The sequence below is a fragment of the Sapajus apella genome, unplaced genomic scaffold (assembly GCF_009761245.1).
Source record: "Sapajus apella isolate SASKATOON/1434 unplaced genomic scaffold, GSC_monkey_1.0 scaffold51, whole genome shotgun sequence".
Taxonomy (NCBI): Eukaryota; Metazoa; Chordata; class Mammalia; order Primates; family Cebidae; genus Sapajus; species Sapajus apella.
This window is the reverse complement of record NW_022436991.1, coordinates 9,530,812-9,674,990: the sequence shown is the minus strand read 5'-3', so window position 1 is coordinate 9,674,990 and position 144,179 is coordinate 9,530,812. Positions and strand designations below refer to the sequence as shown.

Sequence of the window (144,179 nt, the reverse complement as noted above, 5' to 3'; positions counted from 1 at the left end):
TCACGGCTCACTGCAGCCTCAACTTCCTGTGGCTCCAAGGAGCCTCCCACCTCAGCCTCCTAAGTAGCTGGGACCACGGGTGCATGTCACCACACCCAGCTAATTTTTTTGAGGGGGTAGAGAAGGGGTTTCACCATGTTTCCAAGGCTAGTCTCGAACTCCTGAGTTCAAGGGATCCACCTGCCTCAGTCTCCTAAAGTGCTGGAATTACAAGTGTGGAATTAGGCTAGATTGGCTTTTTATAAAATCAAGTTAAATTGTATATACAGTGAAATGCACTATATATATTTTTTTTTGTTTTGAGACAAGGTCTTGCTCTGTCACCCAGGCTGGAATGCAGTGGTGTGATCATAGCTCACTGCAGCCTCCAACTCCTGGACTCAAGCAGTCCTCCTGCCTCAGATTCCCAAGTAGTAGCCAGTGGTTTGTGCCACCATGCCTGGCTAATTTTTTATTTTTGTGGAGACTGGGTTTCACTAGGTTGCCCAGGCTGGTCTTGAACTCCTGGCCTCAAGCAATCCACCTGCCTCGGCCTCTCAAAGTGTTGGGATTGCAGCATGAGCTACTGCGCCTGGCCCAAAATGTGCAAGTCAAGGAGTTTTGGTAAATGTGTACACTCCTAGGACAATCATCATCTGATTCTTCAGTACAGAGGGGTATTGCCTCTAAACCACTCTGTCATCATAAGACCATAGGCAATGTCCTCTCCCTCTTAAAGCATCAGTGTTCTGATTTATAAAATATACCCAGAATCTACTCACCACCTCTCGGGCCACCACCATGCTCCAATCGATCATCGTCTCTCACCCGAATCATTGCCATTGGATCCTCACTAGTCTTGCTGATTCTGCCATCCACAGCCTGTTGTGAATAAGCCAGCCAAAGATATTCTTACTGAATTAAGGTTAGATCATGTCATTTTTCTGTTTAAACCCTTTCAGTGGCTTCTTGCTTCATTTAGAATGAAAGCTGAAGTCCTTATGATCATCTACAAGGGTCCCTGCCATCTGACCCTGCTTTCCCTCTGCCCTCATCTCTTCCTACTCACACTCTGGATTACTCTGCTTCACCTTCACTGGCCTCCATGCCATCCTTGGATATGACTGTGACCAGACTCAGCCTTGGCAAAGTCATCTGGTTTCAGGCAACACAAACAGACTCAAATTAGCTTAAGTGGAATCAAGAAATTATTAAATGAATGCAGGCAGGGATCTTTTTACAGAATCCAAAAAAACACAAAGAGGGCCTCAGGAGAATGGGAGCCAGGAAAGGTCTAGGTCTCTCAGGAGGAGGATTTTGTGGTCTTTATTTTTATTTTTTACTTGAGACAGAGTCTGGCTCTGTCACCCAGGCTGGAGTGCAGCGGTATGATCTTGGCTCACTACAACCTCCGCCTCCCTGGCACAATTGACCCTCCCACCCTTAGCCTCTGGAGTAGCTGGGAACACAGGCATGCACCACCACACCCTGCTAAATTTTGTGGGTTTTGTAGAGATGGAGGCCTTTCTATGTTGCTCAGGCTGATCTTGAACTCCTGGGCTCAAGCAATCTGCCCACGTTAGCCTCCCAAAGTGCTGGGATTATGGGTATAAGTCACTGTGCCTAGTAGAGGATTTTGTGGGCTTTCTTGAGTTTTCAAAGTTGTCTTAGTCTCAGTGGGTCCCGAAGATGAATTTAATTGACCACTGGCCTGTCAATGAGCTAGCTTCTTTGGAGTGGGTATATTCATTTCTGGTCCAATCAGCTAACACCATGAGGGTAGGCACTGGTAAAACAACTATGACTGAAGAGGTTCACCACTACTGGTAAATGAGAAATTCTCAGATCATGTGGCTGTTAGTGAGGAAGAAACTTTAAAACAAGTGAACCAACATTTCCCTTTGTTTTCAGTAAAAACACTTCTGGTCCACTTAAGAAAAAGCAATATTAGATGAGACTTACATTGTCCCCTAAATACTAAGATTTTACGCTTGCTTGTCAAGAGCAATGATGTAGAAGCCATTTGCTTTTCTGCAAACATGGTTTTCCTTTGAAGAACCATTCAATACTACCCACACCCCCCAACCGCATTCATGTGGTTCAACTTACATTGACGCCCATCACTGGCTCTGGCAAATCAGCTTATTTTGTCACTCAGGTTACAGTCTTTTTTTTTTTGAGATGGAGTCTCACTCTCATCCAGGCTGGAATGCAGTGGTGCGATCTCGGCTCACTGAAACCTCTGCCTCCCAGGTTCAAGCGAGTCTTCTGCCTCAGCCTACCAAGTAGCTGGGGTTACATGTGCATACCACCACACCTGGCTAATTTTTTTTTTTCTTTAGTAGAAGCAAGGTTTCACCATGTTGGCCAGGCTGGTCTTGAACTCCTGACTTCAGGTGATCCGCCTACTTTGGCCTCCCAAAGTGCTGGGATTACAGGCATAAGCAACCATACCTTGCCTTCAGGTTACAGTCTTTTGCTCAGGAGAGGACACAGACCCCAATTCAATCTAGTGAGTGTCACACCCACCCAAGATTTTGTCTGAAAGATTGCAGGAAGGAGGATGTCTCTTTCTCTGGGACTTCTAGCAGAAAGGACTGTGTAATCCAAGGACTATGGAGGTATCACGTGGGGCATTAGAGTGAAATCAACACAAAGAAATGCAAAGCCCAGAGATGGAGGTGGCTCCAGTGCTGACAATAAATTGCAGGTCTCTGGACCCAATACTACCTAACGCAGGGTCTACCTCCTGGAATTCTTAGTCATATGAGCCAATAAACTTACTATTGTGTTTAGGACATTTTGAGTTCAGTTTATCTCGCTCAAAACCAGAAATGTCCCAACTAATATAGAGAATAAAAATCCTATCTTCCCACTTGGATATGGTGATGCCTTCTTCTGTTTCTTAAAGTGAGTGTATTTCATATCTAGTCCCAGATGATTTGTATTTACAAATCCGGGGAACATTTTTATATGCCAAGTGACAATAGGGAGGGCCCTAGCTACTTCAAGAGATAACGGGTTAATTAGAACTCTGAGAGGGAAAATCTCCGCTCATTCAACCTCTGCCTCCCGGGTTCAAGCAATTATCATGCCTCAGCCTCCCAAAGTGCTGGGATTACAGGTGTGAGTCACTGTGGCCCAGTCAGCTATCTCAATAAGACCCAAAGTTTACCAAACTATCTTCATAGGACCTAAGGCTAATATGAGTCAAGTGTGGGGTCAGTGGGACTCACATTTCCAGGCTCACATTTATATCATGTAGTAGGGTTGCAGGATTCCAAGAAGCAATCAGCAAGGAAAGTATTCCTTGCTGGGCCGATGAAGGGTGGTGGCATTCTAGAAGACAATTCTTGTTTGTTAATTGAACCCTAATTCAATGACCTGGATACTATTTCTGTGTATAGTCTTAGCTTAAGCCAATAACATCAATTGTTGAAATAGTAGAGAAATATAAACTTGGCTACATTCATTTTCTAGGACCTTTTTCCCCCAAAGGGTATACATATGTTTCTGGCAAAAGTTAGCACAATTTTTCTAGTGTAGGAAACATTTTTTTTTTGGAGACAAGGTTTCACTCCCACTACTCAGAAGCCTCCAGAGTAGCTGGATTAAAGGTGCAAGCCACTATGCCTGGTTGTTTCAACTTCTAGTTGAACACTGTGATTAGAAGAATGGGATGCATTGATTGGCTCAGGCTTGGATTATATGCTCCATCTCTGAGTAGATTCAGCTTCACCCAAAACACAAGGGCTGAGAATGGGTAAAAAGTGGTTCTTTCCAAGCAAAATCAGAATAAATTCTGGGTTGCAAAAACATCTCATATTGCATAATTTCTCTACTGTTGCCTTCTTTGGCACTTGCAACTGATAATTGTCTTAGTGAAACACTCTTCTCTTGGCTTCTCCACTGCATTACTTTCTCTGAAATTCTATTTATACTCCTTTGGAACGTTTTTGCAATACTTCTGTAGAGTTTCTGGTCCTTAGAGTATCAGTGCTGGGGTTCAGGGTCTCAGAAGGCTAGTCACAAGAGATAGCAGGAGATCTTAAATATTCTATAGAGTCAGAGGAGATATAAAGACATATAAAGCAGCTTAGAAAATTTGGTTAAGCTGCTACTAAGGCTTAGGCATATGTGGCACAGGATTGGCTAAGTGTGGGAACTCAGAGGAGATGAGTAATCTTGCTCCCAAGTTTGACTCTCTCCAGGATTCCTACAAATCTAGAATGATGTCCCTCAGTTCTTGTGGGTGTTATCTTGTCCCACCAAGATGGGATCAATGCTCTCTCTTCATGCATTCTTACTGACTTAGTCTTTTGGGGCAACCTACTGTCTTTGATCTTTGGGGAGTAGGAATCAGAATCCTCAGATTCATTTGTGTGGATTTCAGTGATTATTTTGATGCTGCTTCTCTTGAGAGAAGCTGGCTTTAGATATCAGCACTGTGGACAGCAGCCATGGTTTCTCCTTTTACGCAGGAGGTCTCTAAAGAAATGCTCATCTCTCTTAACATACCATTCGCAATTTTAGAATGAATGGATGGAGGAGTGAAAGGCATATTCTCCAGCCCCCCTATTCAGTCTGTACGGATGAGAGATATCATGGTCAGATTACCTTTAGAACTGGACATGTACAATCAACTCTTGCTATTTTGGGTAGCTATGTTCTATAAAGCTGTCACAAGCCCTGAATTAGTGAATGCTGAACCACTGCTTCTAGATAAAATGTAGAGTTCAGTTCCCAAGTGCCGGTGACAACATTTTCATCAACTGATCGATATGTAACGTTTTAAATTTTATGTGTGGTCGTGTTTAAAGTCACCTTATTTAATATATAGTTGATTCAATAACACTGAAATAATGGCCAACAGCACCGTAGAACTCATGCCTGAATAAAGCTTATTTAACACATGTATTTTTTTCAGTAAGGCACATACAACCTTCCTGTGCTTAGAAATATTCGATAGTACTTCAACACTACACTTGAGAGCAAACTCACCAACAAAACAAAAATGTGAAAATTGTGGCACTAAATAGACTGCAAAAAAGGACATGTGTTTACAGTATAAGAGCTGAAACAAGACAGTAGAGTGTTGCCATTTTTGACCTCAGCTGAGACAAGCACAGTGGGTGACTAAAATTTTCTGCTGCTTGGCACATGTCACTAAAGGCACTGCAAGTATTGATTTTAGGGTTACAAATAAATTCTAGTGAGTAGGCAAATTTGCAAATATAAAATTCATGAATAATGAGAACCAACCTATGGGTTGGTTCTTTGTAGCAGGGAGATCCCATAAGCACCGAGGCAGGAGCAAAAAGCCTCAGCCTATTTCCATATAAACAATGAAGAAGAAAGTAACTAGAAATATAACCATAATAGTTATTAATTCTTCATATGTGATCTTACTCATAGATGATTTTAATTCTTTGACTAATGCCTCTCAAGTTGGAAGTGTGAACCTGGGGTGACATTGTGAAATGAATGACACTAAGGCAAGATGCTGTAAGCCCTCTGTCACACCTGCATAAGGGCTGCTGGAGGGTGCCTTGGTTGTGCACCAGTGCCAGTGCTGGGAAAGTGCCCACTGTTTCGCCAGCTAGGGAAAGAGATATGCAAAATAGCTGAGATGTCTCCTTCCCCGGAGGAGTTACTAGAAAACTCTGCTTCTCCAAGCTCTTGTGGTAAGGCCTGATGGCTGTCAGGTAAGCCCACAGACATCCAGGGGCTTAAATTGTCTCTATGTGATAATGTGCTTCAGTGGTCAAGTTCCATGTCTACTCTTATGTTCTGCTTCTGCACCTGGTTCTTTTTGTCTTAGAAAAGATAATCAGTAATAGTAATATAAATCTTAATGTTTTAGTTCTTTCTTGATAAGTATGGAAAAAGTGTTGATGCATTATGCTCCTTACCTCACTTCGGGTGCCAGAAATTCCTGAGCCCCTACCTGAATGACACGCCATGTACTTGACCCTATCACTGCCATGCCCTATCTACCCTGCCCCCAGTCTCTGATGCCCAAGACCACGCCCTACGTATCCTGCTCCCAGATTTGCAACTCAATCAAAGTGAGAGGTCCCAGCGTTTGGGGCCACTGCTGGTCTCCGCAATTTGGGTAGCAGTGGATCCCTGGGCCCAAACTCCCTTTTCTTGGTCTCCATGTCTTACGCCTTTTATTTCTACAATTTCTCATCTCCACACCAGCTGGGAGGGGCTCACAGAACCCTGTAGGACTGGACCCTACAGTTATTCATCTTTTGGATGTTTCCAGAGGTTATGGGAGCTGAGGTCCTTACAATGGTCCATAAGGCCCCGCATGATTTCATTCATTCTCCCTTTTCTTGTGTCTGAGAGTGTAGAGTTAGGCTATTGATTTGAAACATTTTTTCTTTTTAATGTAGGTGTTCATAGCTGTAAATTTCCCCCTAATAACTGCTTAAGCTACATCCCATAATTTTTATATGTTGTATCCTTTTTACTCATCTCAAAGTATTTTTTAATTTCCCCGGTGTTTTTTTTTTTTTTTTTTTTTTTGGAGATGGAGTCTTGCATTGTCACCAGGGCTGAAGTGCAATGGTGTGATCTTGGGTCACTGCAACCTCTACGTCCTGATCTCAAATGATTCTCCTGCCTCAGCCTCCCGAGCAGCTGGGATTACGGTCTCCTGCCACCATGCCTGGCTAAGTTTTTGTATTTTTAGTAGAGACAGGGTTTCACAATGTTGGCCAGGCTCGTCTTGAACTCCTGACCTCATGATCCACCTGTCTCATCCTCCCAAAGTGCTGGGATTACAGGCGTGAGCCACCGTGCCTGGCCAGTGGTTTCTTTTTTGATCCAATATCTATTTGGGAGTGTCTTAATTGTCACATATTTGTGAATTTCCCAATTTTTTTCTGTCACTGCTTTACAATTCCACTCAACTGTGCTCAGAGTACAATGGCCCCCGAGTGTAGTGCAGAAGTGCGATCTAGTATTCCTAAGCACAGGAAGGCTGTATGTGCCTTACCGAGAAAATACATGTGTTAGATAAGGTTTATTCAGGCATGAGTTATAGTGCTGTTGGCCATTATTTCAATGTTATTGCATCAACAACATATTAAATAAGGTGACTTTAAATAGAAACACACATAAAGCAAAGTTACATTTTGATCAGTTGATGAAAATGTGACCAGAGGCTCTCGGGAATTGAACTTTAATTCATCTGGAAGCAATAGTTCACCTTCTCCCCATTTTAACCTGAGGGGCCTAACGCACAGCGGGGCGTGGTGGGGGCTGGTGGGAGCAGGGCTGAATCATGGATCTGGGGGAAGTTACAGATGCAGAAATGATGTCAGCTCTCTGTAGTGCAGTTCCCTTCCTGGTCCTTGCCACACAGCACCTTCTACAGAGACTAGCTCTGTGAATGGCGGGGTCCCCCACAGACCCTGCTGCCCGCCCCCCCGCCATGCTGCTTCTCTGTGCCTGCTTTTGGAGCCCTGACTGGGGAGGGGATGGCTGACCTGTGAGCTGGAGGAGGCTGGGGCGTCTGCCTGGGTCTTTGCAGAGAGCTGCTTATGGGTGTGGTCTGTCCCGACTTGTCGTTTCAAAGGGGGTGGGCATAAGCTAGCAGGCAAAGCATACTCACAGCTGATCAATAACTTTTCTTGTTTTCAAACCATCATGTCTTCATTTCACATTAGAATAAAGTGAGCTTTTGAAACCTGCAAAAAAAAAAAAAAGAAAAAAAAAGCATCAGCAATGGCTCAGTATTCACTAATTCAGTGTTTGTGGCAACTATATAGAACACAACTACTCATAACAGCAAGAATTGGCCAGGCGCGGTGGCTCACACCAGCACTTTGGGAGGCTGACACAGGCAGATCACCTGAGGTCAGGAGTTTGAGATCAGCCTAACCAACATGGTGAAACCCCGTCTCTACTAAAAATAAAAAAATTAACCTGGCTTGGTGGTGGGTGCCTGTAGTCCCAGTTACTTGGGAGGCTGAGGCAGGAGAATCACTTGAACCTGGGAGGTGGAGGTTGCTGTGAACTGAGATGGTGCCACTGCAATCCAGCCTGGGTGACAGAGCTAGACTCTATCTCAAAAAAAAAAAAAAAAAAAAAAAAAAAAAAAAAAAAGACTGTACATGTCCAGTTCTAAAGATAATCTGACTATGGTATCTCTCATCCATACAGACTGAATAGGCTGGCTGGAGAATGTCCCTTTCACTCCTTTATCCTTCTCACTATATGCATTCCAAAATTGTGAATGGCATTTCATGGGGGCTAAGCAACACATTGGAGACCTCTGGCATTGCATGATTTCAATCTTTTTTTTTTTTTTTTTGAGACAGAGTTTCTCTCTTGTTGCCCAGGCTGGAGTGCAATGGGGTGATCTCAGCTCATCACAACCTCCACCTCCCGGGTTCAAGCCAGGTTCAAGCAACTCTCCTGCCTCAGTCTCCCGAGTAGCTGGGATTACAGGCATGTGCCACTACACCTGGCTAATTTTGTATTTTCAGTAGAGACAGAGTTTCTCCATGTTGGTCAAGCTGGTCTCGAACTCCCAACCTCAGCCTCCCAAAGTGCTGGGATTACAGGCATGAGCCACCACACCCAGCAGTTTCAATCTTTTAAAAGTACTTGGTTGGGCTTGTTTTGTGGCCTGTCTTATGGTCTATCCTGGAGCCTTCCATGATTTAGTAATGTTGCCAGAGGACTCAGGAAGGTCTCCCGACGCCAGTGAGACCTCAGCCCCAGCCAGTGGTCAGATTCTTGGCACTGTCAGGAGAAAAAATTCAAGGATGAGTCAGAATGAAGCAAGAAGCTTTTATTACCAAGCAGAAACACACACTTAAGAGAGAAAGGTGGGCGTGCTTGGGAGAACGAGTCTCACACAACAGAGTTTGGGTTTCTAATTCTATAGGTGTCTCTTTAACGAGTGGGTGGAATAATCAGTAGGCATTCTGCAAAAGGAGGGAATTTCAGGGACGCCAATGACTGCCTCCTTTCTCCCTTATGCGTTTGCCTGGAAGAGTCATGGACACATCATCCTGACCGGGGTTTTGGCCATTTTCTCTCCCTTCTTTTGGGTTTTCGGTTATCCTGTGTTTTTTTCCCCTAGTTCTTGTTTGAGCTGTTGTTTGGGTTTTTTTCATCTTCCTGTGATCACTCAGTGCTGTTCCCGTCTCGGTATCACTAAATTCCTCACCAATCAAACCTCACATCCTACTATTCACCCCGTGTTTATTCCCCTCTAGCCACTCTGGCCTCCTTGCTGTTTCGCAAACTTATCCAGGCTTGTTGCTTTCTCAAAGCCTTTGGAGTTGGCTCCACTCTGCCTGGAATGCTCTCCCTCCTGATTTTTGCCTGGCTCCCTATTTCACCTCTTTCAGATCTTTACTCAAGAGTTACCCTCCCAGCAAGCCTTTCATGACCACTTTATTTAAAATTTCAATCCCCTATACATTTTAGTTTCCCTTTCCAGCTTTATTTTCTCCATAGCGCCAAATTCCTTTCTTTTTCAAAAGAAATTTTTGCTTTTAAATATATATATATATATAAAATTTACATTTATAGTATAGGCTTCTTTATTTTCTAACATTTCTTTTTTATTTAATTTTTAATTTTTGCTGGCACATAGTAGGTTCATATATTTATGGGGAACATGAGATGTTTTGATGCAGGCATGCAATGTGAAATAAGCACATCATGGAGAATGGAGTATCCATCCCTTCAAGCATTCATCCTTTGAGTTACAAACAATCCAATGACAATCTTTATTTTTAAATGCACGATGAAGTTATTATTGACTTTAGGCCAGGTGCAGTGGCTCATGCCTGTAATCCCAGCACTTTGGAAGGCTGAGGTGGGTAGATTGCTTGAGCTCAGGAGTACAAGACCAGCCTGGCAAAATGGCAAAACCCCATCCCTACTAAAAATACAATAATTAGCCAGGTGTGGTGGCCCACACCTGTCATCCCAGCTACTTAGGAGGCTGAGGCAGGAGGATCACTTGAGCCTGGGAGGCAGAGGTTGCAGTGAGCTGAGATTGTGCCACTGCACTCCTGCTTGGGCAAGAGGGAGACCCTGTCTCAAAAAAAAAAAAAAAAAAGAAGAAGAAGAGTTATTCTTGACTTTAGCCACCGTGTTGTGCTATCAAACAAGAGGTCTTATTCTTTCTAACTGTTTGTACCCATTAACCATCCCCTCCCCACCCGTAATCCCCTACTACCCTTCCCAGTCTCTGGCAACCATCCTTCTACTCTCTATGGCTATAGAGAGTAGAATTGTTCTAATTTTTAGATTCCACAAATAAGCCAGGACATGTGATGTTTGTCTTTCTGCATAGCATCAATTTCCATCTGGCACACTGTATCTATTACTTGTTTGTTGTCTGTCTTCTTGCATTAGAATGCAGTCTCCTCCAGAGCAGGCATTTCTGTCTTTTGTTCACTGCTCCATCCTCAATGTGAAGAACAGTGCCTGGCACACAATAGAGCTCAACATGTATCTTGTGAGTGAACAAGTGAGTGAAATAATAGAACTAGTTCTGATTTGGGTTACAGTTGTCTCCTCTGTCTCCAGAAGACTATGCTTGAGAAAGAGTTTGCTCAGACAACGGAAATGTAGGCTGGAGGGTTGAATGGGCCAGTCAGAGACAGTTATATTACAATTTGTATAATCTATGTGGGCTAGAACTTGGCTATGAATGATAGACACAGGACCAGCTTCATGGGTATGTGACTTGTGCAGTTGTCCAAGGCCCCATGCTTAGAAGGACCTTGGGCTTGGTTTGATGCTTTACTGTCTTGACATTTTTAGAAATTTTTGAACCAGGGGCTTTGCTCCTTCGTTTTACTTCATTTTTATTGGGTCCTGGATATGCAGATTCCTTGCATTTAGGAACACTGAGAGGCTGGGTGCTGTTGTCCTAGCTCTTTGGGAGGCTGAGAGGTGGAGATTGCAATGAGCTGTGATTGTGCCACTGCACTCCAGGCTGGGCAACAGAGTGCGACCCTATCTCAAAACAAAACAAAACGAAAAAACATTGATAAAGGTGATAATTGCTAGAGCAAACCTTAATAGAATCCAATTGGACTTGGAGCTTTTCAAGGAGGAAGAGAGCTAGCACTCAGTTTGAAAACATGGGCTAGGCAGTTTAGGTTCAGGAGGAAAAAAAAGTAAGCCATAAGCTAACATTCATTAAATTTAAGTTCTATGAGAGCAGAGATTTTGTCTGTACTGGGTAAAAAAAGAAGAAAGACTGTTCAACATATGGTTCTCAGCTTTGTTTTTTTTTCTGTTTTTGGAGACAGGGTCATGCTCTGTTACCCAGTCTGGAGTGCAGTGGCGTGATCACAGCTCACTGCAACCTCTGCCTCCCAGGGTCAAGTGATCCTCCAGCCTCAGCCTCGTGAGTTGCTGGGCCTACAGGCACATATCACCATGCTCAGCTAATTTTTGTATATTTTGTAGAGGCAAGTTTTCGCCATGTTGCCCAGACTGGTCTGGAACGCCTGGGCTCAAGTAGTCACCTGCCTCGGCCTCCCAAAGTGCTGGGATTACAGGCATGAGATAGCATACCCAACCAGCTTTTTCATATGTTAAAAAAATTCATAATAAAAAGTTTAGAAACTAAGAAGTAGCGTAACATATATAGTAATATGTGTAATATAAACATGTATAATATATAAAATATGCTATGCGGTAGTATCAATTACATAATATGTACATTTCTAGGTTTTTTATTCATTTACTGATGAAGATAATCTGTTGCTCCATGATTTGATCAGTAGCTTACCCAACGATCGATTGATCTTTTTACAGTGTTTTTAAGCATCTTTTGGTAAATAATTAATTTAAATTAGCAGGAGGGAGTTTTGCTATTTGAACAGATATTAACGGTTTAATGACACACTCTGTATCTCTCTCTTTTTTTTGAAATGGAGTTTCCTTCTTGTGGCTCAGGCTGGAGTGCAGTGGTGTGATCTTGGCTCACCACAAGGGTTCAAGTGATTCTCCTGCCTCAGCCTCCCCAGTAGCTGGGATTACAGGAATGCACCACCAGGCTCAGCTGATTTTTGTATTTTTTAATTTGTATTTTAGAGATGGGGTTTCTCCATGTTGGTTAGCCTGGTCTTGAACTCCCGACCTCAGGTGATCCGCTAGCCTCAGCCTCCCAAAGGGCTGGGATTACAGGCGTGAGCCACTGCACCTGGCAACTCTCTCTTTTTAAAAACTTTGAAATGTACTTAAATTTCGTTTAATAATATAGTAAGCAACATTTAAATATTAAAATTTTGCTCAATAATCACTCACCCCAGACACAAAAATCTCACCTCATTGTTAACAATTGTGTGTATTCTTTTAGACTTAAAAATTGCTATATAAATATAGAAAACTACACATATGACCTAAGTGGGCTTATATTTTTCTGTAATTTTTTTCACTTAACTATAAATTATGGTAATATTTTCCTGTAAATCCAGAAAGAGGTGTCTTGTTCTTTTTAATGGCCTCACAGTACTTCCAATACCTCTTGGTCTATAACTATTTTTCCTTATCCCATTTAGACAGCAAGCTTTCATGAAAATATGATATAATTATGCAAAAAATTGTTTAAAGTTTAAAGTGAAAAGAACATTTTTGAAGAGATTCCAGGTTTTCTGCAGGCCATGCTAATCGGGTTTCCCCCCCAACTAAATTCAAGACGTTTAATAGAAGCTTTCAAATTTTATTTTCTAAAACACTAGATCATGATGTAATTGGTGACCCTCTGGGGTTGCACAGGGTGCAATCAATTAAGATTACAGTCAGCTCTGAGTATTAGGCGCCCAGATTAATCGTGACTTAAACCATTAAGTCTGCTCAGGTGGAAATTTATAACTCGAATGCATATATTTTTATTTGTTGATTCATTTATTTTTGAAATAGAGTTTTGCTCTTGTTGCATCCCAGGCTGAAGTGCAAAGGGACAATCTTAGCTCATTGCAACCTCTGTCTCCCAGGTTCAAGCAATTCTCCTGCCTCAGCCTCCCAAGCTGCTGGGATTATAAACATGTGCCCCCATACCTGGCTAATTTTGTATTTTTAGTAGAGATGGGGTTTCGCCATGTGAGTTGGGCTGGTCTCAAACTCCTGACTTCCACCCACTTCGGCCTCCCAAAGTGCTAGGATTACAGTTGTGAGCCATCTCGCTCAGCCTTAATGCATATATTTTAAAAGAATATTTCCTGGGAAAGATGCAGGGAAACTACATCTCTTATCTATTGCTGGTGGAAATATCATATGGCACAGCCACTCTGGAAAATAGTTTGGAAGTTTCTTGCACAACTAAACACATACTATGATGTTTATTGTGGACTAGACAAAACAAAACAAAACAAAAAACTAAACATACACTTACTACGAAACCTAGTAATTGCATTCTTGGGCATTTTCTCTAGAAAAATAGAAACTTATATTCAGACAAATACGTGTCTACTTAACACGGACATAAATGAGTGCATGTTAAATACCTGTATATCTGTGTTCATAACAGCTTTATTTTAATAGACACAAACTGCAAATAAAAGGAATATCCTTCAGTGGGCGAATGATTAAACAAACTCTGGTGCAATCATACAATGGAATACTACTCAGCAATAAAAAAGGATGAAATATTGATACTTGCAATGGCTTGGATGAACCTCAAGCGCATCATGCTTAGTAAGAAAAAGTAGATTTTAAGAGGTTATGTACCATGTCTCCCTTTACATAACAGTCTCAAACTGACAAAACTATAGAGACGGAGAACAGATTGGTGGTTGCTAAGGAACAGAGATTGAGGTAAAAGCATATGGGTGGGAATATAGAGGGAGGGAGTTCCTTTATGATGATAGACCAATTCTGCATCTTGATTGTAGTACGGTTACATGAATCTATACTTGGGTTTGGATTGCACAGACACCTCTCCACACCCCACACATAAATGAATACATGTTAAAACTAGTGAAAACAAAATAAAATCTATAGTCTAGTCAACAATGGTGTACTAATGTCAGTTTTCTAGTTTTGACATTTTGCTTTAGTTATGTAAGATGTCACTATAAGTAGAAGCTGAGCGAAGGGCTCAAGAAACTCTGTGAGGGCCAGACACAGTGGCTCATACCTGTAATCCCAGCACTTTGGGAGGCCAAGGTGGGTGAATAGTTTGAGCTCCTAGGAGTTCAAGAACAGCCTGGGCAACATAGAGAGATCCACCTCTACAAAACAATACAAAAGCTAGCCAGGTGTGCACCTCTAGTTCCATCAACTCAGTTGTCTGGGGTGAGAGGATTGCTTGAGCTACAGAGGTTGAGGCTGCAGTGAGCCAAGATCAGGCCACTGCACTCCAGCCTGGGTGACAGAGTGAGACTCTGTCTCAAAAACAACAACAACAACAAAAAACAACTAACAACAAAAGAAACCCTATATACTAATTTTGTAACTTCTATGAGTATAATTATTTCAAAATAAAAAGGTAAATTAAAAAAAATTTGAAATCCAATGATCTAAGCTTTCATGTCAAGCTAGAACAAGTAATTTAAACCCAAATAAGTTAGAATGAAGAAAATAATAAAGAGTAGAGATGAAAAAAGTAATAAAGATAAGATTTGGATATAAAGTTTTGATCTCTGATAGTTTAAGTTCTCATTTTTCAAGATTATTTTGGCTATTCTAGGTCTCTTGCATGTCCTCATAAAGTTTAGAATTAGCTTGTCAAATTCCACACACAAAAAATGAGCTTGCTGATATTTTGATAATGTGCCAAATTTACAGATCAATTTTGTGAGAATTGATATCTCTACAATATTGAGTCATCTAATCATGAACATGGTATATCTTTACATTTATTTAGGGTTTCTTAATTTCTGTGAGCAATGTTTTATAGTTTTCAGTGCAGGGGTCTTACATGTTTCTTGTCAGATTTATTTCTAGGTATTTGATGAGTTTTGCTATTGTTGTAAATAATTCTGTTTTCAATTTCACTTTCTTTCCTTTTTATTTTTTTAGAGATGTGATCCTGCCCTGTCACTCACACTGGAGTGTGGTGGCACAATCATGGCTCATTGCAGCCTAGAATTCCTGGGCTCAGCTGATCCCATCTCAGCCTTTTTGTTTTTTTTAATTTTAGGTACATATTTTAATGATTTACATTCATTTCTTTTATTACTTAAATAGATTTAAAGCACTATTTCTTATCCCATCAGTTTTATTTATTTATTTATTTTTATTGTACTTTAGGTTCTGGGGTACATGTGCAGATCATGCAAGATTGTTGCACAGGTACATACATGGCAAGGTGGTTTGCTGCCTTCATCCCCTGTCACCTATATCTGGCATTTCTCCCCATGTTATCCCACTCAACCTCCCCATCCCCTGCTATCCCTCTCCTACCCCTTCCACAGACTCCAGTGTGTGAAGCTCCCCTCCCTGTGTCCATATGTTCTCACTGTTCAACACCCACCTATGAGCGAGAATATGTGGTGTTTGATTTTCTGTTCTTGGGTCAGTTTGCTGAGAATGATGGTTTCCAGATTCATCCATGTCCCTAAAAGGGACACAAACTCATCATTTTTTGTGGCTGCATAGTATTCCACAGTGTATATGTGCCACATTTTCCTTGTGCCTTTCAAGTAGCTGGGATTACAGGCACCAGCCACCATGCCTCATTAATTTTTCATTTTTTGTTGAGATAGAAGTCTCACTATGTTGTCCAGACTGGTCTCAAACTCCTGGCTTCAAGCAATCCTCCCTCTTTGGACTCCCAAATTATTAGAATTTCAGGTATGAGTTACCACACCCAGTCTTTAATTTTATTTTCTACTTGTGTGTTACTAGTACATTGAGTTAGTGTAGCTGCTCAAGGATGTCGTCAAGAATCAGCCTCCTGTTTTCTTTGGCTCTTCCATCCTTAGCATGTGGTTTTCATCATCAGGGTCACAAAATGGCTACTGCACCCCCATACCTGGAATACCTTTTCCCAAGAGGAAGAAGCAGCAAGTGATAAGATGGAAAGGATAGCACTGAGATCAAAAAAGAAAAATTTTCTCAGAAGTCACTACGGATTTCTGTTCTATTTCAGTCATTAGATGGCAAACCGGGATTTTTAAATTTTTAATTTAATTTAATGTAATTTAATTTTTAGACAAGGTCTTGCTCTGTCATTCAGGCTGGAGTGCAGTAGTGCAATCACAGGGTTTGAGTGATTGGCTCACTGCAGCCTCAGACTCCTGGGTTCAAGTGATCCTCTTGCCTCAGCCTCCTGAGTAGCCGGGACTACAGGCATGTGCCTTCACACCCAGCTATTTTTGTTTTCAAATAGAGACAGGGTCTCACTATGTTGCCCAGGCTGTTCTTGAATTCCTGACCTCCAGCCACCTTCCCACCTTGGCTACCCAGAGCACTGGGACTACAGGTGTAAGCCACAGTGCCTGGGTGAAAATGGGTTTTTAAAATTAGGTATATTGCTGCTCCAAACAAAATCAGCATTCTATTTGTAAATCAGAAGAGGAGAATAGATATTAGGTGGGAAACCAGCAATGTCAGCCACAGCGTAGAACAGGATTTGGTACTTTCATGACACCATGTACTCCTACCATTCTCTCAATATGGTTAAGGCACAGTTGTTATTTAATGTTCTATGTTATTATGACTAATGCAAATATTATTCCCTACTGATCTGTGTCAAGTACTAAAATTACATTTCCTCTTTTGGTCAATTTCTGTATTTTCCTTGGAATTATGGCTTCTTGTTTTGGTTTGCTCAGTTTTCTCTGTCACTGTCTCTAATTATTTCCAAGCTCTCCAACAGAATTGCAAAATTCTGCTAAAAATATTTTTTTCATGTAGTCAGGCACATCAAGTTTCCCTTTTTTTTCCCTCCCTGGACGTATCTCTCTTAGAGCCTCCTATAATCTTACTCAGTCTGAACTTGTTCTCTACGCATTCCGGAATTTCTTTGGCCTCTGTCTCTGTTATGTGTTATGTATCCTGGCTCTTCTGCCAGTCTCTACGGCTTAATCTCTCTTTTTGGTTGACCATATTTCCTAACAGTTTCCTAACAAAGAAGTCATAAGAAGTACATTTTTTGAGGCAATGCATGAAAATGCCTTTGTAGTTTGTCTGAGACTAGAATTCCAGATTGGAAATAATATTTTCTCCTTATTTTGAACACATTACTTCATTGTGTTTTGCTTCTTTGTTGCTTTTGAAAGTCCGAGGACATTCTGATTGTCCTTTTTTCTGATTGTCACATACTTTATTTATTTAGAGACAGTCTTATTCTGTTGCCCAGGTTAGAGTACAGTGGTGCCATCTTGGCTCACTGCAACCTCCATCTCCTGGGTTCAAGCAAATCTCATGCATCAGCTTCCTAAGTAGCTGGGACTACAAGCACATGCCACCATGCCTGGCTGAGGTTTTGTTTACTTTAGTAAAGACAGCGTTTCACCATGTTGGCCAGGCTGGCCTCAAACTCTGGGCCTCAAGTGATCTGCCCCCCTCAACCTCCCAATGTTACTTTTTAATGTAACTCTGTGGCCTCTGCTTTTCATTACACACATTTCAAAGATGTATCTGTTTTTGGTGTTCTAAAATTTCCTATTAGGTTGGTGAGAAAGGAATTGTGGTTTTGTCATTACTTTAGCACCAACCTAATAATTATACGCTTCGGCATGGGTCATTTAATAATACATTGCGCTGGGTGCTTTGAACCTGGACACTCATGTTCTTCAGTTCTACCATTTTCATCTGTTATTGTCTGGTGGAGATTACTGCTCTTTGTGTATAATTCCTGTCAGGTGATTATTGGCGTTCAATGAATTAATTATTGGTGGGCAGACTGGATGAATAAAACTACGGTCCTGAGGTTTCATTGGCTTCCAGGCACGCTGTTGCAAATGACCCATATTGGGGCTGTGGATAGCTAGGAAGACAGTAACTCAGTCCTCACAGTGCTCTTGAGCAGAGATAGGATGAGGAAGACGTGCGTGAGAGAGGGCTGTGCAAGTACAGGGTTGGATTTTGTTTTTATTAAAAATTTGGACATTTTGTTGATCATGGATTGTTTTTTCTCATTGTTTGTTGTTTTAAAATATTGCATTGAAATGTTAATTAGCTGGATTAGTTCTTTCTACATACATAGAATGTGTACATAGATCAAAACATCACATGGTATTCTACAAACATATAATTATTCCTTGTAAATGAAAAAGAAATAAATGTTGATGGGCATGGTGGCTTGAGCCTATAGTTCCAGCTACTTGGGAGGTAAAGTGGGAGGATTGCTTGAGGCCAGGAGTTGGAGACCAGCCTGGGCAACACAGCAAGACCCCTACCTTTATAAATAAATAAACAACCAAACAGGACTATTCTAACTTTTGAGAAAAAAGTAAATAAATAAATAAATAATGCTTTAAAATATATTGCATGGCTGGGCACTGTTTTCACACCTATAATCCCAGCACTTTGGAAGGTTGAGGCAGGTGGATCACTTGAGGTCGGGAGTTGAAGACTAGCCTGGCCAACATGGTGAAACTCTGACTCTACTAAAAATCAAAAAATTAGCTGGGTATGGTGACGGGTGCCTCTAATTCCAGCTACTCGGGAGGCTTGAGGCAGGAGAATCACTTGAATTTGAGAGGTGGAGGTTGCAGTGAGCCAAGATCATGTTATTGCACTCTAGCCTGGGTGACAGAGTGAGACTCTGTCTTAAAATATATATATGTATATATATATATAGCATTACAATATTCTTTGATGCCCCCTTAAAACTTTGATAACCCCTTAAAACTCGAACTAGTGAGGCAGAAGACTGCCTCACTAGTCCTACTCCAGTTCCAGCCCAGCCCTTAAAAGACACACAAAGTTTCCATGGGAGGTGGTGAGATTCACTCACATCAGTGCTATGTCTAAGACTGGTGGGAGTGGCTTGCCTGGTCTTCATTTCCCCAGCCTTCCAATGGTGGGGTAAGCCTGAAATTCTGCGTATTCAGACCTTTTCCACTCGAAATATACAAGGTGGATTCTGCTTTTCCAATGGAACTTTGACTTACACAATCTCCCATTGACTGGGTTCTCCTCTTCTGAGCTCTCTGTTGTGGACCTGCATCTTTTTTTACTCTTTTGCTCTAATTTTAGTAAAATACTGGTGTGGAGCAGAGGAAAATTGATATGTTTAACTGATACCATTTTTCTAAAAATCCCTTCTGTATCCTCAAATTTCATTTTCAAAGTTATGAAACATTCAATTACACATTATCTATTGCATTATATACATGACCACTGACAGCATCTTCTAAATTTTTGTTTTTGTCCAAATAATCTTCAGCCCTCTTTACCAAGTCCCCATGAGGTCCTATTTTTTTTTTTTTTTTTTGAGATGGAATCTTGTTCTGCTGCCCAGGCTGGAGTGCAGTGGCATGATCTTGCCTCCTAGGTTCGAGTGATTCTCTTGCCTCAGCCTCCTGAGTAGCTGGGACTACAGGTATATACTACTGCATCCGGCTAATTTTTGTATTTTTAGTAGAGACAGGTTTCACCATATTGGCCAGGCTGGTCTCAAACTCCTGACCTTGTGATCCGCCTGTCTTGGCCTCCCAAAGTGCTGGGGTTACAAGCATGAGACACTGTACCCTGCCTATTTATTTATTTATGATAGAGTCTTGCTCTGTCTGCAGGCTGGAGTGCAGAGCGATCATAGCTCACTGAAGCCTCAGATTCCTGAGCTCAAGAAGTCTTCCTGCCTTAGCCTCCCACATAGTTGGGACTATAGGTGTATTTTTTTTTAATTAGTCACCACATCTGACTAATTTTTTCAAATTTCTTCTTCTTCTTTTTTTTTCATCAGGCGGGGTGGTTCATGCTGTAATTCCAGCACTTTTGGAGGCCAGGGTGGAAGGATCTCTTGAGCTCAGGAGTTCCAGACCAGCCTGGCACCATGGCAAAATCCTGTCATTATAAAAGAATACAAAAATTAGCAGAGTGTAGTGACATGCACTTAGGAAGCTAAGGTGGGAGGGTTGCTTGAGCCTCCTGGGAAGTCGACGCTATAGTGAGACATGATTGTGCCACTGCACTCCAGCCTGGGTGAAAGAGAGAGACCCTGTCTCAAAAAAAAAAAAAATTAGAAATGGGGTCTTACCTTGTTGCCCAGGGTAGTCTCAAACTCCTGGAATGAGGTCCTACATTTTCTGATTCCTTGCCCGTCTCCTCCACCTCATCTTTGGCCATTTCCTCCTTTGCTCAGTTCATGGCAGCCACTCTGATCTGCTTGTTCTTCCTGGAACAGGCCAGACTCATTTCCAACTTAGGCCTTTTGCATTTCCTCTGGCCTCTCTCTGGATGGTCCTCAGACTTCCACAGGTGCTAGTTGCCATACCTCATTCAGTTCCCTGCTCAAATATCCCTCCTCAGAGAGGCTGTCTTCAGCATTCTACATAACATACTCTCTGCCCACCACTTCCTGTCTCTTTTCTTGGTTTTGTTTTTCTTCCAAGCAATTATCGGTAGCTGAAATTATATTACGCACAGTATTTGTGTATTTGCTTATTTCCTGTTGTCTTCCCCTAGTGTGGAAAATACTTTGTATTTTCACTGTGACACTCCCAGGATTTTTTTTTTTTTTTTTTTTTTTTTTTTTTTTTTTGAGACAGGATCTTGCTCTGTTGCCCAGGCTGGAGTGTAGCCGCACAATTACAGCTCACCGCAACCTGGAACTCCTGGCCTCAAGTGGATCCTCCTGCCTCTACCTCCTAAAGTGCTGGGATTACAGTCCTGAGCCACTGCGTTCAGCCTGTCCCCAGAATCTTGAACAGGCATGTATCACATAGTAAGCACTCTAATTAATTTGTCAAATATTTATAGTGGAATGAATCTCATATTTCTCTAATTTCGGCAAAAATTTTTTTTAAAGGTTTTATTTCTTCTTTCCATTGTGTTCTGGTGTAACTTAGATGTCTGGAACTCTCCTAGGTGTTTGGAAGACTTATTGGGCAAGACCAGGGTCTCTGTTCCATTGCTCCTAACTCATTCTGAGATGATCATAGGATTCCCAGGAGGAATCTGCCCTCTGCCCTTTGTCATATGAGTAAGGGTCACCAGAGTCCCTCTCTTCTGGCCCACTTGATTGTAGACCTGGAAGCTAAGTGCCTAACTGTGTGTTTGTTGTACCAAACAAATGTACCACTTATATCTCAAGGTGCCCAGATGTGACCTCTCCCTCAAAGGAATCAGCGTTTTCTCAGCCATTCTGCTGTCATCCTGTCAAAGCTTTGTGCTTTCTAAAGATTGTTTTTTGAACTTCTTCATGCCTTTTAAAAAACTTAAATGCACTTTTTTTTGAGATGGAATTGACCTCCCTACTCCCTGAAACCAGATCCAGAGAGTACATTGAATGAATTCTTGTAACTATTGACAGCACGTCATTTAAATTGTTCTGGAGCCTAAAGAAAATGGGGACACTTAACAGTTGTTTTTTTTTTTAAGCTAGTAAAACTGAAATCTGATGAGGATAGCATGTATGCACACACACACACACACACACACACACACACACACACACACTGCAAGCTAGTTTTCTTACATAGATATGAAATTCTGTATGACGTGTAAGTAAGGCCAGGTGCAGTGGCTCACACTTGTAATCCCAGCTCTTTGAAAGGTTGAGGTGGGAGGATCACTTGAGGCTAGGAGTCTGAGAACAGCGTGGCCAACATAGCAAAATCCCATCTCTACAGAAAAATAAAAACAATTAGTGGGATAGGTGGTATGCACCTATAGTCCCAGCTATTCAAGAGGCTGAGATAGCAGGATCACTTGAGCTCAGGAGGAGTCTGTGGTTACCATGAGCTATGATTGTGCCACTGCACTCCAGCCTGGGTGATAGAGCACGACCCTGTCTCAAAACAAAAAGTTAGTAAATAGATAAATCAACAATTTAATGTTATCAATATGACATACCACATGAATGAGATGTAGTGGACATCTGTCCATTTTGACTATCCTGCATTGAGTAATCTCTTGCTTAGGGGGAACCTCAAGATAGATGGGAGGCAGCTTTGTTTCCCACTATGGAAGCTGGAGGAAGATGATGGTTCCTTCCCTACTTTCCAGCTGCTAGTGTCCAGACCTAGGACCTAGACCAACCAAATGGATGCTTCTATTTTGAGCTTAGAATGCTGAAGGTATTATATTGGTCCATTTTGCATTGTTATAAAGGAGTACCCAAGACTGAGTAATTTACAAAGAAAAGTGTTTCTTTTGACTCATGGTTCTGCAGTTTGTACAAGAAGCACAGTGCCAGTCTGGTGCTTCCGCTTATGGCAGAAGGTGAAAGGGACTCAGCTGTGTCACATGGCAAGAGAGGGAGCAAGAAGGAAGGGAGGAGGTGCCAGGCTCTTTTCAACAATTGGATTTCCTGTGAACCAATAGAGTGAGAACTCACTTATTACTTCGAGGACTGCACCAAGCCATTCATGAGGGATTTGCTCCCGTGACCCAAACACCTCCCACTAGGCTCCACCTTCAACATCAGGGATCACATTTCTTGTCTTGACCTGTCTTGTCTTGCCCTACCCTACCCTACCCTACCCTACCCAGCCCTACCCTACCCTATCCAGCCCTGCTCTACCCTCCCTGTCCTCCCCTCCACTCCCCTCCGCTGCTCTCTGCGTCCCGTCCCGTCTTCCCTTCCCTTCTCATCTCTTCTCTTCTTTTTGAGACAGGGTCTTGCTCTATCACCCAGGCTGGAGTGCAGTGACATGTTCACGGCTCACTGAAGCTTTAACTACCTGGGCTCAGGTGATTCTCCCACCTTAGCCTCCCAAGTAGCTAGGACTACAGTTGTGGATCATCATGCCTGGGTATTTTATTTTTTTTTTTGTACATATGGGTACAAATTGTCTTGAATTCCTGGGCTTAAGCAATCTTCCCACCTTTGACCTCCAAAGTGTTGGGATTACAGGTGTCTACCACTGCACCCTGCCAGGGATCACATTTCAATCTAAGCTTTGGAGGGGACAAATATCCAAACTCTATCAGGTAGGAGAGCAAAAGTTCAGAGACATTTGGAAGTTATTCAAGGTTATTCATAGTGGCTACAGCAGAACTAAGAGGCAAGTGATGTGGCTGCCACTGTCTGACAGCGGTGCCAGCTTCACTGATGGCGCCAACAGTAACATCTTATGCAGCATTTTCTGGAGCAGAGTCTTGGCTATGCATGGTGTTCCTTGGTTTCCTAAGTCTGATTCTGAAGCTTTTCTGACAGTTATGTGAGCTGTTGATATCCTTCTAATGATCTCCTTTTCTGCTTAAGTTAGTAAAAGTCATTTATGTTGTTTGCAACTAAGAACTTACGATGGGTATATAGGTCAAAGAAGAAAAATGCAAAGGCTCATCTCTGTTGATGCCCAGAAGGCATCTGATAAAATTCAAGACCAATTCCTGATCATAACCATTCCTGAAGTAGGAATAAATGGATATCACTTTAATGCAATAAATAATATATATCTGAAACCAAAGGCAAGCATGCTTAATGGTAAAGCACTGGATGAACTGCACTAAATTAAAATACAGATGGGCCAGGTGCAGTGGCTCATGCCTGTAATCCTAGCACTTTGGGAAACTTAGGCTGGTGGATTACCTGAGGTCAGGAGTTCGAGACCAGCCTGGCCAACACGGCGAAACCCCATCTCTACTAAAAATACAAAAATTAGCCAGGCGTAGTGGCACATACCTGTAATCCCAGCTACTTGGGAGGCTGAGGAAAGAGAATTGCTTGAACTTGGGAGGTGGAGTTGGCAGTGAGCCGAGATCGCGCCACTGTACTCCAGCCTGTGCAATGGGAGTGAGACTCCATCTCAAACACACACACACACACACACACACACACACACACACACACACGAATATTCTTATGATCTTGGAGTGGGGGGAGGCTGTTTGTCTCAGCATGTCAAAAAGATTGTAAATTTTTATGAAAAAGACTCATCTATTTCACTATATAAAATAATTTAGGCTGGGCATAGTGGCTTACACCTATAATCCTAGCACTTTGGGAGACTGAGGTGGGTGAATGACTTGAGCCTAGGAGTTTGCAACCAGCCTAGGTAACGTGGTGAAACCCTGTCTCTGCTAAAAATACAAAAAGTTAGCTGGGTGTGGTAGCATGCACCTGTAATCCCAGCTACTGAGGAGGCTGAGGTGAGAGGATCGCTTGAGCCCAGGAAGTCGAGGCTGCAGTGAGCCATGATCGTGCCACTGCACCCCATCCTGGGTGACAGTGAGACCCTGTCTCAAAAATAATAAAAATAATAATAATTTAAGTTTCCTATATGATATGAAAACACCGTAAACATGGTTGAAAGGTAAGTAGGGAGTAGTATAGACTGAAACATAATATAATTTGTATAGAAAATATTTTCATGGACCAGGGGTGGTGGCTCATGCCTATAATTCCTGCACTTTGGGAGGCCACGGCGGGTGGATCATTTGAGGCCAGGAGTTCTAGACCAGCCTGGCCTAAATAGTGAAACCCTGTCTCTACTAAAAATACAAAAATTAGTCGGGCGTGGTGGTACATGCCTGTAATTTCAGCTACTCAGGAGGCTGAGGCACAAGAATTGCTTGAACCCGAGAGGCGTAGGTTGCAGTGAGCTGAGATCATGCCACTGCACTCCAGCCTGGGTGATGGAGTGAGACTCCGTCTAAAACAAAAAGAAAACCCCCCAAAACAAACAAAAAACACTTTTATGAGACAACATTTATAAAAGCATAAACCAAAAAGAGAAATGGGCAAATGGTGTGTGCAGGTAAATCACAATAGTAAAAATACAAAGTGGTAATTAAAAGGTATTCCTAGTTGTCTTCTTGTTTGTAAACAGCAGAAACTGACACTGGTTTCTTTCACCAATAAAGGAATTTACAGGAGACCTATCAGGTTAGCTCACAGAAAGAACAGAGCTAGAGAAACAGGCTTGGGTAGAAACCCAGGGAAGCAGATACCAGTAAGAATTTGCTACTAGAGCTGCAGTTGGACACTTGCTGTTACCACCCCAACACTGTACACCACTGTACCGCCACACTGCTAAAAATATAGCTGCCAGATTCATTAATTCACTGCATTGTCTCCAATGAACCTTGTATCAATACTTCTAGAGCCAAAGTCTAGATAGGAACATCTAGTTGGTCTTGCTCTGTCACCCAGGCTGGAGGGCAGTGGCACAATCATAGCCCACTGCAGCCTCGACCTCCTGGGTTCAAGTAATCTGCCTGCCTCAGCCTCCTGAGTAGCTGAGACTATAGAAGCACACCACCACACCAGGCTTAAATTTCCTTTCTCTTTCCTTTTTTTCTTTTCTTTCTTTCCTTCTTTCTTTTTTTTTTTTTTTCCAAGAGACTGGATCTTGCAATGTTGCCCAGCCTGGTCTCAAACTCTTGGGCCTCAAGTGATCTCTGTCTGCACATGCTGAGATTACTGACATGAGCCACGGCACCAGGCTGGTGGTCTTTTCTAGGTCATCTTCCTGAGCCTAGCTTCCAGGGGTGGGGAGGGGAATACCTACTCCCCAGCAATTTTCATAATGGGAACTTGAGTTGTCCTGCCTAATTTGGTATCCCCTGCAGACATGAAGTTGGTTTAGATGTTGGATAGCAGGGAGACCCGCACATGATGTTCAGCCTCACTCATACAAATAAAAAGCGCATTAATATGCCATCTTTTGTTCATCAAACTTGTCAATGTGAAAAAGACTGGAAAACTCAATGGTATCTTGGGATTTGGAAATGTGTGTTTCCCATTCATTGCTGGCAGGAGAAAACCTTTCTGGTGGTCAGCTTGATAACAGGTGTCAAATATGAAATACTCATACCCTTTGACCCAAGGTTTCAGCCCAAGGAGATAGCTGCAAGGTATAGGTCATGATAATATTCATCGTACTGTTGTTTCTAATTTATGTTTCCCGAGCTTGGGGGTAAGGGGTGGTACAGAGAGGGCTAATGAAAGATTCACTACAGAATGTTCAAGGTGAGTCTTTAAGAATGATCACCTGAACATTCCAACTAGGAATTATCCCAAGCCTGTTCTGGCCAAGCTTTGAGGCTAGGGGGATCAATAAGCTTAGAATAGTGGGAGGGGCCCAGATTGGGAAGGGGGTTCTTAGGTATCCTACCAAGAAGTTCAGATATTGTTTAGAGGCCAGGCACAGTGCCACACACCTATAATCCCAGCACTTTGGGATACTGAGGTGGGTGGATCACTTGAGGTAAGGAGCTCAAGACCAGCGTGGCCAATATACAAAATACTAAAAATACAAAAATTAGCTGGGTGTGGTGGTGGGTGCCTGTAATCCTAGATACTCAGGAGGCTGAGGTGGGAGAATGCTTGAACCCAGGAGATGGAGGCTGTAATGAGCCGAGATTGCACCACTGCACTCTAGCCTGGGTGATAGAGTGAGACTCCATCACACACACACACACACACACACACACACACACACACGCACGCACACACACATTATTTAGATAGAAAGTTGGCAAGTAATCAAACTGTTATATGATGGCTACCTTACTGGGTACCTAATAATGAGTAAGATGGGTCTCTGCTGGGTTGAAGTCCACATTTTAGTGAAGGTGACGACTGCAAACTGAATTGCAATATGGTCAAGTCAGTGTCATGAATAAGAGGTGCCAAGAGAGCTTGCGGAAGGGACACCTGCTGGAGGGGTGATACCTAAGGTGAGACTTTAAGGATGAAAGGAAGTTAGCTAAATAGAAAGGTTCAAGGGAGAGGGAACAGATCTGGTAAAGGCCCTTGAGTCTGAATCAAACTGCCCAGAAGTTGAGGGCCATTGCATTCACATTTTAGTATGAATAATCAGATGGCTTTCATCCTGGTGTCCAGATAAGCTCAAGTTGCAGTGAGGAATAGATATTTTGACTAAGAGGAGAGTGGAGGCAATTAGAGTTGGTGCTGTGCACCCTGGGGATGTTATCATAGAGCCTTACAATGGGGAGCAAGGTCACAGATAAAAAACATTTACTTTGAAACGTGGTGTAAGGTGGCCTTCATGTTTTAAAAAGGGGGAAGGGCTCTCTCTTCCCTGATGTATCCCTTCTGCCTCAGGACTCAGACTAGCTCTTAGTAGAGGGGAGCCTACAGAGAGGAGGTCATATACTAGTGGGTTTTAGACTACAGGCAGCCCAAAAATGTACTATTTTTTTGTTCCCTGCACTACTTTTTTTTTTTTTAAATAATGGAACCAACATTTAAAAATAGGATTTCTGCCTTCTCTTAAAACATCAGATGATCTGGTAACACTGACCTCCTGTTCTCACATGGGAACAACTGGCTGGAGCTGAGTGGCAGCCACCTCTTTAGAAAGATGTTAATTTGAATTTTGCTATAGTCCCTATCATTCCGTAGATATTCCCCTCAACACTGAGAGCCAAGTCACTTGAAAGTCAATATGATGATTCAAATACCAGGATTCTACACTCATTTGTGGTTTGTGACCTGTGATATTTGTGGATTCGTGACCCTTAGTTTAGAGGTCAGGTCTAGGGGTTGTGAATAAAACTTGGGTTTGAATTAGATAAGAACTGAACCAATCTCAAAGACGGGGAATTAAAGATTAAAGAAAATATTGCATGCTTGGCATAATGTGTGGAACACAGCAGCTATTGTTAACTCCACTAGGAATGTAAGCTGCAAGAGGGCAGGTAGAAACCGTGTTAGTTTAATCCGCTGGGGATATGACATTTAATTCTAATGTAATAGATCTAATTCTTTGTAACATCCCCAGGAACTGTTAAATGAATGAATGAGTGAGTGAATGAATGAATGGATGACTGGCGGGAGAGCCTGTCGGGGTTTTAAAGGCTGGAATGGAAAAGAAGGTAGTTATGATAACATCATTTCGCTAGGACTCCAAGGTGCAGCCTGGAAGAAAAGCCCGCTGGGACATACCAGGTTCTGTGACTGCTCTCCGTTGGCACACAGACGGTAAGTATCTGCAGCGTCTCCTGGGAGCCAGGCGGGGCTGACTTGCCCAGAACCTGTCAGGGCTATGTCCACCAGCTCTTGCACGGTCTGGTAACTGACAGCATCCTGATTCCCGCATGTTCCCGCCTCTGCCATCCGATCAGCAAAGACGGAGACCCACCCCTGGGATCCACCACCCAGCGCGAGCCCAGCCTTTTCCTCCAAGCCTGGACCGCGCCCACACTAGACATGGCCTCCCTCGGGCTTCACGCAGCAGGGCCGCACCCGCAGCCTCCAGACTTCGCGTCCGGCTGGAGAGGCAGCTAACTTCCCACAGTGAACATGGCGGCAGAGGCGGCTTCAGCGCGGGGCGGGCGGTGCTAGGAGGCGCGTCACGTGAGCGGCCCAGCTGGGCGGACCGCGCGCGCGCCCGCTCGCCCCGCCGGCCGCCGCTCGCTGGCTGGCTCGGCGGCGCTCTGAGGTGTGTGGGGCTTACATCCCCAGGGCCCGGTGAGGCGCGGCGCGGCGCGGCGGGATGCGGCGGCGGCCGTGGCGGGGCCGCGGGCCGGGCGGGCGGGTGCGGTAATGAGTGTCAGCGGCCGCCGCCATGTCCAAGGTAACGGCGCCCGGGCCCGGGCCGCCAGCGGCGGCAGGCGGGAAGGAGAAGCGCTCCTTCAGCAAGCGGCTGTTCCGGAGCGGCCGCGCTGGCGGCGGCAGCGCCGGGGGCCCCGGGGCGCCCGGGCCGGCCGCGCCCTCCTCGCCTTCCTCGGCGCGCTCGGTGGGCAGCTTCATGAGCCGCGTCCTCAAGACGCTGTCCACGCTCTCGCACCTTAGCTCCGAGGGCGCCGCCCCGGACCGCGGCGGCCTCCGCAGCTGCTTCCCGCCCGGGCCGGCCGCCGCGCCCACGCCGCCGCCGTGCCCGCCGCCGCCTGCCTCTCCTGCGCCGCCCGCCTGCGCCGCCGAGCCGGTGCCCGGCGTGGCGGGACTCCGCAACCACGGCAACACGTGCTTCATGAACGCCACGCTGCAGTGCCTCAGCAACACCGAGCTCTTCGCCGAGTACCTGGCACTGGGCCAGTACCGGGCGGGGCGGCCGGAGCCCTCGTCTGACCCCGAGCAGCCTGCGGGCCGCGGCGCGCAGGGCCAGGGCGAGGTCACCGAGCAACTGGCGCACCTGGTGCGGGCCCTCTGGACCCTGGAGTACACCCCGCAGCACAGCCGCGACTTCAAGGTGAGCCGGCGCACCGCCGCGCCCCGAGGCGGGGCCTGCACCCCAAGTCCCTGGGGCACCAACCCGCCCAGGTCTTCCTTCCCTCGGTTTGTCTTGGTTAGGCAGGCTTCTGCATTGGTTGCTCAGAGAGGTCAGAGCAATCTACCAGTGACTGTAAGGAGATAGATTCATTCATTCATTCATTCCACATGTATTTATTGAGAGCTTACTACATACGCGGCCGTACCCTGTGATAATAGGCAATGGGAGTGATGTTGCAATGAACAAGACTATCTGCCTTCATGGAACTTGAATTTTTGTGGGGTGGGAGTGTTGATCGTGGGTTCAGATCCTGGTTCTGCCGCTTACTAGCAGTGTGACCTCGGGCAAATTAAGCTGCCTGTCTGTGATTACTGTTTCTTCACCTGGGACCTGTTTCATAAGGTGGTTGTGAGCTGCAAACAAGTTGATATATTAGGTCGAATACTGTGGAATTACCCATATTTCACTGTTTTTGATTTACAGATTGGCACTTCTATAGGGTTTAACCTGATAAGCAAATATTCAGTATCATGTGTATTTCCTGTTATGCTGTTATTATTTTTGTTATTAAACACTTCAAGAAGTTAACGGGATGGTATCAGATAGTGGTTTGAAGAAAGAAAAACCTGCTGTTGTGATTGATGTGTGGACAGGCGACTTTTTATTTTTATTTTATTTTTAGAGACAGGATCTTGCTCTGTTGCCGACTCTGGAGTGCAGTGGTGTGATCATAGCTCACTGCAGCCCCAAACTCCTGGGCTCAAGCGTATCTCCCGCCTCAGCCTCCTGAGTATTTAATAGCTGGGACTACAGACACACCACCACACCTGGCTGTTTTTCATTTTTAAAAAACTTTTGTAGAGACGGGGGTTTTGCTGTGTTGCGCAGGCTGGTCTTGAACTCCTGGCCTCCAGCCACCCTCCCCACCTTGGCCTCCCAAAGTGCTGGGATTACAGGGGTGACCCATACTTCCTGGGGGATATGTATGGCCCTTGACCAAGCCCTCATTTGCTGTCTGCTGGTGGGGCTGCAAGTGTAGTGAGAGGGTGAGATTCGAGATCCGAGTGGTGGGCTGGGGCCGGATGGTATGGGACCATTTAGGATGCACTAAGAAATTGGTCCCTTACTCTAAGCAGAAGGGGAAAATGATGTGAGATTGTGTAAGGGATACTTCTAGGTGGGACATGGATATGGTATTAAACAGCATGAAATCACACAGGGAGAAAGTTAATTCCTTTTCTTTTTCCTATCCTTATGCCGAGGAGAAAGTCTCAGCTTGATGTTAGCCTGTTTTTAACATCTCTTGTTCACCCTCCACCCCTTTTGTTTTTTAAACAAAGAGAGAACAGGCTTCAAGTCTAGAGGCCTTGGCAGGCACACACAGTAGCTAGAATTGAATAAGATTATGTTTTTATTGGGTTTCCATTTGTCTTCAATTCATGGCAAAAGGTACTGGCTTCCCATTAGTGCTATACAGCTTCTTTATAACATACATTTATTTAAGTAAAAGGAGATGATTTTGTTAAAATATAAAAAGGTGACCTAGCTGAGGATCTGCACTTGGTTAAGGTCCTGCTTTCTTGCTGACAAACTACATGGCCAGTGTGCATCTCTCCCCACTTAATACTTTTTACTTTATGCTACTCAATGCTGTTTTTCTTGGAAAAAAATTGTTGCTGTTTGATCTTGGCAATTTGAATGGAAATATTTGTCTGAGATAGGGACTGGGAAAAAATGAGATCTAGTTCAGAGATCTCAAAATTATTATTTTTGAGATGGAGTCTCGCTCTGTGGCCCAGGCTGGAGGGCGGTGACCTGATCTCAGCTCACTGCAACCTCCGCTTCCCAGGTTCAAGCTATTCTCCTGTCTCAGCCTCCTGAGTAGGTGGGACTACAGGTGCCCGCCTCCTGAGTAGGTGGGACTACAGGTGCCCGCCACCACGCCCAGCGAATTTTTGTATTTTAGTAGAGACGGGATTTCACCGTATTGGTCAGGCTGTTCTTGAACTCCTGACTTCAGGTGATCCACCCGTCTCAGCCTCCCAAAGTGCTGGGATTACAGGCAGGAGCCACTGTGCCCAGCTGAAATTACTAAGTAGAGGAGAATGATCAGGAGAACTGGCTAGTGTGGGTCCCCACCCCACCACCACCCTGTCCTGCCCCTCTTTGTAAACTTTGCAAGGTCAGAGCCTAGTATTTAAGTTTGGTTTTCTCCTCTTTTCCAAAATGTGAAAATCAATTTCTAACAGCATCTTTGTATGTGAATATTTCCATTGCTTTTTGAGTTTGTGCTCACTTTTTTATCCATTAAGCTTTGAGCAGAAATGGGTCAATAATTCTAGAAGTACAGAGGCTGATTTATAGGCTTGCTTTGGCAGACATGAACAGATTCTTAGAGGCCTGGCTTTTTAAAAAATGTAATCTCCTGAACCTTTAGTAGGTTTCACTCAGCATTCATTCATTCACTTCCCATTTATTGAAGGCTTACTTAATCAGTTAGGAATGCCTTCAGCCCAAGAAAAAAAATCCTGATAGTGCCTTAAGGAGTAAAAACATTGCAATTGGCAATTCGCACACACAGTGATTCTGGAGGTGGATGGTTCTTTGGTTTGATGGGCCCAACAAAGATACAGATTTCTGTATTTCCATCCCGTTGCTTTTTTGGCTATCATTGGCTTTTTGTTCTTATGTTTTTTGCCTCATTGTTGTCCAGTGATGGCAGCCACAGCACCCAGCATTCTACCCAGGAAGGCAGGAAGTCATTAGGGAAATAAAAATTCTTCCAGAAGCTCCCTCAGCAAGCTTCTGCTGACATCTCATTGACTATAACCCTGTCAGTTGCCTGTCCTAGAGGCTGGAGGGTGGGTATATGGGTTTTCCTGTCTTCATAGAGGAGATGGGTAAAGAAGGGGTTTACCTCCCAGGCAGCTATGAAGAGAGCTGAGTCTAGTGGGATCTGGGAAGTTCCCTGAGACAGCGCTTCTCACGCTTCAGTGTGCACATAATTCACCTGGGGGTTTTGCTACAAAGCAAATTGAGATTCAGTAGAGCTGGAGTGGTACCCGTGATTCTGCATTTCTAACAAGCTCCCTGGCGATGCCGGTGCTTTAAAGGCCCAAGGACCATCCTGTGAATAGCAGGCACCAAGGAACGAGGAAAGCATCACAGAAAAGGTGGCTCCTGAGCAGTGTTCTGAAAGATGAATAAAAATCTGCGGGGCAAGGAAGAGGTGGAGTGGCATGAAAGGGCGTGTGGTTTGGGGAATAGGCATTTAGTGGCTGGCTGTGCCATAGAGAGCAGTGGGGGTGCAGGAAGCCTGGGAGAAGCGTGTTGGAAATACACTGTGAAGCGTTTTGTGAGCTATGCTTGTTTGGATTCATCCTCTGCAAGTTGAGAATCCAGAGTTGATTTTTCAGCAAGGAAGTATAATTCGATTTTTCCCCTTTTTCTTCTCCCTGTTAGGTAACTGTGGAAGACTGATTACTTTTTAAGAAATGTTTCATTGTAGCCAAATTTGACAGGTATTATTTTGAGTATAAAGAAAGTTGAACACCAAGGCAGGACACAGTGGCTCATGCCTGTAATCCCAGCACTTTGGGAGGCCAAGGTGGGTGGATCACTTGAGGCCAGGAATTTGAGACCAGCCTGGACAACATGGTGAAACCCCCTCTCTACTAAAAAAATTAAAAAATTAGCTGAGTGTGGTGGCACACACCTGTAATCCCAGCTACTCCAGAGGCTGAGGCACGAGAATCGCCTGAACCCAGGAAGGTGAAGGTTGCAGTGAGTCAGGATCACGCCACTTCATTCCATCCTGGGCGACAGAGCAAGACTCTGCCAAAACAAAAAAAAAAAAAAAGAAAGAAAGAAAAATTAAAAGAAAGAAAGTTAAACACCAGAAGTTGGATGTGAGGCATACCTCACTGCTCACTGTTTTTCGCTTGCTTGGAGCAGACATTGTTATTTCACTCGGATATTCATCACTTTCAGATCGCTCACATCCATCCTTAAAATCCAGCTCAGTTCTGGGCTCCAGGCAGCCACCACCAGTTGGTTGAAGTTGGCAGAGGAGTTGAGATGGTTTGTCTTGAGGTTAGAAAAGCACTAGGTCTTTGAATGTGCTTTTGTTATCTTAAAACGTTAAGTTACTAACGATTTTCTTTGTAAGTTTTTCAATTAGAATTCTTTCTTCCTTTCTAACCACATTGGTTTGAGTTTTAGGAGCTTGCCAATAGACAGTTTTTGGTTTTGGACAGGCTAGATGGTTGTTAAAGTTGGGTTTTCATTTCCCAGGATGAAATGAGTTGACTAGCTCAACCTTGATATGCTTTAAGAAACGTCTCTAGCCACTACCTTTGTCCTTTCTCTTTCTACACAGATTTTTTTTTTTTCTTACTCTTAGAGCACTGGTTTTTAGCACAGGCACTTTTGCCTGTCCTCACCCCACCCTGCTCTCACCACCCGGGACATTTGTCAATGCCTGGAGCCATACTTGGTTGTCACAACTGGGATCAGGGTGCTAGTGGCATGTGGTGGATAGATTCCAGGGATGCTGCTAAATGTCACAGAGTGTGCAGGACAGCCCTCCTTAATAAAGGATTTTTCAGCCCAAAGTGTCAATAGTGCTGAGGCTGCGAAACTATTGGAGGAATGTTTGGAGACTCAGCACGTTTCCTTTGCTTCTCCAGCCTTTAAAATGGTTACCTTGCTTACCCCTGCCTTTGTCTTCCACTGTCTATGAGTGTGTGTGTGTGTATGTGTTTGCAGCAGTGTTAGGGTAGAGCTTAGACTTCGTTGGCAGGACCCTTGTATCACTTTCTTGGTAAAATAGTGGGAATAAATAAATCACTTTGAATATATGATATGTTGTTTTAAAGGGAAATCAGCGTATTGCTTTCATAGGAGCATGGGTGCCCCAGATTCTTAGAAATGCTTTCTGAGTTTTAGTACTCAGAGCCCTTTTGCAATAAGTAAAAAGATGAATGGTCATCTTTCAAGCAAGAAAGATGGATTTTATGGCAGCAATTTTTAAATTGTGCTGGCGAAGAACAGCTAGAACAGAGTGATCTATTAATAAAATGATTGTGGGAACTCCTTCCAAATTTGCAGTGAAACAAATAGTGATTGATGAATAGAATTCTCTCTCCCATATTTTTTTTCTTGAACTTCGATGCCTTGTGGTGCTTTTTTATTAGTGAGAATTCCCAAGTTACAAAAGGAATAAACATGTGTAAGAGACTAATGGTGAACAACCTGACAATCGGAGGCCCACACTTGCTGAGTTTCCCAGCCTGCTTTTCCATGCACTCATGCTGGGGGCTCTGGCGCTATGCTGCAAAACCATGATACACAGTTTTTTTCTGGTTTGTGTCAAGTTCTTTAGTATACTGATATTTCAGTGTTTTCCACAAAGCACGCTGACTTCAGGGTGTCCCTTGAGGAAAAAAATGAAATTGTGTAGGTCACATTTAGCTTTGTGACAGAATATAAAATAGTACATCCCTTCCTGGTCAATTCTCTGGTCCGTCAAACGCTGTCACTTGAGTTTAGCAAAGCTGCAAATCTCAGGGAGAAAGACTATGGAATCGTGAAGTTTTAGACTTGGAAGGAGACTCAGATGTGGAATGAGTACCCCCTAGCCTTTCAGGATGAGGGAACTGAGCTCACCTGCTGGCTAGAGGTTGAGGGGGCAGAACCAGAGTTCTGATTTCCACTGACTGTCAACTCTATGTACCCCTGCGCTGCTGGTGCACACACTGGGTCCTGGGCCTGGAGTGGCCTTACCAGTACAAGCACTGAGACGGCAGGTCTCAACATAACACACACACCAGCAGAGGGGACGTGCTGAAACGTGTAACATTTTTTTCCTCTGAGACTGTGGTGTTGAATTGGAGTGAAAATAAGGTCATCTGCAGCTAGCTTCACGTTTGTGCCATTGCTCCTCAGGCTTAGGTGTTTTTGGAAGTCTTTCTTAAAACGCAGTCCTTTCAGACTGTTTCAACACATATGTCAACACGTGTGGATCTCTCTCCAGTAAGCTTTGAGCTGTTTGCCACATCTTACCAAGTTTGGTGAAAGGGAAGTGTAAGAATTACAAGAAATTTTCCAAGAGGACTAATTGAGGAAGAAAAATACACGAAATAGTGATAGAACTCCATATTTGCAGACTTAAATCACATTTGCTGCATAGTTATTGTGTGTACAGGGGTTAGTTTAGGTGAGGAGCTGGGAATAGAGGATTAAGTACAAAGGTTATAGGACTAGGTTCTTGCTCTCAGCCCTCAGAGAACTTAGCTTCTTATGGGGAAGCTGTTTTAAGTTGTACTGATGAGGAAAGTTCACTGGGAGCTCAGAGGGGGTGAGATCATTGTATATGAAAGTGTAAGTAGAAAGATTCATTTATTCATCCTTTTATTTGTTGTCAGCAATTAAGCGTTTACAAATTTGAGTTTCTAACTTCATGTCACATATTGTACAAGTCATTTGTTATACAGTGGTAAACAAAGTATATGATAATGTTAAGAAAAATTGCAAAAGGCATGTGGTCCCTTCCTTCATGGAACTTTTATTGCCACAGAGGAGGCAGATGTTATTCAGTAAACACTGGTAAATATGAAATTGAAAATTACAGTAAGCCAGACATGGTGGCGTGCACCTGTAATCCTAGCACTTTGGGAGGTCGAGGCAAGCAGATCGCTTGAGCCCAGGAGTTCAAGACTAGCCTGGGCAACTGGCGAAACCCTGCCCTTACAAAAAAAAAAAAATTAGCTGGGCCTGGTGGCACGGCACACACCTGTGGTTCCAGCTACTTTGGAGGCTGAGGTGGGAAGACCACCTGAGCCCAAAAGGTCCAGGCTGTAGTGAGCTGAGATTGCGCCACTGCCCTCTGGCCTCGGCAACAGAGTGACACCCTGTGTCAAAAAAAAATTATTGTGTAAGTGCTAAAGAGGATTAGATAAGGTATGTGGGAAGGAATGATGGGTGTGACCAGGCAGGAGGAATAAAATGCAGAAGCCTCTGTAGTTGGAAAGAGCTGAGGGTACACTTAAAAGTCTGGCAAATCTTGTTTGCAGCTAGAGAGCCAGGAGGAGAGTAGGATGGAGGAGCTAGAAAGAGGGGTAGGGGCCAGGTAGGCAGAGGCTGAGTCTGCCTTGTGTAGCTGTAGAGCCTTGTAGACCAAGGTAAGGGGTTTAGATTTTATTCTAAGAGAGTTGGAGGCTGTTATAGGCTTTCAACAGAGTCCTGGTAGGTAGGATCTTATGAAAATGTGAAGTGGTCATTCTGGGCACTGAATGGTGGGTAGAATGGAGGCAGAGACCAGTTAGGAGGCTTTTGTGATGGAATGGGTAAAATGGATGTTGGAGGGAGGTCGAGAAGTGGATGGATTTGAGATATGTCTGGAGGTAGACTCTTGACAGGACTTGCTAGTGGATTGATTTGGGGCAAGACACTGGGTCAGAGGACACTGAGGAGAGCATCAAGAATAACTCTCAACTGTTTTCCTGGGCAACTGGGTGATTGCTGGGGCTGTATACTTATCTGAGGAGAAGCAGTTTTGGGAGAGTCAGCAGTTCAGATTCAGATTTGTTAAATAGTACACTTATAAGATGTCAAGTAGGCAGCTGGGTAAGGGAGTCAGAAGATAAGATCAACATTTTGGAGTCATCACCAGTAGATGGTATTTAAAGCCAGGGGATACAGACTTTGAATGGGATTTGAAGATAATTGAAACTTTGCTAGTTAAGGCAAAGAGAGATGACATTCTAGGTTGCTAGGGAAATATTCTGAGCGGAGGCATAGATATAGCATGGTCTGGGGACAGAGAGCCTTGATTTGGAGCAGAGATTCTCTGCCTTGGCACTGTTGCTGTTTTGGGCTGGATAATTCTTTGTTGTTGGGGGCTGTCCTGGCACTGTAGGATGTTTAGCAGAATCCCTGGCCTTTACCCACTAGATGTGGTTGTACTCCTCCCCATTCCAAGTCATGGCAATTAAAACGGTCTCCAGATTCCAAATGTCCCTGGGCAGCAAAATTGAGAACCACTGATTTGGAATGAAGGGGACAGAAATTTAGATGACTGGGAAGAGGAGAGGGGGCAAATTATGGATGGCTTTGAGAGTCTGTCACAACAGTTTAGCCTTGAGGCTGCAATCAATAGTGATTCAATTGAGGCTTCTTGAGTTGTGCAGAGAGACTGATTTGATGAAAACGATTTTAGAAAAATGGGTCTGATGGTGAGTAAAAATGAATCAAATGGAGGAGAAAATAAATACAGGGAGAAAACAATCACAGGAATGAAGTAAGGAAAAGGAGGAGGAAAGGTGAATCCAAGAGACACTTTGGGGGACATTGGACATTATTAGGAAATGACACGAGGTGGAGTGGTAAAGGAATACTGAGATTTTAGGCCAAGATGACAAAGAAATACTAGGGATATCTAATAGAAATTTAATAGCTGATAGAAATTGAGCACTTAGAAAGGGAAGTGGTTTGTGGAGCAGAAAGATTGTGCATTTAATTTGAATATGTGGGGTTGGGAGTCATAGGATATGACCTTCCCACTTAAGACAGGAAGTCTTAATAGACAGTTGGAAATTAGGTACAATTAGGACTAGCTGTATAGAGTTGGATTCAGCTGCATAGAGGTGATAAGTGAAGCCAGGAGCATATTTAGAAGGTATGAAGCCCATGAGGGAAACTAAAAATGAGTGGACAGGAGGAGAGAGAGGACCTCTTAAGGGGCAGTCAGAGAAGTAGCAGGAAAACCAGGAGGGCAGAGTCATGACACCTGGTTTGCTTTACAGTTTGACTGCTTGCTCTTAGTGCTGAATATAGTGTAGAGCTACAGAAATATTATTTTATTTTATTTTTTATTTTGAGACAGAGTCTCACTCTGTCATCCAGGCTGGAGTGCAGTGGTGTGATCTGGGCTCACTGCAACCTCTGCCCCCAGGGTTCAAGTAATTCTCCTGCCTCAGCCTCATGAGTAGCTGGGATTACAGGCATGCACCACCATGCCCAGCTAATTTTTGTATTTTAGTAGAGGTGGGGCTTCACCATGTCGGCCAGTCTGGTCTCGAACTCCTCAGGTGATCTGTCTGCCTCAGCCTCCCAAAGTGCTGTGATTTACAGGTGTGAGCCACCGCACCTGGCCTGAAATATCAATTTATGCCCATAAAGAAACAAATCAGGTTGGCATTTTGCAGACAGGATATAGATTTATTAAGTCCACAGATTTATTGAGCACATTTCCTGTGCTGGTCCTGCATTACAAGGCACTGGGAACATGAAGATGAGTGATGCGGCCCATGCCCTCAAGGAATTCAGGATTTAGAAGTGAAGACAAATGGGTATAAAAATAATTGCATTAGGGTAGGATGAGTGCTGGGACAGTGCTGTCCAAACCTAGGAGTGAAGTCACCTGAGGGAGGAATGGGGGCCTGTTGAGTGACTGAAGAAACAATACCTTCTCCATGTCTTGAAGGATTTGGTAGGAATCTTATAGGTGGACAGGGGAAAGGTGGGAAAGTCCTTTGCAGGGCAGCAGACCCTTCAAGTGCAAAGGTTTGGAACCTCAAACAACGTGGGTTCTTCAGAAAATTTCAAGGTCTAAGGTAGCTGTAGCGGAAGGGTAGTGGTTGACAAGGTAGGATGGGAGGAGGCTCACTGAGTGATGGTTTGGGCAGGGCTGGATCTTCCACCTGTGGAAGTCCGTGGGTGCCATGTCGCAGAATAGCATCCTGCAAAGGCAGGCACCAAATAATTTTATACAAGCTTGTGGTGTGACTGTCTTTTTCTTTTATTTTTGAAAGAATGGTCACTCAGAGGCTAGGGACATGGAGGATGAGGTGAGTGATGATGCGAGAGGGGAAGGGACAGAATCTGGCTCAGGACAAACAGTATGTATCTTAGCCTCTCTGAAACTGGTCACATTTGGGAAACTGAAGCAATTTAGAACTTTTCAAAGATGATAAATTCTATTTTAGACATGTTATGTTTGTGGTTCCGTGGTAATTCATGAGGGAAAATATTTGGTAGTTTAGGATAGAGTTTTGGCTAGAGATTTCTGTTTGTTAGAAAACTCCAATTCTGATGTTTCTTAAAAAAATGTCTTTCCAACTAACAATGTAAACTAGCACAAATCTGTCATTCTGATGTGACCTAGTTTGGTTCTTTATACATTTGCAGGGGCAGAGCTTCAGCTTGTACTCAGGGCAATGTGAGATACATGCTCTTACTCTGTGGAACACATTGCCCTAAGGTGCCATTGATTTAGATTTTTGTACTTTTTGTCCACTTACAATATTTTACATAGTTGTTATTCTGGTCAGACCATTTTGGATTCTGATTTTTAAATGCAACTTGTAAAACATTTTTTAATGTATCTAAAGAACATTCATAATCCTGTTTAATGTTTAATGATTTATATGGTATTATCACATTGCTAAGTGATAATTTACTCATTCCATCCTCTTAGTTTGGGCATTTTCCTCCCTACTCTCTTTTTTTTTTTTAACTGTAATGAACATGAATCATGTTAATAGCTTTTTGCTTTTTTGAGTTGTTTCTTTAGGATATGTTTCCAGACATATCCTTAGAACATAAAAAACATATGGACATCTTTTTGATTTCTTATGCGTTATATTATGTTGCAAAGAAAAGAAATTACAGAAATTATAATTTCTGAAATTACAGAAATTATAGAATTATAAAATTACAGAAATTATAATTTCTGTAAGATTACTATCAGCTGCTAGTTGATAGTAATCTTCACCCAGCACAGTAAATGGTACATGTTGGGTACTCAGAAACCATTGGTAGAATGAGTTTGGTTTTATAATTTAAATTTGTTATATCCATTCTTTGCTCATTTATCTCTTAGCACTTAAAAACATTTTTTATTTTAGTAAAACATGCCCAACATAAAATTTACCATTATAAGTATTCATTCCAGTGGCGTTAGGTACAGTGTTGTACAACCATCTCTCTATTTCAAGAACTTTTTCATTGTCTCAAACAGAAACTTTGTATGCATTAAACAATAATTCATCTCTAGTCCTCAGTAACCTCTGTTTTTCTTCTGTCTCTATAAATTTACCTATTCTAGGTACCTTATAAAAAGGGAATTATACAATATAATATTCAAAATTTTTTTGTCTGTCTTATTTTACTTAAAATAATGTTTTCAGGGTTCATCCATGTTATAGCATGTGTCAGAATTTCATTTCTTTTTATGGCTGAATACTATTCCATCATATGTATGCAACAGGTTGTTATTCTTTTATCTGCCAGTAGATACTTGGATTGTTTCCACCTTTAGGATATTGTGAATAATGATACTGTGAATACTGATGTACGAGTATCTGTTTGAGTTCTTGTTTTCAATTTTTTCTGATTATATGATAATTCTATGTTTAACTTTTTGAGGGACTGTCAAACTATCTTCTACTAACTGTACACCATTTTACATCCATTACCAATAATGGATGAGGGTTCTGATTTTTCTGCATCTTCACCAACATTTGTTAGTTTCCATTTGTTTTTGATAATAGCCATCCTAGTGGGTATAAAGTGATATCTCAGTGTGGACTTTTTTTTTTAGACAGGGTCTTGCTCTGTCACCCAGGCCGGAGTGCAGTGGTGTAGTCATGGCTCACTGCAGCCTTAACCTCCTGAGATCAAGGAATCCTCCTGCCTCAGTGCCCCTGAGTAGCTCAGGTTATAGGTGCATGCCACTACGCATGGCTAATTTTTGTGTTTTTGTAGAGACGGGATTTTGCCATGTTGCCTAGGCTGGTCTTGAACTACTGGGCTCAAGTGATCCACCTGCCTTGGCCTCCCAAAGTGCTGGGATTATAGGCATGAGCCACCACACCAGGCCTCATTGTGGTTTTGATTTACATTCTCCTAATGACTAATGATGAGCATCTTTTCAAGTGCATCTTTTCAAAGTCATTTGTATATCTTTGGAGAAATGTCTATTCAGGTCTTTGCTAAGTGAATTAGGTTTTTGTTAGTGGTGGTGGTGAATTGTAAGAATTCTTTATATGTATTCTAGGTTTTAATTTCTTATCAGATATATGATTAGCAGCTATTACTTTCCATTCTGTGAATTGTCATTTCACTCTTGGTAGTGCCTTCTTAGGCACAAAAGTTTTTTTTGTTTGTTTTTTGTTTTTTTTTAGATGGAGTCTTGCTTTGTTGCCCAGGCTGGAGTACAGTGGGGCGATCTTGGCTCACTGCAACCTCCACCTCCGGGCTCAAGCAATTCTCCTGCCTCAGCCTCCTGGGTAGCTGGGATTACAGGTGCCCACCACCACGCCCAGCTAATTTTTTGTATTTTCAGTAGAGATGGGATTTCACCATGTTGCCCAGGCTGGTCTCGAACTCCTGACCTCAAGTGATCCACCCGCTTTGGCCTCCCAAAGTGCTTGGATTACAGGCATGAGCCACCATGCCTGGCCAAGTTTTTAATTTTGATGAAGTTCACTTTATTTAGTTTTTCTTTTGCTGCCTGTATTTTTGGTGTCATATTCAAAAAGTCATTGCCAAATCCCTTGTCATAAAGTTTTCCCTCCATGTTTTCTTCTGAGAGTTTTAGTTTTTATATTTAGGTTTTTGATCCATTTTGAATTAATTTTTGTATTAATTTTAGGTAAGGGTTCAACTTTATTCTTTTGCATATGGCTGTCCAGTTTTCCCAGAACCATACCGCGGTTGACAGGACTGTCCTTTCCCCATTGAATGATCTTGGTACCCTTATGGAAAATCAATTTATCATATATGGGAGGGTTTATTTCTTGACTCTGTTCTATTCTATTGATGTATATGTCTGTTTTTGTTAGACTTTAACATTATATATGTCTTTATCTACCCCACTGTTCTCATTACTGTAGCTGTATACAGTAGTAAGTTTTGAAATCAGGAAGTATGATTCCTTCAGTTTTGTCTTTTTCAAGATTATTTTTGCTTCAGTCTCTTGATATTATTCCATATTAATTTTAGGATGGACTTTTTTGTTTCTTCAAAAAAAATGCTGTTAGGATTTTGACAGATTGCATTGACTGTGTAGATCGACTTGGGTAATATTGCTGTCTTAACAATATTAAGTCTTCTAAGCCATGAACATGGGATGTCTTTTCATTTATTTATGTCTTCAATTCCTTTCAACTATGTTTTGTGGTTTTCAGTGTACTGTTTTTTTCCTTCCTTGGTTAAATTTATTCCTAAGTATTTTATTCTTGTTGATGCTATTGTAAATGGAATTATTTTATTTCATTTTTGGATTGTTCATTACTAGTAAATAAAAATGCAACTGATTTTTGCATGCTGATTTTGTATCCTGCAACTTTGCTGAATTTGTTAGTGCTAACAGATTTTGGTGTGGAATCTTTATGTGTTTCTACATACAAAATCATGCCATTTGTGAACAGAGATCATTTTACTTCTTCCTTTCCATTTTTGATGGCTTTTGTTTCTTTTTCTTGCCTAATTGCTCTGGCTAGAAGTTCTCATACAGTGTTGAACAGAAGCGGTAAAACTAGGCATCCTTATCTTGTTTCTTGAGCTTAGAGGAAAAGCTTTTAGTCTGACCATTGAGCATGATGTTGGGGGGGGGGCTTTTTAATATGGTGCTTCTATCATATTGAGGAAGTTTCCTTCTGTTCCCAGTTCGTTGAGTGTTTTTATTGTGAAAGAGTGTTGAATTTTGTCAGATGCTTTCTTCTGCATCAGCTGAGATGATCATGGTTTTTTTTTTTTCCTCTGTATTTTGTTAATGTTATGATCAATTTTCATGTGTTGAACCTCCTTTCATTCCAGAAATTAATCCCATTTTGTTATGGTGTCTGTTTAGATTTTGAAGACTTTTTTTGATTTTTAAACTTTATAAGAGCTCTCTCTAGAATGTGTGTGTGTGTGTGTGTGTGTGTGTGTTTAAGGTAACAGCTTTAAATATTTGGTACTTTGATATAAATATTTCCCTCATTCTCTTGCTCTTTTAGTTTGGTACTTTTGTATATTACAGAACGTTTTAACATGTATTTTTTAATCTGATCTTTTTCTTTATTGCTTTTCTTACTATATAGCTGAAAATGGTATTCTTGTTTATAGGTTAGTTTCTAATTTTTAAATTTTTTTTTAGCTTTTTTCTACTGTGTTCTAAAATATTTATCTCTTAAGAATATGGAGTTTACTTTGGTGCATACGTACAGTGAGGATTTATTTTAAGGTTTGTTATTTCCCATCTTGTGTAGTATAGTGAGTGGTTAAGAGCTTGGCTGGGGGCCAGACTACCTGTGTTCAAATCCTGGCTGCACCACTTGCTAGCCTTGGGACCTTTGGCAGTTAGCTCTTTGGGCTTAATTTCCTCATCTGTAAAGTGAAGATAAGAGTACAGTCCATTTCATAAGGCTGCTTTGAAAACAAATGAGAGAATAACTTGGCAGGGGGCCTGGCATACCACCAGTGCTGTTGTTGCCATTGTTATCCCAACCTTATGGCCATCCTGCTTTTTTACAAAAGGGTTCTCTATATTTAGAGTTATAGTTTATTTCTGAATTTTGTATTCTGTTTTATCAATTCTTTTACTGGTGCTATATGGTGTTATCGTTGCTTATTCTTCTCTCATGCTATTTAACATTTCTCCAAATTTTAGAATCGTTTTGTAAAGTTTCGAAAACAAAGTAATCTGTGTGAATTGTTTTTTTGTGAGACAGCATGTCACTGTGTTGCCTGGGCCGAGGGCAGTGGCATGATACTGGCCTACTGCAGCCTTGACCTCCCGGGCTCAAGTGATCCTCCCACCTCAGCCTCCTGAGTAGCTGGGACTACAGGTGCAAGCCACCATGTCTGGCTAACTTTTGTATTTTTTTGTAGAGATGGGTTTTGCCATGTTGCCCAGGCTGGTCTTGAACTTTTGGGCTGAAGTGATTTGTGTGTCTTGGCTTCCGAAAGTGCTGAGATTATAGGCATGAGCCACTGCGCCCGGCCAATATTTGTGAATTTTAATGTTAAATATGTGCATTAATTTGGGACAGGCAACCATGTTTACTGAATGCTTGCCCCTCACTGATAAAATCAATACTTTCCACAAAATATTAACTAAAAATGCAATAGTAGGAAAGCCTGAATTTACTGACAACTGAAAAAGAAATGGAAAACTGTTAAAGAACTGCCTGTTTCCTCAAAGGGTCACAGGATTGGTTGGATTTACTCATACATTCTTCCAAGGATCAGATAATCTCCATGCTGTATGAACTGTTTAAAAACATAGAAAAATCACTCTCAGAGGCAAAAGGATTCTGTTTCCTAAATCCATTGCTATCTCCACCCCCTACTGCCTCATGTGCAGTGATTATGTCTTACTCAACATCGAATCTCTGCGCCTGGTTTGTAGGAGATGCACAACGTGTTGGTTAATCTGAGAGGAACATGCCACAACCAAAGACAGCTTGCAGAGCAGCCAGCCCCAGCCTCTGATGTTATAAATGTAGATGTGCTGGTTGGTGGGCCAGTTCTGTTGTGGGCTTCAGTCAGGTCTCACTTGACGACTGTGATTACTCTTGGGCTTTAAGCTTTGAGAGGGGAGAGGAGAAATTAGAAAAGGGAATGGCGGCCTCATATACAGGATTTATGAGCAAGTTGTCTGAAAATAGGAAGAGCTGTCTCACGTAATAGTATTTTTCCTGTCACCACACAAGCTTAAGCAGAGTCTTGGGTGATACTGTAGGGGGGCAGTCACATGCCCCATAATGGAGTGGGCTGGATTCACTTACTTTCTTTTCTTTGTCTCTTGCTCCTTTCTCAAACTCTGACTTTTGAGCTTATATTAGAAGCAGTGTTGACAGTGTTTGGAAGCTTTATGGGTGTGTTAAGAGTGGATAAGGAGGAGGAGATGAAAAACACTGAGATTTTGAAACAGGGTGTTTTGGGTTGGCACTCCTGATGGTTGGAAAAATAAAATGGAAAAGCCATTTTGGAGGTGGGTGGATAAGTTTAGTTTTGGATGGGTCATATAGTATTTGAACATAAGAATCCCAAGAATACTTTTTGAAAAGCTGTGTTTATTGAATATTACCATTTTCAGGTACTGTGCAAAGTGAATAATTTAAGTTTTTGGTGACCCATATAGAAAGGAACTGATCTAGTCTAAACATGGAACTATCTCTTAAATCAAGATACAGTTGTAATCATATAGATGGTTTTCCTGAGTTAGCTATTTTACATCTTCCTTTGTGTGACTTAAAGTTTTTAGTTTGATTCTACTACTTTTGTTTTATTTGTGCGTGGCTTGATGGATTTTTCCTGTCCCCATCTGTACACTTGTCACAATGAGGGGCTACAAAATAGGGCAGTGTTCTCTGTTTGTGTAGTCCCCACAGCTGTTTCCTATAGTAAAGACTCTGGAAAACAATGACCTCATAGTTTTCACAAAAAAACCTTTTATATTTAGTAGGGGAAAAGAAATCATTCAAAATTCAGTAAAGTTCTGTCCTTTGTTGCTTCTTCCTTCAAAAATATTCTTGTTTGCTCTGCTAATTAATTGTTCATTGGCTGTTCCTCAAATGACCTTTTATGTTTAACAAACAGCATTTTTGCAGTGGAGCACATTGGGATATCTTGTCTTTCATTTGATTGTGATCTTTCTCTGTTTGGAAAAAATCATTGTTTTAAGCCATGGACTATGGCAGTTCCTAGAGCAATTGGCCAGTCACTGAACATCTGTTGCTTCTTCCCTCCAGCTGTTGGGTTCGGATGGTAGCAAACAATGTGTCCACAAACAAACAGTTCACGCTTTAGAAGATTTCATAGGACTGGTCAGGAAATGCCTTTGCTGGTATCTGCTTCTACTGGAAGGAACTTTTCTTTGTAAACCATCAGCAGCTCAGTACATGTTTTGGCTCTAATTCTTGATATTCTTCTAATCTTTAAGAGCAAAGCAGAGAACCATCTGATTTTCAGGAGATTTAAGGAACGATAATAATCACAATAATGAAAATGCCATTTATTTGTGTAGAGCCATATAATTTATAAAGTGAATTCATGTACACAAGCCCAGAGAAAAAAGCAAGCTGATGATGGCATGTTCTCTGTGCCTTTTATGGTTCAATAGAGTTCTTCAGCATCAAATGCCCTCCCATGCTGCACTCATTTTACTGACTTGCTCATTTCAGTCCTGTAGTTCTAGTGACCCAACAGGTTTCTGTGTTTGATCCTATCCCCAACAACATTTTTGCCAGTGAGTTGGATGAGGACCTAGTCATATTAACTGAATTTGTAAATGTTTTCTAAAAAAAGTTGTCTGGGCATGGTGGCTTATGACAGTAATCCCAGCACTTTGGGAGGCTGAGGGTGGAGGATTGCTTGAGCCCAGGAGTTCAAGACCAGCCAGGGTAGCATAACAAGATCCTGTCTCTACAAAAATAAAATAAAATACAATTTTAAATTATTATTACATTTAGAGAGTTTTGCTCTGTCACCCAGGCTGGAGTGCAGTGGCGTGATCATAGCTCACTGCAACCTTGAACTGCAGGGCTTGAGATCCTCTTGCCTCATCCTCCTGTGTAGCTAGGACTGCAGTTGCACACTACCATGCCTGGGTAATTTTCGTATTTTTAATAGAGATGGGGTTCTGATATGTTGCCCAGACTAGTCTCGAATTCCTGGCCTTGAGTGATCCTCCTACTTTGGCCTTCTAAAGTGCTGGGATTACAAGCATGAGACACAGTGCACAGCTGAATTTGTAAATGTCTTGATGGGTATGGCATATACTGCAAGTTATAGAATGCAGGTCCATTAAGATCCTTAATTAAAATTAGTAGCTGAAATGGAATAGAATCCTGTATCTTGCATTTGGGTCCAAAATGAACTAACTACCCCATAGCACCTATGTGAAAGGTCCTGGGTATGTTACTGGGATGTGACTTATGCTGATGCATCTGCCAAAAATGTTTAAGGTATTTACGTTACCTTCAAAGAAACACGTTGATCTGGGGAGGTGATAGTGCTGTTCCTGTCAGATCACACCTAGGATTTTATGTTTACGTGCCATTCTGGAAACCTAGGATATCATGTAATTTGTGGGCTGACAAACTGCAGTGTGTCTAGAGTTGGTGGTGGTAGACTCCTTACAAGTGTCTTTCAGCAGGGAGAGGGAAATACTTGGAGGGAAAGCATTTGTCTTTGCATGTAATTCCACCTCCTGTAGTTCCGACCCTCATTATGTCTCAGTCACACCAATTGCAGTAGCCTTCTGGCCCCCTTCCTATTGCTAAACTCTGTTTTTTCTAATTGGTATTTTTTCTTTTTTAAATTTTTATTTATTAAAAAGTATTAGAGATGGGGTATCATTTTGTTGATCAGGCTGGACTCGAACTCCTGGTCTCAAGTGATATTCCCATCTTGGCCCCACAAAATGCTGGGATTACAGGTTTGAGCCACCATGCCTGGCCTAATTGATAGTTTTGATTGCTGCCAGATGAATCTTCTTAAAGTTTACCTGAAATTACATTATTTATCTTTTCAAAAATTGCCATTGTATTTTCTTTATAAAATACCATGTAAAAAAACAAAACAAAACAAACAAAAATTACCATGTAAATTTCTTAGCTTGGTATTTAAGCTTCCTCATGGTAAGACCTGTCTTCCCCATGATCCTGGAAAGGCAGAGGAACACAGGGAAAGAGCTGTAGCATCAGAGATTTTGGTTCAGATTCTGAGACCTGAGGCAAGTGATGCATTCTTCATAGGATTAATAACCAGGAATAGGTGAGAAATGTATGTAAAGTGCCTAATACAGTGCCTGGCACAGAGAAATCTGTTAGCATTATTGTTATTTTTTCACAGCCACTGACTACCTTGCTGGCTATTGTTTATGCCCTATACTCTCCCACCTGTCATGTTTTTCTGTTTTCTCCTTCCTGGGTCCAGAGCACACCCATTTTGCTCATTTTAGAAATTAAAGTTCCCCTAGCCCCTGTAATTGGATTTTATGGCTCCCTCATTTGAAAGCAGGTAACATTTTACATGGAACTGTGTTAAAGTACTTGTACACTTCTCTCTTAGTTTTGTTTAAATAATAGTAGTAATAGCCAAGTGTTCAGAAAACCTTTCTTTGTGTGAACATTTCAACTATACATAGCTAAGAGGGGAGACCAGTATTATGAACCTCTATTTCCCTGTCACTCTGCTTCAACAACCACCAATTTGTAGACAATGTTATTTCATCTGTATAACCTTTGCCTTTGCTCCCCCAAACTTTTGAAGCAAATTCCAAATGCATTTCATCCATAAATATTTTAAGTATATATCTCTGAAAGATAAGGATGCTTTAGAAAAATCATAATGCTGTTATCTGCCTAGGGAAAACTAATATTCCTTAATATCATCAGATATCCACCAGTGTTCATATTTCTCTGATATTGTTTCTCTGTCTCTCACATACATATATACATACATATACATACATATATACATACATACATACATATATACATACATATATGTGTATGACTGTGCATATATATTTCCTACAGTTTATATAAGGATCCAAATAAGTTTCCAAAATTTCAATAGATTATTGATGTATCTGTTGTCTTTCACATTCCATCTCTTATTTATTTTATTTTTCTTCTGGCAGTTTATTTGTTGAATGGGTGTTTGTCTAGTAGAGCAGAGGTTTTCAAATTATTTATGGTTTAGAACTGATTTTTAAAACTTCCAATCTATTGTGGACTGTTTGTAAAATACAATACAAATGAATTAGTAGAAAAGTGACATTAAAAAGGTATATTTAAGACCAGCCCCATTAAAAAATTGTTAGATTCAGTGTCAGTAGACATAAAGTCATGGTTTAATTTGTAAATACTTCTAAATGCTTACTCTCAATTTCTATACTAATCTCATCATGAATTGGCAACAAAAAGTTCATAGTCTTGATTTTTTATGTTATATTTCAGTAGCTTCAATTAAGATGTACTTCTATCCATGTATTTCCTGTAAAAATACATGGATAGTATTGGGGAGGGATAGTATTAGGAGAAATACCTAATACAGATGACGGGGTGATGGATGCAGCAAACCACCATGGCATGTGTATACCTATGTAACAAACCTGCATGTTCTGCACATGTTAGAGCTAGAGGTTTAGAGGCTCAAGTTTGAGGGTTTTTTCCCTTCTTTTTTTGGCAAAGCTTTATGTGCGTAGTGTCGTAAACTTCCATCAGAAAGCCTGCGCTGTTTGAGTGTATCTCTTGTGGTGCCAACAATCATTGATGACTGTTCTCTGATCCATGAATTTATTAAAGGTTGAAATGGTGACATTATAATTCTAATATTCCTTTTTTACTTGTTAGCTGGACTCTTCTACAGAGACTCTTGTCCAATTATTTGGTTTCCCGAAGTAAATTTTGCAGAAGGACTAGATAAATGCTTGATTTTTTCCCCCTCCTTTACTTTCCAGTATTCAACATAATTACTTGATTTCCAGTTGTGTTTAGTGAATTTTTGTAACCTTATGAACTCATGGGTTTAAGCATATTTGATGTGTTCAGTCAGTTATAGTTTTAACCTTATTGATACTCAAAATTGTCCCATTTTGGCCAGTGGGACAAGTCGACTCTCAAGTCCTTTCGACACTATACTAGTAGCCTGGGATGTCAAACCAGAATGCAAGGAAGTTAAGATGTTCCAGGCTCATCTTACACATTTCTTGCACCAGATCTGGAATCAGTAGTTTCCAGATACTGGAATCACATTCCTTTGGTACAGTGGTATTGAGAGACTACAATGGAGGCATGAGGGATGCACATGATTTCTAAGAAAGGAGTGATTTCAATAGCAAAGACTTGGAATCAACCCAAGTGCCCATCAGTGATAGACTGAATAAAGAAAATGTGGCACATGTATACCGTGGAATACTATGCAGCCATAAAAAAGGATGAGTTCATGTCCTTTGCAGGGACATGGATGAAGCTGGAAACCATCATTCTCAGCAAACTGACACAAGAACAGAAAACTAAATACCGCATGTTCTCACTCATAAGTGGGAGTTGAACAATGAGAACACATGGACACAGGGAGGGGATTATCACAAAGTGAAGCCTCTCTGGGGGTGGGGGAATTGGGGAGGGATAGTATTAGGAGAAATACCTAATACAGATGACGGGGTGATGGATGCAGCAAACCACCATGGCATGTGTATACCTATGTAACAAACCTGCATGTTCTGCACATGTACCCCATAACTTAAAAGTATAATAAAAAAGTGAGATTCAGTTATTAAAAAAAAAAAAGGAGTGATTTATTTTAAAGCTAAATCATGAATTCATATAGATTATTCCAATTCAGGGTTTTGGGGTTTTATTGACCCTCAGTGGTCTGACATCTCTGGCTCCTTCCTTCCATGCTGAAAATCCTATTTGTAACACCAGTGTGAAGTCTCATTTGCCTTATCCCACAATATGTTCATAAGTCTCAGAATAATAATCCCAATACTACCACCAACAGTGTTAGTATTTGAAAATGGCTTAAGACTTACTTGGTATAGTTTTTTTGTTCATAGCATATATCCTACTAGGACTGTATAGTACAGATTACTGTGTTTTAAAGTTACTTGGAATAGTTCTGTATGTGGTTTTGTCACCAACAGGCTATATAGTTAAAATCAGTTGTTTTCCACCTCACTTCACTTCTCTTTTTCTTTTTCTTCTTCTTTTTCGAGACAGAGTCTTCCTCTGTTGCCCAGGCTTGAGTGCAGTGGTGTGATCTTGGCTCACTGCAACCTGCTTCAAGCGATTCTCCTGCCTCAGCCTCCTGAGTAGCTGGGATTACAGACACATACCACCATGCCTGGCTAATTTTTGTAGTTTTAGTAGAGACGGGGTTTCACCATGTTGGCCAGGCTGGTCTCGAACTCCTGACCTTGTGATCTGCCTGCCTCGGCCTCCCAAAGTGCTGGCATTACAGGTATGAGCCACCATGCCTGGCCTTTTTTCTTCTTTAAAATAAGGTTTTCTTTTTTTTTTTTTTCTCTTTGAGACAGAGTCTTGCTCTGTTACCTAGGCTGGAGTGCAGTGGTGCAGTCGTACCTCATTGCAGCCTACCTCCCAGGCTCAAGTGATCCTCAGTCCCCAGAGTAGCTGGTACCACAGGTGCTCACCACCATGCCCAGCTAATTTTTTATTTTCTGTAGAGACAGTGTTTCATTGTGTTTTCCAGGCTGGCCTCGAACCCCTGCGCTCAAGCAGTCCTCCTGCTTTGGCCTCCCAAGGTGCTAGGTGTATAGGAGTGTTTGTTTCTTTTTTGCTTTTGATTTTGATAGATTGCTTCTTAAAATTTAATTTTGTTGCATCATAATTATATTTAAAAGTGCTATATATGGCCTGAAGTCAAATCTGCAAAACAAGATTTATTCAGAAATCCAGCTCTGCTTCTGATCCTTTTACTCTTTTGCCTTTCTCCCTAAATTTTGTGACTTATTCTCTCATTGTTTAAATATAAGGCAGTATGTGTAGGTATATATTAATATATGTGTGTGTATTGTGGGTGTGTATTCCTATTCTGTCATATTTAGATAAATGGTAGCACGCTATCCATAATTTTCCCCTCTTGCTTTTTTCATATTGCTCACATATGCCCTGCACAGTAGATTACTTTATTTGGTCCTTATAATGTTGTAAGGTAGAAGCACGTATTATAATTTCTGTTTTATAGATGGAGACAAAGATATTTCTGTATAAACCTTTAATTCTCTGAGTCTCTTTCCCCTCCCCTTCTCTTCCTGTGCCCAGCTGAGTGTTCAGTGATGCAATCATAGCTTACTGTAGCCTCAAACTTGGGCACCAGCAATCCTTCTGCCTCAGCCTCTGGAGTAGCTGGGATGACAGGTGCCTGCCATCACTCTCAGCTGATTAAATTTTTTTTTTTTTTTCTTTTTCTTGTAGAGACAGATTCTTGGTATATTGCCTCGGCTAGTCTTGAATTCCTGGCCTCAGGCGATCTCTCATCTTGGCCTCCCAAAGTGCTGAGATTACAGGCATGAGCCACTGTGTGTGGCTGCTATGATCCCCTTTAATCCCCCAACTAGTTAATAGTAACTAGTTGTGTCCCTTGTGTGCATGTTCATGAGCAAATGAATGAGCAGGGAACTAACTTCTCTATTTGCTTTACTTTGAGCAATTATGGGAGCAGAGAAAGGCTGTTTCCAAACTTTAGAGAAGGAAATTCAATGCTTTCTTTATTTGAAGGTTATGACTCTTTGTAGCTGGAGAAGAATTATAGTAAGAACTTCTTCCCTGACCAGAGTTGCTCCCAGTAATTACACAGATACATTAAGTTGGAATGTTTTTTAATCTTCTCCTGAAATAAGAGTTCCTTTTTAACAGTACCATGACAACTTGGTAAATCTTGCTCATTTTAGAGTCTTTGTGTCATGGAAGTTATAATAAACTAGGGTAGCTAAGGAAAAGGACAAACTCCTTATAAAGCAACAGCTTGTGGAAAATATCTACTGGTTAATGATTTCATGATTTTAATAGTGACAGGAAGAGAGGAGAGTAGCTTCATTTCCCTGCAGATGGGAAAGAAAGGAGTATTGGCTGCTTTTTATCTTATATCCAGCTGGAGGAAGGGGTTAGTTACCCTTCAGGCTCTATTGTGATGTCAGGCAGCTGGTTAAGCTGTTGTAGCTCTCTGCAGCCCCTTCCCGGATTCTCTCAAGCTTCAGAGGTACAGCTGGGGGAGGGAAGGGCAGCCAGGGTCAGAGGCTACTCCCTTCCTTTTGAAATCTGTGAGCCCATGAGTTTTGAATCTTATGAGACTTCTAGTGCACCTGAGCTCTTGGGCAGGTCACTGAGCCTCAGTTTCCATATTTTCCTTTTTATTGCCATGTAGTAATACCAGCCTCACAGATCGTGGTGTTTAACAACCTTTGGCTCCTTTATACCTGAGTGGTGAAAACATTTTAGCAAGACCAACCAACCAACACACCAACCCAGCCTGTGACAGCAAGTCTGGGACATAGAAAAGTAGCTAAGTGCTAACAAGAAGTATGTTCCATCTCCAAACTTTGTCTAAGTCTAGCTTTGCAAGTCTAATTTTTTTTTTTTTTTGAGGTGAAGTATCACTCTGTCGCCCAGGCTGGAGTGCAGTGGTGTGATCCCTGCTCACTGAAACCTCCGCCTCCCAGGTTCAAGTGATTCTCCTGCCTCAGCCACCTGAGTAGCTGGGATTACGGGCCTGCACCACCACGGCCGGCTAATTTTTGCATTTTTAGTAGAGATGGGGGTTTCATCATGTTGGTCAGGCTGGTCTCGAACTCCTGACCTCATGATCTACCCCCGATGGCCTCTCTAAGTGCTGGAGTTACAGGCGTGAGTCACTGCATCCAGCCAGTCTAATTGTTTTATAGCTTACCTTTGGTGCATAGATGCTCTAGGGTTTTTTTTTTTTTTGAGACGGAGTTTCGCTCTTGTTACCCAGGCTGCAGTGCAATTGCGCGATCTCGGCTCACTGCAACCTCCACCTCATGGGTTCAGGCAATTCTCCTGCCTCAGCCTCCTGAGTAGCTGGGATTACAGGCACGCGCCACCATGCCCAGCTAATTTTTTGTATTTTTAGTAGAAACGGGGTTTCACTATGTTGACAAGGATGGTCTCAATCTCTTGACCTCGTGATCCACCCGCCTCGGCCTCCCAAAGTGCTGGGATTACAGGCGTGAGCCACCGCACCCGGCCCACTCTAGGGTTTTTAAATTTTTTTATTTTTGTGAGACAGAGTCTTACTCTGTGGCCCAGGGTGAAATACGGTGGCACGATCTCAGCTCACTGCAACCTCTGCCTCCTGGGTTCAATCAATTCTCCTTTGTCACCCTCCCAAGTAGCTGGGATTACAGGTGCATGCCACCATGCCTGGCTAATTTTTGTATTTTTAATAGAGATGGGGTTTCACCATGTTGGCTGGGCTGGTCTTGAACTCTTCCTGACCTCAGGTGATCCACCCACCTGACGTTACAGGTGTGAGCCACTGTGCCTGGCCATGATGTTCTAGGCTTTGACCCCTTGAATTTCAGACTGTTTTTGAGTAGGTGTATTTATTTATATCTCCAGTGTTCTAGTGCCAGATGACTCACTGAGGAGTTTGTCCCCAAGAGGGCACTCGCTTCTTGGTGTGATATATTCCATGCCATTGTATCATCATTGAATAACATAATGATAATCCATTTGTCTGGCCTTAATGGGGAATGAGTCTTTTATGTAAGTGATTTCTGAGGTACTTACTTAGTTGAACATCAGATTCTTACAATTTTAACTGTTTCTTTTGATAAGACGGCTCGATCATATATTTTGTACTCTTTGCCAGGGAAAGAATCCTGGACATAGTCTTTCCTTGGTGAGGTAGAGTTGTTATGAATATCATTGATTTATCTCCTTTTAGGTAATATGCAGGTTTCCTTTGGGGCTAGTGGAACTACATAGGCCCTAGTGAATGGTTCTGGATGGCTATATTATTTGAATTCTTATTTCTGCTATGATATTTCCTTTCGTTGCTCCCCACCATCTTCCTTTGTGCCAGTTATCCCTTGCTTTATCCTATTTCTGGGAGCCTATACCTCCTACTTCCTCCTGTACTTTTCTTCCTTTTTTTTGAGACAGAATCTCACTCTGTCTCCCAAGCTGGAGTGCAGTGGTGTGATCATGGCTCACTGTAGCCTTGATCTCCCAGCTCAAGTGATCTTCCCACCTCAGTGCCCCAGTAGCCAGGACCACAGGTGTGCACCACCATGTCCACCTAATTTTTAAGTTTTTGGCAGAAACCGGGTCTCTGTTGCCTGGGCTGGTCTCGAACTCCTGGCCACAAGCAATCTTCCTGCCTTGGGCTCCTGAAGTGCTGGGATTATAGGCATGAGACACCATGCCCGATCATTTTGCAGTTTCTAATCTGCTTCTAGTTAAGTACTAACTAAATAGAATTGGCTTTAAATAATACTAAATAAACTGAAGACCTGAGAGTCTGACGAAATTAAGAAACTTTAGTATTGTTCTTTTTTGATGTCAACTTTTTTTTTTCATCAACAGTCTTGCTCTGTTGCCCAGGCTGGAGTGCAGTGGCGTGATCTCGGCTCACTGCAACCTCCACCTCTGAGGTTCAAGTGATTCTCTTGCCTCAGCTTCCAGAGTAGCTGGAATTACAGGTGCATGCCACTACCCCTGGCTAATTTTTGTGTTTTTAGTAGAGGTGGTGTTTTACCATGTTGGCCAGGCTGGTCTTGAACTCCTGACCTCAGGTGATCTGCCCATTTTGGGCTCCCAGAGTGTTGGGATTACAGATGTGAGCTGCCATGCGCCCAGCCTGATGTCGACTTTTTAAATTAAGTATGGTATATATACAGAAAAATATGTCGTTAGTGTACAGCTTGATGTATTATCCTAAAGTGATAATTTGTCACCCAGATCAAGAAATAGGATATCTCTAACACTCCAGAAGGTATTCCTTCTGGAATGTTAGACTAACGTCTTAACACCATTGATTAGACCATCTTCTAACACCATTCATTAGATATAGACAGTTAGACTGTCTTCTAACACCATTGATTAGTTTCGTCTGTTGTTGGAGTTTATTATGAGTGGAATAAATATATATTATTTTAAAAACAGCTTTATTAAAAAAATAAAAATAAAAAAAAAATAAAAACAGCTTTATTGACATAAAATTCACCTATCATTTAATTCACCCATTTATTGTACAATTCAGTTATATTCATGGAGTTGTGGAACCATCACCACGATCAATTTTAGAACGTTTTTATTATCCTCCAAAGAAACCACATACTCATTAGCAGTCATTCCCTATTTCCCTGGAAGGGTCCAGCCCTAGATGAACACTAAGCTACATTGTGTCTCTGTCTGGTCTGGACATTTCAGAGAAAAGGAATCATATAATATGTGGCCTTTTGTATCTGGCTTCTTTTACTTAGCATGATATTTTCAAGATTCATCAGTTGTAGCATATGTCATACTTCATTGCTTTTTACACCTACAAAATATTCCATTATATGAATATTTCACATTTGGTTTATCCATCCGCCGATGGACATTTGAGTTGTTTCTACTTTGGTTACTATGAGTAATGCTGTTGTGAACATTCACATACAGATTTTTGTGTGGACATAAGTTTTTGTTCGTCTGGGGTATATTTTAGAAGTGGAATTGTTGGGTTATGTGGTAACTGTGTTTAATTGTTTGAGGAGCTCTCAGGCTCTTTTCCAATTTTATTCCCATGAGCACTGTGTGAAGGTTCCAGTTTTTTCATATCCTCATCAACACTTGTTAACAACTGTCTTTTTCATTATAGCCATTTGAGTGGGCGTGAAGTGATATCTCTAGTTTGGTTTGCAGTGAGTATATATTCTTTTGTGTTTGGGTTCTTTTGCTAAAATTTAGTATGAGATAACATCTATTTCTGTAAGAGTAGTGTCTAAATTACTGTAGAAAATAAGGAAAAAAAATGGAAGCTGAAATAATAAAATTGACTTTCTTGCCATCCCCTCCCCTGTGTGTTTGATGGAATTGATATCAAACCATATATCCAGATTTTCATCATGTGATCTTTATTTCATATTGACTTATGAGTAACTTTTGTCATAAAAACTTTTCAGATCATTGTATGAAGGTACTATAACCTATTTTTGGACATTTAGATGACTTCTGGTTGTAATGAATGTATTTTGTACTTATATCTTTCACTTTTGATTATTTCTTGAGGCTGTATAAAATGTAAAATTCCTTTCAGTAGTTACCTATTTGAAAGACTCTTAAATCGTATTATTACCTTCTTTACAGAAGGATTGTACCACTAACATTGCTAAGAATATGTGGTACCTTACTATTGCAATTAAAAAAATAAATCTTTAAGTTACTAAGTAGAAAATAGCATTTCATTGTTTACATTTGCACTTCTTTGGTTAGTAGTGAGGGAGAACAGCTTGATCTGTTCTTCAAAGTTACTGTATGATAGTAACATTTTGATACTAGGGAATTGCCTTATTTTGATTTCACACTGCTCTTTGTTTGCCCTCCTATATTCACACACACATCCATTTAGCATCCACATAAGACATACAGATGATCATTGCCTGAACTGACTAGAATTGGTCAAGATTGGGCCAGGCCAGGCCTAGGCTGGTAGGGTTCTGAATTGTACTTTGCTAGGAAAAGACTGGAGCCAGGATGAGCTGGAGGTGTCTGTGCTGGTTTTTAGGAGATCTGTTTCTTGTGGTCAGGATTGAAAGAATGAGCAGGGGCTGTGATTGATTGGAGGACAAGCCTATGTGTGGCCCAGGAGTCAGCTTGGCTTGCCTATCAAGAACGCACAGGGTAGTGCCATGGCAGGCCTGTGACTTGGCAAGCATCTAAGGCAGTTAAATTTTACTGGGAGTACTCTGAGTTTATGGTGATATGAATGCATAATTTATAGTGAAACTTGCTGGATCAGCTTATGAATAATGTCCCTTAGTTACTACTAATTGATGTTTCCGTTATAAAAATGCAATAGCAGAATAATGATTCAAAACAAGGTTATTTCCAGAATATTTTGGATTCCCTTATACAATTGGCTGTTCAGTTAAAATATTTTCGGTCTGTTACATTCAAATGTCAATATATTCAAAATCAAGAGAATGTATACCTTGCCTCTTGTGTGTGTCTATATATAATCTTTGTGTGTTTATAGAAGAAATATATGCGTGTTTGGCTTAGGAGTAGTTCAAGGCCTTATCTCATTTTTCCTCTACTCTTTGCCTATCCCATGTTATTCTGCCTCCCGGGATGTATAGGTCACTTTACTTCCACTTTGGAGAGGAGCGCCACTCAGCCAAGAACATTGATTGGCTCTTGAGCTGTGGGCAGGGCCATTGTGCTGAGTTTGTAAGTCTGTATGTTCCTCCTCTACCTTCTTTACTTGCTCAGAAAGCTGCTACTGACATTCTTTTTTTTTTTCTTTCTAGGGTTAAGCATTCATCTCCCACCACCTGACAAGCCAGGATGGCCTAAAAAGGCGGTAGCCATAGGGATAAATTCCTTTTCTTTCTTTCTCTCATTTTTCTTGGATGCTGGCTGCTGTCACTTTCTTTCCCCAGTGGTTAAGATTCAAAGGTTGGTTTGGGCTTTGGGTTTAAAGTTACTGTAAATGGAAAACTTTGTTTTAAAGCTCCATACATCTGTGTGTCTGTTTTTAAACAGCTTAATTGAGATATCATTGACATATAAAAATTGTATATATTTAAAGTGTACAACTTGATGCTTTTAAAACTCTCAGTCATTTATAATGTTTCATGATAGGAATATATAATAATTTATTAGCTATTTAGATGGCTTTCCAGTTTTGACTTTTAACTGTTTCAGATTATTATGCTTCCTGTATGATGACCTTTTAGTTGCATTGGGACTGGACGTTTGCATTTTTGTGTTGATTTTAAATCAAAATGTTTCCCCTTCCTCCTTAAAAAAAGGATTTGTTTTACTAGTTGAAAAGAATTGTGGATTGTGTTGGAAAATGACAAAGAGGCCAAAAAAAGATTTGTTTGAGTTACTTACTTGAATAGTCAAACACATTGTGTTGACCTGAGCAGACTGTAAACTTGGAGTCAGCAAGGCCTGGCCACTTAAATTGTGTGGGGAAGGATGGACTGTTGGCGAAATTAGCCTCCACCAGCAGAGCAGCTTGAGCAATGTAAGGTGAAGAACATCCCCTTTACATTACTGATGAGAGACAGATGTAGTTCTCCAAAGCCAGATCTTTGTCTCTGGTGTGTTTGCTTTCTCTAGCATCCTGGGACACTAGGGCAGGACATTGTTCTTCGCATGCTGCAACTTGATCTTTCTACATAGTCTGCATTCCTCCTTTTGCCTCAAGTAATAACATCCCAATTAGATAAACTGCATTTTTGTTTCTGGGCCATATTTCAGTCATAGGAAGAAATACAAATTGCAACAAAACAAAAACTGCTTAACGAGGATTTATTTAAAAGCAAATAAATTCCCTGAACCCTCAGGGTTGGTGCTGCTGTAGTTCAGTCACACTTTTATGTCTAACTGAGAATTGACATTTAGAATGAAGAACCTTAAGCCCTGTATGATGCTGAGTCCTGTATGGGGACAGATCATTTTAAGGTACTTTGTTGAACAAGGATTATGGACAAAAGTATTTTAAGGCTTTTTTAGTCAGCTAAGGTTGAAGAATAGTGATAACTGGCTGGGCACAGTGGCTCATGCCTGTAACCTCAGCACTTTGGGAGGCTGAACTGGTTGGATTACTTCAGGTCAGATGTTCGAGACCAGCCTGGCCAGTGGTGAAACCTGTCTCTACAAAAAATACAAAAATTGGCTGGGCATGGTGACTTGGACCTGTACTCCCAGCTACTTGAGAGGCTGAGGCAGGAGAATCGCTTGAACCGGGAGGTGGAGGTTGCAGTGAGCTGAGATTGTGCCACTGGACTCTAGCCTGGCCAACAAAGTGAGACTCTGTCTCAAAAAAAAAAAAAAAAGTGATAACTTTGAACAAGTTACTTTGTTTCTCTGAGGCTACTTTTTTCCATCTATAAATAATAATTCTGCATAGGGAATTTCCTAAGGGTGAATTTATTTATTTTATTATTATTATTTTTTGAGACAGAGTCTTTCAGTGTCACCCACGCTGGAGTGCAGTGGTGTGATCTCGGTTGACTGCAGCTTCTGCCTGCTGGGTTCAAACGATCCTCCTGCTTCAGCCTCCAGAGTAGCTGGGGTTACAGGCATGAGCCATGGTACCCAGCCGTTAAGGGTGAATTTTATAGAAAATAACACCTATAAGCTGTAAGTGTAGTGCCTGATACAGTAGAAGCACTCAATAAATATTAACTGTTACTGTTACACTTTGCACCAAGCATTGTATTTTGTTTGCTAGGTATTGGGGAAGTAATATTGAGTACAACATTATTCCTGTTCACTGTCTAGTGATGCATGTGAGATGATCTGTCCTGGAGATATGAATAAAACATAATGTAACAAGTGACACAATGCACTTATGACAAAGGAGCCTCCCCTAAGTTTTGATACCTTTGGAAGTGAAACTCCGGAGCTTTTCCATTGTGGCTCTGTTTGTTCTCAGACTTGGCTTCACATTAGAAATAGTCTTTAAAAATAAGTCACACTTGAAAAAAAAATTAGCAGTAGGCTGCTGCCAGGACATGGTTTTTATTTTTAGGTTTTCCCAGGTAATTCTCATGTGTAGCCAGGGTTGAGAACCAATGCTTTAGATATTTTCTCCTTTTCTTTCTCTTTGGCATTTTTAAGGATTATGTAGTATCATAGGATGTTTTTTTTTTTTTCAAACTTAACATAATAGCATCTGTATAGAGTTTTAGACTTCATAAAATGCTTTTATGATCTCATTAAAGCCTTACAGTAATCATTTTAGAAAAACATTATCATCACCATCCCCATTTTGCAGAAAAGATGACTGAGGCTCAGAGAAAACACGTTAAGTAAAAAATGGTAGAAAGGTTGGGCGTGGACTGACATCTATAGTCCCACCACTTTGAGAGGCTGAGATGGGAGGATCACTTGAAGTCAGGAGTTTGAGACCAGCCTTAGCCAACATGGTGAAACCCTGTCTCTACTAAAAATAAAAAAATTAGCTGGGCATGGTGGCATGCCTGTAGTCCCAGTTACTTGAAGGCTGAGGCGGGACAATTGCTTGAGCCTGGGAGGCAAAGGTTGCAGTGAGCCAAGATTGCACTACTGCACTCCAGCCTGGGTGGACAGAGCGAGACTCTGTCTCAAAAAAAAAAAAAAAAAAAAAAAAAAGAAAAAAATCAAAAGTAGTAGAAAGAGGACTTGAACCCTGGTATTCATAATCCAATCTTTCTGTTTCTACTGCATTTCTAGAAGCAAGTTTCAACCATTGTGTAAATGCTTACTTGGAAGTCTTCTCTTGCTACTTGTATAATCTGTTGCGAAAACTTTTGCTTATTGTTCATCTGGCTGAATCAACTTATAGGATATCCCTTTCACTATTTCTCCCCTTCATACTGGCTCTTGACCATACATCAACCCTTAGATTTGTGGTTTCATCAGTCAGTTACAATTTTCTTGAAATGTAGTAACCATTACTCAACCCCTTTATTAGAGCCTTTTCTTTTAGGTGAGGAATGTATACTTTCCTAGTTGTTACTCAGCAATGAGTCCTTGCCCCCAAGTCTTTGTGGTACATATGAGTTTGCTCAAAGTCTGACACTAATCTTATAGCAGTGCAGATATTCTTTGCTATCCAAATCTGTTTGATTCCTGAGTTTGGATCCTGAGAACTTGACTATGAGGGACACCTATACTTCAGTTATCTTGTGTTTGGCCTTTGTGTCTGGAAGGATCAGGAGGTCTGTACAGGTTGAGCATCCTAAATCTGACACTCTGAAATCTGAAATGTTACAGAATTTGAAACTTTCTGAGCACTCACATGATTATCAAAATAAATGCTCATTGGAGCATTTTGGATTTTGAATTTTCAATTTGGGATACTCAACTGGTAAGTATAATCCAAATCCAAAATAATCCAAAATCCAAAAAAAGAAAAATGAACTCTGAAATACTTCTGGTTCTGAGCATTTTGGATAAGGGATACTCAACCTGTGCCAGGAATAACATGCTTTTCCCTGTGGCCAAATGTGAAGAGAGTCCAGGGAATGTGTGTGGCATTTGCTCCTGTCCTCATCAGGTTGTCTTTCCATCCATCCTGGCTGGAAGACCCCTTTCCCTGTGCCTCATTTCTGTTTTTCTCCCCTCCCACCAGGGTCCCCTGCTTATCCTTCTCAGGAGGGAGAATGGATTTGAGGGGTGTGGTGGAGGCCATTCCAGCCCTAGGGGAAGTATGTGTGAAAGTCTGGAAGCCTTAGGCTTTCTTTCAAGGGCCTGTTATTGCCCCAACCAGCTAATACTAGGGACCTTTGAGTCTTATTTATGCCTTCTGTTGAAAGACTTCCCCTCAGAGAAGAAGATAAGAAAGGAGAACGGATGAAGGGCACAGAGGGCCCTATTTATTCTGTGTCCTAGTATGGCATACTATTGCATGGACACTATATTACCATTTTTTCATAGGTCATATCTGTTTTTACAGTATTCATCTCTTTGTACAAATCATTCCTTATGTTTTAGCTAATTATTCTTTATCAACATAGTAGGTGTCCTGAAAGTAAAATTCAAAAGGTGAAACTTTTCTCAAGACAAGTGCCTATTATTTTATTTCCAGCAGCAGCCCAGAAACCAGATTTCACTTTTGGATAACACCTATAAACCCAGCTGTTTGCATTTCATCTATTTCTTTTTCTAAAAATGTAATACTGTTGTCCTGAGTTCTTCTGGGGGTGTGTGTGTGTGTGTGTGTGTGTGTGTGTGTGTGTGTTTGGTCGGTCCATGATCACTGGAAACAAATTTTATGTTTCTTCTGGCATAGAATCAAAGAAAGTGGGCAATAATTAGGTTTGATGAGTCTTGCAAGCTACCCTTCTTCTGAAAAGAGTAGCCCAACTCCCGATCATTCGTGTCAGACCAGTATTGCCACATCCATTTCCCATGGGTTGGAATCACCAGTGACCTACCATTGCTTTTTCTTCTTCCTGGGGTTAGGTGAAGATGTCTTGGACCAGTCAGTATCTTTTTCTGGGAGCCTGAGATGCATCGGCCTTTTTACTAGGCCTCTACAGGAAGAAAGACCCTCATAGTATCTAATTTTATGGCTCTTTTCTGACCCATGTTTCCAACTTTTTTTTCCTTTAAGGAAAAAAAAAAATTCTCTCTTTGAAGGGTAAGGAGAAATTTTGTGAAATTTGAAAATCTGGTAAGTGTTTTGCCTTTTATTTTATTCTTTAGTAACTATATGCTAAGGATCATCTCAACTGAGGGGAAAATTGGAGCAGTGGTCAAACTTGTTTGTAGTAAGATGTATAGGATTTAAGCCACGAGACTCAGTTTAATATTTTTTCCAAGCAGAAACAGTAGACCCAAATTCTGTAAAATAGACACAAATATATAAGATTCATTTTAAGAAGGTTTATGTTCTATTTTTTTTCTCTTTTACTTTTATTTATTTTAAATAGAGACGGGGTCTCAATGTGTCACCCAGGTTGGTCTTGAACAGGGCTCAAGCCCTTCTCTGTCTTGGCCTTCCAGAGTGCCAAGATTACAGGCATGAGCCAACACACCTGGCCCACATTCTACTTTCCATAGAAATGACATATTTACATAATTTTTCAGATTGTACCAATGCTTCTATTTACAGATGACATTGATAACGTTTTCAAAACTGCAAACATGCAGAAAAATTAATATAGGACATCAAATAAACTAAGGTTTAATTATGCAAAAAAATTATAAAAAGCAAATCAAAGCAGCATCAGATGTGACCAAAAATGTAAACCAGATCACTTGCTGGGACTCTTGGGGAGGTTGGGTAAAGATTTGGGATGCAGGGGTCTCATCTACTTATTTGATAGACCAGGAGTCGAATCACAGGTTCAGTGAGTTGTCTCCGATACAGTGGTTTGTGGCAGAGCCAGAGCTTGAATTTAGGATTCTTGACTCCTACTGTTTTTCTTTTTTCTGTGACACATACTAAAGGATTGGCCTTTAGATTCTTCTATGTTTTGTTTTGTCTGGAGAAGAAGTAAGATAAGTAGTCCCCCTGGGTATCTGCAGTGGAAAGAAGTTACCATTGTGAGGGATAGAAAGAGGCGCTTTTATGTTTGCGTATTGAGATTTTCTTTTCCTTAAATTTCCTTTAGGGTGTGATGTAGTGATTTAGGGTGGGGTTGACCCAGAATAGATTTTTTCTTATTAAGAGGATTTCGGACGTCCTATTGCCTGTTTCGTCGTGCCCAACAAACATCTTATTGAACAGCCTTGACACTCTGCCTTAGAACACAGCAATTGGTGGAGAAGTGTGGATGAGTTGAAGTGATAGTGGCCAGAACTGTAAATAAATTTAATGCAGGCTTGATAATTGAATGTGGTCTCCACCCTGAAATCTGAATGGATGCTGTGTATAAAATAGCTGCTTTGAAACATTTGAGTTTGATTTCAGTTGATTGGCTTTTTTTTTGGAATGTCTATGTTGAAAATTTTCTTTTTTTTTCCTAATTGGAAGAAAATGAAAGAGAGGATTTGGAACCGAAGCTTGCTATACTTTTGGCAGTTTGTGTGACCCAACTATATGCCACGAGATTGTCAATACCCCTGCTATACCTAAGAGCTCTTTTTGGCAGTTGTCCTCTACTTTCTTTACAAAACAAATTCAAGAAACCAGGTTCCCTGCCTTCCTGTCTCTAGCTTGTCTGCATCCAGGACTATCTTTTCCTCTTTCTCTTCCATCTCTCCTACCTTCTGTTTAAGGCTAATTCCTTTACAGCCTTGTTTAAATCAATCTCTCCTTCTCCCCTTACCAAAGAATCACTTTTTTTTTTTTTTCGTATGAGTCTCGCTGTGTTGCCCAGGCTGGAGTGTAGTGATGTAATCTGGGCTCACTACAACCTCTACCGCCTGAGTTCAAGCAATTCTCCTGCCTCAGCCTCCTGTGTAGCTGGGATTACAGGTGCACACCACCATGTCTGGCTTATTTTTCTATTTTTAGTAGAGACGGGGTTTCACCATGTTGACCAGGCTGGTCTCTAACTCCTGATCTCAGGTCATCTGCCCACCTCTGCCTCCCAAAGTGCTGGGATTACAGGTGTGAGACACCGCGCTCAGACCAAATAATCACCTTTATTCAGATATCTCCTTTCTGTTAGCTCCTTCCCTTAGCATGTTGGTCCCTCTGCTCCCTAAAGTCCCCTCTAGATGGTCACAGTGTCTTTCCTACAATCTTTTATAACTGAGGTCTTTGGTTATGAAGAACGATCTCTGGCAGTAAACCTTTGCCTTTTCATTTCTTTTAACTGTCTCTGATAAAGATTCTGCTTCATTGAGATTGCATGGGCAAGCAACCTCTTAATTTGCTATTCCATAGCATCTGCCTCAGAGCCTGTCTGACTTGACTTTTCTGCAGTAGTTTTCATTGTTGCTTCCGTTCCTGTGGAGGTTTGTTTTTCCTCACTTGTATGGTGCCACTTTCTCCTGGCTGCTACCTCTTTGCTTCTTCACGGGCAGCTTTTCTGTGACCTTTCCCAGTGTTTAAGGTTCCATCCCTGCTGCTTCCTTTTCTCACCAGGTGTTCCCTGAGTTCTCTTTCATGTGATTGGCGTATGCTGCTCTGATTCACATTTCCAGCTCAGATCTCTTTCCTGAGCACCAGATTTAACCTCACTTGGAATCATATTGATACCTCAAATGTAGCTTGTTCAAAACTGTGGTCCCCTAATCTCTCCCTCTGTTCCTGGTTTCATTATCTACCTAAGTCAGAAATAGGAGACCTTGCTGTCATCCTTGCTTTCCTCTTTCAATCCATCAGACTAGTTTCACCCACCTCTCTTCTCCCTCATTTATTCATTTAGTCATTTAGTTATATCAATTTATACTTATTTATTTTGTATTTTGGGTTGCAACCCAATATTATTTATTCTGTTGATCAAATTGTCCAGCTTTGGCTGTTGGAAGCTCTTTTAGGTTGATTTCTTTGTCCCTTTGACATGTCCCTGTCTCAGCCGTAGAATTGGCTATTTCTCCACGGAGCCCTAGTTTTATACTGGGAAATGGTATTAGAAACCAAGGTCTGGGTGTTGGATGTGCATGTTGTTACTGGAGTGTCACTGCTTTTGTGCCTTTCAGTGTACAGATATATGGATATGAACCCAAGTATATATAAATATCTGTAATTGTTTATCTGTTCATCTTTATATTAAGCTAAATATAAGTTTATACTATGCCAGGTGCGGTGGCTCACGCCTGTACTCCAAGCACTTTGGAGGCCAAGGTGGGCGGATCACCTGAGGCCAGGAGTTCAAGACCAGCCTGACCAACATGGTGAAACCCCATCTTTAAAATAAATAAATAAATAAAATAAAAAAAGAGCTTATGCTGACTTTAGCAGATTCATTGCCATCTCTCCTTCTTATCTGTAACTTTCCTCTCTATGAGAAACTTGGCATCCATCACCACTATCCCATCATGTTACACTGTAAGCATGGACTTCTTCCATGTCCCCCTCACTAGGCTGTGTGAGTATCTTAGATACTTATTAAATCTTTGTTGATTAGTGATGAATCTTGAAATTGTAATGTATCTTACATAGTAAAAGTTTAGCATTTTATCAAAAGCAATGTAAATGAATCTTGTAAAGTTCCAAACAAAACTTTTAACTGCTTTCTTATGTAATATCTGTTAATTGTAGAAAATATGAAAAGTGAGAAGGAAAAAATGCACCTGTAATTCTGTCGCCCAGAGATAACACTTAATACGTTGCTACATGTCATTTTAGAACTTTTTCTTTATCTGTATATATCTACACCCCCTAAACGATTTTTACAAGAATAAATTCACTTTTCACACTACATATTTATAGCCTTTTTTTCACTTAATATAGTATTTTTTAAGGATGTCATATAGTTGTATCATAATTTAACTGTCTTTACTGTTTCACCTCCTACTCTAAACCAATTCCCCTTTTTAAGATGTGCAAGTTTTTACCAATTATTTGCTTTTATAAACCCTGATGAATATTTCATTTCTAAATGACTTTTCTTCTAAAAGTAGGATTGCTGGATTAAGTGTATTTTGAGGGTTCTGGTACATGTTTCTAGGGGTGAGGTTTTTACATTGGCACCTGTTTTTACTTTGCACTTCTCCTGGGAAGTACTCTTTAACACCCTTGAGATCTTTCATCCCTTTTGGGATTATGAATAAATATGTATTTTTTAAAGCCAGGAACTCACAACTGTTCATGCTGATTTATTTACCTGCATAGACTATTGTGTCAAAGAATGCACTGCAGTACCGGGGAAATTCTCAGCATGATGCTCAGGAGTTTCTGCTGTGGCTTTTGGACCGAGTTCACGAAGACCTCAACCATTCAGTGAAGCAGAGTGGCCAGCCTCCTCTGAAGGTAAGGATGCACACTGCCCTAGGGCAGTTAGCTAGCCATGAGAGCCTGTAGATTCTTCTACTGAGGACTTGTTGCATTGCATTAATACAATGAAATTGACTAAGCTATGGGTGAGTATAATATTCAATGGATACTTAAAGGACCTTTCACTTTGTTTACTACCGTGCTGGCAGTGTAAGATACAAGAGCTGTTGTCCCCAAGGAATTTATAGTCTAATGAGAGGGGAAATATTTGCATGTATGATGAACTTTAGATTAAAATTAAGTGATCCCATTTCACTAAACTTTTTAAAGCAGAATACATTTGCTTTCTATTCTAATAAGACACATACTCTGTAGTTCACTGGAATGAATACACAATCACAAAGGAAACATATGGATTTTCTCTGCTGTTAGGATTGGATTTGACCATAGGAGCCCCCAGAATGTTCTTACTGAGAAACATAGTGATTAATTCTTAATTTTATACATGTAGTCTTAAAAATGTGGGTAAAATGATTTATATAATAGAAAAAAAATTAAGACTAAAGAGTTGCTTCCCTTGGGCAGCTTTTAAGTTTTTGATAATTCTGCTCTGTACTTCAAATTTTAAATTTCCAGGTTTGGTGAATTGTTAAATTATTCTGATTCAAGGTCCTTTTGTGCCTGAACACTCTATTCTGTCATATGATTATATGTGTGTGGCTGACTCTCCCACCAAACTGAGATATCCTCAAGGTCAGGCACTGGGTCTTAATATCTTTGTATCATAATGTCCTGTACAGTGCTCTGTGCATGTGGTAGTAGGTGCTCAGTAACTGTTAGGTGGAAGGACATGAAAAGTTAAATAGAACATGAAGTAGAGTGTGATTAGGCACCAACATAGACTGCACAGCTAATCAGTCCTAGGGATTTAGGCATGGGCAGCATTAGTAGTTTTAAAGTGACTGGGGATACTTCCTGGAGGAGGTTGGGTTGGGGGCTTCGAGAATTGGAGGGACACTGGAGCATCCTGGGGAAGGAGAGCTGCCCAGCTGCCTGAGTGTGGTATAGAGATGATTGCTGGCAGAGTCTATAAGGAGATGAGTCCACGAGACCCATATCCTGCTTGCTGTGTTCTGGCTCCTTTAGCAGGTGCCTGTCACTGAAGTATCTGGACTTGATGTGTAGTTTGTAAAGGAAGTCAAGGACATTTGTAACTCTCTAGGTTCATCTTTAACCAAGAATTGATCCTTCTGGTCTGTGAAATTGTACTTTTTCTTTTTAGCCACCGTCAGAGACTGAAATAATGCCTGAGGGACCATCTTTTCCTGTCTGTAGCACTTTTGTACAAGAACTCTTTCAAGCGCAGTACAGGTATGAGCAAATCAGATATTCCCACTTACTTTGCTTACTTGACGTAGTTCTGGGTGCTTTTGATGTTGAGTGTCTTACCTTTTTGTTTTGAAGATCTTCTTTGACATGTCCTCATTGTCAGAAACAGAGCAACACTTTTGATCCATTCCTCTGCATTTCTTTGCCAATTCCACTACCCCACACAAGGTAAGGATCGATTTAGTAAAATGAAGACTGTATTTTCTTATAGTATTCCTTTTCCTCTGTAGGCTCCTATTAGGTTATCTTACTTATTTAGACAGGTAAGAGGATTAACAGTGGGATTGAATACAGTCATTGCTGCAAACATACAAGAATAAATGCCCACCTGAGTTTGCAGGGTGAGTAGGCACATGAGGCAAGCAGGGGCTGTGTAGTCTGGCCCAATTTGTCATCTACACATAATATCGGGGGAGGGGGAGAGCTGTTGAGTGACTTCAGGATTCTCTGGAGACCTTACTTTACATTTCTTATTCCTTAATTGCTTTATTTTAAACAATTTCTTAACATTTCCAGGAGTTAGGCTGTTTTAAAGAAAATACAAAGCACAGAATCAAGTATAGATACATTTTTGTTCTATGAAGATTGCCTTTTTCAAAGATCTTGATGACTGTTTGATAGTTCTACTTAGAGCCAAATGAAATTTTTCCATCCAGCTTCCAAGTAACAGTGTGGGTTAGCTTTGGTTTTGTGTTGATTTCAGCTCAGGCTTGGTTTGCATCTTTTATATTTTAGTTGAAATAAGTGACTAATGAGAAGATCTGACTTTGATCTGTACAGGCCTCTCTATGTCACTGTAGTGTATCAAGGGAAATGTTCTCACTGCATGAGGATTGGTGTGGCTGTGCCTCTGTCTGGGACTGTCGCCAGACTTCGGGAAGCAGTGTCTATGGAAACAAAGATCCCCACTGATCAGGTAATAAGTCTGCTAAGTCCAGCTATACATGAGCCACAAAAGCATCGCTTTCTGTCTTCTTGGAATTTTTTACAGTTCTTTGCCAAGTACGATTAGATGGAGATTTAAAACCAGCTGCATTTAGAGTTGAGGGGAAAAAAATCAAGACCCAAAAGAGTAAAGTGTACAGAGGAACTTTTCATGTTTCATTTAATTGTATAGATAATTTTAAAAGCTGTGACTTTACACCCAGACCTTCTTGTAGCTTTGTTCATAAGGTATAATTAACCCTTCTGAAATCATCCCTGTGGATGTATATGTGAGCAGTAGAGCATCCTTGCAGTATTTGACAGTCAAAGAGGCTTCGAAAAATTGAGCAGTGACACTAGAAAACCCCTTCTCATTGTGGTGATAAGAGTGGACATCTTGCTAGTACAGTGTTTTGTACGTGATGCTCAATATGTTTTGCTTTTTCATTATGGCTGGATCAGAGTATGTTACCTTGTTTAGATCAGAGAAAGGAAAGTTGTGCCCATGCCCCTTTTTGGGATACACGTTTGATAAGCAGTTACGTTGAAATTGACCAAAAATACTTTTGACCTGTTTGTGACTTGACATGTTTTTGCATATAGTTTTTACTCAATTTACTGTGATTATTTTATTTGGGAAAACATTCCGTATTTAAGATTTATTAAGGAAAAGTGACTCAGTAGCTAAATAGCTTTCCCTACATAGCAGCTTCTGGAACCTACTATGTAATCCCTGGAATAATAAAGGTCTTTTGTACTTTGGCCTCATGTGGCCTCATTTGGGAAGTTACCACAGTAAAACAAATACAACCAGCAGTGTTGCCTTAATATAGCAAATATCTCATATTTTTGCAGGCCAGATATTGGCATGTTGATAAAATGTTCATATTCTTTCTTACTCTGAAAAGCTCATTAACGCTTTCTCTTCCTCAGGATGAGGGAAAGGCAGAAAAAGAGGGAGCAAGGGTTCGGTGGTGTCCGGGGCAAATCTGGTTGTGTCTTTACAGCTTCCAGCACTGTCTGCTCCTTTTGCATGTGGTTTAAATTGGTTTAAACTGGTGAAATAATTGCAAGTGTGCTTTTGACCTCAGTTTGCTGAAGAGAGTGAATTTTGCTTGCATGTTTACCAGCAGAAAAACAACATGATCGTTAAATTCATTAGGAGGAAAATATGCCAGGAATATTTTTGCTGGACTATTTGTGGAATATACCACCAACCCCTTTTACTTGGTAGATTTGCAGAATGTTAGTGCTGGTAGAGGGGACCGCAGCGGTCCTGTCCAACTCCCTTATTTGAAAGAGGCTCAGAGAAGCCATGTGACTTGTTCAGGTTTGCAGGGCTGGTTGGTGGTAGGCCGGACTGGAACCTATGTGCCCAATCCAGTGCGGCTTAGAATGTAATGAAGTCTTTAAATGTCTCCAGTGTTCTCTCCATCTGTTGTTTCTCTGTATTGCTTGACTGATTGATTGAATGATTGAGACAGGGTCTTACTCTGTTGCCCAGGCTGGAGTGCAGTGGTACAATCATGGCTCACTGCAGCTTCAACCTTGTGGGCTCAAGTGATCCTCCCACCCCAGCCTCCCGAGTAGTGGGGATGACACGCACACACCACTATGCCCAGCTAATTTTTGTATTTTTTTATAGAGACGAGGTTTTGTCATGTTGCCCAGGCTGGTCTTGAACACCTGGCCTCAAACATTCCTTCTGTCTTGGTCTCCCAAAGTGATGGGATTACAGGCTTGAGCCACCATGCCTGTCCTGTTTTTCTGTTTTATTGTAAAATACTCAACCATTTCAGAAATCTAACATAAAGAGGAAGTAGCTCATATTAGGTATCTTAGCGCTAAGGGTTGCTAACTTTAATCCTATGTTCATTTAGATTTTTTCCATGCATATACTATATTATTTTATAAAAGTAGAATCATTTATACATACTTTTTTTTACCTTGTTTTTAGATCTTTGCATGTTAGTGCAAATATATATAGTTTATTCTTTTTAGTAGCTTTATATTCCAGTAGGGCTATAATATATTTAACTACTTAGTATTTTTGGACATTTGAGTTGATTTTTTTTTTTTCAATACAAATATCGATGGTTTAGCCTGAAAAATGGAAAATTAAATGATGTGGGAGAAAGCCTCAGAGTCATTGTGGACTCTTCCTTGACATGAGGCTGAATAGTTGTAGAACTTTTAGGCAAGTCTCTTGGCTTCTCTTCTTCCAGTGACATGGGGGAGTTAGATGTTATGATCTCCTGGTTCTCTTCTACATCAAAACTTAGAGGAACTCTGGAGTTAGAGTCATAGAGTTCTGACATCAGAGTGCAGGTGTCCCTTAGTGTCCGTGGGGATTGGTTGTAGGAACCCCTGCACTAGGATACCAAAATCCACAGTGTTTTAATCCCTTTTATAAAATGGCACAGTATTTGCATAGAACCTAAACATATCATACTGTGTACTTTATTTTTACTTTTTATTTTATGAATACATAATAGTTGTACCTCCAATATACTTTAATTCATCTCTAGATAACTTATAATATTTAATGCAGTGTAAATGCTATGTAGACAGTTGTTATGCTATATTGTTTATAAAATAATGACAAGGAAAAAAAGGCTATCTGTTCAGTATACATTCAATCATCCTTTTCTTTTCTTCTGAATGTTTTTGATCTGCAATTGGTTGAATCCACAGATGTAGAACCCACAGATGACTGTATATTGTTATATAATTACAGAGGATATTGTGCTTCCAAGATTCTCTCATTAAAGTCAAAGTAAGCATTGTGAGATGTTTCAAAGCTCTCTCAGACCACTGCCAGTCCTGATTGTCTGGAAAAGTTGATATAATTGGGAGATCAATTAGTATTGAATTTCCAGTTACCCAATTGTTTGTATTTTTCCTATTTTTAGATTGTGTTAACGGAAATGTACTATGATGGGTTCCATCGTTCCTTCTGTGATACAGACGACCTGGAAACAGTCCATGAAAGCGACTGCATTTTTGCCTTTGAGACTCCCGAAATATTTAGGCCTGAAGGAATTCTCAGTCAGAGAGGTAAAAATGAGCACCTGTTTTAATAATGCCACCTGGGTTTGCAGGTTTAACTATCGTCTACCCTTTTAGATGTCTATTGTATGATGATATACATTAAAAAAATTGTAAAATACACATAATTTTTTAAATGATGGTATAAATCTTAGAGTAATATTTTCCTAGAAGAAACCACCTCTTACTGTTTTAGGCAAAGATATATCCATCGTTTAGTTGGGATAATCTGTTACTGAGATTCAGGACTGACTATGACCTCCCTTAAGTAGCCTTTTTGGCATCTTATCATGGCATTCAGGAGGATAAACTATGCCAGAACTTTTTTTTTGTTTTTAATTTTGCTATATCAGCTCTTAAGATTCTAACTTTTTGCTATAGAATGTTTTCTTGGTACCCACTTTTAAGAAATTTGCATGTAACTTTTCACTGATAGGCAGCAAAATGAAGTAAAACTATGGATAATATTGTTACTCTTACTGTGGTTTGGGCTGTGATTTGGAACTTAGCTTGGTCTCCCCACTGTGCTTGAAGTTACTGGGTTATTCTGATTTTAAGAGTTATCAAGCAACTTAGACTTTGTTCCTGGCCACAGTATTCTTCAGGGTTCCTCCTGGGGTTCCTCTTCTTTTTGCTCTACCCTGGTGGTTATAAATGCATCAGTGTTACTTGGGAACTGATCAGAAATAGAAATTCTGGGTCCCTACTCCATACCTAGTAAAGGAGAAGCTCTGGTAAACAAGCTCTCTAGGTGATTGTGATGCAAGCTAAAGAGAGAACTGCTGCTGTTATTAGGATTTTCCACTGCCTTGATTTTTTGAACTGAATTCACCCTGTAGCCTCTACTTTTCTTTGGTTCCCGTTCCATTCCTTGACTTCCACCTTCCCACTGGAATTTCTAATTAGAAATCCTGCAGGCATCTTGCTCTTAGCACTTCTTTCTTAGATTGGTTGCTCCTGCATTTTTTCTAGAAATAATGGCACTATTACCCTCCTCTTCACTCGAACTGGATCCAAGCTTGATGACTTCTTCAAAATTCTCATAGAACTGTTGATACACACTGCATATTTCCTCTTTATTCTACTGCCACTGGCATGGCTCAGGACAGTCTCAACTGAGATTTTCCAGTAAGTTCTTTTATCTTTATCACTGAGCTTTTTCCAGTCCAGTTATTTCTCCACAGACACAGTTCTGATCATGTTACATGCTACTGATTTACCAGTGGTTCTTTTCTAAGATTAAATCTAAACACCTTGAAAAGAACATAACCCCTTGTGATTTGGTCCTTGCCTTTCTTTCCAGCCTCTGTACTCCATTTCCTCTCCTTCTTCGCGTCCTCTCTTTCACGTTACTCTTTGTTTCTCAGACATGCCATGTGCTTTTCCACGTCCCTGCCGTTTGATATGGTGAGGATTCACTTCCTCAGCTTCCGCCTTGTTAGCTACTGCTTTGTCTCCCCAAGGCACCTTCCAGTCTTCCCATCCTGCTAAGCTCTAAGAAGCCACTATTCAGCTTTGTCTCTTTTTTTGTTTTTGAGACAGAGTCTTACTCTGTCGCCCAGGCTGGAGTGTAGTAGCACGATCTTGGCTCACTGCAGCGTCAGCCTCCCAAGTAGCTGGGATCACAGGCATGTGCCACTATGCCCAGCTAATTATTGTATTTTTAGTAAAGATGGGATTTTACCATATTGGTCAGCCTGGTCTCAAACTCCTGACCTCAAGTGATCCGCAGGCCTCAGCCTCACAAAGTGCTGGAATTATAGTCACCACACCCGGCTCACTATTCTACTTTCTGTTTCTACAGATTTCCTGAGTCTAGACTTCTATATGAATGGAATCATAAAATATATGGTATTTTGTGACTGGCTTTACTTAGTATGATGTTTTCAAGATTCATTCCTGTTGTAGTATATATCATACTTAATTCCTTTTTGTGGCCAAATATTTTATTGTTTGAATAGGTCACATTTTGTTTATTCATTGCTAATGAACATGTGGGTTGTTTTCACCTTCTGGCTAGTATGAATAATGCTGCTGTGAATGTGCCACACAAGTTTTTGTGTGGACTTATGTTTTCTTTTCTTTTCATACCTGGGCATAGAACCGCTGGGTTGTGCGGTAACTCTGTGTTTACTCATTTAGGGGAACTTACAGACTGTTTCCCAAAGTGGCTGCACCATGTTACATTTTTATCAGCAGTGTCTGAGGGTTCCATTTTCTCTACATCCTCACCAACAGTTGCTTATTATCTAACTTTTTTATTTTAGCCATCATAGTGGATATGAAGTGGTATTCATTATGGTTTTGATTTGTGCTGATGACTGACATGATGCTGATCATCTTTTCCTGTGCTTATTGGCCATTTGCATGTTGTCTTTGGAAAAACATCTATTCAAATCCTTTGCCCATTTAAAAATTGCTTTGTTTGCTTTTTGTTGTCGACTTTTAGGAATTTTCACATATGCTGAATACTAGACCCTTATCAGATATATGATTTACAAATATATTCTCCCATCCTGAGGGTGGCCTTTTAACTACCTGATAATGTCCTCTGAAACACGGAAGTCCTTAGTTTTGTTGAAGTCCAGTTTATCTATTTTTTGTTGTCGTTACTTGTGCTTTTATTGTCATATCTAACGTTTTATCAAATCCAAAGTCATAAAGATTTACCTCATACTTCCTTTTAAGAGTTTTATAGTTTTAGCTCTTACAGTTAGTTTTTTGAACTATTTCGAGTTAATTTTTATGTTCTTTAAGGTAAGGGCCCAACATTATTCTTTCGTGGTGGCTGTCAAGTTGTCCCACTTAGCTGACTTTTCAAGCAGATAGTTAAATTTCCATGAATGGGATAACTGAAATGGCAGAAGCCTCGTTGGGTTTTTCTGTGAGAGTCCAAACCAGAACTGTGGACGGCCCTGCAGAGGGGTCAGCTTAGTAGTTGTGTTAGCATAAGGGAGATTAGCACCTGGGCTTTGTGTCAGACCCAGGGAGACTGCTGCTTCCTAGCTTAACCAGTTTTTTTAAATTTTAGTTTCTTTACGTGATGTGCAGAGGAAAAATCACTACCTTGATAGTGTTGATGTCAAGATTGTATGAGGTTGGGCATGTCAGACATTCCACGGGGACTGGCTATAGTAAGTCTTCAATAAATGGAAGTACTTTTATATTTCTGGTTATTGCTTCCAGTGTTCTGTTACTGGTAACACAATGTTGAGGTGACCTTCTTTGCTCCAGCAGTAAATGAATCAATTACAAATATTTTTGCACACTTGTAGATAACTTTTGCTGTGATTGGCATGAGTGGTAAATATAAAATAAGCATAATTTAGGTTTTTGGTACTATCTGAACAGAGATTTATTGAAGTTATTTAGTGAAGATAATGTGGGAAGTACTGATGACCACAAAGAATAAGGCCAAACTCTTGCCCTCAAAAATTTCACCATCTAGTGAGCTCTTTATGATAGTTTAGCCTTGGTCAGTTTATGTAGGAGTATTATCTATTTTCAAAGGAAAGTATAAATGGAAGTATTGGGAAACCTTAGTGGGAGCTACTAAGACTGCTTGGGCTGGATTGGGATGGTGCCACAGGGGAGGGGACAGATTTGAATGTAAAGAATGGATGGGCCATCCAAGGCAGAGAAGGGTGGAAGAAAGGCCTTGCAGTTTCAGTATGAGGGAGGGGCAGAAGCCAGAGTGTGATGGGCTAAGGAATAAGCAGAAAGCCAGAGAGGGAGTCAGGGAATGTCTTCCCCTTTTGACCTTAGTGTAAAATGTAGGCGGTAGAGTGTGCTCAATCCTTAAAAAGTGAAGGGGCATTTTCTTCTGAGACAGGAGGAAGGGGTACTGTGGGTGAAGATGGAGACATTCAAGGTGGAGGAGAGGGAAGGTGAAGTGGTTTGGATCAGGAAGACTTAATTCCAGCAAGGTTGACAGAGTGAGTGGAGGTGTGTTTGGGCACTTGAACAGAATGAAGTGTTGTGGAGCAGGGAGGAGTGCAGCTGCTGCGCCGACCCTGGGCTGGTGTCCCCCTCAGCACCACCTTGTGTTGAGGGGACCACCTGACCCTCCCTTCTTGCTGTTTTTGCTAGGGTCTTTCTTCTGCCCACCCCTTAAAGTTTGGCGTTCCCAGGGGTCCTGTTTCCTGTTCTCATCCTCCGTCTTAGTCATGACCCTCTCCTTGGCCTGTCTGTTCAGCACTCATGGTTTGAACCAGCACGCTTGTATCCTATCTGTCTCTATGCCTGCCATACGTCCTGCTTCTGACCTGTACATCCAGACGTTTACTTACTACCTTCACCTCAACTGTTCACAGACTCCTCACTTTTTTTTTTTTTTTTTTTTTTGAGACGGAGTTTCGCTCTTGTTACCCAGGCTGGAGTGCAATGGCGCGATTTCGGCTCACCGCAACCTCCGTCTCCTGGGTTCAGGCAATTCTCCTGCCTCAGCCTCCTGAGTAGCTGGGATTACAGGCATGTGCCACCATGCCCAGCTAATTTTTTGTATTTTTAGTAGAGACGGGGCTTCACCATGTTGACCAGGTTGGTCTCGATCTCTTGACCTCGTGATCCACCCGCCTCGGCCTCCCAAAGTGCTGGGATTACAGGCTTGAGCCACCGCGCCCGGCCGACTCCTCACATTTTTAAACATAGTGTTCTGTTTTTTCTTTTCAGACTGGCTCCTTTCTCGCATCCCTTATTGTAGTGAATCAGTCTAGTCTCCCAAGACAGCTGCTGCAGAATCAAACTTCTCTTTCTGCCTCACCCTGTCCACACCTGAACCCTTATTGTTCATTTTGCCTCCTAAATATTTTATACACATTCCTTCTGCTCCACTTGCCCTGCTGTTCTTATTTTGGACCATCTGTCCTTATCTTACTACCTCTGCCAGTATGTCTTGAGTTTCCTATCAAACGCTCATGATTAAGAGCTCAGGTATAGTCTGGGGAGAAGTTGTACCTGCTCCATAGGTGTTAGGAGGATTTAAAGCAATAATGCATGTGTTTTCACACCTGTGGGGCTTTTGGGGTACATACTGTTTAATCTTTCTGAAATGTACTCCTCATCTTTTCTGGCCTGTGGAACTCCTTTCAGTCTTATCTGGAGCCCTGGAATCTTCCATCACCTCTACTAATAGACTTGGCTTCATCAGCTGTTGTAGACCTTCTGTGGATACGAATATAATGACATCACATAGTTCTTAATTTTTTTTGTACGTGTGTCTCTCCCACTAGACTGAGAAGGCCATGGCTTATCTTTCGTCTGTCTTTCATTAGCCTCCTTAATACCTGTCATATGGTGGGGACTTAATGTTGATTGGATAAGTGAATCATGGTTTGGGACAAAGAGATCAGTGAATGACAAACAAAAGTCAAGTACAATTCTTCCTATTAAGAAGCAAAGAAGAAAAACAGTAATTCTTGAAAAAAAGGAATACCTATTGTAAAATTTTCATTTTGAAATAATTTCAGACTTAAAGAAAAGTTGCAAAAATAGTACCAAGAATTTCCATATATCCGTCACCCACACACTGTTGCAGAGGGCATTACCCAGATTTGAGAGAGATTTCTGACTCCCCAGTTTCCAACTTACAAAGCTGAATGAATGAGTGGTGCCATTTGCCAAGATGAGAAATACTGGAGAGCCAGTTTTAAAAGGAAAGAAAATGAGTTCAATTTGGGACGTAAGACTGAGAAGCATGCACCATCCAACTAGACATGTTAAGAATTAAACCAACAGAATGGGAAAAAATTTTTGCAGTTTACCCATCTGACAAAGGGCTGATATCCAGAATTTACAAAGAACTAAAACAGATTTACGAGAAAAAAAAACAAACAAGCCCATTCAAAAGTGGGCAAAGGATATGAACAGTCATTTTTCAAAAGAAGACATACATGAGGCCAACAAACATATGAAAAAATGCTCATCATCACTGGTCATCAGAGAAATGCAAATCAAAACTACACTGAGATACCATCTCATGCCAGTTAGAATGGCGATCATTAAAAAATCTGGAGACAACAGATGCTGGAGAGGATGTGGAGAAATAGGAACACTACTGCACTGTTGGTGGGAGTGTAAATTAGTTCAACCATTGTGGAAGACAGTGTGGCGATTCCTCAAGGACCTAGAAATAGAAATTCCATTTGACCCAGCAATCCCATTACTGGGTATATATCCAAAGGATTACAAGTCATTCTACTATAAGGACACATGCACACGAATGTTCATTGCAGCACTGTTTACAATAGCAAAGACCTGGAACCAACCCAAATGCCCATCAACGATAGACTGGATAGGGAAAATGTGGCACATATACACCATGGAATATTATGCAGCCATCAAAAACGATGAGTTTGTGTCCTTTGTAGGGACATGGATGAACCTGGAAACCATCATTCTCAGCAAACTGACAGAAGAGCAGAAGATCAAACACCGCATGTTCTCATTCATAGGCGGGTGTTGAACAATGAGAACACATGGACACAGGGAGGGGAGCACTACACACTGGGGTCAGTTGGGGGGGAAATAGGGGAGGGACAGTGGGGGGTGGGGAGCTGGGGAGAGATAGCAAGGGGAGTGATGCCAGATGTAGGTGATGGGGAGGAAGGCAGCAAATCACACTGCCACGGGTGTACCTATGCAACAATCTTGCATGTTCTTCACATGTACCCCAAAACCTAAAATGCAATAAAATAAATAAATGGGGAAAAAAAATTAAAAATATAAAAATATAAAAACTGTCAGGAAAGTGGCTAGAAGTGGGTCTAGAGCCTGAAGAGGAGCCTGAACTGAAAATACACATATGAAATGGGATTTAAAAACCAGATTCCTGGCAGGGCGCAATGGCTCATGCCTGTAATGCTAGCACTTTGGGAGGCTGAGGTGGGCAGATCGTCTGAGGTTTCTTATAAAGTTAATCACAAACTTATGGATGATCCTGCAATTTCATCCTGAGATATTTACCAAAGAGAAATAGAAACATATGTTCTGAAAAATTTTAGTCTACTAATATTCTAAGAAGCTTTACTTTGAATAGCCAAAAATTCTAAACAACCTTTATGCCGATCAAGAGGAGAATGGATAAACAAGTTGTGGTAATATTCACACCAAAACTACTATCAACACTAAAAAAGAACCAAAGTACTGATGCATACAACAGGAATGAGTATCATATAGTGTTGAGTAAAATAATTTAAATACTAAATAGTATATGCTGTGTGATTCCAACTATGTAAAATTACAGAACAGACAAGATTATCAAAGAGTGATAGCAATCAGATCAGTGGTTGCCTAGAGAGGGGAGTGGAAGGAAGCCCGACTGTAAAGAGGAGGTGGTGATCACATGATTTATGTCTTTCTTAGAAGTCATCTACTTGATATGAAATGTGTGGAGTTTATTGTATGTGAATTATGTCTCAATAAGGTTGCTAAAAAAAAGAACTTAGGACATGACCTCCTCATAGTCAGAAACCATCTTATTTATCTTTGCACCCTCAGTATTTTACCCAATCCAAATGTCTTTTTTAATCAGGTCTCCATATTATACTCACAACAACAATGTACAAGGGATTCCTTTGACTGCATCCTTAGCAACACTTAGTATTGTTTGTATTAGAATTTAAGTCAGTCCAATGGGCCTCCAGTGGTGTCACATTGTGGTTTTATTTGCATTTTCCTGATGCATGTCCTAAATTCAAAGATGTAGAAATAGGTTACTTTAATATGACAAAAATAACTTATTCTGATTTATAGACCACATTATATTTAAAGAATACCTCTACAAAACAATGACTCAAGGTAGTCATTTTCAGACCAATAGTTGAGAAGTCTCTCTCCATCTCATTTGCTTATACATGAAACAGACAAAGCAAACTTCAGTTTAAAAACAGTCGGTTGATAAGTGATGGGAGGAGCAGGATGGAGAGGGAAGAGATCTCTTTGGAAACAACCTTGACAGAACTCAGACCCTAGGAAATTACTCATTGAATTTGGAATTCCTTAAATTGCTTCAATATTATTAAATTTTAGTTTGACCAGTCATCAATAATGGCTTGGAGACCTCTGTCAAGGGTTGTTCTCAACCTATACTGCAGGCCAGAATTATCTGAGAAGCTTAAAAAACAATAAGAAAGCATACCTGGAACCCAGCTTAGATCAATTAAGTTAGTATTTCTGAGGAATAGACCCTGGACTTTGGTTTTTAAAAGAAAATTAAAAAGGAAGAAAGAAACAGAGCTTCCTGGGTGATTTTTTTTTCCTAAGGTGGAATTTTGCTCTTGTCACCCAGGCTGGAAGATTCTCCTAGTGGCTCTGAGTCTAGTAGGTGTAGTGTGTAATTACCTTTTATTTCTTATAAGTCTGGCTCTTTAATCAGGGAGAAGAAACTGCTATTGAGTATTGAAGAGCATTCCACATATTCTCATCTTTATTTTTTAAAAAATTTGTTTGATTACTGGTTGCAGGACCTCACTGAATTGTCTTGGTGAATCATCTCAGCACACATGCCCGTCTAAAACTGTATCTAGCATTCATTGAAGTGTAGAGTTTTAATTTACAGTTTTTAAGATAAGTAAGACTAGTTTAAAGAAAATAATAACGGATGCTAAAGAAACTTTTTAACTGCTAGATGAGTAATCTAAGTAGGGTATTTCTTTTTTTGATTGCAGTTTAATTTACATAATGACTTTTTAAAAAAATTTTCTCTGTTGGGTAAATTTCTTCGTAATGAGTGAATAAAAAGAATTTTGAAGAGATAAAATGAGTTGTTTTTATTTTATTTCAGGAATTCACTTAAACAACAACCTAAACCACTTGAAATTTGGCTTGGATTATCATAGACTGTCCTCTCCTACACAAACAGCAGCAAAGCAAGGGAAAACTGATTCACTCACCACAAGAGCAGGCAGCGACAAGATTGTCCTGTTGGTGTGTAACCGAGCCTGCACTGGGCAACAAGGGAAAAGGTGAGAACTAGATTATTTTCCAATAAGTACCGAGGCTGTAAAAATCCAGTACTTTCAAACATTTTAAAAAGCACGGGCAAAAACTATTACTTTGAGTGGTTAATTTTGATTCTGATATTTAGAAAGAATGTAGGTACAAGTTGACCTGATTTTTGAGATGGAGTCTTGCTCTGTCGTGCAGGCTCGAGTGCAGTGGTGCGATCTTGGCTCACTGCAAACTCCACCTCGCAGGTTCAAGCAATTCTTTTGCTTCAGCCTCCTGAGTAGCTGCGATTATAGGCACCAGTCACCACGCCTGGCAGATTTTTTTGTATTTTTAGTAGAAATGGGGTTTCACCATGTTGGCCAGACTGGTCTTGAATACCAGACCTCAGACGATCTGCCCACCTCAGCCTCCCAAAGTGCTAGGATTACAGGCATGAGCCATTGTGCCCTGCCAGGAATCTGGTTTTTAAATCCCATTTCATATGTGTGTTTTCAGTTCAGGCTCCTCTTCGGGCTTTAGACCCATTTCTAGCCACTTTCCGGACAGCTTTTATATTTTTATTTTTTTAATTCTTAACATGTCTAGTTGGATGGTGCATGCTTCTCAGTCTTACGTCCCAAATTGAACTCATTTTCTTTCCTTTTAAAACTGGCTCTCCAGTATTTCTCATCTTGGCAAATGGCACCACTCATTCATTCAGCTTTGTAAGTTGGAAATTTGGGAGTCAGAAATCTCTCTCAAATCTGGGTAATGCCCTCTGCAACAGTGTGTGGGTGTTTTAGACTATCTTTTAAAGTAACTGTTTCGAAATAGGAATGTAACCTGAGTGTTAACAAGAGACAGATGATATGTTTCAAGGAGAAAGGACTCAGTGTTTCTTAACATTTGTTAGGATAGCCTTTATGTTAGCCTTTGAAAATTTTGCTTTGAAATAAGCTCCCTGCGTGATAAATAACATAAATGTAAAATGTGTTGATATGCATATTTATGCTATTCATTGACAGGCATTTTTAGTATTTACAGTGTGTTGGGGACTGTTCTAAACACTGGATTCAGCAGGGAACAAGACAGGCAGGATCTGTGTCCTCATAGAACCTCCATCCTAGCTAGGACAGACTGACTATGAACAGACAAACGTATTTAACGTCAGACAGTCTGTACCACATCAAAGGCATGAAAACAGACTAGAATGATAGAGTGTGATGGTGGGGAGGCTGACAAGACTACATTAGAAAGGGAAGTAGGAAAGGTGTCCCTGAAGAGACTGCAGCCAGGCTGAGCCCTGGTGAGCTGTGTGAACATGAGGGGAAAGGATCCCATGCAGAGGGAACACCCAGTACGTGCACACAAGACAGGGAGGAGCTTGGTGTGTGTCAGGAACAGAAGGAATGAAGTAAAGAAGCTGTGGAATTCCCTTCATGATGCCAGTCTCTCAAAGAATAAAGTCATTATTTTTAAAAAACATATGGTTGGGTGATTTACATGTACTTGTAACGCTTTTCACATCGCAGTCGTTTTTAGGCAGATAGGTTCACTGTTAAGCTCCACTACAAGCGAACAGCTTGATAGTTGTTGGAAACTAGTTTCTTGGTGATCTTAGCACCTCTGCTTCCCTCTGGGCCTGAGTCAATCTGTTAGTTAGATCATTTGTTCATTCATTCATTCATCTTCTATTTTCTAGACATTGTGTGTTTGTGCTACTAAGATAAATAAATTACAGTGCTTGGTATCAAATAACTAACAGCCTATGGGTAGAGGCAGAAAAATAAACAGGCATCATTTATAGCACAGCACGTATAGGGAACAAGTCAACAGGGTGCCTTCTGGAAAAGAATACCTCCACTGGGTCTTCACATGAGTGAGTAGGAGACAGCCTAGACTAAGAAGGGTGGGGAGAGTATTCCAAGCGGAGGGAGTTCCCTGACAAAGGCATGGATGTGTGGGAGTAGGACACATTCAGGGAATTCAGGGTTGAATGAATGGGCATAGATGAGAGTTGAGGCTAGGCTAGTGGTCCTCAACATTGGCTGTGTATTAGAACCACCCGGGGAGCCCCTAAAAACATCTCAGTGCTCAGATCACATTCCAGACTGATTTCATCAGAATCTCTGGGGACTGAACTTGGGCATCATTATGTTCTAAAGCTCCTCTGGTGATTTTGGTCTTCAGTCTGTGCTGCTGAGGCCAAGAACCACAGTACTGCTTGGACTCTGTAGGACATAGACAGCTCTGGCAGGGAATAGGAGCCCACTTTCACTGTCACTTGCTTGCCAGTGCCTTCCTTGTTGTCAGAGACTCAAGAATGTGGCTGCCTGTCTGTGAGATCTTCCAGCCCTATCTAGTCCTCTGGTACCCAACCCCTTATGGGTTTGACCTGTGCTGTTTGCCCGGCTCATGTTCACTTCCACCAACTCTGTTCCCCATCTTCACTGATCATGCCCTGTTGCTACCTGCTGCCCTAGTACCATACTCCCCTAGAAGCCATTTTGGTGTATTGGTTATTAAATTTCATTTAGAAATCTAAGCTGTTCATCTCCTTAAGAAGAGTTACCATTAAATTTCCTGGGTTTTTTTTTTTTTTTTTTTTTTTTTTTTGAGAACTGTCCTAAAGCCAGTTATATTGTGATTCTGTTTTAAAAGATCAAGAACAAAAGATAAGTGTTAAAGGAATTACCGTACTTTTAAAGTGATTACATTGTTGATGTATGTTAGATTTGGACTGCCTTTTGTGCTGCACTTAGAGAAGACAGTAGCTTGGGACCTTCTGCAGAAGGAAATCTTAGAGAAGATGAAGTATTTCTTGAGGCCCACGGTTTGCATTCAGGTTTGTAAGCATTTTGTTATTCCAACAAAGCATGGTTATATACTCAGTGAAGAAACAGTCATTGCAATGAAATTTGAGTTTCTTGTGTTTAGATTCCCAAGACTGAGAATTTATTTCTCATTTTATGAAAGGAACTAGCCACTGCAAGGTTTTCCTTGAACCGCTCCATATTCCTTTATAATATTTATCTAATAACACTTAGAACATGATCAGCTTGGAAAGGATTTAGTAGAATGTCTATCTGTATATTTAAAAAATTATTACTATATCAAGGTATCTGTGGAAGACCATTAAGCTGATGTTTAGTAAAGACAGTGTGTTACTTGTCTTGCATAATATATTTGATATGTAAGTTGCATTTGGGTAAATCATATTTAAAATGTATTAGAGTGGCTCAACAACCTTATAGGATATTATAGAGAAGCATTTTGCAGACTGAACAGTTTACTGTAACTCTAATTTGTTTTGGAAATGCCACTGTGAAGCAGATGCCCTTGAAGAAAAATTTGGCTTAATTCTCATTAACATCTGATGCAGGTGTGTCCATTCAGCTTGCGTGTGGTCAGTGTTGTTGGAATAACATACTTGCTGCCCCAGGAGGAGCAGCCCCTGTGCCACCCAACAGTAGAAAGGTAAAAAAAAAAAAAAATTTCCTTCTAGAATTTCACATATGCTCATGTGTGATTTCAAGTGATGTCTGATATAATTTCCACATAAGTGTGCAGGGTTCTTTAGGCTCATTTTGAAATTAAGTCCTTATTTTACTTTTGCTTCATGCTTGGGTATGATATGTTTGATGATCTTTCTTGAAATAAGAAAAGCCCTGGAGGACTTGTGTTAGGAAAGCAAATTAACGTATGTCCTAGAACTGCAGATAAATTACACTTTCATATTCACCAGGAATGAAGTTTTGTAAAGTAATGTTCTAATCAGGCCACATGCTTCCTTAAAACCCTTATATGGTGACTTGTGGCCTAAAAGATAAAGCCAGCATTCCACAGTATAAGAAGTTCTTCACAGCTTGAACTCCACTTACTCCCCTTTTGTCAGGCCTTGTTCTTCCTCTCCCCACTAACCCAAACTTTCAGCAGCGTTAAAGTCCTGATGATTGTTTGAACAGATGATACTATTTTAATATGTGTGCTTTGCATGTGTGGTTTCCTGTGTCCATAATTTCTTTCCTTTAAGCCCTTTTTTTATACTGTTCCTCCTCCCACCCCCCGCAACCTGCATTATAGAATTAGTCACTCTACTCTGCTACCTCTGTGCTGTCTAAATCTGTTATATTTATAATACTTTATTGTATTAATAAAATAATATACATATATACACACCATGTCTATGAATATATATAATATAAATATGAAAATCATTTTTATAAAAATTATAAAAATGATTTTTTCAACAAATACTGTAGTATTTCAGGATTTTTAAGAAGTGTACAACATGGTTCTGCTTGAAAGTTCACTGCTTTGATTTAGAGATGAGAGCTAATAGATTAGACAATGATCCAAACTATTACACAACATAAACAAGATTAGACGGGTAATATTAACTGAGGAGATGGCAAGGAGCCAGTGAACTTGGGGTGGGGAGTAGCTTTGGAGGAAGGAGGAAGAAGGGCGCAGTCTAGAGCAGGTGTGGCATGTTAGTGGAGAGGTGGGAAGGTGCAAGGGCTGACTTTGTTCCCAGTGACTGCTGTCCAGTGTCCATTTGGGTAGATGAAAAATTGGGCAAGAAGTTGGGATGGTCATAATGACTGTCTGAGAGTGATCATCAACAACCTTATAACATGACACTAAATTTCTTCCAGTCTCTTTTTTATTAATACTGTATCAGGCTTTTTAATTTAAGGGGTTTTCAGTTTAGTTGTAATATAGTTATTAAATCCGTGGTTATAGTGGTCTTGCCAAAAACTTTTTCTGTTGGGGAACTATGATGAAGATTTTCATTAATCACATTATGACTTTTGGATAGGACATAATCACATTAAGTAAAATCATTTGCTTAAAAAATAATATGTGGCTTCCCTCTCCACATATTCTATAGGGCATTAAAATCTTGCGGACCAGGTGGCACCGCTCATGTGAAATTAGTAGTCGAGTGGGACAAGGAGACAAGAGATTTGTGAGTATTTTTAAAGTTAGTATTTATAGAAACATTGTTTTAATTATCATTTTTGTAGCACACCTTTGATATGTTAAATGAGCTGAAACACAAATCTCCCTTCTCTTTAGCTAAGTATCCAGCTGTGTTGTTAAACCTTTGCTTAAGCAGTTTATTATTCCTTTCCTGTACATTCTCTCTTCCCAATCTCAGAACTTTACGTTTGTTCACTGCTGAAAAAGAAGCTATTAACTACTATATAGGTTCATTTACTTTGATTTTTAATTCTAGAAAGTGATGTAAGATGCGTGTTCTTAGATGTAAAGGAGAGGAGTATGTGATTTAACCAGTACAGTTCATGGCCAAACCCAGAAAAATCTAGTTAGTTATGGAAATAACTTCGTATACAGAGAACTTTTCAAGAACATTTTGGAATATAGAAAAATTGGGTCACTACTTTTGTTTTCTTACACATTGATTTTTTTTGGTTGAGTTTGTAGCCACTTCACAAAGGTGTAATTTTATTTTTGCATCTGTTTTGCAAGACATTCTCTGATAGATGCTTTTCCTCCTAATTGCAGCTTGTTTGTAAATACTGAGGATGAGTATATCCCTGATGCAGAAAGTGTTCGTCTGCAAAGGGAGCGTCATCATCAGCCTCAAACCTGCACTTTATCCCAGTGTTTCCAACTGTACACCAAAGAGGAGCGGGTAAGTGGTTGGGCAGCATTTCTTGGGTGCCCAGGGCAGGAGGGAGTGGGGTATGGCAAGATGACAGTGGAGAAACAAATCATGTCCCAGAAATCACCACAGGATTTTTACATGTATGTAAGTCCGCACATGTAATGGGCATCTTAGTGCTGTTGCCTTTAGGACTTTAACAAAAAGTTCTAAGTTTCTAGAAAACCTTGATTAATTGAGATACTCTAGAACTGAACCTTTGTAGTTAGTTCTTTTTCATGGTTAATTATCAAGTTTTGGTGATTTTCTTTCTCAATTTAGAAGTGTTAAGATATTTTCCTTAGAAACTAAAACAGTGATTCTTGACTTTTTGGTACTAAGAACATAGGTCCCAGGACCTATTTAAATTAAAATTAATTAAAATCAAGTAAACAATTCAGTTCGTTTGTTGCATTAGCCATGTTTCAAGTGCTCAGCAGACACATGGTGGCTAACAGCTCTCATATTGAACAGTGTAGATATAGACTAGAAAGTAGACAGCAAAGCTTTGCAGGTAGTAGGGACCCAGTAAGTATTTAAATGAATGGATGGACAGAGAGATGAGTAAATAAGCCTCTATGGTTGGAGCCTAGGCCTGTGTGATTTTTATGCACCTTATAAACATTTGACCAGAGTACTTGGAGTTCATCTAACCTTGCATTGATATCTGGGATTATAATTTTGACTACCATTTGTAACCCTTCACTCTTAAATAGAGGGAGTCATGCAATTTCAGGATTGAAGGGGACTTTAAAACTCCTTTATTCTAGTGGTTGGGTTCTTCTTCTGCTTAATCTCAAATAGGTGATTGTTTAGCCTCAGTTTGAGTATCTTTTATTATGAGGTGTTTGCCTTCTTCAGATAAAGATATACCATTTTTTCTCTGAAGAGCTCTGACGGTGACTTAAGTTAACCTGAAATATGTCCATTTGTTACTACAGCCAACAATTGTTCTCTTTCTTAAATCCATTAAGACTCAGAAGTCCTAATTTTATTTTTGTCTATTGTTCGAATATTTGAAAATAGTTTTTGTATTTCCACTGAGTCTTGTCTCCCCCATACTGCTTTTAGCTAGTTTCTTTAACAATAGTTTTTCATAAGACATGTTTTTTTTTTTCCAGTTTTGCACTCAATTATGAAATAGTTGGCTTTGAAACTGGCTGATTGTAAGTTCTTTATGGCACCTTGCCCTATTTAGCTTTTTATTTATTTTATTATTTTTAATGACTTTGAAGATGTTTGGTAATGGCACAAAGATTATAGATGAGCAAATCTACTGGATGACAGCAGTGATATCCACAAAACATCTCACTGATCTAGAATGCTAGCAAGGTATCTTTTAACAGGGGGTCATTTGTTTAGTAGGTGTTTGTTGAGTACATACCATGTTAGGTATCATACCGGTACCAGAGAAATAGCAGGGGCCAAAATAAACCATGTTGTTGCCTTCATGCTGTTTATAGTCTAGTGGAACAAGTATATAAAGGAAGCAAAGGTCCTGGGGTAGGAAGCAAAGGTTCTTGGCAAGATTGTCAAACAGAAATGAAGCCAGTGTTTCTGGAGGACAGGAGGAAAGGGAAAATTGACAGTATAGGCTCCATGAGAGCAGGTACTCCATGTGTGTTGATCACTAAATAATTTCAGTGTCCAGAGCAGAGCATGGCACATACAAAGTGACATCCGGCCAGGTGCAGTAGCTCACGCTTGTAATCCCAGCACCTTGGGAGGCTGAGGTGGATGGATCGCCTGAGCCCAGGAATTCAAGACCACTTGGGCAACATAGCAAAACCCCGTCTCTACCAAAAATAAAAAAAATTAAAAAAAAATTAGCTGGGCATGGTGGTGTGTGCTTGTGGTATTCAAGAGACTGAGGTGGGAGAATCGCTTGAGCCTGGGAGGTGGAGGTTGCAGTGACAACACTGCACTCCAAACTGGGTGATAGAGCGAGACACTGTTTAAAAAAAAAAAGTGAAAGTAATATTTAACATTTATATTTACTAATTTAGTTGTTCCTCTTTGAGGGATAATCTATTTAGCAAAGCAGAATCCGTTTAGAGTTTGGGTGCCAGATCTGGCCACTTTTTTTTGATTGTGTTATTCCATTGATGCCCAGCATCTGCAGTTTCCAGAGAGATTCTGAGTTGCACCATGCCCTGGCTAAGGCATTAGTCCAGCCGTAACACCATTTTGCTTTAAGTGGTACTTACTGGGAGTCATGCTTCTGTTTTCAGCTTGCCCCTGATGATGCCTGGCGTTGCCCACATTGTAAGCAGCTGCAACAGGGAAGCATTACGTTAAGCCTGTGGACTCTGCCTGATGTGCTTATTATACATCTAAAGAGATTTCGGCAGGTACGGAAATCCTCTATCCTCAGGAACAAACAAGCTGTGACCAAGTTTCTTATGCCCCCTGCTGATGGGCTCTGTGGGGGTTCTTTGGTGTCCCTGTTTGAGCCAGTGAGTCCTGTCTGTGTATGTTATGGACACACTTTTGCCTCTGCATTTAGGGTTATGTTTTGTTTTTTTCCCAAGGCACCATTTGATTTTAGTTCATATTTCAGGTATTTTACTTTGTTCTTGACTTGTAAATGTTGTGCTTAAATTTTGTTAAGTGTACTCTGGGATTTAAAAAGAACTATGTAGGGATCCTTTCTGGGGGAGGTAGAATTCTATTTCTATCTAATGTAATGGGTGGTCTGCTCCTGAGGAGCTGTTGTGTGGTTGGAGAGATGAGTCATAAATAAATACAAAGAAAATCTGCTTTGAATTGTATTGCTTTGTGAGTCAGTTTTTCCAAAAAGGCTGTCTATTCCCTGAGGTTAGGATTGTCTAGACAGTCTCACTGTAAGAGGTAAATGGGAGGTGAATGTTAGCAAACTCCATGAGGCCTGACTCTAAGGTTGTATCTGAAAGATGAGCAGGCGTTTACTAGGTGAGGTGGAAGCAGGGATCACCCACACGGGGGCAGAGGGAGCAGTGTGTGCACAGCTCGACAGTCGAGAAAGCATGGCCTGCACTAGAGGCTGGAGCAGGGCAGCTGGGCAAGCGCTCCAGAGGGTGGGGCATTGGCAGGAGTTGATAGAAGAGGTAGGAACCCTTTGTGGGTGGAGTAGGATTCTGATGAAGGGTTTTAAGCAGAGAAGCAACCTTCCAAATCTGTGTTTTCTTGAAAAGATTATTCTGGTTATTGTGTAGAGAACAAATTAGAGACTACAAAAATGAAGATTAGGGAAACCTGGAGGAGACTATTGCAGTCATTCAGGGTGGGCTGTGAATGGATGGAATAGGTTGTGGCTGTAGAGTTGGAGAGATGTTCAGAACTGTCTGAGGAGGCGGATGTGTCAAGGGCGACACACGCGTGGTCCCAAGGTCCGGGGCTTTCACACAGAGGTTTGAGGTTCGGCTTTTATGGGAGTGAAGAGTGGGCATTTGCCATCCACTGCATATTCTGTTGAGATCTGCAAGTGGAAAACTGGTCGAGGGTTTGGTCTGCTCTGTCTCCTTCCCCAGACACAGAGTAACTTCCCTGGCTTTCTATTTTCTTTTGAAGGCCTATCACCACCCTTCCAGCAACCCAGATGCAAACCTGCAGTGTCCTCTTTGACTCTTCTTCCTTGCCCCTCTCATCTAGGCATGGCCGTGCCTCCTCATCGACTCTTGTGTGTCCCCTCCCCATTCTTGCTGTCACCCTGCTGGTTCAGACATTTTGTTACTTTTCAGCTGGTCACTGTCGCAGTGTTTTTTAGTTGATTTCTTCACCTCCATTACTCCTATTTCTAACATGTTTTGTGCACTGCCTACTCAGTTCTTCACTCACAATTCTGGTGACACCACCTCCTCCATAAAAGCCTCGGAGGATATGGTCCAGATTCTTCAGCCTGGCCTTTCTGACCACCCAGGACCCATTGTCCCTTTCTGTCATGAACATTTTTCTTCCCTCCACAGACCCATATGTAGCTCCTTAGGGTGGGCATATCTGTGCCTGGTTAATTTTTTAAAGTTCCCATAGACACAGGAAGCATGCAGTCAATATGTATTCAACTGATGGCTGGATTTCAAAGCATTTCCCTTTAAGCTTAATGGAAAATACAGATTATCTGAGATTGCCACTGAGTGAATATGTTAAGCGAAGTCAGTGTTGCCTTGCGATGTGCCTGTTGGAGGAGGTGGAGGAGAACAGGTGCTGCTTAGCGAGTAGCTCTTCCGTGCCAGGCACTGTGGTTTGCCCTTCACAGAGCCATCATTTCATCAGTTTTCATGCCTCTTTGACAGAGGTATCAGATGAACCACCTGAAATTGTCAATTTTTTTGTAATTGAAATGCTTTAAAGCCCTTTAACAGATAAGGAAATGAAGACTCAGAGAGGCTCATTTACCCCCTCTATGTGGATCCTCACTGGTTCCACCTTAGCTGATATTAAAGCCTGTTCCTCTAGATAGCTAAATCTATCATCTGTTTCCCTGTTTTGTATGTCTTGGGAAACATCAGATAGGTGACTCAAATCACTTTATCTGATAGGATCCATATTCCCCGCTACTGCTTGCATTAAAGTATCACCAGAACTTGTTTTTCTTCTTGCAACAGGAGGGAGACAGGCGCATGAAACTTCAGAACATGGTCAAGTTCCCCTTGACTGGCCTGGACATGACACCTCATGTGGTTAAGAGGAGCCAGAGCAGCTGGAGCTTGCCATCCCATTGGTCCCCGTGGAGACGGCCCTATGGACTCGGGAGGGACCCTGAGGACTACATCTATGACCTGTATGCTGTGTGCAATCACCATGGCACCATGCAAGGGGGGCACTACACAGGTCTGCAGTGTGAGAGGCTGCGTGTCTGTGCTGGCGAGTCCTTCAGATGGGTTTGCTTGTGACGGGGTGACTTGGCTTTAGAGCCTCATTTCCCTTCCGGTAGGCAGTGTGCCAACTGCGAGGGCAGTTTCCATCTTCTATATCTCTGTCCAAGAGCAAATAAATGAATATTCTTCCTCCTCTTCCTGAGTGGGGTCATCCAGTAGGTACCTGACTGACTGATTGGGGAATGGTTTGTATAGATGGTATTGTTAGGTCAACTGGGGATTTGCTCTTTGTTTGCCTATCTTGCACTCACCATTTAAGGTTTTGCTGGACTTCTTGAGGTTCTAGCTTCTCCCTTATTTTAAAAGATTGTGAACTACTATTTTTTTTTTTTTTAAATTAAAGATGAGGTGTTGCTGTATTGCCCAGGCTGGAGTACAGTGGTTATTCACAGATGTGATTATCACACACTGCAGCCTTGAACTGCTGGGCTGAAGTAGTTCTCCTGCCTCCTTCTCCAGAGTAGCTGGGATACAAGTGCATGACATTTTTATAGTGTCTTTAAAGTGACTTAGAAGGGTTTTTCTTTTTGTTTTAAGGTGAAATTTACCTTGTCATTTCTAAAAGCAACTGTGTTCATCATGAAATTTAGAGGCTAGACGTGGAAAGAGTAACATCATCTGTGGGCTTGTCGCTTAGAGAATCGCTAGTAACATTTTTGAAATTGCGATAAAAAATACATTTGTTATATGTATATAATAAAATATACATAATAAGATGTACCATTATAACCATTTTTAAGTGTACAGTTCAGTGACATTAAGTACACTCACATTGTTATGCATTCATCATCACTGTCCATAGCTACAAGTTTTTAATCTTCCCAAACTTAAAACTCTATACCTAATAAACACTAATGCCCATTTCCTCTCCTCTCAGCCATGACAAGCACTATACTTTCTGTCTTTATGAATTTGACTACTTTTGGTACCTCTTATAAATGGAATCATTCAATATTTGTTCTTTTGTGACTGGCTTATTTCATGTAGCATAATGTCTGTAAGGTTCCTGCCTTTTTAGGGATGACCAATGCTCTACCATATGTAGGTAATATTTTGGTATGTAGTATATACTTGATGTGTTTTTTCTTAAGTTTTTGCCATTATTTTCCACTGTTGGGATTATACTGGCATTTTGTTGTTGTTGTGCAAGTGAACATTTCTTGAGCACCTCACATCCTGCTTGCCCTGGGCTCTATCACAGCAGAGGTCAGTAGGTCCCAGCCTCTATCTTCCGAGAGTGTAATCAAGTAGGGGGAGACGTGGGTACAGATACAATTTGAAAAGAGGAGTCCCACGTCATTAGTTCTGTGGTGGAGGTGTGAGCAGTGGGCGGAGGCCGGAGCCAGAGGAGAGAGAGGCCAGAGTGTACTGGAGGGGCAGCGTCAGCTGTTGGGGAGAGGAACCTGCTGCCTCACCTCACGGGCCAGTGGGGTGTATAGACAGATCACAAATTCAGAAGCACAGCAGCACAGTGAGGGGCGAGTGGTGCATGCGCTTCTGTGTCCTCATCTTCATGTCTAGTGTTGTAACAGAAGTAGCTTGATGTGGACACTTAATTTTTTATAAATACTTTTTAATGACCACAGAATGTTCTGCTGATAGACCTCTATGTTATCTAACCATTCCCCATTGCTAAACATCTATATTGTTTCTGGTTTTTAACTTTTCATGTAACATTGATGAATATCGTTATGCTCATTCACTTTTTCTGAATTTTGATTCTGTGTTTCCTTGAGATTGAGTCTCGGAAATGGAATCATTGGGTTAAGGACCTGCATGAGCCTTCGGGAGCTAGGCAGATTTCAGGGCTTCATTTGTTGATGTGAATAATTTGGTTATCCATGTGAGTGGCTAGGATTTGGATTTCTGCATCCTTCACACTCAGTGTGTTATACATGTATACTTCTCAGGGACTTTCTTTATTAATTCAGTGATTTCTGCAACCAGACCCCAAGTGCTATTGCTGACCATTGATTTATAAAGGTAGGGAGAGGTGGAGGAGGGATGTGGTCTGCACAGTCCCGGGTACTGTTAAATCTCTGGGACTCTTTTCTCTAGCATTTAGTCATGAGCCAAGGCAGAGGAGTCCGTTGGCCTTCCCACCTTTCATACTTACTCTTTCAGTCTGTGCCCTTCCAGGAGGGCAGGGGTCAGGGAAGATTACTGGACACAATAATCTTTTCTTGACACCCTTTTAGTTCAGGTTCTTTAAATACGTATTTTTCTTTTTTTCAAACTCATTTTACTGCCAGAAGTTCTTTAAATATTTAAATGCTGCGGGCAGCAACTGTATTGTGAGAGGAACGATCCCAACTTTGAGTGCATCTCGTAATGGAATGGTTTGGATTGCCTCTGCCTGCTCTAGGAAGCACTTTCAAGGAGAGAAAGAAGCTAAAGAAGTTAAAAGATGCTCTCACTTCATAGAAGACAAAAGTTAACATGAATTAAGTGTTTAGATATTGTTTTGCCTTATACTTTGGTTTAAACCATATTTCAATGATGATAATAGTATTATTTGGTATCTTACATATTTTAGATACCTGTTTTATGGGGGGCATGTGTACAGATATTGTGTCTAGTTGGGTTTTTGCTTATGTGGCATTACCAGTCATGTCTGTGTTCTTTGTTACTGAGTGATGGAATTCTATACTTGTGGACTCTTAGAATGGAAAGGGATGTGGAGGTCATTTGACTTCAGAACTCATCCAGTGTGGTAACACCTTTGCCAGCATCCTTGATTGACATGCACCCAGCTCAGCTTTGGTAAATAATGCATTTTCCATTTATAACACTGTTTTTCAAGAAAATACGGACTGGCTCATTACGTAGTTTCTAAGAAGAAATTGATGGAAAGAATAGGACAGGGCTAGATGTTAGCATCATGTTGGTCTTTCTATATAGAAGAGACCTTGAAAAATGCCTGGAAACCCCCAACTACCTTAGAAGCAGTACAGTTTGGTGGAAGGAGCTTGGGTTAGAAGCCAGACACATCTTTCTAGCTCTGTGTCCGGAGCCACTGTCCCCTAACTTGGCTACCATGTCAGTGAGCCAGAAAGTGGTCATGCTGACCTCAAGGGACCTGTTACCCAGCATGTACTCAGATGTTTTCTGTATTATTTCCCCTTTCTCATGCTGAGGCCATCCATAACACCACTTTTTTAGTATATGAGATGTTTAGAGTCTTAGTTTAGAGAACATTTTAAATATTCTTAGTATTGTTGAATTAAAGATACTATGTTTTTAAGTTTTTTCTTTTTCTTTTATTTAAACTTTTTCCCCCATCAACCTTTATTTTAAGTTCAGGGGTATGTGTGCAGAATGTGCAGGTTTGTTACTTAGGTAAACGTGTGCCATGGTGGTTTGCTGCACAGATCATCCCATTACCTAGGTATTAAGCCCAGCATCCATTAGCTATTCTTCCTGATGCTCTCCCACCCCCCAACCCCTATTTTTAAGTGTTCATTTGGAATGCTTATTTTATTTTTTGAGATAGGGTCTCACTTTGTCACCCAGGCTGGAGTGCAGTGGTATGATTGTGGCTCACTGCATCCCCAACCTCCCAGGCTCAAGAGATCCTCCCACCTCAGCTACCCAGGTAGCTGAGACTACAGGTGTGTGCCAGCACACCTGCCTAATTTTTAAATTTTTTTTGTAGAGTCAGGGCCTACTGTGTTACCGAGGCTGGTATTGATCTCTTGATCTCAAGCAGTCCTCCTGCTTCAGTCTCCCAAAGTTTTGGGATTATAGGCATGCCTGGCCAGGAATGTTTATGTTGATGTACTCTTTATTTTGCACTGGTTCTAGCTATAATCGATGGTATCTGAATGGCTAACTTGTGTAAGGATTCTAGAGCAGTGCTTCTCACACCATCTGTGATGAAGTACTTGGTTTTTTCTACTTTAAAACTTGCAATCCTTTATGAACTAGTGCTTTTGTAAAAGTACAATAAAAACAGCATGGCAGTATCAGATTGCTATAAAAGTTTTTTAAGTGCTTTTCTCCTTTTTGGTGCTTCTCTCATATGGGCTGGTGTCAGTCCATGAGCCATAATTTGAGTAGCACTGGCCTAGAAAATACTTCAGAAAGTAGTGCTAGGAAGAAAAGTAAGTAGAATTATTTTGTAATTAATGAGTACACTGTGCTGCCTCAGTTTCCACACTGTGACTGAGAAGAGACCATCCTGAAGAGGAGCAGGCTGAAAGGAGTGAAGGCTATTCTGTCTCCTCCTCCTGGCACGTCCCTCACAGCTCTGCTCCCACTCACCACTCAAGAATAGCAGCCACTCTCCAGTTAGGTCATAGGTACATCAAGCCTGACTTGAAGCCATTGGCCAAACAATTGCTGTGTTCTTACAGCTCCATTTGCTGCTTGCATTTTAATTTCTCTCCCTTCTGGTTCTGGCAAGTCCTCAGCTGCAAATAACTTCCCTCCCACCATTCATAGATTCATATTCAGCCCTCCTTTTGGGAGACTTGTCTGTTGTAGCCCTTTCTCACCTGAATCCCTTTTATCATTTAAGACTCCATACTTGCAAAAGTGGTTATGGCCCATTGAGGGAGTCACTCCCAGTGCCTCTCAGGACCTTATGTGCCCCATCCCGGGGACCATCCTGAGTCTCTTCCAGCATTCAGCTAAATATTTTAGCATTTGTTTATTCTCACCCCAAATAAATGCATATTTTTAGAAAATGTGATCATAATGTACTTTTCTGCATCAAGCTTATAACACTCTTTGATATATATCCTCACAGGATGACTGGCTTCATGAACTCTTTTAAGTGTTTGTCTTCTTGCTGCTACTTGAATGTTCTTTATTTCTAGCTCAGACTTAGAATTTGGACTGGAAAGAAGTCCTCCTGCATTCATGAGCTCATGTGTTCTCAATCTGCCAGGGAACATCCATGGAGCATGGTTTGTGCTCCTTCCTGAGCACAGGGACTCAGGATAGGGCTTCAAGTGCAAGCTAAGGACTTGATAAACCTGAAGTGAGCTGGGCTCCTGCCTTACACCAGCTTCACGACCTTGGGCAAGCAGGTTAACCTTTTTCAACCTCTGGAAATTGCGAGTAATAAAAGAACAAATCTTAGAATTAAACAAGTTGCTTGGTACATAATAAGTGTTAAATATTATCTGCTATCATATAATTACATTGTTATTTCTATTCATATTATTTTCTATTTCTAATAGACACTGAAATGTTGCAACACGCTGAACTCAGGGTTTCTTGACTCTGGCACTGTTAACATTTTGGCCAGATAATTTTGTGTCACGCAGGGCTGACCTGTGCATTATGGAAGTTTAGCAGCATCCGTGGCCTCTACCCACTAGATGCCAGTAGCACCTCTCCCCTGAGTTGTGACAATCAAAAATGTCTCCACTGGTTGCCAAATTCCACCCTGCCACACACAGGTCCCTGGTTGAGACCCACTGGTTTAAATAAATACATGTATTTTCTAAGATGAAACAGAACTGCATCTACTTGGAATAGTTTGGAATTTCTGAAGACATTTTGCTCAAGTGTGATATAGAATTTAGAATGGTTTTTTGTTTTGTTTTTACCTCTTCTGTGTTGCTACACGCAGCCTTAAAATGTTGAGTTAATTAGATGAGCCAGAGAGATGGTATCTGTGGGTTGCATGAAGTGGCTGGTGCAGCCTCCCCCGGTGCTGATGGCGCGCTCTTTTTGGCAGCGTACTGTAAGAACTCTGTGGATGGCCTCTGGTACTGCTTTGATGACAGCGACGTGCAGCAGCTGTCGGAAGATGAGGTCTGCACACAGATGGCATACATCCTCTTCTACCAGAGGCGGACAGCCATCCCGTCGTGGTCAGCCAACAGCTCGGTGGCAGGTGAGGTCCACTCTTGTTCTTGGGCTGTTTTTTCCAGAGCAAAAGATTGTAATGAATGGTCTAGAGGACCTCTTTGGAGGGTCTCTTGACTCTGTCAGTTTGATCAGATGAGTCCTCACATTTCCATTTAACCTGGAAACTAAAGTGATTATAGTTAAGGAAGTGGGGGAGGAATGTGAGAGCAGCTGTGGCCCAGCAGAGTTCCACCCGGGGCCTGATGCAAAGAAAGCTCTCGATGTGTGCTTGAGGATAAATGCACAGATGAGCTGAAAAGCAGCGTGGCATACTACCCCCTGTTCTGGGGTTTCCTGGAGGGTGTCCTATCTGGGACACACAGCGATCATCTATAATACGGGTATGATAATAATGCCTACCTCATGGGGTCGTTGTAAGCATCCAATTGAGTAAATGTATGTTAAAGCATTTTGTAAAGGGTAAAGGACCATTAGAAGTAGTCTGCTTTTCCAGTGAGAAGATTGGCCTATTCTGTTAGGAGAAGGATTGATGGCTGTGATAATATTAGATGGCTTGGGTTTAGCCAGATGACATCCAGCCTGTTGTGTTTAATAAACACAGGGGCCAGTACCCACACACAATATGAATGAATGCAGCCACACATAATCCAAACAAGTAGACACACGTTTCTGAATGCAGAGTTGGACTTCAAGAGAGCGTGACAGAGGACTGGAATGTGGTAATGTGCGATCAGATCAGGTTAGGGGCTGTGAACCTTTGCTCCTCTTGAAGCTTGCAGGGGGGTGATGTCAGAGCAGCGAAAACAAGGCATCTCTCAAGCAGAGTGATGCCCTGCTGGGGGCTGAGCCCACCCAGTGTACAACCACTCACTCGCTTAAGAGAACGGGAACTCCAGTGCTCTTTTGCCAGTCTCAGATGTGCTCAGAAATGATACCTTCTTTAGGTCTACTTGAGACAGTCATGCTGCTTCATGTACTCCATTTCGAGAGCAATTTCTCTTGCTTTAATAAATACTTAAGGGTATTCCTGGAACAGACAGCGCAGATTGACATATAGCTCTGTGTGTGTGTGTGTATTACCAGTATTACGAAAATGGTTTAAAATTTCCATAAAACAGTGAGGCTGAGAGAAAAACAGTACACTGCCACTTCCTCTCTTCTCTTTATATAAGAAATATTACTGCAATTACTTAGAACAGTGCCTGGCATGTAGGTGCTTAATATTTGTGGAGCGAATGTGTGAATGCTTGTCTATTCCATTCTCTTGCCAATTCTTAAGATTCAGACTTCAGACTTGCAGTATAAAGTATCCCTATCCTTGCCATTTATTACTACAAATAGCATATGTCCAGAATCTGCCTTCCATCTTTTCATCCTAACTGGGGATATTCGAGCAGGCACGATATAACGCAGGGTGTGGGAATTGGTGCTGACCTTGGGGTGAGGACATCAGTACCCCCAGCTCAGCTCATAGCACTTTCATGAGGGTGTGTGTGGCTCAGGCTGGCCGAGGGACCCCAACCTGACCTACATGCCTGTTTTCCTCTTTGCAGGCTCCACGAGTTCTTCCTTGTGCGAACACTGGGTGAGCCGGCTCCCGGGCAGCAAGCCAGCCAGTGTGACCTCTGCAGCTTCCTCCAGACGCACCTCCCTGGCCTCGCTCTCTGAGTCCGTGGAGATGACTGGAGAAAGGAGTGAAGATGATGGTGGGTGTGGGTTTTGGTGACAGATTTCCAGAATGGTAACTCAAAGGCACAGCAGAGTCCCTTGTGTTTTTCCCAGGAGCTAAGTCTCATGGAGATGGTAGGAGGATTCAAAGGGAGCTGTAGGGAGTGGAGCTGCGTAGCTGTCGGTTACGATCCTAAGAAGCATTTTGTATTAACTGAGTCATTTGCTTCTCTGTGTCCCAGTATTTTCTCCTTCCGCTTCATTATTTTCCACTTTTCAGGTCTCTTGTGGAGGCTGGAGCTTTATATACCAGTGTATACTTCCCCATCTCCCACCCTCCAAAGTGTTAGAATAGCTGGAAGGGGCCCAGGCCACCTGGTGGGGAGTCAGCTCCAGTCTTGGCATGGAGGCTCCTGGCTCTCTTGGCCCCAGGAGCACCTCACCTTTCCACCGTGATGCTCTCCAGGGAGGAAGCTGTGGGATGTTCTTTTTAGCATGGAAGCATCTAGAACAAAAACTGTTCTTGCCTTTGCATAGAGGTAGTAAAAATTCTGATAAAAAATTGAACTTTTTTTTTTTTTTTTTTAAACTTTCACTTGCTGCTTTAGTAATAGCAGGATAGGCCTTAGTTCCAACAGGGACCCAGGCGGTGTGGGAAGGACCGGGCAGCCACAGTACTGGGAGCTGGAAGGAGGAGTGAGTGCAGCTTCTATAATGAGCACAGTGACTCATCTGCCAACAAGTCTCAGTCTGCAGCCAGCATTTCGATCGCTGTAATCTGCTTCTAGTGGTGATGGATAATTCTGAAAAACTGAAATTGAGTTAAAATTGCAAGAGCCTGGAAGAAGAATGCCAGGCGAAGAGAGCTGCACCATAGGTCTAGCTCTGCCACCTCTTCTGGCTTCTTGCCTCTTTATTTGTAAGATAAAAACAGTGGTCTGCAGTTCCTAAGCTCCTTCTGGCTCCTCACATTTCATGGAAAACTGACTAGTGAACCTTTGCTTGTTTAGGCAGAGATTATTTTCAATACTGCCTTTAAACTTAGAACTCACTGTCATTTTAACAATAAGCCTCAATAAGGTTTGCCTCCATCTATTTTTAAGCAGTGCAGTTGCTGAAATCAATATCCTTTTAAGCATCATCATTGTATAATGGTGCTGGGTGGTGCTCACAGAACAGAGCCTATTTCTTAGGCTCTCTAAAGACAGAATTTTGTAAATATCACAACTATAGTATCATTGTGTACAAAATTTAATTTAGAATATTTTCTTAGGAAGTTTTGAGCCACACCAAATAGGAGTGTGTGGTTCTAATTATGAAATTTTTTTGGAAGTTTTAAGTCACTGGAAGTAGGAGTGTATGATATCCAAGTCTTTTTAGTTCTTTGCGTTGATCCATTTTTGTAGTCAACAGTTACAGGCCAGCTAACATGTGAAACTGAGTGGTGTTGGGGGTTAAGGGGTTCTAAGTCCGAGTATTAGCTCTTCCTTTAATAAGTTGTGTAATCTTGGTCAAGGACTTCATTTCTGTGAGCTCCAGATCACCTTCAGGAAGGTGTAATGAAGCTGGGTCAATAGCTCACAGCATCTGTGGAGTGCCTGGTGCTCTGTTAGGCACAGGACTTCTAAGATTGTATTTAATTCTTACAGTTGCCCTGTGAGTTAGACCAGAGGTCAGCAAACTATAGCCCCATAGATCAGATACAGCCCACTGCCTTTCTTTGTAAAGATTTTTGGAACACAGTCAGAGATGTTTGCTTATGTGTCACCTGTGGCTGCTTTCATGCAGCAGTGGTGGAGTTGAATGTTTGGCCTGCAGAGCCTAACATCTGCTATCTAGGCCTTCACGGGAATAGTTATACCAAGCCCTGATGTAGAGCAAGGAGATAAATAGAAGTTTGCTGTGTTAGAATGATCCTGAGTTAGAATGTCCCTATTTTATACATAAGGAAAATGGGCTCAGAGAAGTCAAAGCCACACAGCTACTCCCTGATCCCAGATGGGCTGGCTCTGAAAGTCATGCTTCTTTTATCCCATAAGGCTTACCTTTATTTCACCTTCAGTGACTTACAGTGTTGCTAGAACATCTTCATTGGCTTAGCTTACAGCATTCTCTTTGCTGTGTTTAGGAGGCTTTTCAACTCGACCTTTTGTGAGAAGTGTCCAGCGTCAGAGTTTGTCATCTAGATCTTCTGTCACCAGCCCCTTGGCCGTCAATGAAAATTGCATGAGACCTTCGTGGTCCCTGTCTGCTAAGCTGCAGATGCGCTCCAATTCTCCATCCCGATTTTCAGGGGACTCGCCGATTCACAGCTCTGCCTCCACCTTGGAGAAGATTGGGGAGGCAGCGGATGACAAAGTCTCCATCTCTTGCTTTGGCAGCTTGCGGAACCTTTCTAGCAGTTACCAGGAACCAAGCAATAGTCACAGTCGCCGTGAGCACAAGGCTGTGGGCCGGGCCCCTCTGGCTGTCATGGAAGGTGTGTTCAAAGACGAATCTGACACCCACAGATTGAACTCCAGTGTTGCAGATACACAGAGCAAACGTTCAGCACAAGAGGACCACCTGCCCCCAGTCTCTGATCCATTTGATAACAATAATCAGATCGCTTATGTGGATCAGAGCGACTCTGTAGACAGCTCTCCAGTCAAAGAGGTGAAACCTCCCAGCCACCCAGGCTCACTCGCCAAGAAACCAGAGAGCACAACCAAGAGGTCCCCCAGTTCCAAAGGCGCTTCTGAGCCAGAGAAAAGCTTGCGGAAGGGGAGACCAGCTTTGGCAAGCCAGGAGTCATCCCTTTCAAGTACATCCCCTTCTTCTCCTCTTCCTGTAAAAGTCTCCCTAAAGCCGTCCCGCTCCCGCAGCAAAGCAGAGTCTTCTTCCAGGGGCAGTGGACGGCATTCATCCCCTGCCCCTGCCCAACCCAAAAAGGAGTCATCCCCGAAATCTCAGGACTCCATGTCATCTCCTTCGCCACAGAAACAGAAGTCAGCCTCAGCCCTTGCCTACACTGCTTCCTCCACATCTGCCAAAAAGGCCTCAGGCCCTGCCACAAGGAGCCCCTTCTCGCCTGGGAAGAGCAGGACTTCAGACCGGAGCTTGAGTAGAGAGGGCTCCAGACAAAGCTTGGGTTCTGACAGAGTCAGCGCCACCTCTGCCTCCAAACCCAACTCCCCTCGTGTGAGCCAGGCCCGAGCAGTGGAGGGCAGGGGGGCCGGGAAGCATGTGCGGAGCTCCTCAATGGCCAGCCTGCGCTCCCCCAGCACAAGCATCAAGTCTGGTCTGAAGAGGGACAGCAAGTCTGAGGACAAGGGGCTCTCCTTTTTCAAATCAGCCTTGAGACAGAAGGAAACCCGGCGCTCAACGGATCTTGGCAAGACAGCCTTGCTGTCTAAAAAGGCTGGTGGGAGCTCTTCTAAGTCCGTCTGTAAGAACACCGGGGATGACAAGGCAGAGAAAGGCCACCAGCCTTCAGCTTCCCAGCAGCCAAATGCAAACGCAAAGGGAAAAGAGCAGCTTGTCTCCAAGGACCCTGCTTCTGCCAAACATTCCCTGCTGTCCGCTCGCAAATCCAAGTCTTCCCAGCTAGACTCTGGAGTTCCCTCGTCTCCTGGTGGCAGGCAGTCTGCCGAGAAATCTTCAAAAAAGTTATCTTCTAGCATGCAAACCTCTGCACGGCCTTCTCAAAAACCTCAGTGATATTTCTGCAATCAAAGTGTTTTGTCTGTAAAGATGTTTATTTATTTAGAACCCCTCCCCTCCCACCAAAGTCCCCTGTGCTTTTGTTTTGTATTTTTTTGAGTCACATGCCTGACTGTGTGTGTGTGTGTGTGTGCGCGCCTGTGTGTGTGTGTGTCTGTATGTGTGTGTGTAATTCAATTGCAAATTGTTCCAAGCGTCGCCTTATTCTGCCATTGAACCAAATAACAGCCATAGGCAAAACATTGACACCAAGCTAACTGGAATAATCGTAGACAATACCCAGGACAGTCCCTTTAGCAATTGTACATATTTCTTTCTAGAGAACTCTAATGACTTTCTTTGGATATGAGGGTTTTGAAACCTGTGAACCAGTAAAGCCACCATTAGTGCGTAGAAGGAGGAAGGAACTGACTTGTGTTTCTTCTGAGCAGGACTTGTCTTTACTGTGGATTGTCGGGTGGCACCAGGAGCTCTACAAACTGTGACTTTAACAACGAAACAAATTGAGGGAAAAACTGTTGCTTTCTGCACTTTCGCCCCATCTCCCAGTCTTTGTAAAGGGCAATATTTTAACACTAATGTTTCTCAGGTATATACTCAGCTAGTCTAGGGTGGATGCACACCAGTAAATGGATTAAAGACGAAGGTGCCATGTGGGTGACTGTGTCATTTCTCCTACTGCCACAGATAGATGTTTTTGAGGTAGAAATGAAGCCTTTCACCACCTTCATATCTGCAACGACGTGTGCACCAAAACCTGTCTTGACCCTTGGGATAGGTCCTGAGAGGTGGCAGATCGGATAGCCAGAAAGCCAGTCAGTCACTCGTTTAATTCTTTTTTTCCTTCTAAAATTACTAGCTAAGGCCGTTGGAATTTTGCACAGTAGTAGAGCAGTTAACACCTTTGACAGATTCCTGGAAAAAAACTTCTGGATTCTAAACTGGGTGAAAGACTGGACATCATTTTCCTTGTCAGGTATTGCTTGTTTCCATTAGAGGTGGGAAGCTCCACGATGCCCTGTGTCTGCGGGCTCACGTTCCCTCATCTTGTAACTTGGAGAGGAAGGACGTTGCCTACTGCCAAAAGCCAATGGTGGTATGTTGAAGCGATGTGTGATCACGTATTACATACACACTGCAGATCCTGTCTGTCAGTCTCAGTTAGGGCTGCTTTTAACTCATTTATTATTTCTTCTTTGTTCTCAAGATTTCGTCTCATGCCCAGAACTCACAAGCAGGCTTTGGAGTGTGTTCCATCTGGCCGTGTCGTGCAAATTGCATTTCTTACTAGGAAAAAGGAGAACCTCCCAAAAAAACTCACAGATAAGCAAAATATATAGGTTTGCAAGTTTTTGAGAGTTCTCCTGGCAATACTTTCCTGCTCAATTTTTAGCTTTTTTTTTCTCTTTTTTAAAAAAAGGTCAAGAGAATGAGGGTCCCAATTCTCTCTAAATAGTATTTGTCACTTTGCCACTAAATACAGCATGCTAAGTTTATGTGCTTTTAAATATTAGCATTTTTCGTCAGACTCTTGAAGTTCTTCTTGAACCCTTGGTTTCCAGATCCATATATAACCTCCCTTTTCAGTATTGCTGTGTGAAGTAACTATAACACATATGCATGCATAGCTATGAATTCTACATTGCCTTTTTTCCCTCCCCCTCCCCCCCAGAGAATATCTCTTGGGAAATGTTTTTAGTAGGTTACTTAACTTTATTTTGCTGCTAATTTGAGCATGAGCTGGTAACTTGGAAGTCTGGAGGCCACTTATGTTGAGGGTAGCTGGGATTGTAGACCCCTGGCAGTATTTAAGATTTAGATACTCAACCTTGTGAAAGTTACCACAGTGCTCCCCGTGATTCATTGACTGTGAGCCCATTGTCCATTGCACTCAGCCCTGTACTCGCCTCTTAACTCGCTCTCCTCATTTTATTGTTCAGATTCTGGTGGGTTCTCAAAGCAGCACTACTCTCCTGTGCTCAGTACAGCTGCGGCAACTGGCTGCCTTCGATGTTATCATTGCTTGCAGCCCAGCACGTCACAGCCCCATCGGTGTTTAGCCACCACTCTCATTTTCTGTATCGCTTTTATCTCCTGAAAAAGACGCAGCAAACATCAGATCTTATCAGGAATTGAATGTCTGTCTTGTATTTGTTTAATAGGTAGATCTCATTTGAAGTCTCCTACCTGAAGCTCTGAAACAGTTTGATTAGGCAAAGGATTTTAATAACAATTCTTTTTTGCTGTAGTCAGTTAAGCATTAATAGAAACTAGTTTAATTTTCACAGTGGCAAATATTTTTATTCTTGAGTCATGTAGGAATGGATTTTCCATGCTGTCTAGTGACTTTAAAAAAAAGGAAAAAAGTTCTACAAATCCCTTTGGTTTTCCATGGGATCTAGAAATAAAATTTCAGTGTCTATAAACTGTATGTCTGTGGAGTTTAGTCCTTGTTTCAGGTTTAATAGGAAAAAATCAGGAAGTATGGCACTGTCTAGACATCTTGAAGCTATTATATTTCCATGGTTGGTAAACAGTGAAAGTTTTATTATCTGCAACTACTGGGTACAACTTTAGGCTACAGGAAAGGTTATTTGGCCCAGAAGATGGGAGGTGCTCCAGAGGTGTGAAATATCTTATAGGAAAATTGTTACTTGATTCAACATAGTTCATTGGTAGGATTAGGGACTCATTTTTTAAATTTTTTAAATTTTCCCAATGATATTTAGCAAATAAACATGTATGTGCTTTGGGGTTAAAAATTATCTGCTAAGGATGATAGTCCTGGGTTTCTGGTTGACAACTAGATGGGCCTGATTAGAGCAGTCATTTCCTGGTAGGCACAAAATAATCACCAACAGTAAGGTTGTATCTGTAATGTTTGTTTGCTTTTTTAAAAAAGTTTAATTCTTGATTTCCTGTAAACATCCATTGCACTGAGGCCATATCATTCCTTAAAATAGCCCTACACCTTGCCTTGGTAATCCCTTAGACAATGTGGAAACTCAAACCAGTAGGTTCCAATCATCTTATACTGTTTCCCATCCATTTTATATTTTCTCATCCTAAAAGCAGCCAAACTGAAAGTAAGTAATAATATGCTGGATCAGTGGAAACGGATGTGGGAGTATTTGTGGTGTGCTAAAATATTGTAATTATCTGTGAGGCTGCCTGGCATGCTTTTCAATGTTGCTTTCATCATTCATTCTGCAAACATTCGCAGAGGGCGTGCTTTGTGCACAAAGGCAAAACTGAAAGCTTCAGGGAATTGCTGTAGCTGAGGAGCCCTGGGAGCACAGCCCATCAAGCAGGGGATGTGATGGTATCCTAAATGGAGTGACAGTTCTCCTGGACAAAGAGATCACGTGGATTCCGGTCAAATCGGCTAAGGCTTGTGGTTTTCTTGAACAAGTCTGTTCCGTCTGGAAACCAAAAGTGCCCTTCATCTTTGGAGACATTTTACTCTTACATCCACCTTTTCAGACTGAGCTGTCTCTACTATTTAGGGATTGAAAATCCATTACACAGTCACTTTACGTTAACATTGGGTCATCTATGTTTCTGTGAGACAGAAGTGGGATTTGAGGGGAGCATTGTCATTCCTCTAAAGTAACTATCATGAAAAAAATAGAAGCAGTATGTAAAGAGACCAAGAGTGTTAGCCTTTAGGGAAAATGGGACAGAGAAGAGCTGTGAACAAAGCTCATTCATTTGAAATAAATGTGCTTTATTTCATATGGAGGAGCATCAAACGTTACATTTCATTCGTGAACAGCCAAAGTGATTGTTTCCTATGTAGGTTACTATATTACTGGATACAAAGATAACTAGTGTTTTTCTGGGTTGGATTTTTAAAATAGTATGCAAATCATAAGCACAGTTTCAATAAAACACGTATTCTGGAGGTGCGTGGAACTTTATATTATTTGTAGTTGAGAAAGGTAACATTTCCTGACAAATCAGTGCCTATCATAAACACAAAAAGTAGCTGTTAATGTGCAGACTGTCTTTAACTTTTCATTTCATAAAGGGTACATTAATGTTAAACCCTACTACATGTTTTGGGGAGAAATCCAGTGCTTTTATTTAAACGAACACTGTCTCACACTGCCTTTTGATCAACTTTCAGAGTGTTTTGCAGGCGCATTTTGAGCGTGACCAATCATTTTTCCCCCCAAGTAATGGAAACAATTGTGCATGGCCTCAGTATAACACAGAAAGCATGCTCTTACTACCTATGCAAGCGACCAATAAAAGAGACACGAAATGTTAAGTCTTAAAAAAAGAAAAAGGCAACATTTAGAGTATGGAGCTCTACTTTTAAATTTGTGATTTTCAGAATACGGCTTACTGATTGTGTAGAAGAGCATGAATGTGATTTCTTGTTTTGCTTTTCATGTATTTCTCTGCTGATTTTTTATCATTGGCAAGATTGTTAAGTATTTTGCAAGCAGAAGTGGAATTGGATACGTTGAACATACATTGTTGGTGTATATACTGTATTTACCCTGAAGACTTTACCTAAAGTATTTTGTTCTAAAAAAAAAAAAAACCTGCCATTTTCTATAGATTTTAATTTTTTATATCTTCAAGGGTTCTATTGTGGTCACAAGGAAAGAATGTGGCTTCAAATAGTGCTAAGAATTTAAAGATGCTTTTGTAGAGACTTAGAGCTGTTTTGGAAAGCTTTGGGGCTTCCCAGCCACTGGTCACAATTAGACTAAGCCCCTGGAATTTATGGTAGTGTTGTGCAGTGGATGGGGTTCTAGATTCGTCTTACATTTGTTTAAATCTAGTGTTTCCCAATTTTGGGGAGAAGGGGTGCACAGCAGACTTGAGAGGCTTTTTTGAATCTCACACATGTATTCTCAAGATTTTCTTAAGCCTCTTCTGAATGACTTGGCTGAGATGGTGAAGACCCACATTGGCTAGGATCAGCTGGGGAACTTTTAAAAATACAGTGCCTGGGTCTCAGCCCCTAGCTTTTGATCTAATTCATGTAGGGGTGGGCTCCAGGAATTAGCATGCATTTTAAAGCTTCTGGGTGTTTGTAATTTGCAGTCAGATTGAGAATCACTATGATATGACATCCCTTTACCGAGAATTATGGTGAGAATCACTGCCATGTGAAGTACTCAGGAGTGACTCCAGATTCCTCAGTTGTGTAGGAGAGGCAAAAAAAAAAAAAAAGAATTGAGAGATACTGATATCAAACTCCCATTTGAAATATGAGGGCCTTTTAATTCAAGGCACAGTTCGGGAGCTTGGAGCATGTTGTGGATGACCTGGCACTCACCAGTCTAGTAGGAATTGGTGGTCTTAGTTGACGGAGCAGGCTGTGTCGCTGTGGAGTTTGCATCCTTCTCCAGGGCCCTTTTCCCCAGACCCATGGGGGAATAGGGAAGTCACTCCAAGCTAGAAAGTGTCGACAAAGAAGGTAAGAAACAACCTTTCTAGCCTTGGAAAATCTGTCCCTGCTTTTAATAGAATGATTGCCTTTTTATAGGAATTATAGTAGCGAACCCCAGGCTGCCGCTGAATTTCCTACTTTCCTCATTCTCTAAGATGGTTCTTACTTATCCAGAATGTGGTTTCAGGAATTCGTTTTTTAGTTTGAAAATGAATGTGAAACACTTTATTTGGATTCTTTTTGTTGTTGTTTGTGTGTAACCCTCGTCACTATTTTTTGTTATTATTTTTACAAATCAAGTAATACATATCCTAAAATTTGGCACTCTATGTTAACTATGGAGGCAAATAAAATTTAGTTTTAATCTGTGGTGAGCTGAATGCACTACAACAGCTTCGAAGTAATCTGCTCAGGTGGTTTCGTTCTGTTGAGTCTCATGTTGCCTACGAAACACCACTACAATTTGCTGGTGTTTCAATTTTAAGGAATAAAGATATAAGTAAACATATAAGTTGGAAATGTTTCTTTAGAAAGGCCACCCAATATAGCGATATCTGTTGCAATCGTCCAAATGCAATATGAAATTTCCTAGGTGCTATTATAAACGGTGTGGTGTCATTATACCAAATGCAAAGGCAGTTACAGTATTTCTGAAGTTGGAGTTCTCTGTAGGCTTTTCAAATACACGTTTGTGTTCCGTATAGGTTTGCTCACCACTGGTTAAAACTGAATTCAAGCCCCATTGACAAATCATTTATTGATTGAACTCTTCAGTTTTTACACTGGAATTTCTATAGTTGTCTTAAAAGCTGCATGTCATATCACTGTACACAGAGTGCGTTGATATTATTCATGCACCATGGATAGTGATTTCTGTGTCATTTTTATTTTCAGTTGTACAGTACTATGGAAGGCAAGATGTCTTTCCTAGAGGCTGGAAGAAAAGTGTATCGTACATTTTAAATTTATTTTAGAACAAGTGCATGAGATGTGTCACTGATTTCTGTTATTTATTTGTATGTTTTATTATTCAAAGTGTATGCACTTTTAAGAAGCAGAGTTTATATTTTTATGTTTGAAACGTTTTATTTCTGAAACAGCAGTTGATTATATAGCATACAGTTGGAATTAAGAGAAAAGTGGAAATGTAACAAAATATAATAAATTTATTACATGATGTCCTCTCCAAGCCACATTCCTGTTTTCTCCCCCTTGCCAACCAATATCTTTTTGGCGTTGACTAAAATTGATAATTGTAGTGCATCAGTCTTTACAGAATGCCTAAAAATTGCAGTGTTTAATTTAAAACACAAGTTACGGAAAGATGCATACATATGTTCTCTGTGTAAAAGTTTAAAACAAAAAATCACATCCATGCTTGTAAAATTTTCACAGTCAGGGATGGTTATTCCTATTTCCTCAGAGACAGTTTGTCCTGGGCCATGGGTATGGACAAAAACTCACATTCTGATTCAGTGCAACAGATTTTCAACATTTTGCATTATCTTCCCTCTTTTGCTAAACATTTATGATGGGAAGAAATAGTTATATAAGGACCATTCTTTCTGGGCTGTCTCATATCTGGGATATTTAGTATCTTTGTTAACATTTTTCCAGCTGTCTTTCCCAACCTTCAGGACAGAACTCCCGACATCACCTGTGGCCACTAGGGGGCACTAAAGATCGATATTATCAAATGTGTTTAAAAAGTCCAGCCTGCAGGTTGGCCTCTTAGTAGGGAAGTGTTCATTCAGTATGAGTTGAGGAGTATGGTATCAGTGAGCAGGGGGTTTCTGTTTAGGGGAGTGTCACCAGCCATTATTTTATTCCCAGAAAGTGTTGAATACCGATCAGGGCAGATTTTGCTTTCCCAAAGCACAGCATTATGGTTTAGGGTTGGGGAGGGGGGAGTTGATGTTCTGACAAGTGTGAACCACATGCCGTGCTAGGTACAGCACTTCTAAAGCTCTCTAATTTTAAATGATAAGATTTTGCCTTAGGTTCTGTTAGAGAGTTTAACCATGTAGTACACTGATTATTCAAGAGGCTTCATTATGCCACCAAGTCTTCACATGTCATAAAATATGTAGATTTAATAGTTATGCAAATATTTAAGGATCATTTTGCCTGTCATCTTAGGATTTGGAAGATTATTTTCCAATACTTGAGTGGTCAACGTCTCTCTGAATACTTTTTGGGTCCCTGTAAATCTTCCTGAAAAAAGCAAAGTTGTGATAACACCCCTTGCCTGGGGCTGCATGTTCCTGTGTGTTAAACTGCCCCGTGGCTGATTCTGGGACACTGACTGTTGGATGTGGCTTGAAGTCCTCCCCACCCCAGTATCCCCTCTGTCTTTCCTAGCTGGGTTCCATGTCATATATTCTAATTCTGTGTACATCATCTAACATAACATGTTGAACAGTTAATATTCACTTTGATTTACTAATACATTTACTTTCCATTGCTCTTTACTCCTTCCTGGGTTCTCCCAGGTTTATGCCCCAGGTTTCTTCTCTGCAGCCTTGTTCTCTTCTCAGGCCTGTCCATGAGTGTCATCTGGTAGGTTTCATCTTTCTGGGTGGGCTGAGTCTACCTTGTGCAAAACCCTCTGGAATTTGGTCTTGATTTGGTCTGGTGTTAGCTATATTTTTTATCCCCTGCTAACATCTGCTACGCACAGAGGACAAGTGCTCTCCTCTTCCTTGCGGTACATTTTTGCATTATGTCATATAACCCAGTGGCCTTGCACCCATTTACCGCTTTCAGGGATTTGACATCAGTTTGACTTGCTCTTTGGATGTCTAACACTTCCATTTTTCTTGTGGAATGCAGAAAGATGGTGCAAATGATACTGCAGTGCCTAGTTGGAATCAGGCCCCCCTGCCCCTGTGGGGTCTCAGGGATCTTGCATCCAGCTCACCCCCCTGTGCCTTTCCTTTGTTTAGGAGGACTCCTGAGAGAGGCCCTCAGTGCACAGATCCAGTTCCAGAGACACAGGGATATGGGTGTCATATATCTTTCCCCTCTGAGAGTGTGGAGTGGACAGCAAGTGGGGATTGTGCAGTGGGGACTGAGGATGGATGGCACCAGCCTCAGGGTTCCAAGTCCATAAAAGTTGTGGTGGCGAAGGTGCCCCTTGACTGTCTCAGAATTGGAGTCCAGGTTCCTTCATTTAGCAATGCCTCCTGTGTGCCCAGCTGCTGGGGATATGATCATACTTGGAGAAGCTCACTGGCCAGTCAAGGTTGGCCAATAGATAACATTTCATCAAATTTGCCACTTATTCCCTGCTCGTCCCTCAAGGCATTGTCCCTACAATGCTTTTCTCTAAGATGCCTGCCTGGCTCATTCCCTCATCTCCTCCCCATCTATACTCAGATACCACCTTCTTTACTGAGGCCTTCCCTTACCACCCTTTTAGAACACCGCAACCTGCTTCACACACTCTCTGTCCTCCCTGTTTTATTTTCTGCATATCACTTATCACAACTACCATAGAGTTTATGTGAGCTAATTGGTGAGCTTACATGAGAGCAGGGAGGTCTGCCTGTTCTATTCACTGCTCTTTTCTCAGCATCTAAGAGAGTGCCAAGCTTATAGCAGTTACTAGTAAATATGTACTAACTGAATTCGTAATCTACTTGAGTCTTTCTGTCCAGAAGATGGAGGATACTGGTACTTGCATCACAGAGTGGTGAGAGTTAGATGGAACTGATGCCTTTAAGCCGTCAGCATGGTGCCTGGCACAGAGAAAGCATTGGCTGAATGGAGCCATTTATAATGATAACAATAGTGATGGAAAGGAGGAGCCGACCCTCCTGGGGTCAGAGGAGGGGGCAGTGGGGCATAACTCACACTTTCCAGGCTGGGGAAACTGCTTGCCCTCTCTGGAAACCCCGAGTCCAGTCTTCCTGGAATGTAGGGCAGAAGGCAGGAAGCGTTGGATGAAGGCATTGGGAGAGCCCATCTAGAGGGACCTTTTATGACCTGGTCCATTTGTCCTGTAGTCAATGAAAATCCAGGAAGAGATTTTAATTTAGGGGAGAAGAGATCCAGTTTGTGCCTTCGCGTAGTCACCATGACAAGACGTGTCACGAGAGAGCCAGTTTGGAGCTGGTTGCAGGAGTCTGGGTGCAGTATGTGCAAGGGGTGACCGAAAGCAATGCTGGGTGGCTGGAGAACATGGGGACACCTGGAAAGGCACTGTGCTCAGGGCCCAGGAGCAGGCTGTAGGGTTCGAATCCTGGGTGTCCTGGTGCACAACTTGCTAGCTGGACAATCTTGGGCAGATTACACAATTCTACAGCTCAAATTCTCCACACCTGTAAAATGTGGGTAACAGTGTCTACATGATCTTCACGAGGCTTAATCGGAGTGCCTGGTTTATTTACATTTAATATAATCACTGATATATTTGGTTTTTTTGGTAATATCTTACTGTCTTTTGGATATTTGTCCCACTTATATTTATTCTTGCTTTTTCTTTTAGATAAGCATTTTTTAAATTTAAATTAAAAATTTTTTTCTTCTTACCTTACAGAACAAAGCATTTCTTAAATTCTAATTTTTTACTTCATCTTGTTATTCTTTTACTCTTCTTGTGAGGTTATCTTCGTAATTTCAACATGCGCTTTTGATTTATAAGATTCTAAGAAAAATTTTGTATTTGTTTACCCCTTGAAGGGCTTTAAGACACTAGTTCCATTTACCCCTTTCCACCACTTGTTTTTGTTCTGCATTCTAATTCTATGCACGTCATCTAACCTAACATTATTAGCAATGCTGAGTAGTCAATATTCATTCAGATTTACTAATGTATTTACTTTCCATTGCTCGTCACTCCTTCAGTCCAGTGTTTCATTGCTTCTGAGATCATTCTCCTTCAGCCTGAACAACTCCCTTACTTCTTTGTAAGCCCGTGTCAACAATGCATTCTCTCAGTTTTATTTGATTGGAAATGCCTTTATTTTGTCTTCTTGAAGGCCAATTTCACTGGGAATAGAATTCTAGGTTGGAAATTACTTCATCCTCATTCTGTGGCCTTCTGCCTTTCACTGTTTACGTTCTTAAGTCAGTTATCAGTCTCATTACTGTTTCTTTGAAGATATGTGTGGTGTTTTTTTTGTTTTTTTTGTTGTTGTTTTGTTTTTTCTGGTTGCTTTCAAGATGCCTCTCGTTGGTTTCCATCAGTTTTATTAGGATGGTGTTTTGGGTTTTTTTATCCTTTACTTCATATATCAGACTTGGAAACTTCTCAGGTGTTATTGCTTTAAATATTGCTTCTGACCCATTTTTCTTGTCCTCTCTTAAAACTCCAATTTAATGTATTTTATATTTTAGACTTCTGCCATGTCTCAAATATACCTTTCACTCTTTTTTGTATTTTCTCTTCTTTTTGATCACCATACCTCAGTCTGGATAGTTTCTACTGAATGAATCTTTTCAACTGTGTCCAGTCTTGCCAGATTAAATAAAGGACATTCTTATTAAAGTTGAATTTTGGATAAATTGTGAATAATTTTTTAGTGCATGTCCAAAATTTTGAATGAGTATACTTATATGAAAAAATATTTGTTGTTAATCTCAAATTCTAATTTAACTGGACATCTGTTTTTATTTGTCAGTTCCATGTTAGCTAAGTCTAATCTACTAAACTCACCAAATTGTATTCTTAATTTTGGTTATGGTGTTTTCAATTCTAGAATTTGCGTTTGCTTCTTCAGAGACTCTAGGTCTCCGGTTAAATTCTTCATTTGATTGTTTTCTTAAACATATTAGTTATTTTAAAGCTTGGCTCTGATAACACTAGTATCTAGTCACATGTGGATTTCTTTCTATTGTGTGTATTTTTCTTTTGTTCTACTTCTTGGTGTGCTTTTTGGTTAAAGCTAGGCAGTGTGTAGGAAAAAATGTGTAGACACTGGCTGATGATATTTTCCTCTAGAGAGAATTCACCATATTTCCTGGTCAGCAGCTAGGGAATGAGTGGACTCAAAGGTGGGTTGTAGTTGTTATAAGACTCTGCTGCCTCAGGTCATCTTGCATAAGAATGAACATTCATTTCATCATTCAACAAGCATTTGTGGAACACCTGCTATGCCAAGCACTGGCATGGGCATGGGGTACATTAGCAAAAAGACAGGAAAAAAAACTCCCTTCCTCAAATGGAGTTTATCTTCTAGTTCACCTGTCCAGAAGGTAATAATAAATAATAATAATAATAATAATAATAATAATTGACCTTAGCTGGGACCAGCTTCCAGAAGGAACAGAAATGTGGAGGTAAGTTGGTATTAAAACAGTGTGGAGATACACACCAAAATATGATTCTCTGCTCTCTTCCCACACCGCAGCCTTCCTATCTTGGTAAATGACATCATCATCCAGTCCAGCTGCTCAGTCCAGAAACTAAGGATCCATCCTTGACACTGCATTTACCCTCAGCTGCCTCCTTACATTGAATCCATTCACAAGCCCTGTCCAGTCCAATTTCCACAATTATGTTCTCAATCTGCCTCACTTCTCTTTCTCTCCACTGATAACACCAAGTCCCAGTCACATGGTCTCTAGGCTAGAGTCCCATATCAGCCTCTTAAATTTGTCCACTTCTCCAATTCTATCTTTAGTCTGTTCCTGCTGCCATAACAAAACACCTTAGACTGGATAATATGTCAACAATAAAAACGTATTGCTCACAGTTCTGGAGACTGGGAAGTCCAAGATCAAGCTGCAAGCAGATTCAGTGTCTGGTGAGGGTCTGTTCCTCATAGACAGCACCTTCCAGCAGTGTCCTCATATGATGGAAGAGACAAGCTCCCTTGAACCTCGTCTGCAAGGGCACTTAGCCCACTCATGAGAGCTCTGCCCTCATGACCTAACACCTCTTAAGGGGCTCACCTCTTAAGACAATTGCACTGGGGGTTAGGTTTTGATGTGTGTATTTGACATGTGAATTTGAGCAAGACACCAACATTCAGATTGTAGCACCATCTTATGTCACTTTTCTTTCACTTCGGGCACAGAAGCCACCTTTTAGTGTCTTGAACACAGGGCCTTGGCTGTTTTCCAAGAATGCTCTTCCTTCAGATGGTCGTGGGGCAAGTTCTTCCTCATCTCAAATGGACCCTTAGAAAGACCTCCTTGAACCACCATAACCACAGTTACTCTTTCACTCTATAGTCATTCTCTGTCTCAGGACCCTTTTTTATCTTGATAGTATTTCTCAGTCTCTGAAATTCTTATTTCTTTGTTCACTGGTTTATCATCTGTCTTTCCCCAAATGGAATGTAGTTACCATGAGAGAAAAATCGTTTATCTGCCTTTTCTCTGATACTTGTGTCATTCTGGATACTGTCAGCTGTAAGTAACAGAATCACCAACCAACATACTCCATTCTTTTAATTTTATACTTTTGCATACTGAGGCCCAAAGAGATTAAGTAACCCATCTAAAAGTCATGCAGGGTCGCCCCCGCTGCTGCTGCCGGCCACCATGAACTGGTAGGAGCCGGAGGATGTGCTGTAGCAGAGGTGGTAGGGGGACGGGTTGGCCTGGAAGGGCCCGCTCTGGTTTTGCGGGGCCCCCGGGTAGGGTGGCGGGAGGTAGGTGTGGTGGAAGCGGCTGGTGGCCGGCATGCCTGCCACGCTGAGGCTGCTGATGCTCGTGCCTGAGGGCGTGGCGCTGTAGGGAAAGGCAGGCTGGTAGGCTTTGAATATTAACCTAGGCCTGTTTTCTTTCAAAGCTTTTGTTTTTTTTCCACTTATTACTTCAATACCCTACACCATATTAAATAGGAAAACAATAATATACACAACTGCATTTTGTAAAGCAATTACTAGATGGGGAATTATTCTAGATTGATAGAGTCCTTTTTGTAATCCCTGAGTAGCTTTTACTACAGCAAATTCTGGAAGTGATGCAATTTCTACTTTTTGGTAACAGAATTTAGGAGAGCCTCCTTGGGTTGATTTGTTAAAACTTAAAAATAATTTTAGACTTATAGAAGCGTTGCAAAAATAGTTCAGAGGATTCCTATATACCTTTCAGCCAACTTCCCTTAATGTCAACAGCTCATATAACCATAGTACAATTATCAAAGCCAGAAGTTAACATTGGTACAATACTATTAACTAAACTACAGATTTTATCTGGATTTCACTAGTTTTTCCACTTGCTTTTTTTGTCGTTGTTCTAGAAGTCGATCCCAGATTCCACATTGCATATAATTATCCTGTCTCCTCAGTTTTACAATCTGTGACAGCTCAGTTTTTCATGACCTTGACATTGATTGATTGAGGAAGGATCTTGCTCTGTTACCCAGGTTGGAGTACAGAAGTGCAATCATAGCTGACTGCAGCCTTGACCTCCCAGGCTCAAGTGATCCTCCTGCTTCAGCCTCCTTAGTTAGCTGGGTCCATAGGTGTGCACCACCATACCCAGCTAATTTCTGTATTTTTTTGGTAGAGATGGGGTCTCCTCATGTTGCCCAAGCTAGTCTTGAACTCCTGGGCTCAAGCAATCCTCTCACCTCAACCTCCCAAAGTTTTGCGATTATAGTATAGGCATGAGTCACTGTGCCTGGCCAACCTTGACACTTTTGAAGAGCATTAGCCACTTACATAGGATGTCCCTCAATTTGGGGTTTGTCTCATGTTTTCTCATGATTAGATTGAAGTTTTGTGTTTTGGGGCAAGAATATCACCAAAGCAATGTGCCCTTCTTGGTGCTTCAAAGGAGTCACTGAAGCATCAATATACCTTATTACTGGTGATATTAACCTTGATCACTTGGTTCAGGTGGGTTTCGCCACTGTAAAGTTACTTTTTTCCCTCATCATTAATATATATATATATATATATATATATATATATCTTGGTAGAGAGACTATTTTTAGACCATGCAGCTATCCTGTTTCTCCCCAAACACTGACCTGCTAATTTTAGCATCCATCAGTGGACCTTGCCTGCAACAATTTATATAACTGTGGGATTCTAATGGTGAGGGAAAGACATTTTAAAAGCCTCAGGTAATGAGAAGGCCAGAGGCGGGGCTGGTGCAGGAGCTGGTCCCGGGTCTCAGCAGTGCCACCAAGGACCCAGGCTCTTCTCCTTCCCGCTGCCGTTCTCAGCATGGTGGCCTTTGTTCTCATATTTGGCCTTCAGCGGCTGCCATGGTTCTATTAACATGACAACATCCAACTGAAGAAGATGGGAACTTTCTCCACCTAGTTATCTTTTAACCAGAAAGGAAAACATTCCTCAGAACCACCTCTGCTCCCTGAAAATCTGCACTCAGATTACCTGCCCATGACTGAGTTGCAAGGAAAGCAAAGAAAGTATCTGGCATTTCTAGCCAATGCTGGGGGTGGAGGATGGGCTCTGGCTCAGAAGGCACTGGAGAGTGAATGCTGGGGACACAGCCTACTGGCTTTTCCCCTTATCACCCCCAGCCCCTGAGGCAGTGCCCTGCACCTGCCAGCACTCAGTAGATCTTTGTGGAGTGAATGAGGTTGTCAGTTGCCTGGAGGCTTCTAATCTGCCATCCCCTGGAAGCATCAGGGCCCTTGAATGTGGCATCCAGGGAGGAGAATGACTTGGAGAGTGGATGAAAGGAGTGGTGAGGTCAGTGTGACAACCCTGAGTGGCAAAGGTGGGTCCCTAGTGGAAGAAGAGTTCCTGGCTCAAGGACCCCCTTAGCTTCATGGCAGTTTAGCCTCCAGCAGGGTGCCCTACCTCTGGCCCTGAAGCTGCCTGCACCAAAGGCTTGAAAAATCTTTAGGAGACATTTTTGAAGGAAGGCGGAGAAACCTGTCTGCTAGACCCACCCCCCTCTACTAAAAAGGTTTCCCTGGAGGAACAGGGGAGCTGAAGGGAGGTCTCTGTACACTCAGGACTCTTGCACCAGGGACCTCAGATGCAGTCTGGTAGCTTGTTTAGTAAATAATGACATTGTTATAAATATTTAATAAGTCAAGGGACTGCAGTGCATGAAAAATTGATGTCCCTGTGTGGGAAAATGCAGGCTTTTCTCTCTACGTATGCTCTGGAGGAGGCAGTTAGAGTCTGACGTCTGCTCGGGCTGACACCTGTATTTGTGGTAGGACTGATGAATGGCGGGAGAAATATTCGCCATGTTTAGGAAGCATCAATCCATCATGCTGGAATTTAGGCTGAGGGAGGAATTTGCTTCCATCAATATTCTCCATGTTTATTAAGCTGTGTGCGCCTTACGTGAGGCAGCAGGTCCTGCACGGGTTCGGGGAGTGGCGCCTCTGGAAAGGGCACGGTGGCTCCTTGATGAATGACTTTAATAAGAAGCAGCTTGGAAGTACCTTCAAGTAAGAAACTAATCACAATAATTAGATGTTTCTTAATCATTTATTTATTTTATAATATATGCCCTGCCTGCTTCCAGAAAAAGAATGAAAGCGGCTGGCAATGAAAACACATCTAGCCAGGATGTTTCAAATGAAGATAAACAGGAGATCAGAAGCCATATTGGGGGAGTGAATTTTTCTTAATCAACTTTCCTGCTTTCAGCTGAGAATATTGTATTTGCTTTGCCAGGAAGTCACCTTTTGCTTCGAGGAGCCACAGGAACAGATGTAAAGCAGTGGCTGAAGGTGTCACAGGGACAGGGTATGGGGTGGAAGCATGATGTGACCTGTAGCCTTGGCATCTCAGCACGGGGCTTCCAGCCACATTTGCATGTCATTTATCATCACTCCAAACAGATCTGTGTGTCTGCAGCAGGGCGGCATGAAAAATTAATGCCCCTGTGTCAGGCAGAGCTTGTCAGAGTGACAGTGCAGAAAGGGAATAACAAAAGGGTAACATGCATGTTCCTTTCTACTTAACAGCCACTCTTGTGTTCCCTGAATGCTCTTCTGAGCCTGCGTGTTGGGACTGATGGAGCAGCCAGACCCTTCCTGTAGGCTGAAGGAGGAGAGCCTGTCTCTGGGCAGTAGCTCAGGCCATGTTTCAGGAGTTTGCTTGACCTCCCGACCCAGTGAGGGCTGGAGAAGTCACTGTGGTCAGAGCTAGGTGAGCAGTCTTTGCTGAGCCATCTTGGACACAGAGTGGGAGAAAGAAAACAGTTTCTCCAGCCCCTAAGGATTCCCAGAAAGCAAGCAAGGGCAGAGAAGTTCTAGAGAGGCTCCTGTGTAGAATTACCTGGGGGTTAGGTGGATGAGAAACTGAAAGGACTTAAGTATCTGTTGCTTTGAAACCTTCTTGAGATGCTGGCCAGGTGCAGTGGCTCACACCTGTAATCCCAGCACTTTAGGAGGCTGAGGTCAGGAGTTTAAGACCAGCCTGACCAACATGGTGAAACCCTGTCTCTACTAAAAATACAAAATTAGCCAGGTGTGGTGGTGCATGCCTGTAGTCCCAGCTACTCAGGAAGCCGAGGCAGGAGAATTGCCTGAATCCGGGAGACGGAGCCTGCAGTGAGCTGAGATCGTGCCATTGTACTTTGTACTCCAGCCTGGGTGACAAGAGCAAAACTCCATTTCAAAAAAAAAAAAAAAAAAAAAAAAAAAAAAGGACCTTCTTGAGAGGTAGAATGATTGGAAGTTTCCCAGCAGACACAGATGCTCAAAAAATCTTGGTTCAGTCTGAATTGTTTCAGTCTGAATCCAGTGCTGGCTTCTGTCTGACTTAGGGTCACAGCAGTAGAAATAGCCACCTCCTTCCTGTAGCAGAAATGGTCTGGTATAATGATAAAGACTGGATTCTGGAGCCAGACCACCTGGGTTCAAATCCCAGCATCACCGCTTCTTAACTTTGTGACCTTGGGCAAATTGTTTAACATCTTTGTGCCTCAGCCTCATATGTGTAAAGTATGTAGAAAAATGTTTGGTGCTTGGTATTAGTTGCATTTGTGGTTATTATTTCCCTGATCTTCATCCAAGGTGAGTGGATGAGGAGGGGCTGTGGAACTCAGAGACCTAGCCTTGGGCTATGTGGAAAATGTCATGTGGCTAGCATTTTGGAATGTGAGTTAGGAGCTTGTTGATTTGCCAAATGCCTTGGGAAAAATTGACAACCTCTTCTGTCTTGTGGATCTGTTGAAGAGAAGAGATGCCTCTTACCTCCTTTCCCTAGTAAGGATCAGCATAAGCATGATGTTAGGTTTATGAGATGAACCATCCCCATACAAGCCAGGGCCAGGCTAGGCACTCTCTTCTTAGGCAATAGAAAGGAACAACCCTTTCCTGCCCTTTGTGGAAATGTAGTAGTATTTCTGAATGTTAATGCACTGGATATCTTCCATCTTGCACATTAGAATCCCTGAGGAGGTTTTGAAAATTGCTGAAGTCTAGAACCCTTACCTAGAGATTCTGATATGATTAAGATGAGGTCTGGATAACAGTATAACAGTATATTTTTATGGTTCCCCAGGTGTTCTGATGTGCAGAGGGGATTGAGAACCCCTGGTTTAAGGTACTCTGATTATTGCAATATTTAATTCTGGAATACATTTTTTCTTTACACAAGGGAAGAGGTAATGTACGAGTTAGGAGAATCTGCAGGAGGTGTGTGGGCCTAACAGGAGGGCTATGTACGCCTTTGGCATAAGGCTGTGATGTGATTTTGCATGAGGCATGGATGAAAATGTGGTAGAAATGGTAAAAGCAGTTCAAAATGGCAGGGGTTTGAGAAAACTTGGGGAGAACCTTCACTGTGCTTTGGGGCTGGACGGGCCATCAGCTTTCCTGCTCTAGCCTTAGAAATAGGAACTTCTGGGGACATTTAGGCAAGTATTAAGAGGATCTATTAGTCTGTTCTCACATTGCTAATAAAGACATACCTGAGACTGGGTAATTTATAAAGGAAAGAGTTTTAATTGACTCAAAATTCCACGTAGCTGGGGAGGCCTCACAATCGTGGTGGAAGGTGGAGGAGGATCAAAGATATGTCTTTCATGGTGGCAGGCAATAGAGTGTGTGCAGGGGAATTCCCCTTTATAAAACCATCAGATCTGATGGGACTTATTCACTATCACAAGAACAGTATGGGGGAAACTGCACCATGGTTCAATTGTCCCCACCTGGCCCCACACTTGATATGTGGAGATTATTATAATTCAAGGTGAGATTTGGGTGGGGATACAGCCAAACCATATCAGAGGCATTGAGAGATAAATTTATTTTTTTGGTTTAATTATATATATATATCTTATATATGATACATATATATCTATATATATGTATCATATATAAGATATATATATATATCTATATGTATATTATGAACTCATATATAACTATATAAAAATAATTTCTATATATTATGTTATATATATATGTAATTATATATATAACATATATTTATATGTATACATTTGTATAGCTGAAGATCTTGTCCACTGCAGTAAATACTGCTGGTTTTCTTCCATAAACCATTCTTTTCTACCCTACTAGAGGCCACATTTCTCAGCCTTCCTGTGGATAGGTATGGTTATATGACTACATTCTGGCCAGGAAGATGTGAGAGGACTTAATATGTCCAACTTCCAGATCACATCTTTAAAAAGAAGCTGGGCGCTCTGCTTTTCCTGTCTTTCCCCATTTTTGCTGGTCGGGGAAATAGCAATGCCTGGAGCAGATGCCCGAGACCCAGAAATGGAAGCCACATTGCGGGAAAGTTGGTGCAATCTCCCAGGTCTGAAATACTTCTGTCTGGGCATATGAGAGGAAAAAAAAAAGCCAATTATTTTATTTGATTTTTCATATTATTGGGCCAATACCCAGCTCCATTTGGCACTAACTGTGTCACCCTCCAGAATTGTAGGAAGAGTAGGGGAAGAGTAGAAAGAGGAGAGAGAAGAGAATAAGGCCAGAAGGAAAGAGTAGAAGGGCTTTTCCCTCCTTTGTCACCTACTAGATCTGTATGAATCCCAAGTCCCAAAAAAGCTTTCCCTGACTCAGTGACCAGGCCAACCCCCTGCTGCAACTATATTATCAAATGCCTCTTTCTTTCCTGCTCTGTAATTTACAGCATTGATCACAGTTGCCACGTCACACACTTCTTTGGCCCCCGTGTCTCCTGCAGGCATGCTTTCAATGGGCTCAGGTTCTAAGTTTGTTGTCTAAAGCCTGCCAGGGCAGGGGGAACAGGACGTGATTCCTTGATTCCTTTGTCCCATTGCCACTAGGAAACAGTTGTCTGCAGCCAGACTCCATGCCTTGTTCCTGTGGCCAAAACATGGAACTGCAGTTCCAGCTGAAGCCCTACATTTCATTGTCGATTTCACCTGGCTGGCCATGCATGGTTTTGCTGAAAGTGATTTGCTCATTTATCCAACAAATATTTAATGAAAGCCTACTAGACGTCAGTTACAGTATGCTAAACACTGGAGCTATCACTGGAGCAAAAACTGACACGTTCTTTGCCTTTATGTAGCTTACAGTCAGATGAAGAGAAAGTTATAAACTGAATAACCCCACTGACCCACATTGTTCACAGAGAAGCATTTGTATTTTTCTACTTTGCTCAGGTCTATCAGAAAAATAAGAGAGAGATATTAGCCATCAGCAGCCTGGGGGAGGGAATTTTAGTATCATTTTAATTTTTATGATTTAGGCTTTCCCCTCTGATGACTTGGTGAAAAAATAAGCTAGCAAAAAGGATTTTACAGACTAGATAACTTCAAGCTGTGCATCTAACTCTTCTTCCCTTTCAATCTCCCATTGAAGTGTCCTAGCTTAAATAAAAGGAAAATCTCTAAGCCAGTGCTAGAAATAGAAATGGAGTCCTTCCACACCTAAAACCACAAAAAGCATCAGTAGCAAGCTCATTGTAAAGGAGGGAATGGCCCACTGAAACCCATTGCCTTGAGAAGATACTTGGATACTTGCCAAGAAAGTGGTAAAATGATTCCCTCACCTCCAGCCTCCCTAAATCCCATGGCATCTGTTGAGTCAGCGAGGGGATACATACAAGGATCAGTAGGTACAGAATGATCAAAGGGACAAGACCTGAGCTTCCAATAGTGGATGGAGGCTCTAGAGGGAGTATGGATTCTGCAGTGGTGCCTAGACCTGCACTCAAGCTGTAAAGGCAGAAAATGGGGGTCCTGCTAGGATTAGGACCTTCCAAGTAGTCAGGTAGAGAAGAAGTTATGAAAATACTCAGTGGGGAGAAAACAAAATACATGCATAAGTGAAATAAGAGGAGGAGGCTTTTCACAGACTGAAGATAATAGCATGTTATAAACTGAGGAGTATGTTTATCTCAGTTTTCTGCAACTAAGGTCAGTTAGATAAACAATCCAAAGATCAAACAACATAGAATTTCCTTCTCTTTGGTCTCAGAATTCATCAACATAAAGAATTGTTAGTGAAGCACACTCTCAGCTACTGGCATTGAACTATCCTGACCTTATTTCCAAGAAAAATCTCCAGATACGTGAAAAAAAGTCCATCAGAATAAAAGAGGGGAACTACCATGAAAACAAGTAACATGTTGTAAAGCCAAGTGACTGCAGTGAGATTTGGAAGGATAAGGCAGTGATATAAGCAAAAGCAAGAGACCATGATATTATTAGAGATGCAAAAGGAATTTTTTGAGACACAAAGTGTTATTGGGGAAAAAATTGAATAGTATAATCAAATTAATGAATGAAAGGCATTAATCAAGAAATTCTTCTAGAACTTAGTAAGAAAAAGACATAAAAATCATAAAAGACAAATATGAGAGGTCAAATGATTCAATATTTATGTAAAATAAGTTACAGAAGTAAATAATGAAGTAATGGAAGAGAAGAAATAAAGAAGAAAATGTTCTTAATCTGAATACTTAAATTCTTATGTCAAAAGGGCTCCCTGATTATGTTCAAGATTAATTGAAAAAAGGACTGCACTTGGACATATTTTGTGAATTTTAATAAATTCTAATATAGGAAGAAAATATTAAAATCAGACAAGTATAAATGTAACTATTTTAAAAAGGGAGAATAATGGACTGGCATTGAATTGTTCTCCTGCAACACGAAATGTTAGAAGGCAATGGGAAAGGATTTACCGAGTTCCGAAGAAAAAGGAATATGACCCCAGAATTCCATACCCTCTCAAACTATTGTTTGTGTATAAGGATAAAAAAAAGTTTTTAGACAGTCAAGAACTCATAAAAGATACCATCCACATATAAGAAATTTACTTGAGGTGGCTTTCCAGAAAAATTCTAAAAATTGAAATAAATAATTTAACAAAGGAAAGACACGATATTCAGAAAATAGTAGTTTTAGCTATATCCATAAGAACATTAAATGTGAACGGATTAAATACCTAAATATAAGTGCTAAGACTATGTTTTAGAAGAAAACAGATGTGTTTTGACTTTGGTGTAGACAATGGTTTCTTAGATATAACACTAAAAGCACAAACAACAGAAGAAAAAACAGATAAATCTGACAATCGTCAAAATTAATAACTTTTGTGCTTCAAAGGACATCATCCAAAAGTGAAAAGGCAACCCCCAAAATGGGATAGTCACAGTTTTTGCAAATCATATGTCTAATACAGAACTTGTATATGAAAAACTAATAACAAGCATATATAAAAAATTATTTTTGTACATTTGGGGATACAGGTGAAGTTTTGTTATATGGATATATTGCACAGTGGTGAAGTCTGGGCTTTTGGTGTAATCATCACCTCCATAGTGCACATTGTACCAAATAGGTAATTTTTCATGCCTCACCACCGTCTCACCTTGCTACCTTTTGGAGTCTTGAGTGTCTGTTCTCATACTCTGTATGTCCACGTATACCCAGTGTCTAGCTCCCACTTCTAAGTGAGAACATATGGTATTTGACTTTGAGTTATTTCACTTAGGATAATGGCCTCCAGTTCCATCCATGTTGCTGCAAAAGGCATACTTTCATTCCTTTTTATGGATGAGTAGTATTGCGTGGTTTCTATATGTACATATATTACATTTTCTTCATCCTATCATCGATTGATGGACACTTAGGTTGATTCCCTGACTTCATTGTGGATAGTGCTGTGATAAACATATTAGTTCAGGTGTCTTTTATCCAGTGATTTCTTTTTCTTTGGGTTGACACTCAGTAGTGGGATTGCTGGATTGAATGGTAGTTCTATTTTTAGCTCTTATGTAAACAACTCTTACAACCCAGTTTTGCAAAGACAAATAACCCAAGCTAAAAATGGATACATAGTCTGAATAGACAGTTCCCCAAAGAAGATATACACATGGTCAGTAAAGCAGACAAGAGGATGTCAACATCATTATCCATCAGGGAAATGCAAATTAAATGCACAGTGAGATACCACTTCACCATTCTAATTCACATACCATTAGAATGAAAATAATAAAGGCAGTTAACAACAAGAGTTGGAGAGGATATGGAGAAATTAGAACCCTCATACGCTGTTGGTGGAAATGTAAAATGATGCTTTGGGAAACAGCCTGGCAGTTCCTTCAAAAGTTAAACATAGAGTTATGAAACAACCCAGCAATTGCACTCCTTCCAGGTAGGATATGCCCAAGAGAACTAGAAACATGTGTTCAAACAAAAACTTGTACACAAATGGCAGCACTATTCTTAATGGCCAAAATAAATACATACATAAAGAAACAATCCAAATGTCCATTAACCAATGAATGAATGAAAAAGTGTGCTATAGTATTCCAATAGCAAAGCCAAGGAATCAACCCAAATGCCCATCAATGATTGACTGGATAAAGAAAATGTGGTACATATACACCATGGAATACTATGCAGCCATCAAAAGGAATGAGATCATGTCTTTTGCAGGGACATGAATGGAGCTGGAAGCTGTTGTCCTTAGCAAACTAATGCAGGAACAGAAAACCAAACACTGCATGTTCTCACTTCTAAGGGAGAGCTGAATGATGAGAACACATGGACACACTGGGGGGAATAATACACACTGGGGCCTGTCCAGGAATGGGGGAGCGAGAGCATCAGGAAGAATAGCTAGTGGATGCTGGGCTTAATACCTAGAGGATGGGTTGATCTCTGCATCCAACCACTGTGGCATACGTTTACCTATGTAACAAACCTGCACATCCTGCACATGTACCCCCAAACTTAAAAGCTGAAAACAAAAATGTGCTATAGTCATACAGTGGAATCATTTTCAGGAATAAAAAGAAATGGAAGTACTGGCATATGCAACAAATGGATGAACCTTGAAAACCTACCAACTGAAAGAAGCTAGTCACAAAGGACCACATGAAGTGTGATTTCATTTATATGAAATATTCAGAATAGGCAGATCCATAGAGAGAGAAAAATAGATGAGTGGTTGTCCAGGGCTGTGGGGTGGGGGAGGAGGAAGAAAGGGGGTTGAGTTGAAATAGAGAGTACTTCTAATGGGTACAGCGTTTCTCATTGCAGTGATGAAAATATTCTACAATAGGTTGTAGAATCTACAGCACATTTGCAGAACTCTGAATATACTAAAAATGATTGCAGTGTATACTTTAAATGGGTGCATTATAGGGTATGGGAATTATATCTCAATAAAGCTTTAATTTTAAAAAGTTACAGTGTTGAGTCAATAAATCAGTAAAAGTTAGAGTTGGCTAAATTGGTATGGTTGTTAAGCCTATTATGATTGATAATCTTTTATTGGAAAAGTTGAAATTTTGTAAAGAAAATGTGTCATATATTTGATTGTAAAAATTTTCATATATAAAATAAAAAATATGGATCTCTGTTTACCCATCACTCAGCTCAACAATTGTCAACATTTCTCTCATAGCATGTTTTTAATGGATAATAATAATCTGGAAACCATATAAACTCTTTTGCACATAAACACACCTTGTTTTATTGCATGTTGCTTTATTGCTTTTGGCACAGATGGTGTTTTTTTATCAATTGAAGGTTTGTGGCAACCCCCCATTGAGGAATTCTGTCAACACCATTTTTCCAACAGTGTGTATGTCTCCGTGTCACACTTTGGCAATTCTCACACTATTTCAAAAATTTTCATTATTATTATATGTTATTGTGATCTGTTATCAGTGGTCTTTGATTTACCATTGTAATTTTGAGGGGTGGGGTGCCACCCACCGGACTCATGTAAGACGGTGAACCTAATTGATAAATGCTGTGTGTGCTTTGACTTCTTCACCCACTGTTCCTTGGTCTGTCTCCCTCTCTTCAGACCTTCCTATTCCCCGAGACAAAACAATATTGAGATTAGGTCAACTAATAACCATACGATGGCCTCTAAGTGTTCAAGTGAAAGAAAGAATCTCATGTCTGTCACTTTAGACCAAAAACTAGAAATGAGTCAGGCATGGTGGCACACGCCTGTAGTTCCAGCTACTCAGGAGGCTGAGGTGGGAGGATCGCTTGAGCCCAGGAGTTTTAGGCTGCAGTGAGCTGTGATTGTACCACTGTGCACCAGCCTGGGTGACAGTGAGACCCTGTCTCTAAAAATAATTAAACAAAATGAGAAATGAGTAAGCCTAGTGAAGAAGGCATATAGAAAATTGAGACAGACAGGCTGAAAGCTAGGCCTCTTGCACCAAACAATCAGCCAAGTTCAGAATATGAGGCAAAGGTTCTTGAAGGACATTAAAAGGTGCAACTCCAGTGAGCACACAAATGATAAGAAAGAGAATTAGCCTTATTGCTGATACCGAGAAAGATCTGGATAGAGTATCACATCAGCCACAATATTCCTTTAAGTCAAAACCTAATCCAGAGCAAGGCCTTAACTCTATTCAATATTGTGAAGGCTGAGAGAGACGAGGAAGCTATAGAAAAAAGTTTGAAACTAGCAGATGTTGGATCGCAAGGTGCAAGGAAGGAAGTCACCTCTGTAACATAAAAGTGCAAGGTGAAGCAGCAAGTGCTGATGGAGAAGCTGCAGGAAGTTATCCAGAATATCTAGCTAAGATCATTCAGTGAAGGTGGCTACACTGAACAACAAATTATCATTGTAGATGAAACAACCTTTTACTGGGGAGAGATGCTGTCTATTTAGGACTTTCAGAGGAGAAGTCAAAGCCTGATTTCAAAGCTTCTAAAGTTGGGCTGACTCGCTTGTTAGTGGCTAATGCAGTTTGGTGACTTTAAGATGAAGCCATTTATCATTCCCAAACTCTTAGGGCCCTAAGAATTATGTTAAATCTACCATGCCTGTGCTCCATACATGGAGCATCAAAGCCTGAATGACAGCACATCTGTTTGTAGCATGGTTTACTGAATATTTTGAGCTGGCTGTTGAAACTTATTGCTCAGAAAAACAAAGATTGCTTTCAAAATATTCTTGCTCATAGACAGTACACCTAGTCACCCAAGAGCTCTGATGGAGATGAATAAGGAGATTAATGTCATTTTCATGCCTGCTAACATAGCATCCATTCTGCGGCCATGGATTAAGGAGTATGTTGACTTTCAAGTCTTACTATTTAAGAAATTTGTTTAGTAAGACTATAGCTTCTGTAGATAGTGAATCCTCTGATTAATCTGGGTAAAGTTCATTGAAAACCTTGTGGAAAGGATTCGCCATTCTAGATGCCATTAAGAACATTCTTGATTCATGAAGGTCAAAATATCAACATTATCAGAAATCTGGAAGAAATCTGTTTCCAGTCCTCATGGATGACTGTGAGTACTTCAAGACTTCAGTCGAGGAAACAAGCTATGATTTTGCCCTATGTGGTAGAAATAGCAAGAAAATTAAAATTAGAAGTGGAGATCGAAGATGTGACTGAACTGCTGCAATCTCATGATCAAACTTGAATGGATGAGGAGTTGCTTCTTATGGATTAGCAAAGAAAGTGGCTTCTTGAGATGAAATCTACTCCTGGTAGATGCTGTGAACATTGTTGAGATGAAAATAAAGGATTTTTTAAGTTTTATTTTTATTCTTTTTGAAATAGGGTCCCACTCTATTGCCCATGCTAGAGTGCAGTGGTGCAATCTTGGCTTACTGCAGCCTCAACCTCCCGGGTTCAAGCAGTCCTCCCCACCTCAGCCTCCTGAGTAGCTAGGACTACAGGTGCATGCCATCATGACTGGCTAATTTTGGTGGGGGGGAATCTTTTTTTTTATAGAGATGGGTTTTCACCATGTTGCCCAGGCTGGTCTTGAACTCTTGGGCTCAAGCAATCTACCTGCCTCAGCCTCCCAAAGTGCGATTGCAGGCATAAACCACCACACCTGGCCGACAACAAAGGATTTAGAATATTTTGCAAACTCAGTTGATAAAGCACTGGCAGAGTTTGATAAAGCTAACTCCAGTTTTGATAAAAGTTCTACTGTGGGTAAAATACTATCAAACAGCATCACATGCTACAGGGAAATCTTTCCTGAAAGGAAGAGTCGATGGATGTGGCAAACTTTATTGTTGTCTTAAGAACTTGCCATGGCTACCCCAGTGCTCAGCAACCACCACGCTGATCAGTCAGCAGCCATCTGCATTGAGGCAAGATCCCTGACCAGCGAAAGGGTTACAACTTGCTAAAGGCTCAGTTGGTTGTTAGCATTTTTTTTGGCAATAAAGTATTCTTAAATTCGGGTATGTACATTTTTAAAAGATGTATGCTATTGTACTTAATAGATTACAGTATAATATAAATATAAATTTGTTGTTGTTTGTTTGTTTGCCTGTTTTGAGACAGTCTCATTCTGTTGCCCTGGCTGGAGTGCAGTGACGCGATCACACCTCACTGCAGCTTTGACTTTCTGGGCTCAAGCAAACCCCCCATCTCCGCCTCCTGAATAGCTGGGACTACAGGTATGTGTGACTATGCTTGGCTAATTTTTAAAGTTTGTTTGTTTGTTTGTTTTGTAGAGACAGAGTCTCTGATGTTGCCCAGTCTGGTCTTGAACTCTTGGCCTCAAGCAATCCTCTTGTCTTGGCCTCCCAAAGTGTTGGGATTACGGGAGTAAACCACTGCGTCCAGCCAGATATAACTTTTATATACCCTGGGAAATCAAAAAATGCATGTTACTTGTTTTGTTGCAATATTTGCTTTACTGTGGTTGTCTGGAACTGAATCCACAATACCTCTGAGGCATGGCTGTATTTAGTAATACATATTTAGCACTCTTTTCAGTTGCCCACAGAAGACTTCCAAAGGATTATTGGTCACTGAGGTGGTAATGGTCCATCTTGTTTACATGCTGAATTATTTTATCACTCAGAAATGCTTTCAGATGAAAGTAACAAGAAACTCAACCACAATGGCTTGTACAAATATAAGTCTTTTGCTTGTTTGTTTGTTTGGAAACAGGTTCTCACTCTGTCACCCAGGCTGGAGTACAGTGGTGCAATCTTGGCTCATTGTAGCCTCAAACTCCTGGGCCCAGTGATCCTCCCTCATCAGCCTCCTGAGCAGTTGGGACTACAGGGCTGCACTACCATGCCTGGCTAATTAAAAAAAAATTTAGCAATGGTGTCTTGCTATGCTGCCCAGGCTGGTCTTGAACTCCTGGCCTCAAGTGATCCATATGCCTTGGCCTCCCAAAGTGCTGGGATCACAGGCATGAGCCACTGCACCTGGCTAATTTTATTTTTTCTGTTCATATAAAAAACCTGGAGGGAGGCACCACTGGCAGTAGTTCAGATGCTCAACAATGTCAAGCAAATATTTCTGGGATTATTTTAGCCTTTTCACATTAGCAGTCAAGGCAGGAAGGAGGAGAGGGAGACAGGGCAGCATCAATATCAAAAAAGCAAAAGCAAAATGCTTTTTTGAGACCCCTCTCCCCACCCGCCACTTCTACTTATATTTGGGTCACAGCCACTTCTGGCTGGAAAGAGGATGAGAAAAAGAAGGTTGGAAATGGAATGGGAGGCAGGTCACCAGCTAACAACATCTGCCAGACAGTCCCTGGTATCAGTAGGAGGTATATCTGTAGCTCTTTATAGACATCTGTTAAATGCATATGGTAGAATATTCAGGAATATTCAGTACTTCTCCTTTTACAGAACAAGATACCCATGCTCTTAAGCTCAGGCATTTGAATTTTTTTGGTCAATGAAATGTGCACAGGAGTGGCTTTAAGAGCCAGACTCTCTTTCCTCCACCTCTGTGATCATGAAAGCACATGTCAAGATGGAGCTGCCATTGGCTCGAGTCCCTGAGTGACTAGAAAGAGAAGAACCCCCAGCTGACCGCTTAGAAACATGTAGCATGAGCGGGGACCAATCTTTGTTATTTAAGCCACTGACATTTTTATGGTTGGTTGTTACTGCAGCCTAACCTGCTCTACCCTGACTGTTAAAGAGAAGCCCTAGCAAACTCTCCAAGTTACAAGTTTATAAACTATAGTTCCTGATCTCATTAACAGCAAGAGTATGCCTAAATTCAGATAAATGATAACTACTTGGAAATTAAAGAATGTAAAAAGTAACCTTTCTATCAAGTTGGAAATCAATAGAAAGAGTGGGCTATTTAGACATTTAAGACAATGAAACCCACTGTCTAAAAAACATGTGAGGGGGTGGGACCAAAATTATTCTTAGCAAAATCCATATTCTAAAGCTGTTATTATTAAAATAAATATGCTTATTGAGAATAATTGAATTAGAATTCCAAAGAAGTAGAAAATGAACAGCAAAATAAAAGTAAAGTGAAAGGAAGCAATTAATAGAGATAAGAGCAAACATTAATCACAAAGCAAAAAGTTGGTGGAGCTGATTAATCAAGAACAGAACTTTGAAATGATGAATAAAATAGACAAATCTCTGAAAAGTTTAATTCCCTGTGACACAAAAGAAAACACAGATATTCAGTGTAAGGCATGAGAAAAGGAAGTATACCATGGTCCAGCATTTTTGGTCAGTGGTTTGACACACCTGTCAGAATATCCAATGTGCATGCCTTGAAAATGTGATGAATAGGTAAATATTGGATTGAACTGAACGAGATTCTCAAAAGTAAAGGCTCATGCAAAAGTATTACCTTTTTTGTGAGATGTTGGGCCCCTGAACTTGCTGAACAGAGTATGAAGTGGGATCCTTCTCCAACAGCATTCAGAGGAGTATGCATCTCAATCATTCTGGTCCTGCAAATGGGCCACGTGGCCTAATCCTCATGATCCTATAGATCCAGTACAAGGTGGGACAGTCTATCCCACTTCCCTTTCCTCTTCTTCCAGAAATTTCTGCTGCATTGTCCTCATGCTCTAAAAGATAAAATTAGCCCCAGGATCACCAGCACCCACGAACTCTATGGGTGGTCATAGTGATGTCTTATTCATTCACCAAATTGTCTCTAGTTTCTGATGCCTCCAGAGCTCCTTGTGTCAGCCTCTTCTCTTGCTGTAAATCAGAGCCTTTTTCTGAGCTCAGGCTCAAGAACCCGCCTCTTTCACCATTTTGCCCTGGTCTTAGAAGAATTAGCATTTGCAGCTGGAAGGCTGGGGCACATTCCGAACTCTGGATATCAGTCTGCCCTTTGCAGCTCCATCTCCAATGGGAAAATTTCCTCTTGAATGCCCAGAATCCTAGAATACAAGGTACAAATGCATCCAGACTCCTGGCCTAGAGTAGATCTTGACCGTTGTAATTCATGACCAGAAGGAAATGACAGACTATGCATTCATATGTGCATGTTTACGTTTATTTGTTTACTCACTAATTCACTCAAAAGTGGATCATGAGGTCAAGAGATCGAGACCATCCTGGTCAACATGGTGAAACCCCGTCTCTACTAAAAATACAAAACATTAGCTGGGCATGGTGGCGTGTGCCTGTAATCCCAGCGACTCAGGAGGCTGAGGCAGGAGAATTGCCTGAACCCAGGAGGCGGAGGTTGCGGTGAGCCGAGATCGTGCTATTGCACTCCAACCTGGGTAACAAGAGCGAAACTCCTTCTCAAAAAAAAAAAAAATATTTATTTGTGCAACTACTTTGTACTGGGTGTTTTTCTAGACACTGGGGATTCAGCAGTGAAACCAACAGAGAAAAATACTTGCCCTCCTGGAGCTTGCATTTTGGAAGGTGAGATAAACAAGAAACACAATAAATAAGTCAACCGAAATGTATGTCAAATAGTAGTAAGATCCATGGAGAAAAATATGGATAGACAGGATGGGTTGGTTGCAATTTGCAACAGGACAGTTAGAGGCTCTGCTGACAGGTGACATTCGAATAAAGGCACAAAGAAGGTGAGTCAGTGAGCCGTGCAGATTTTTGAGGGAGACATATAGGTATTGATAACAACAAGTGAAAAGCCCTAAAGAGTAAGCATTGTGGAGACTATTCAAGAAAATAGCAAAGAGCTCAGTATAGATGGAGCTGAATGAGTGAAGGGCGATGTCATTGGAGCTGTAGTCATAGGTAACAGCAGGATGGAGGGCATTGTCAGATGGAGGCTTGGCTTTTTTCTGAGTGAGCTGGGAGCTGCAGAAGGGTTCTAGGATGGAGAGGGACAGGGCCTTCCAGTGGCTGCTGGTTTGTGAATAGTCTGCAGTAGAGCCCAGGCAAGTGCAGGCAGCCATGCACTTCTGCCTCTGCCTCCATCAGGTCTATGCTAAATTCTCTTATCATGAATATATAAATGTCAGATTGAACAGAATGAGGTTCTGTGAAGGCTCATGAAAAAAATATTACCCTTTTTTTTGAGATGTTTGGGCCCCTGAATGTGCTGGACAGGGCATGAAGGGTCCCATCTTATTCTTGATGTCTGAGAAGCAACACAAGTATTCTGTCTGGGAGGAAAGAGAAGTAGCTTAAAAGAAACCCCTGGATGTCTTGTGAGATGCTGGGTTATAGAATAAATATGTCTAATAAAATCCTCCTAGTTGCTTAGCTTTGAGGATTTGGAAATATTCCAGACTATTTCTTGAAGGCATTCATGAGGCCTTTGCAATGACCTAGATGAGAGCTGATGGTGGCTTGGCTCTGGATGATGGCACAGAGTTGAGGAGAAGTGGCTTGATTCCAAGGACACTGAAGGCAGTGCTGTGGGATGGGGGTTAGGGAGAAAGAGGAGTTAGAAGGGATACCAGTGCCAGCTTTGAACGTCAAGAATCTGTGCCTTCTATAGGAAACCCCACAAGGTAACATAATCTCTCATAACTCCTCTTCCTCTCTGAGGACTTGCATGAGATCATCTCCGAAAGCTGTTCCCTGGATCTCAGTGAGTCTCCCTCCAGAGGGCTCTGCTTCCCATTGTTGGACCAAAAAAATGAATAGGAGTGCACGAAGTGAGCCTGGCTCATCTAAATTCTGCCTCAGTCCCCATCTCTCTTCAGTGACAGCAAAGAAACATCATTGTATAACCCACTCAATGAAAAACAATATTTAATTAGGGCTGAGAGAGTTAGACAAGCAAACAATTAAATGTTCTATTACGATCAGTCTTGAGCCATTTAAGCTTCAGTTCAATAAGGTATCATTATACAGGTCTAATAGAAATGAAAGTATAAATAGTGCAGTTTTGTGCTGCATTTCAACCATTTCCTTGGCCTTGCAGATCTAAGTTGTTTTGACCATGGCAGATGAAGACTCCCAGCCACAAGGATGATTGAGTTGCATTCTCCTCCATATGTTCCTGGAGAGGGCTCCCACTTCATCCCCTGTCCAGCATATTCAGAGGCCTAAACACCTCAAAAAAAAGGTAATGTTTTTGCATGAGACTTCATATTTGAGAACCTCATTCTGTTCAATCTAACATTTATGTATTCATGATAAGGGGATTTAGCACAGACCTGATGGAGGCAGAATGCAGGCATGTCCACCAGTGGCTGGGGGAGCGGGAGAGGGATCTGCCAGTTCAGCTGGCTTGAAGCAGCACAGCAGGGATTTTTTCATCTTATTCTTGATGTCTGAGAAGCAACACAAGTATTCTGTCTGGGAGGAAAGAGCAATAGCTTAAAAGAAACCCCTGGATGTCTTGTGGGATGCTGGATTATAGAATAAATATGTCTAATAAAATCCCCGTAGTTGCTCAGCTTTGAGGATTTGGAAATAACTTCAGACTGTTTAATGAAGGCATTGCTTCACTGCAATTGGGAACATACCTGCTCAGGGCACCACAATCATAGCAGAGGTCTTTGGGATGAAGATGCCATCCATCTCTGAGGTCTGAGTGCCTGCAGCCAGGACTCCTGCTCAGGCCTTTTGGAACATCGAGGCACAAACTCATGTCACCTCTTCCTGGTAGCCTCTCAACATCTTTCTTGCTGTCTTGAGGCATCCCAGCCTCTTCTCTGGACTACTCAGTATGTCATGAGGCTATGGTTTGGAGATAGTCTTAATCTAAGCCAGGTCTTTGGTGTTGTGAAAGATGGAAAACCCAACCAAAACTGGTTTAGGCAAAATGGGGAACCTGTCGACTCATGTGATGTATTTCTGTAAAGGGCCAGATAGTTAATATTTTAAATGTTATTTAGATTATTCTGTCACAACTACTCAACCCTGCCATTGTGGTGCAAAAGCAGTCATGGACAATAAGTAAATGAATAGACAGGTGTGACTGAGTTCTGATAAAAGCTTATTTATAAAAACAAGTTATAGGCCAGGATTGGGCCATGAGTTGTGATTTGCTGACCTCTGATCTAGAGCACTATTGCAGGCTGGGCTCTTTAGAATGCTGCAGGGGAGTTAGAGGACAAAAGGTTTTAAAGAGAGTAACGCTTGTGAAAAGAGAATGAGAAGAGGCAGGATTGTGCCGGAGGAGGTGTAAAACCACAATGCAGACCTCAGAAGCTCTCTGCCAGCCCAGCTGGGAGGTCTGGAGCAAAGGATGCTGCTATGGTTTGGCTGTGTCCCGACCCAAATCCCACCTTGAATTGTAATAATCACCACATATCAAGGGCGAAGCCAGGTTGAGATGATTGCATCATGGGCGTGGTTTTCCCTATAGTATTCTCGTGGTAGTGAATAATCTCATGAGATCTGATGGTTTTATAAATGGGAGTTCCCCTGCACAAGCTCTCTTGCTGCCACCATGTAAGAAGTCCCTTTGCTTTTCTTTCGTCTTCCGCCATGATTATGAGGCCTTCCCAGCCAAGTGGAACTGTGATCCTATTAAGCCTCTTTCCTTTATAAATTACCCAGTCTCAGATATGCCTTTATTAGCAGCATGAGAACATGCTAATGAAGATGCCCATTACAGAAGTCCTCACTGGGGAGAAATGGCCAGGTCCTATTACATCATCTTGCTCAGTCACTAGCCAGGGGCCACCCCAGGAGTAGTATGACTTAGCTCACAAGCTGAGCACCCTGAAGTCGCTGCCAGATGGAAGCTGTCAGTTATTCGCACTCCTTGATGCTGAGCTGTGTGTTTTCTCTCTAAGGGGGAATTGAGCAGTGTGTCACCATGTCTTCCACAAGATCAAGGAGTAAACACAGTGGGAAGGAACCAGGGAGGAAGACTCACACTCACTTGCTTTGGAGTAGGACGTTGGCCTGTCCCTAGAATGGGGCATAAGGTTTATATTTGGGACAAATGCGTTTTGGGAGAAAAACAGTATAATTTCGCCTAGAACATCATTTCCCTTGAGAACCCATGGTAGCCTTCAGCAGCAGAACAAGTCAGAGGTCCTGAGTGCTGACCAAACTCATCATGGCCGCCATATTTGAGGTTAATCAACCTCATTTTGTTCAGTTTTATTTTATTTTTGAGATGGAGTCCTGCTACATTGCCCAGGCTGGTCTCAAACTCCTGGACTGAAGTGATCCTCCTGCCTCAGCTTCCTGAATAGCTGGGCTTACTGCCCAGTTAGCTTTATTTTTAACAGGCAGACTGTTGATTATAATTTGCCTTCCCATGTGGTTTTCTCTATAGCCAAGAATGTGCTGACCTTTGGGACTGAGTAAACAATTGTATTTCTCATTGTAAATGAATGCTTTGGAATTATAGCTTACACAGCTGCCTCGATTTCATGTGAGTCCACCTCAGAGAAGTGAATGCTTTGTCAGGGGCTAGACAACATTTCAGCCTAATCAACTGAGAACTGGACTATGAACCTTGGGGATCCACCAATGCAAATGCCACCCTATAAGGATTTTTGAAACTCAGGAAGGCTGTCTTCCTTAGAAACTCCCCTATCTTGCCAAGCTCTGCGTTGCAAATATGTGAAAAGTTGTTCAGGTAGATGACAACCACCAAATATTACAAGATGTGAAAAGTCCCATCATTCACAAACATCTGTAACACTCTGAAGGTTAATGCAGAGACTAATAGCCAAATCCCCCTGTAGCGAGTCTGAAAGGCACATGGTTCCCAGCTAAAGACTCCATTTCTTTGACTCTCTTGCAGCTAGCTGAGTGTAGCCATGTATCTAGATTCTAACCAGTGGGATGTGGGAATAAGCAGTGGGTACAGCTTCTTTTTTTATTTTTCTAAATTTTTTTCAACTTTTATTTTAGATTGCAAGGATACTTGTTCAGGTTTTTACAAAGGTATATTGTGTGTTGCTGAGTTTTGACATACAATTGAACTTATCATCCAGGAAATGAGCATTGTACCCAATGGTATTTTTTTTTTTTTTTTTTTGAGACAAGATCTTACTCCAGTTTCCCAGGCTGGAGTGCAGTGGTGTGATCTTGGCTCATGGCTGCCTCAACCTCTCAGGCTTAGGTGATTCTCCCACCTCAGCCTCCCAAGTAGCTGGGTCTACAGGGGTGTGCTACCATGCCTGGCTAATTTTTTGTACTTTTAATGGAGACAGGATTTTGCCATGTTGCCCAGGCTTGTCTCAAACTCCTGAATTCAAGCAATCAGCCCGTCTTGGCCTCCCAAAGTGCTGGGATTACAGGCATGAGCTACCATACCTGGCTCCAATATGTAATTTTTCAAACCTTGCCCCTCTCACCCCCTCTCCACTCTTGCATTCCCCCATGTCTACTGTTTCCATCTTTTGGTCCATATATTGGGTGCATCTTCGGGCTTAGGACTTTACAGGGAGAGCAGCATACCCTCTCCACTTCCTCTTTTCCTTCTCTCCTGGCCAGGATGTAGATGTGATGGTAGGACCTGAAGCAGCCATCTTGGGTCACAAGAAGGAAGACACTTGGTGAGATGGGCAGACAGAGTCACAAGGTGGAAGGAGCAGCCACCACAGCAACTATGGGCTGCCTGTCCAGACTTTTCATGACAGATAAATTAATTTCTAACCTTTAAGGCCACAGTTATTCTGCATCCCTCTTTTACAGTAGCTGAACTAATAGCCGAATTCACACAGTCCTTTTATTTCTTATGTATGCAGTGAGAGAGGATCGATAGAAGATTATAGGCTCTTGACAGATGTCTGGGAATATAATATAGGGTGCAGCAAGGCCAAAGGAGCTGTGAGCTGGGGGTGAAGCAGTGGTTGCCAAAGGCTTGGCAGGGAGATGAATAGCCCTGACCCCAGTGCCAACATCTTGTCAACCAGCAAAGAGAGAGAGCAAGACAGAAGAGAACAGAAAACTACTGAGTGTTGCTGCCTTCCAGGCACTGTGCTAGCTCTTTATAAATATTGTATCTTATCCAACCTACTGGCCAGTAAGTTCCAGGGAAGCAGGTACTTTAAACAGTAGCTCACAACTATATTCCCAGTACCTAGAACAGTGCCTGGCACATAGTAGATCCTCAATAAATATTTGTGGAATGAATGAATAAAGCATCCTATACCAATTCAATGAGATCAGTTGTAATAGCCTGATTTTAGCCTGTGAGGAAACCAAGTTTAGAGATGTTAAGTAACTTGCCCAAGGTTGCACAGGTGATAAATAGCTGAACTGAGATTCAAAATTAGGTGAGTCTGTTGTAAAGCTTTGGCTCTCTTTGGGTGGGGGAGGGGAACAGAGTCTCACTCTGTCCCCCAGGCTAGACTGCAGTGGTGTAATCTCAACTCACTGCAACCTCCCAGGTTCAGGTGATTCTCCTGCCTCAGCTTTCCAAGTAGCTGGGATTACAGGCACCCACCACCACGCCTGGCTGATTTTTGTATTTTTAGTAGATACTGGGTTTCACCATGTTGGCCAGGCTGGTCTCAAACTCCTGACCTCAAGTGATCCAGCCGCTTCAGCCTCCCAAAGTGCTGGGATTACAGGTGTGAGCCACCATGCCTGGCCAGCAAAGCTTTGGCTCTTTCCTGTGCTTGGTATCATCTCTTTGGGGATTACAGAATTTTCTGTTTATATGGCCAGAGAAGCAGTAATTTCCCTAGGTGCTAGTGTCATTCAAAGAACTAGTGGGAAATTCTGCTTTGCAGTGGCATAGGGTCTCTTCAGGACATTCCTTTCTACAAGCAGCAGGGAGGCTGAGACCACTGTGTGAAGACAGGGAGGACCACAGGAGTAGAGAAAAAGAAGAATTAGAAAGGAGGACAGGTTAGCATGGAGCAGACTTCTGTGCTTAGGTCCAAGATAATTATCATATGTGGAAAGTACTCCATCAGAAATATTGTTGTGACTATGAGGCCCATCCCCCAAACCCCCATTTTTTTTTTTATTTTGAGATGGAGTTTTGCTCTTGTTGCCCAGGTTGGAGTGCAGTGGCGCAATCTCGGCTCACTGGAATCTTTCACTCTGGGTTCAAGCGATTCTCCTGCCTCAGCCTCCTGAGTAGCTGGAGTGACAGGCACCACCACCACTCCCGGCTAGTTTTTTATATTTTTAGTAGAGATGAGGTTTCACCATGGTTGGCAGGCTGGTCTCAAACTCCTGACCTCAGGTGATCCACCCGCCTCGGCCAAAGTGCTGGGATTACAGGTGTGAGCCACCATAACCGGCCACCCATCCCCCGATTTTTTCGCACATGCGCAATAATTGGAAAGGCTATAACTGACTACAATTGACCAAATCTGTCCCAAAATGCAGGCAAAAGCCACCATTCACTAGAGAGCAGAGAGAACAGACCACGTTGTAAACATATTGTTTCATTTTTGTCCTGGAGGAGGGGGGATTCAAAGCATTAGCATTTTATTTTTTATTTATTTATTTTTTGAGACAGAGTCTGTCTCTGTCGCCCAGGCTGGAGTGTAGTGATGATCTTGGCTTACTGCAACCTCTGCCCCTGGGGTTGAAGCGATTCTCCTGCCTCAGCCTCCTGAGTAACTGGGATCACAGATGCCTGCCACCATGCCTGGCTAATTTTTGTATTTTTAGTAGACATGGGGTTTTGCCATGCTGGCCAGGCTGGTCTTGAACTACTAGCCAGCATTTTAATAATGGGCAGGTTCATTTGGAAATACCATAGCTTTTTGTCATCTAGGAGTTGAGCAGCAACTGCCTTCTTGAAGTGGGGCTAGGGTCTACAATGACCCACGCCACTCTGGCCTGCTGCTTTTGTTTATATCACCAGGCTGGCTCTTGGTTTCCCCTATATTTATGATCCTCTGATTTAGGGAACAGAGCAAGCAGGATTTCTAAAGGACAGAGGTAGGTGTGGGTCTTTCTTGGATCCCCAGTGGTCTAGGATAGAATATAGGTACCTACTTGCAGGTGAGCACCCTGGGGCTCCGGGAGTCAGCAGAGACCTTACAGCCTGAGCATAACAAAGCCACCCTTGTGGTGTGGTGACCTGGACCTGGCACCACAGAGACCATGGGGGCTAGGACCTTCCTGAGGCATGAGAGTTGACACCACCAGAACTGCAGAATTTTCCACAATCTTGTTAACACAGATTGTTGGCCACTGGTATATGTGGGGTTCTGAGGTGGCTGAATGGATGCGTGTGCATGTGTCAGTGAGGTGAGGGGTCTGCATGAGCAGATGCCATCTCTGGATGGTCTCTAGATGAGTGGTGTGCATGCTGAGGAAGTGGGTGTTTTGTATCTGATGGCAACAGAGGGAATACATGAATTATGTCTGCCTAGATGTGACAGATGAGGAGCCCGTGCCTTGAATACAGGATGTGAAACATTTGGGCAACAGCCAAATAAATGTACTTAATTTTTATTATCACATAGCTCTTTTATCAGTGTATTGTTTTGGTTTAATTGATTGCAGCTCTCCCTCCTCCAGGATGATTTATTCAGGTTGAACATCAACAATAGAAACAAAAACCATTCATCCTGGCCTCACACAGCGTTGGGGGCTTACTCCTGGTCTGGGCTTGCCTGTCTGTTAAGTTGGTTGGCTAGCTGGTTGAGTGGTCAGATTTTAAGTTACCTCTACTGGTTTTCTCTCTTTTCTGAGCCACATTTTTAGCTTGTTCTGTGGTGTCATCAAACCCCCCTTCTCTGTGCAGCTCACTGCTGGAGAATTCTTTTTTTTTTTTTTAATTTAAATGAGTTTAAATCATCTCAGAATATATTAGATTACCCTCTCCCTTGGGTTGGATATTTGTAGCGAAGTAAGTAAACTGAACATTTAGCAGTCTTCTTTTCTTTTTCTCTTAATTGAGCAGAGCCATCTGCCTGGAGGATTGGTATTCTGAATAAAGACCTCCCTGAGATCCACAGCTGGGCTCCTGATGGTCTGTAAACACACATGGCCAAGCCAGGGCAAAGGTGCTTCAGCATCTGGAACCCGAACCTTGGCTAGTGCATAAAGCTGTGCTGGAGGCTTACCTGCATCCTTGATGGCCAGCTCTCTTCCTAACAGGCAGCCCATCTGCCCTCTGTAGGGATTCCCAGTGACCTCATGCCAGCATTGAAGCAACTTCCTGTTCTGTAGATGATTTATGATTCACAATGAGCAAAAGATTCTGCTCTTCAAATGACCTGTCAGTGTGAGCCTGGCCTGGTGCTGGGGTCCACAGGAGGGGAACCTTCCCCCCATATTCCAAGGGATAGGAGGGGTCAGAGGGATTCTGACACATGGGGCTAATATAGATCAGGGCTTGCTGTTTTGTGTGAATTTGCAAAAATGTGCTCCCTCTGGGCAGACACAGTCCCACAGCTGTTCAGTTTGGGAGGAAAAGGGCTCCTTCTAGAAAGAAAATGTACCTCTTTCTCCAGGCACATTCAGCCTTGTGCTAGGGAGCCTGCCTTGGTGAGAAGAGTCTGGACTGTATTTTAGCCTCCAGTGGAGCCCTTGGCCAAGTTCTTTTGTGCAGAGCTATGAAGCAGATGCTACTCATTCTCTTGTGGCGACTTGGTGAGCCACTCCAGGTACTCATTCTCCTCTCATTGAGAGAAAGAATGACCTGCCCTATTTGTCATCTCTTCCTTGTGTCTGCTTCCTGTCTTAACCATTCTGCTAAGAGGTACGTATTATTGGTCCCATCTTAGAGATGAGAAAACTAAGGTCTGGGAAGAGCAATTTTCCAAGATTAGACAGCTTATAAGTAATGAGACTGGGATGTTTAGAGCTTGAGTCTGTCCACCCAAAGCCCATGGTCCTTCAAATGCGTTTCCCTGCAAAAGTCATGAGATGGATCCTGATTGTGTGCGGATTGTGATTTTGTGGATGCTGCAGTACTGCCTCTCTTGCCCTTCCTTGACACTGTGATAATGCCTTTAGTCTAAAGCTGGCTACCAACTCTTTGCCAGCTTCTGTGATAAACGCCAGGCTAAAGAAGTAAATGCACAAAAGGAGCTTCTTGTCTAGTTGGGAGAGATTGACAAGTCATGTTGCCCAACTCCTCTGTGTCCATCTCTGTTTCTCCATGAGAGGCGCCTGGAGAAGAAGGAGCCCTGGGCAGGGGATCAGGGGTTTAGGAACCTCCCCTCGGGCTGGCTGCTGATTTTCTGTGTGATACTCTGAGCAAGTCACTCGCCTAGGTGACCAACGCATTGTGATTTGCTTTGGACTTTCTCAGTTTCAGCACTAAAGATCCCATGTCCAGAGAAACCCCTCCATCTTGGCCAAATCACTATGGTTGGTCATCCCATACTTGACCCCACACTGGCTCCTTCGTAAGACTGTGCTTTGCAGAAAAGAGCGGACTAGCATATTTTTTCTTTTTTAAAAAACGTTTTACAAGTCATACATACTGATTGCTGAAAATTGAGACAACCAAGAGAGTACTGTGCTAAAGTGGCTAATAAATATAGGAAAAGATGCTCAATTTCACTCTTAAAGAAGTGCAAATCAAAACAAGATATAATTTTCACCTCTCAAATTGGAAAAGAAAGTGAAAACATGTGATATACTTAATTTAAGCTGGAAAGGCTGTGGGGACGTGTACCCCTTCGTACTCTGTGGTGGGAATGCAAATTGGTACAACCTTTTAGGAAGTCCCTCTGGCATATCTGTTAACATTTAAGTGGGCACATCATTTGTCCTAGCAGCTCATTTTTAAAGAACATGTCATGTAGAAATACCTGCATGGATCCATGAAGGTGTACATGAAAGCATGTTCAATACAGACTTTTTGCTGTTGTAAGAAAAAAATGAAACTAATCCAAGAGTCCATAAACTGGGATGAACAATAAAACAATTCCATATGGTGGAATTTAGGCATCCACTTCTTGTTATTTCTGTTCAAAAGGGGTTTTCAAAACTTCAGTGTGCATCAGAATCACCTGGAGGTCTTGTTCAAAGAGATTGCTGGTCCTCATCTCTGGAGTTTCTGCTTTAGCGGGTCTGGGATGGAGCCCAAGATTGGAGACTATTATTCTAAGTGAAGTAACTCAGGAATGGAAAGTCAAACATCATATGTTCTCACTCATAAGGT

The 144,179-nt window shown here is 41.6% G+C and overlaps 1 protein-coding gene and 1 long non-coding RNA gene across 2 annotated transcripts; one reads left to right on the top strand and one right to left on the bottom strand.

Annotated features, from left to right (window-relative positions):
• Positions 1 to 3,661: 3,661 nt before the first annotated feature.
• Positions 3,662 to 20,547, bottom strand: LOC116526559. Its single transcript, XR_004258194.1, has 3 exons — positions 20,126 to 20,547; positions 7,479 to 7,679; positions 3,662 to 4,036 (listed from the first exon to the last, which is right to left on the bottom strand). It is a non-coding gene; the product is annotated as an uncharacterized LOC116526559 (long non-coding RNA).
• Positions 20,548 to 28,553: 8,006 nt separating this feature from the next.
• On the top strand, positions 28,554 to 108,436 carry USP31 (ubiquitin specific peptidase 31). Its single transcript, XM_032242940.1, has 16 exons — positions 28,554 to 29,192; positions 67,137 to 67,274; positions 68,521 to 68,609; positions 68,703 to 68,795; positions 69,408 to 69,543; positions 72,464 to 72,608; positions 81,382 to 81,562; positions 84,261 to 84,372; positions 84,910 to 85,004; positions 86,422 to 86,499; positions 87,060 to 87,189; positions 89,430 to 89,549; positions 91,782 to 92,007; positions 97,744 to 97,902; positions 99,431 to 99,583; positions 101,674 to 108,436. The coding sequence occupies exons 1-16, from the start codon at positions 28,569 to 28,571 to the stop codon at positions 103,242 to 103,244; spliced, it is 4,050 nt and encodes a 1,349-aa protein (XP_032098831.1). The 5' UTR covers positions 28,554 to 28,568; the 3' UTR covers positions 103,245 to 108,436.
• The last annotated feature ends 35,743 nt before the right edge of the window (positions 108,437 to 144,179 follow it).

Excerpts from the sequence above, each read along its gene's own strand:
- USP31 (XM_032242940.1), top strand. The coding sequence starts at position 28,569 with ATGTCCAAGGTAACGGCGCCCGGGCCCGGGCCGCCAGCGGCGGCAGGC. Across the intron at positions 68,796-69,407 it reads ATTCCACTACCCCACACAAG|GCCTCTCTATGTCACTGTAG; the intron begins GTAAGGATCGAT and ends TGATCTGTACAG. Across the intron at positions 69,544-72,463 it reads CAAAGATCCCCACTGATCAG|ATTGTGTTAACGGAAATGTA; the intron begins GTAATAAGTCTG and ends TCCTATTTTTAG.